Source organism: Podarcis erhardii (genome assembly GCF_964252035.2).
Source record: "Podarcis erhardii genome assembly, chromosome: 2".
NCBI classification, from domain to species: Eukaryota; Metazoa; Chordata; class Lepidosauria; order Squamata; family Lacertidae; genus Podarcis; species Podarcis erhardii.
Window position 1 is genome coordinate 115,058,398 of NC_138498.1, and position 142,362 is coordinate 115,200,759.

The 142,362-nt window shown below is 46.4% G+C and overlaps 5 protein-coding genes across 7 annotated transcripts; 4 read left to right on the top strand and 1 right to left on the bottom strand.

Annotated features, from left to right (window-relative positions):
* Positions 1-2,142: 2,142 nt before the first annotated feature.
* Positions 2,143-9,324, top strand: LOC309336894 (zinc finger protein RFP-like). 2 transcript variants are annotated; one of them, XM_081853373.1, is made up of 7 exons: positions 2,144-2,615; positions 3,216-3,311; positions 3,968-4,198; positions 4,591-4,613; positions 5,551-5,672; positions 6,932-6,964; positions 8,408-9,324. In XM_081853373.1, the coding sequence occupies exons 1-7, from the start codon at positions 2,184-2,186 to the stop codon at positions 8,968-8,970; spliced, it is 1,500 nt and encodes a 499-aa protein (XP_081709499.1). In that variant the 5' UTR covers positions 2,144-2,183; the 3' UTR covers positions 8,971-9,324. The 2 variants fall into 2 exon arrangements, with proteins under 2 accessions (XP_081709500.1, XP_081709499.1); XM_081853374.1 differs by lacking the exon at positions 3,216-3,311 and having other exon boundaries at positions 2,143-2,615.
* Positions 9,325-11,164: 1,840 nt separating this feature from the next.
* Positions 11,165-85,445, top strand: LOC309335195 (uncharacterized protein; the record flags this gene model as incomplete). The annotated part of the gene is made up of 24 exons (XM_081850069.1): positions 11,165-11,180; positions 13,477-13,979; positions 25,204-25,323; positions 27,529-27,624; positions 29,288-29,518; positions 31,141-31,163; positions 32,221-32,342; positions 33,529-33,561; positions 35,348-35,862; positions 42,553-42,643; positions 45,474-46,078; positions 46,599-46,694; positions 47,529-47,759; positions 48,063-48,085; positions 48,968-49,083; positions 52,063-52,095; positions 60,873-61,375; positions 69,509-69,970; positions 73,607-73,702; positions 74,714-74,944; positions 77,403-77,425; positions 78,395-78,513; positions 81,977-82,009; positions 84,651-85,445. 24 exons carry the CDS (start codon positions 11,165-11,167, stop codon positions 85,220-85,222), a joined length of 4,893 nt encoding a protein of 1,630 aa, XP_081706195.1. The 3' UTR covers positions 85,223-85,445.
* On the top strand, positions 14,043-22,652 carry LOC309336317 (E3 ubiquitin-protein ligase TRIM7-like; the record flags this gene model as incomplete). Its single annotated transcript, XM_081851939.1, has 7 exons — positions 14,043-14,099; positions 14,512-14,649; positions 14,819-15,049; positions 16,412-16,434; positions 17,816-17,937; positions 18,913-18,945; positions 21,177-22,652. The coding sequence occupies 7 exons, from the start codon at positions 14,043-14,045 to the stop codon at positions 21,728-21,730; spliced, it is 1,158 nt and encodes a 385-aa protein (XP_081708065.1). The 3' UTR covers positions 21,731-22,652.
* A 4,178-nt stretch (positions 85,446-89,623) lies between the features above and the next one.
* Positions 89,624-115,290, bottom strand: LOC309335196 (uncharacterized protein). The gene is made up of 14 exons (XM_081850070.1): positions 114,826-115,290; positions 112,301-112,396; positions 111,234-111,464; positions 110,564-110,586; positions 108,778-108,896; positions 106,889-106,918; positions 104,872-105,380; positions 101,249-101,704; positions 97,976-98,071; positions 96,415-96,648; positions 94,339-94,361; positions 92,977-93,095; positions 91,567-91,599; positions 89,624-90,243 (listed from the first exon to the last, which is right to left on the bottom strand). Exons 1-14 carry the CDS (start codon positions 115,222-115,224, stop codon positions 89,732-89,734), a joined length of 2,880 nt encoding a protein of 959 aa, XP_081706196.1. The 5' UTR covers positions 115,225-115,290; the 3' UTR covers positions 89,624-89,731.
* A 7,627-nt stretch (positions 115,291-122,917) lies between these two features.
* Positions 122,918-136,969, top strand: LOC309336949 (zinc finger protein RFP-like). Of its 2 annotated transcripts, none has more exons than XM_081853477.1 (8): positions 122,918-123,005; positions 128,240-128,697; positions 129,888-129,983; positions 131,367-131,597; positions 132,064-132,086; positions 134,717-134,835; positions 135,112-135,147; positions 135,950-136,969. In XM_081853477.1, exons 2-8 carry the CDS (start codon positions 128,278-128,280, stop codon positions 136,462-136,464), a joined length of 1,440 nt encoding a protein of 479 aa, XP_081709603.1. In that variant the 5' UTR covers positions 122,918-123,005; positions 128,240-128,277; the 3' UTR covers positions 136,465-136,969. The 2 variants fall into 2 exon arrangements, with proteins under 2 accessions (XP_081709603.1, XP_081709604.1); XM_081853478.1 differs by lacking the exon at positions 122,918-123,005 and adding an exon at positions 125,559-125,684.
* Positions 136,970-142,362: the final 5,393 nt, after the last annotated feature.

Consider the following 142,362-nt stretch of genomic DNA (forward strand, 5'->3'; position numbering starts at 1 on the left):
TGTCTTCCACTGCCTCCTGCAGTTTGGCCAAACTCAAGCTGGTATCTTCGAGAACACTGTCCAACCATCTCGTCCTCTGTCGTCCCCTTCTCCTTGTGCCCTCCATCTTTCCCAACATCAGGGTCATTTCCTGGGAGTCTTCTCTTCTCATGAGGTGGCCAAAGTATTGGAGCCTCAGCCTCACGATCTGTCCTTCCAGTGAGCGCTCAGGGCTGATTTCCTTAAGAATGGATGCATTTGATCTTCTTGCAGTCCATGGGACTCTCAAGAGTCTCCTCCAGCACCAGAATTCAAAAGCATCAATTCTTTGGCGATCAGCCTTCTTTATGGTCCAGCTCTCAGTTCCATACATAGTGAATAAATAAAAACACTTAACTACCCGACGAACTGTGTCATAGATTGCTCAGTTCTGCCCTCCCTCCCCCAATCCCTAGCTGCGTTTTAGATTGTGGAAAACTTTTTTCTTCTTTCTTCTTCTTTGGCAATCACTCATAGCCGAGTAAGATTGTCTTCCATAAACACGGTTTTAACACTGAGTCCGTAAGTGACTGTGGAGGCCAATTCTGGATCCACACCTCCTTCCACAGTGGGGACATTGGTTTCCAGGCGGGAGTTGATCACGGTGTGGATTTGCCAAGCGTGCCTTCCTCCTAGCACGTGACATGGATGCTGTGAATGCTGTCCCCCCCAAATTTATTTGCCCCCCTAAATTTTCCAGAGGCAAGTAATGAAATAAGCAGGAAAGCCTTACTTCCTCCTTGTTTTATCAGGCTTCTTTCTCTCAGAGGCCAAGCAAACCCCAAAGTATGAAAAAATAAGATGGGGTAGCTGAGCCAAGCGGAAACCCTGTATTTGCAATGTGTGGGCTTGCTCTCTCTTCTCTGCATGTGCAGTGGGGGGGGGGATTTCTTTGAGGAAGACTCAGCTGGGTTGTGAGGAAAAGGACCTCTGGAGAACCAAGTTCTCCCAGGTGGAGAAGAGAGAATTCTGGTGGATTCTGCTGAAATGCATGGGAGCAACTTCTGGGCTAGGCGGGCTAGCAATCCTATACATTCTGGGTTGGTTTCAGGTATGTCCTACTCAGAGTAAGCCCATTTAAATGAATGAGCCAAAGTTAGTCATGCTTATTGACTTCAATGGGTCTGTTCTGGCCAGGACTTAAAATACTACCCACTTTTGCCAGAATAAATAATAATAATGACAATGGGGCTGTGGAGGGGATTGAAGAGAGAATTTGGAGGATTTTATTGAACTTGCAAGGGCTGCTTGGAGAGGGGTGGTGGGGAGAGTTATTAAACCGTTTCCTGATGCATGTATTCCAAGTCCTTTGGGCGAGTGAGACTCAGCCTTATCTGCCATGGCAGTGAGACAACTGAAGAACCGGGACCAGGGCCAAGGGCCAAGGAAAGGTAACATCACAGGAACATTTCTGACATGGTCCCACTGCTCAAATGGGAAGAGGAAGTGAAGGAAGGTCGTCTTTTTAATCTCTTCTGTGGAGCAAAGAGGAAATAAATGCCACATCCTTGTGCCCACTTTCTCCCCCCATTCCAATAAAATATATCCTTCTGGGAAAGCCTTTTAAGAAATGATATCCCCCCTCCCCAAGACCATTGGAGGCGCTGGAGATGGGACCAGTGGGTGGAGAGGACTGGGAAGACGCTGGAGCTGGAGAGCAGCTTAGAAATCCCCCAGCCTCCATCCAATGGTCTCAGGGGCTTCAGATTCGTGTTCATTTGTCCCGTGGGAATGTGCATCACAGGGGAGGGTTGGGCTCCGGCTGCGATGCTCCTTGGAGTCTGAACTTTTGTGTTTTGCAGCTGGAAAAGGGCGTGTGAGTTTGAGCCATTGGGTGGGAGGGGCTTGCAAGATTCAGATTCATTCACTGGTTTCCAACTAAAACGGAGACTGACATGAAGCTCATAAAAAACTCGCTTCCCTCCACCTCTCCTTGGAAAATGGCTCCTTAAATCGGCAGCCAGGATTTATCCCCTTTCTTTTTAATATATAAATTCCCATGCCCCAAAGACTCTGTGTCCCTGCTAACTCCCCCTCTCGTCAGGCAGCTGTGGTCCCGAGCCATCAGGTCTGAATTTCCTGGAAAGGAAACACGCCCATTTGCAGGCGCAAAAGAGAGAAAGAAAGCGAAACCAGCTCCCTCTCTTCCTGGTGAGGCAGCAGCCATGGCTGCTTCTGGGGGTCCCGTTCGCGATCTCTGCGAGGAAGCCACTTGCCCCATCTGCCTGGAGTATTTCAGGGATCCGGTGATCATCCCGGAGTGCGGGCACAACTTCTGCCGATCCTGCCTGATCCAGTGCTGGGGGGGATCCGAGGGAGAGGCTTCCTGCCCTCAGTGCAGGGAAATCCTTCAGCACAGGAACCTCATCCCCAATCGGCCGCTGGCAAATGTTGTGGAAAAACTTACAGTCGGGAAACCCCGTTTTCAAGGTGAAAAGGAGCCCAAAGGAAAGGGGAGGGTCTGCGAGAAGCACCAGGAGCCCCTGAAGCTCTTCTGCAAGGAGGACAAAAGCCCCATCTGTGTGGTGTGTCATGTATCCAAGGAGCACAAAAGCCACGAGGTGGTTCCTCTAGAGGAGGCGTCCCAGGAGTACAAGGTAGGAAATCTCTCTGGGTTTCCTTTGGGGATGATGAGGGTGAATTAGCAACAGAGAAGGGCGTCTTGCAAGAAAACGCTTTAATGTATTCTCCCCTCCGGCAGCGAAAGAGTCACTCGCCAGCAAGAGCTTTTGTGCAGCCTTCTAAAACTAAACCTCTGAAACTCTGTTCAATAAACATTTCTTTTTTTCCTTTTGGTGGGGTGGTAGAGTGCCCCCAGTGTCCCCCTGCAGGAGAAACCCACCCCCAGTTCATCTTCTGGAAGCAGCTCCCTTAGGAAAGGGCTGGAGGGATGAGCAATGGAGGTGACAGGGATAGAATCACAGAATGGTGGAGTTGGAGGGGACCCTGAGGGCCATCTACTCCAACCCCCCGCAATGCAGGAATTCTGCCCACAGCCGTCCCTGGTTGGGCTCGAACCACCAACCTTCTGGTTGACAGCCAGACACACTGACCCATTGAGCCACAGGCACCCAGGATGACGAAGGCAAAGACCACAGTCTTTGGGGCAGGGAGCAAGCAGATGATTCAACTTTCCTGTTATTATGAATTCCAACAAAGAAAAAAGCAAGCAAACTTCGATTTTGATTTGTTTTCAGGATCAGATCAGCAGCTGCCTAGACAATGTGAAGAAGGAGAGAGAGAAAATTCTGGTGTTTAAAGCAGACGCAGAAAAGGAGAGTCAAGACCTGCTTGTAAGCATGCTTGTTTCTTTTAAGGTCTTCTGCGGAGGAAATGAATATGGAATAGAGAAAGTGGTTTCTTTTTGAACAGCCCTATCTCCCACTGAGCATGAAAGACCATTTAAAGGAGGGGGTGGGCTTGTAAGTTTTTATGAAGCTGTTTCTCTGCTGAATATGTCAGAAGTGGCCTTCTAAGGGAATTGGGATAACTGGCCTCTTCATCCTGCAAGAGCAGACTAATGCCTGATATTGGTCCAAAATGGTCAAAGGCCTGGAAACGATGCCTTACGAGGAACGGCTAAGGGGTGATATGATAGCCATGTTCAAATATATAAAAGGATGTCACATAGAGGAGGGAGAAAGGTTGTTTTCTGCTGCTCCAGAGAAGTGGACACGGAGCAATGGTTCCAAACTACAAGAAAAAAGATTCCACCTAAACATTAGGAAGAACTTCCTGACAGTGAGAGCTGTTCGACAGTGGGATTTGCTGCCAAGGAGTGTGGTGGAGTCTCCTTCTTTGGAGGTCTTTAAGCAGAGGGTTGACAACCATATGTCAGGAGTGCTCTGATGGTGTTTCCTGCTTGGCAGGGGGTTGGACTCGATGGCCCTTGTGGTCTCTTCCAACTCTATGCTTCTATGATTCTCTTCTTTCAACCTCTTTGCTACAGAAACAAACAGGTGCAGAGAGGGAAAAGATGGTGGCTGAGTTCAGGCGACTGCGCCAGTTTCTGGAAGAACAGGAGAAACGTATTCTGGCCCAGATGGCAGAAGTGGAGAAGGAGATTGCAGCCCAAAGGGAGGAGCAGCTGGCCAGACTCTCCAGGGAAGTCTCCTCTCTTGACAGCCTCATCCGGGAGATGGAGGAGAAGCTTCAGGAACCAGCGAGTGAACTCCTGCAGGTCAGGCCGCATCCTGATGCGAGAGGGTGGAGTGGGCTGCTTCAGACAACAGGCATTTCTTGGTCCTCTCCCCCCCCCCCCATTAAAATGCTGCTGGAAGGAAAACAGTACATGAAGGGTGAAAGGCGTCTCGTCCTGGGGTCGCAGAAGGGCCCCTGCTAGATCAAACCACAGGCCCCTTCATTCTAGCATCGTGTTCTTGCATTGGCCAACCAGAGGTCACTGGGAAGCCTAAAAACAGTAGTGCTCTCCAAACCTGTGATTCCCAGAAGCTGGTACTCAGCTGCTTAGCATTTATAACTGAGTGGAGAAATGGCTCCATTGATATCTTTCTTTCTTTCTTTCTTTCTTTCTTTCTTTCTTTCTTTCTTTCTTTCTTTCTTTCTTTCCAGGATATTGGAAGCTTCTTGCAGAGGTAAGTGATGAAAAGTCCCTGCCTCATTATGTTGCTAGAAAAATTCTTTTGAGAGGAACTCACTCCCCAGTTCCTCCTTCCAGAGATAGTTTAGGACTCCATCGTCCATTTCACAAAATCACAGACAAAAACAGGGACACATTTTCATAGTCATTTGTAGCTATTGGTCTCATCTACAATCATAGGAAGGAAGCCATTCCTCCTTCCCCTCTATTACATATTACTCCCTTTTCCCTGATTGATTCATTTACTGTGTAATAATTACAGAAAAGGGAGGACATCCCAAAGGTGCTTGTAAATATCTTCACTATAACTTACCCTTAAATATTTGACATATTTGACTAAACAGATGTCAGTGCGAAACCCACGAGCAGGATCCGACCCCAGAGGACACTCCCCTCCTGTGGTTCAGAGGCACCACTGCCTTTGACCCAGCTATTGTGGCCAATAAGTGTTGAGAGCTTTGTTCTCCAAATGACTTCAATATATTTTTTAAATCTTCCATGTTTAGAAAATACAGCTTTAATTTCTAATATTTCTCCCTACTTTAAATGTAACCACAGGACTAAAAAGTATTAATAACTTTAATCATTTGAAATGCTTCGCTAAAACTGATGCAGTTCTAGATCTCTTTCTAAGGACCTTGTATTGTTAATTTTTCTTCTAAAGAATTCATCTGCATACATTCAGTCTTATCTCCATATATTCCATTCCATGTACTATGGAAGCAGGTGTGTGTCGGGTTTCCTTCAACTTCTTAGATGCTTTCTAGATTCAGACGTCATCTTGAGGCTCCCTTTTGCCATAGGAAGAACCCAGCTTCCAAGTCTTCATGATACATCCATGATGCCTTTATCATCAGGATGAGACCCCTGCCTTGTCAGAAAGCTCCTTGAATTGGAAGGCTGGTGGCTTGACTTTGTTCTTCTCCTCCCAGGTCTCAAGCGAAGGAGAAATTAGAGGATCCTCCTGTGGCTTTTCCTCCTGCTCTAAAGTTTAGGATCTGGGACTTCAGAGATATAAATCCCTTCCTGGAGGGTGTCATGAAGCAGTTCAGAGGTAATGAAGAAGGGCTGTAAGGATTCTATACTAGATGTTTCATGAAAGTGTCCAGGTCATATGTTATATTAGCAATGCCAGGAAAATGAAAGGTTTATGTATTTATCCTCTTTCAGTATCCAGATGCCACCCTTTCATATACAGTGGTGCCTCGCAAGACGAAATTAATCCGTTCCGTGAGGCTCTTTGTATAGCGGTTTTTTCGTCTTGCGAAGCCAGCCCATTGACAGTTTAGCGGATTAGCACTATTAGCGGTTTAGCGGCTTTTAGCGATCAGCTGATAAGCGGCTTATCAGCGGATTAGCTGATTAGCGGTTTAGGAAAAGGGGGGAGGGGAAAAAACCCGCAGGAACTCGCAAGACATTTCGTCTTGTGAAGCAAGCCCATAAGAAATTCGTTTTGCGAAGCGCCTCCAAAACGGAAAACCCTTTCGTCTAGCGTGTTTTCCATCTTGCGAGGCGTTCGTCTTGCGGGGCACCACTGTACACATGACTCACAACTTACGTTAATTTTACTTTACACAATCACAGCTTGATGAGGATCACAAATAAATAAATAGGAAGTGGGGAGGAAACAATTACTTGTTGGGATGTGGAGGCTCTCGTGAGAAATGGTGCTCTTAATGTTTGATTTTTTACTATGTTTCAATACATTGGTACCTCGGGTTAAGTACTTAATTCGTTCCGGAGGTCCGTACTTAACCTGAAACTGTTCTTAACCTGAAGCACCACTTTAGCTAATGGGGCCTCCTGCTGCCGCCACACGATTTCTGTTCTCATCCTAAAGCAAAGTTCTTAACCTGAAGTACTATTTCTGGGTTAGCGGAGTCTGAGGTACCACTGTATATGCTGTGAGCCGCGCAGAATGACTGGGCAGGGTATAATAATAATTTTTATTATAATAATAATAATAATAATAATATAATTACATCTCCTCAAGATTGTTGCTGATGGGGAGATCTTCTAGGGGTTCTGCTCCTCCTCTAAGGTCTGAGCTGATTTGAATCTTGACATCGCCCCTGCCCTGGCTTATGCAGGTATAGGCAGCATGGTGGGTTTTAGACATTTTAAATGGCAACTCCCATAAGCTCCAGCTGGCATGGCCAATGCTTAGGGATGATGGGAACTGTAGGCCACAATGCCTAAAGTTCACCACTCTGGCTTCCCCAGCTATAATTGCATGAGCTCATATTGTGATTACCAGATTAGTTACCAGGGTGATGGTGTGATGCTAAATCTCTGTTCCCTTTTCTTCACCAGACACTGTGGAATCTGGACTTGAGCTGCAAAAAGGTAAATTTCAGGGTCGAATAGTGGCACAATTTTATCCCCCACCCCCCAGTTAGCAGTTTCCACATCTGCCTTACAGGTTTTCTGTCACTTTCAGGAAGTGATAAATTAGGTTGGTAAAGGTAAAGGACCCTTGACAGTTAAGTCCAGTCGCAAATGACTTTGGGGTTGCGGCACTCATCTCGCTTTACACGCCAAGGGAGCTGGTGTTTGTCCGCAGACAGTTTTTTCAGGTCCTGTGGCCAGCATGACTAACCCACTTCTGGTGCAACGGAACACCGAAACCAGAGCAGCACGTGGAAACGCCGTTTACCTTCCCGCAGGAGCAGTACCTATTTATCTACTTGCACTTTTTGGCATGCTTTCAAACTGCTAGGTTGGCAGGAACTGGGACCGAGCAACGGGAGCTCACCCCGTCGTGGGGATTCAAACCGCCGACCTTCTGATAGGCAAGCCCAAGAGGTTCAGTGGTTTAGACCATAGCGCCACCTGTGTCCCTTACTTAGGTTGTTACACTCTCCCAATTCACATTTTAAAAGGGCATCAGATGTCAATCAGCCAAAGGCCTGGTTAAAGAGGAATGTTTTTGCCTGGCATCTAAATGTGTACAACAAAGGTGCCAGGCCTTCATTAAAATGATCTTTTGAAGGATATCATTGGAGGAGAATGCATTTTTGCCCTATTTGATTTTCATTACCAATATCAATGAGAAGAGCAGAGCTTCAACATTCCCAACAGGCAAGTCAACTGTCTGGCATCTGCAGAGGGAGGCAGCCTGCCTGAGAACGTCTGCTCATCAAAACAGAGCCCCCCTGATTCGCTCTCGGAGCCCCAAGAAGGTCATTTCACTCAGAGAGGGTCAAGGGAGACTAGTTGCTTTCATAAGCAGCAGAGCATAGAGACAGTTTTATGGGTGTCAGTGTTTTTCCTTTTTATAAACTGCCTGGAAAGGTGGGGTAAAACATCCTTTAAATACATAACTGAACTTGGGTGCTTGCCATGAGAAGGGTGTGTTCTCTGCTGTGGCCTGCTGCCAGATTTACCTGCCATTTCAAGCATAGTGTGTCATGTGGTGTGAGGGGAAAAGATTGAGCTGTGAATCAGGGAGTCTCTGCTTTGATGAGTAAAGAGGCCACTCTCAGCCTCAGTCCTCCCGTCTGAAAAATGGGCATAATAAAGTTGACCTTACTTACAGGGCTGGTGTAAGGTTTCTGTGCACAGTGATTTCATTACCAGAAAATAGGAGGGTTCCTTTTGATGGCACGACTCCCCCAAAACTATACAGATGTTTCAGTAATTATTATTAAGAACTTGTGGAGCATCCTAGTCCTGAACACCATTAACTGAGTCCCTGTTCATTTCAGAGGGAATTACGTTACTGTCTAAAGCAAAGTCAGCTCCCCAGTTGATGTGGTTCCTCTTTTCTTTCCTCCTCTGCCACCACAGAAAACATAATTTTGGATCCAGACACAGCAAATCCCTGGCTCATCCTGTCTGAGGATCGAAAGAGTGTGAGAGAGGGAGAAGTGCGTCAAGACCTGCCAGACAACCCTGAGAGATTTGACATACATAGCTATGTGCTGGGATGTGAGGGTTTCACATCAGGCCGACATTTCTGGGAAGTCGTTGTGGGGAGCAAGGGGGAATGGGCCGTGGGGGTGGCCAGAAAGTCTGTGAAGAGGAAGGGCAAGTTCTCTTTTGGTCCTAGTGAAGGGATCTGGGGTATGGGAAAGTGGGGCGGTAGGTACAAGTTCTGCTTCCCCCGTAAGGAGCCCGAGAGGATCCGAGTGGCCCTGAACTGTGAAGGGGGATGGGTGTCCTTTTACGATGCTGATACAGCAGCCCTTCTCCAGTCATACTCAGCAGCCTCCTTCTCAGGAGAAGCCTTCCAGCCCTTGTTTTCTGTGTCTGCCAAAGGCCACTTAGCACTCTCTGAGGATAGAGACAGACAAGCAGATACATATCACCACATCTTCAATCTAAGTTCTCTCTTATCTCAGAGGCACTAAAGGAGCAGCTGTATTGGCAAAAGAGTGATAGACTGACCCGAGTGTCCGTCATGGTGCAACTCTCTTTTCTCAGGCCACTTCTGTAAATGGTACCAATTGGTTGAGTCTCCTGTCAGTCCTGAAACCTGCCTGTTGTCTTTCCCTCATGGTCTCCCTTGGGAATCAGCTGCTTCAAAGGAGGGGCAAAGAAGCAGCCTAATAATAAACACAAAATCAACCCTACCCTCATGCCTGTTCTGATGTAGTACTTTTTCCAGCCTCCCAAAAGTCAGTGAAGTCTGACTTACAGCTTTCTATGGAGAATACACTCATCACTTCTGAATAAAATTCTGAATAGGCATCGCTTCAAACTTCCCTCAGCCTCCGTCCTGTTTTCCCTTTCCCTTTCCCTCCCCCAAGACCTTCACTGGCTGTGGAGATGCAAGAACCAAAATCCCTTCTTCTTTGCTGCTGCTCAGGGAAGCTTATGTGGCATTTCAGTAAAATCTCTATATCCAAAGTGGCCCAAAATCTGCACGCAGCTTAGTTACACGATCCCTGCCTTGCATGCTTCGTCAAAACAAAAATATCAAGATGGCGCAAGGCTTGGAAGTAACACTCAGAAGGGGCCATGCGATATCTCACAAGAGCCTCCAGAGGGCAGAAAGCAAGGCAAAGGACTTAAACTCTTTTGGCCCTGGGTTTTCCTCCGCCTTCCTTACTGCCCTCTAGCAAGGTTGCAGAAGGCATTTCTGGGGGTCTTCCTGCCTTTATGTGATTTTGCCTTTGAATGCAGACCAAGAACATAACCACTGACAAGCTCTGAGGAGAGAACAGAGACAATCTAGGGAATTTCAGGGTGGGTGGGTGTGGTAGATTCCCATGTATACAATTATTTTCTCTTAGGGGCTTTGTAGTTAATAGACAGATCCATGCAGATCTGTCTGCAGTGAGCAGGAACCAAGCAGTTACGGATCCATAAGGGTCTTTAGGGGAGAAGGACTGTGAGAGAACTGCTTCCCAGGGGACCAGGCTTCCCAGGGGACCAGGCAGGTTCCAACTCAAGGAGCTGGTTTGCCTACCTCACATTATCCATTAAAACTTCCAGTCCTGACTCGCATTATTCCAGTCTCAGAAGAATACTTTTATTTTATTATTAATACCCCGCCCATCTGGCTTGGTTTCCCCAGCTACTCTGGGCAGCTTACAGCACATATAAAAGTAAAGGTAAAGGTACCCCTGCCCATACGGGCCAGTCTTGACAGACTCTGGGGTTGGTGCGCCCATCTCACTCAAGAGGCTGGGGGCCAGCGCTGTCCGGAGACACTTCCGGGTCACGTGGCCAGCGTGACAAAGCTGCATCTGGCGAGCCAGCGCAGCACACGGAAACACCGTTTACCTTCCCGCCAGTAAGCGGTCCCTATTTATCTACTTGCACCCGGGGGTGCTTTCGAACTGCTAGGTTGGCAGGCGCTGGGACCGAGCAGCGGGAGCGCACCCCCCACGGGGATTCGAACCGGCGACCTTTCGATCGGCAAGCCCTAGGCGCTGAGGCTTTTACCCACAGCGCCACCCGCATCCCTTTTACAGCACATATAAAAAAACACAGTAAAACGTCAAACATTAAGAGCTTCCCGATACAGCCTTCAGATGTCTCCAGAACGCTGTGTATTTGTTTATCTGATATCTGATGGGAGGGCGTTCCACAGGAACCTACAGTGAATTCATTCTCATCTCATGCATGCGCAATAGACATTGTAGTTCCCACGTCTAGTGACCCAATGGCACATCAATGCAGCTGTCTCTCACAAACACAGAGCACTTTGCCAGCTTTGGTTAAAAGCTCACCTGCCCAATTCACAAAGAATTCAAGTGGGAGCATTAAGATCTTGGGACTATTTGCCCCACCCTCCAAAGACATTGGTGTGGGCTGTCTCTTCTCTCTGTCCCCTTCCCGCAATGGAACTTGTTCCCAAATAAATACGCTTAGAGCCACAGCCTTAAAGGAAATCAGGTACTTCAAGCTGCTTCACAGAGGTCTGTCCCTCACTGGACGACGGCAGCGTCTCATGGAGGCTTGTGATGAATCAGTCGCCACAAGAGCCACTTGCACAGCACCCCTGACTGTGGTGGAGTCTGTGTGTTAAGCTGCCAGACATCGAGCGCTGAGGAAGCATGCAATGAACACGCATGTGTGCAAACAGCCCTTGAGACAATGACCGAAGCTCAAGGTAGAAATTCCTTTGATCTGACACCCAGATTTCATTTATTGGTTGCTCAGGAGGAAAGATTCACTGCCAAGACAGCGTAGAGGCTGTCATTCGACACAACGGTTCGCGCCCAGATTCTGTAAATGCAAATGCATATACAGTGGAATTTCGAGTTACGTACTGTCCTCCTTGCAAATGCTTTGGGTAACGAGCTCCGCTAACGTGGAAGTAGTTGCTCCTGGTAAGAAACTTTGCCCCGGAGTGCAAGGAGGCCCCATTAGTGAAAGCACGGCATCAGGTTAAGAACGGTTTCAGGTTAAGAATGGATCTCCGGAATGAATTAAGTTCCACTGTATTATATCTACCCAGGTTTTGAACCTTCTTTCATATGGTGGTTCATGTGGTCAACTACATCTGTTCTGACTAGACAACCGGGGGCATCTTACCCATACACACTAGTGGCACCAAGTTCTGGAGGACACCAGGCGAGAGTCTGGGGAACACCGAACGAGCGCGCTGAGTGAGCAAGGGTGAGTGCGCCGTTCCTGCCGAGCGTCGACTCCATTTTTACCCTTTTAGCCTGCAGGCAACAAATTCTGCAGGGCGCCAGAAGGCTAAAAGGGGGGAAACTGAGCTGACGCTCAGCGGGAGCGGCACACATGTCTTCGCTCGGCGCAGGCCTTCTCGCTTGGTGTGCTCGCTTGCCCAACGCGTTGAGGTGAATCAGCTCGCCACCCTTGCCCGCCTCTGCCATGCTGCACCGAAGCAGCACCCACCCAGATCCTCTGCCTGCCGTGGACACCGCAGCACGAATCAGCTAGCTGAGCCGGGAGGCACCTCCGCCTCTTCCCTGCCGGAGGAGCCGCCCTCCAGCTGCTGAGGCTTCCTCCACTTCTGCTGGTGTTCTCTCCCTAAATAAAGGGTTGACAAGTCTGGGAAACAGGGTGGGGTGGGGGCACCGGAGGGATCTTTGCACCATGGTGCCAGATATGCTTAAAACGGCCCTGTAGACAACCCATGTGCTTTGTCCCTACACTCACTTATTTCGCCCCCTTCCATAGACTAGAACTTCCAGTCAGTCAGAATCTTATTTGTTTAGCATGCAAACTATTAACCTTTGAGTAGGGCACACTTTGGGACGCGGGTGGCACTGTAGGTTAAACCACAGAGCCTAGGACTTGCCGATCAGAAGGTTGGCGGTTCGAATCCCCGTGACGGGGTGAGCTCCCGTTGCTCGGTCCCTGCTCCTGCCAACCTAGCAGTTCGAAAGCATGTCAAAGTGCAAGTAGATAAATAGGTACCTCTCCAGCGGGAAGGTAAACGGCGTTTCCGTGCGCTGCTCTGGTTCGCCAGAAGCGGCTTAGTTATGCTGGCCTCATGACCCGGAAGCTGTACACCAGCTCCCTTGGCCAAAAAAGCGAGATGAGCGCCACAACCACAGAGTCGGCCACAACTGGACCTAATGGTCAGGGGTCCCTTTACCTTTACCTTTACCTTAGGGCACACTTTTTAAGTAATAATATAATAATAATACCCCAACCATCTGCTGGGTTTCCTCATCCACTCTGGGTGACTTACAGCACATCTAAAAACATAATAAAAACATCAAGCATTACAAACCTTCCAAAACAGGAGGCTTTTCCTATGGAAAGGCACCAAAATTAGGAGCGTAACAGCATTTGGCACATACAAGAACTTTAGCTCACAGCTTACGAGGGAGAGAATCGTATTCCTGTCCACTTTTGCCACATTTTCAATAACTCTTACCATGCGTCCCCATCGCTCACCTTTTTCCAAAGAGTGCCTGAGTTTGTTTTTCCAGGCATCAGCCCACTTTCAGCCTCTGTCTCTGGGATCCCCTCCCTCATGTCACCCTCAAGCCCTTCTGCACATGGCAAAATTAATCAGATTCCCACAAAATCCAGTGTGAAGAGAAGTTCTTCATTCTGTGTGCCCTGCCTCTCCCTCCTTTCAGCTTCACTGGGTCTTCACAGCAGATTAAGAGAGACCCAGTCATTTTTTGATTATGAAGGACCCAATTTTCTCATATTGCTAAAATGCCGTGCAATCCCAGTGTTCACCTTTTCACATTATCAGTGAGGCTGATGATTTTGTCCAAAATCACTAAAAATAGGCACCGTGATGGAGAGTTGGGCTACTTCTCCTCTTTGCATCGAGGCTAAGAGCTGGAAATGGAGCGATTTGTGGAGGAAATGGAGTGAGGTTTTCAAAGTAGTCTGAGGCTCATGTGAAGTTAAGGAAAATACAACCACACTTCTCTCCTGCTCTCACTGGAAATGGTTCCTTAAATGAGCAGCCGCCAAGAGCGTTCCTTTTAAAATAAAGAAATTAATTTCCTCTACACGAAAGAGGCTCTCTGCTCCAGCTCACTCCACAGCTCCATATCAGCAGACATCTGGACGCATCGAGTCTGAATTTCCCAGAAAGGAAACACACCCATTTGCAGAAGGAAAAGCAAAAACAAAACGAACTCTCCCTGGGGCAGTGGTCTTGGCTGCTTCTGGGAGTCCTGTCGTGGATCTCTGCGAGGAAGCCACTTGCTCCATCTGCCTGGAGTATTTCCAAGATCCAGTGATCATCCCAGAGTGTGGGCACAATTTCTGCCGATCCTGCCTGACCCAGTATTGGGGGAAATCCGAGGGAGAGGCTTGCTGCCCTCAGTGCAGGAAAACAGTGGAGCAAAGCAGCATCAGGCGAAACCTGCAGCTGGCAAATGTTGTGGAAATAACTAAGAAATTCAGGTTTCTGGGCGGAAAAATGGAGGCCGAAGGAAAGGGGAGAGTTTGTGAGAAGCACCAGGAGCCTCTGGAGCTGTTCTGCAAGGAGGATGAAGCCCCCATCTGCCAGGGTTGTTGCAGAGCCATGGAGCACCAAAGCCACGAGGCGGTTCCTATAGAGGAGGCGTCCCAGGAGTACAAGGTAGGAAAACACTCTAGATCAGTGGCGGAGCGTTCCTTGCTGGTGCCCGGGGCATGCCGCACCCCATGGGGACAAGTTGTGCTGGTGGAGCGACCCCCAGTAACTGGAGCTAAGAGGGGGGGCATTGCGCTGCCTGCTTGGCCATGCAGTGGGGAACTTGGCCAACCAACGTGGCCGATGCTGAATAAACGTTTCATCATCTTTCGAGGGGTTAATTTCCCTCTATGTCCCCCTGCAGCATATTGGAGTCACTCCCCACAGTTCTTCCTCTGGAAGCAGCTCCCAGTGAAGGATCCTAGAACTGGAAGGTGGGGCAAGGCAGGGGGCAGGAATGAAGGGGAACCTCCGGAAGGAGCCAGGAATGTGGGACAGGGAGCAAGCGTATGATTCAGTTGCCTGATATTACTAAAAGGCTCGAAAAAGCAACCCAGCTGGGATTTTCTTTTCTTTTCAGGATCAGATCAGCAGATGCCTAGACAACGTGAAGAAGGAGAGAAGGAAAATTCTGGTGTTTAAAGCAGATGCAGAAAGGGAAAGCCAAGACCTGCTTGTAAGCATCACTGTTATTTGAAGGTGGAAAAGTGCTGTAGTCTTAAATCTCTCTAAAATGGCAGACATGCCCTTCCAGGTGAATTCTGGTATCTGTCCTCTTCATCCTGCAACATTATGCCTGATATTGGCCTGCTGTTCTCCTCCCCTTTCTCTTTTTGCTGCTGCAGAAGCAGATTGAAGCAGAGAAGGGGACGTTGGTGGCTGAGATCAGGCGACTGCACCAGTTTCTGGAAGAACAAGAGAAGCTTCTTCTGGCCCAGATGGAAAAGGTGGAGAAGGAGATTGCAAAGAAAAAGGAGGAGCAGCTGGCCAGACTCTCCAGGGAACTTTCCGCTTTTGATAGTGCCATTCGTGAGATGGAGAAGAAGCTTCAGGAACCAGCGAGTGAACTCCTGCAGGTCAGGCCTCATCCTGATGCGAGAGGGTGAAGTGTGCTGTTATAAGGTCAAGGGGTATAGTGTGGTGCTTGTGCAACAGTGTGGGGGGTTCAGGGGCTGGGCGCCGTCGAGGTCATCACCTCGGGCCCCCTTCGAGGATCAGCTGCTTCAGACTACAGTGGTACCTTGGGTTACTTACGCTTCAGGTTACAGACGCTTCAGGTTATAGACTCCACTAACCCAGAAATAGTGCTGCAGCTTAAGAACTTTGCTTTAGGATGAGAACAGAAATCGTGCTCTGGCGACGTGGCGGCAGCAGCAGGAGGCCCCATTAGCTATAGTGGTGCTTCAGGTTAAGAACAGTTTCAGGTTAAGAATGGATCTCCGGAACGAATTAAGTACATAATCCGAGGTACCACTGTACAAGCATTTCTTAGTCCTTCCCATATAAAAATACAGGAGCCAACTCTGAGGGGCTGAGGTCCCTTGACACCCCAATGAAATATTTGAGAGGACCAGCCCCCCAATAATGGACATTTGTTTTGAAATGGGGGGGTGTACTGCATCTTGTGATTGATTATGTGGGGCGGAGCTTACCTGCCCACCCCCCAATATTTTCTTCAAGTTGTCACTAGATCAAACCACAGGCCCTTTCCGTCCTGCTTCCTGTTCTCGCATTGGCCAACCAAAGGTCTCTGGGAAACCCACAAGCAATTAGAGCTCTGTATTCAATTAACCTTTACTCAGAGTAGACTTATTGAAATTAATGGGGATGACTATTTTAGGTTCATTAATTTCAGTGTGTCTGAGCAAAAGCTAGTTGAATGCAACCGATACTGCCTCCAACACAGGCATTCCAAATTGGCACAGCATCACTTTTTCATTCAGATGCTGTCTTGGGTCCTGCCAGAGAGGGGGTGACCTATTATTATTATTATTATTATTATTATTATTATTATTATTATCATTATTAAAATAAGTTTGTGTACCACCCTATCCCCACAAGTCTCAGGGTGGTTCATAGGATATGATTGAGTGTGGGGTGTACAAACCAGTGAACCGACTGGTCGCAGGTGAACACGGAACCAGCATGCACTGCAGGGCAAAATGGCAAATCAAAGTGGTGGGACTTAATCTCTCAGGTGTTTGGGTGACTTGGTCAAAAGAGAAGAAAGGGACCTTTTAATAGTCATCACTGGAATGGCTGACATTTGCCATCTCATGGTTATTCCAAAATTACATGGCACTGCATATTTTATTGGGGGTCTTTTGTTTTGTGCTTGGCTAACCTCTCACCACTTCAGCTGCTTAGTATTTATAACTGACCGCAGGTCTCTCTGCCGAAATGGCTCCACTGATATCCTTTTCTTTATTTCCTTCCAGGATATCAGAAGCTTCTTGCAGAGGTAAGTGATGGAAATCTGCTGCTTTAAGATGCTAGAAAAGTTCCCGTTAAAGGGTGATAAGCTTCCAGAGTTCCAGTTCCTTCATCCAGAGATAGCTTAGGACTCCATCGTCCATTTCACAAAATCACAAACAAAAATAGGGACACATTCGGTCTCATCTACAATCATGGGAAGGAAGCCATTCCTCGTTCCTCTCCATTGCATATTTCTGAAGGCTTTTCTTTGTGATGGATTCATTTACTTTGCAACTGATACAAAAAGAGGGGGACATTCCAAAGGTACTTGTAAATATCTTCACTATAACTTACCCTTAAATATCCAGTGTATTTCTGGCTTCTGCAGGTTCTTCCTCAGACATAAGAATGTGAGAAAGGCCCTGCTGGATCCGGCCAGTGGCCCATCTAGTCCAGCATTTAGTTTTCACAGTGCTGAACCAGAAGCCTGTGGGAAACCCGTGATCAGGATCCGAGCCCCAGAGGACACTCCCCTCCTGTGATTTCAGAGGCACCACTGCCTTTGGCCCAGCCATCATGAAGAGCAGCCGCTGAGAGCCTTGTCCCCCAAACAACTGCAACATATTCAAACACTCATGAATTTTGGGAATCTTCCATGTTTAGAAAACACTGCTTTAATTTCTAATATTTTCACCATTTTTATAATATAACCGCTGTGCTAAAATACGTTTATGTTAATTGCAAAAGCCATTCTAAAGCATTCTGAACTTCCTTATATTTCAGAAATGCCCATTGTAGTCAATGGTCAGAGAGTCTGTGAAGAGGAAAGGCGAGTTAACCATTGGCCCTAAGGAAGGGCCCATTGTAGTCCTAAAATCACTCCGCAAAGACCCAGTATTGTTCACTTTTCTTCACAAAAATAATTTGCATATAACAGCTTCTTTAATATTTGCATATATCAGCTTCTTCTTTATAAGAGGGGCAAGGTGTGGAAAGCTTGAAACTAGAAACCAGGAAAGCAGAAACCAGGGACTTTCCTGGATTTACAAGAGCCATCCCGGCAGGGAAATTTTTAAAGGTTTCATGTTTTACTATGTTTTTATATATGTTGGAAGCCACCCAGAGTGGCAGGGGCAACCCAGTCGGATGGGCGGGGTATAAATAATAAAATATTTATTTATTTATTATTTACCTTCAGTCTCATATTCATATATTTCCTTCAGTATATTTTGGAAGCAAGTGTGTGTCAGTTTTCCTTCAACTTGTTAGGTGCTCTCTAGATGATCCCTTTTGCCATTGGAAAAACCCTGCTCCCAAGTCTTCATGATATTTCCATGGTGCCTTTATCATCAGGATGAGACCCCTGCCTTGTCTGAAAGCTCCTTGCATTGAAAGGATGTTGGCTTGACTTTGTTCTTCTCCTCCAGGTCTCAGGAGAAGGAGAACTTAGCGGACCCTCCTGTGGCTTTTCCTCCTGCTCTGAAGTGGAAGATTTGGGACTTCTGTGATATAAATCCCTTCCTGGAGGGAGTCATGAAGAAATTCAGAGGTAATAAAGAAGGGCTGAAAGGATTGTTTAATGGATGTTTAGAAGTGTTCATTGACAGGCTCCAAGTCATACAGATTATTAGCCATGCCAGGAAAAATGGAAGTTTATTTATTCTCTTTCAAAGAGAAAGCCATACTTTCACATGTGAAGACTCAGAGCTTATGCTGCTTTCTTTACGCAATCACAGCTTTAAGCGGATCGCTATAAAATAGAGAGCGGGCAAGAAATTATCGTTTACTGGGCTCCGCCTCTGCCTTGTTTATTGGGCTCTGAGAGGCTCCATCAAGATCTTATGGGAACATGCCAAATCTCAGATGGAGTACAACCCTCACATAAGTTGCGAGTTGTGTGTAAAAAGTTGTACTTGACCTCTTCACATCTCTCAGCCAGGCCTTAGGTGCTTTCACGCATCTCAGCCATTTCCCAAGTAGCCTCACCTACACCCCGCGACGGGGTGAGCTCCCGTTGTTTGGTCCCCGCTCCTGCCAACCTAGCAGTTCGAAAGCACGTCAAAAGTGCAAGTAGATAAATAGGTACAGCTCCGGTGGGAAGGCAAACGGTGTTTCCGTGTGCTGCTCTGGTTCGCCAGAAGTGGCTTTGTCATGCTGGCCACATGACCCGGAAGCTGTACGCCGGCTCCCTCGGCCAATAAAGCGAGATGAGCGCCGTAACCCCAGAGTCGGCCACGACTGGACCTAATGGTCAGGGGTCCCTTTACCTTTACCTTTAAACTACAGCCGTACCTTGGATCTCAAATGCCTTTGTTCCCAAACAAATCGACTCCCGACTCCTGCAGCCAATGAGAAACTGTGCTTTGGTTTCTGAACATTTTGGAAGTCGAACGGACTTCCAGAACGGATTCCATTTGACTTCCAAGGTATGACTGTACAATCTCATGAGTTCGTATTGTCATTACTAGATGAGTTATCAAGACAGTGGCAAGATGCTAAATCTCTGTTTTCTTTTCTCTTCCAGACACACTGAGATCTGGACTTCAGCAGCGAAAAGGTAAATGTCAGGGTTTATAGGGGGAACAGTTTCAGGAGTGATGGAATCTGCTTCTCAAAAGACCAGGCTTCTGTGGATCTTCTGTCCATCACCCCCCAGTCCCCATTTTGCACTTTCTATGTCTCCTTTACAGTTTTTTGTCACTTTCAGGAAGTGATAAATTGTACTCCCACAATTTTCTTGTTAGTGAGAAGCTCAAAGAGGTTTCCTTTTGAAGGATATCATTGGAGGCTTATGACATTTCATCCTTTTTGAGTTTTTTATTTACCAGTATCAATAGTTTGACAGAGCTTAAACATTCACAACAGGCAAGTCCACAGATTGGCATCAGAGAGAGGCAGCCAGGACCAAGACCATATGTTCTCAGCTGATAGAGCCCAAACTCCACTCCCTCTTTCTCCTCTTTTGCTATACACTCAAACATTAATTTTTATTCTTGACAGACTCCTGATAACATCGTCTTTAGCTAGTACTTCTTTTTTCTTGGTGGGGGGGCATGTCTCCAGATACCTTCTAGCTATTTTTTTGCTATTTAGCCAGAAATCTCTGCGGCAACAATAACAAGAGACCTGGCAACTGTGGCGTTCGTACGGAGCCCCCGGTCGTCTCACGGACTATTGACCCATACACCACTAATCCGCTGCCACCAACCAGGTCCTCCCTGGTAAAATCACTTCAGTCTCAGTCAGCTTTTCAATTAATAAAGAAGAGTGTATTGTTTTTCAGACACAAACAAAACTTTTACAGCATTCCAAACGTTGTTGCTCTTTACTTTCTTAGTCTTATTTTCCTCTCTCTATCTCTTCTCCCTCCCCACACTCAAGAACCCACAGCCCTAACTGTCTCTCTATTACCAACTGCCTTTCCCAACCAGCCAACCCACGAAAACCCACCCACTACCCACCAACAACTCCCAACCAACGTCTTCCAGAACTCCTCCCAGAACTGGTTTTATAAACCCACTGACTCCACCCCCCTGGGTTCTGTCTGTGCAACCTATTTAACTATTTCCCCTCCAGCACTCTCTCATATGTGTTAACGTCACAGTAACTTCCCTAAGCCGTTTTTTAGTTTTTTACGTATATGAGGAACAGAGAAGAGAAAGATGAGCTTATCTGGTGTGGGGAGCCAGGATGGCGTCTTTGCATTGAAGGTGAGGGTGGGAACGGCACCTCCTAGGTGTTACCGGGTTTGGCTTAATAAAGTTATTTAAATACAGTCATACCTCGGGTTACAGATGCTTCAGGTTCTGGATTTTCGGGTTGCACACTGCGCCGAACCCAAAAGTACCAGAATGGGTTACTTCTGGGTTTCGCCGCTCGCGCATGTGCAGAACCACTAAATCATGCTTTGCGCATGTGCAGAAGCGCCAAATTGCAACCCACACATGCATAGACGCGGCGCTGCGGGTTGCGAACACTGTAGGTTGCGAATGTGTCTCCCGCACGGATCACGTTCGCAACCCGAGCATCCACTGTAGTTAAGGAGACTTCTACTGTATCTCTCCATTTATCCTGGGAGCCCAGGGGAGGTTGCATTAAAACAAGTCATAGCAAAAGGAAACAATATCAACAATGTAACAGATGTCAATTTAAAAGACAGAACTATCAATTTTCTGCTTCACTCTAAACAAACCAATTTAAGTTTGTTCTTGGTTGATTGATCACGTCAATAATTCCAAGCAGGACATTTTAGACAGGGAGTATCAATCAGATGACAGAAATACATTTTTATGTATTGTTCTTTTTATAAACTACCTGGAAAGATGGGGTAGAACATGCTTTAAATATGTAACTGAAACTTGAGAGCACCTGCTGTCAGTTTTGCCTGGCATGTCCAGCATGGTCTGTCATGTGATGTGAGGTAAAAGATTAAGATGTGGATGAGAGTCCCTGCTTTGATTCCCTTCTGCCATGAACTGTGGAGATGGGGGTGGCCTTAGACAAGCCACTGTCTCTCAGCCTCAGTCCTTCCATCTGAAAAATGGGCATCCTAAGATTGACTTAACTTACAGGGTCGTTGCAACAGTTCTATGTAGATAATGTGTGCTAAGTACTTGAAAGAACTGCAAATGTTTCAAGAATCGTTATTAAGAACTTGATGAACATCCCTGTCTTGAATGCAGAGCCATGGAGTCCCTGTTCATTTCAGAGGGGCTGCTATTTCTGTCATGTGGCTAAAGAAAAGTCAGCTTCTCAGTTTCTCTTTTCTTTCCTCCTCTGCTCCCACAGAAAACATAACTTTGGATCCAGACACAGCAAATCCCCGCCTCATCCTGTCCAAGGATCGAAAGAGAGTGAGAAAGGGAGGAGTGCGTCAAGACCTGCCAGACAACCCTGAGAGATTTGACAGAAATACCTATGTGCTGGGATGTGAGGGTTTCACATCAGGCAGACATTTCTGGGAAGTCGTTGTGAGAAGAGGGGAGGAATGGGGGGTGGGGGTGGCCAGAAAGTCTGTGAAGAGGAAGGGTCTTTTCTCTGTTGGTCCTGGGGAAGGGATCTGGGGTTTGGGGAAGTGGAGCGGTGGGTATCAGAACTTTGTTCCAAGAGAGGAGCCCAAGAGGATCCGAGTGGCCCTGAACTGTGAAGGGGGACAGGTGTCCTTTTACGATGCTGATACAGCAGCCCTTCTCCATGCAGATACAGCAGCCTCCTTCTCAGGAGAGACCCTCCAGCCCTTCTTTTATGTGGCTGCCAAAGGCCACCTGACAATCTCCGAGTGTAGAGGCAGACAAGCTTCCCAGTTCACTGCTAAGTATGCTTCTCAGTGCCAGCAGTCCTAAATCAGCAGAGCAATGCGCAACATCAAAGCGCTTCAGGAGCTCTGACCCAGACAACGAAGCCAGTAACTCACAGAGGCAATTAAGTACAGACAGAAATATCTCACTACCGGGTCATAAAAGCTTAATGGCTCCCATTTACAGAGTTTGCCTCACTAAGAGTTTCTTCCTTAGAGTTTCCCAGGCTTTGCTTTTTGCGACCCACAATGCCCTGCTCTTCCCTCTCTCGCATCCAGTCTGCCAGATAAATGCAGACTAAACACAGTTTTCATACAGCTGCTGTAAGAACAGAAGCAGCTCCTCTCACAGATGCGGCCTTGACAAAAGATAAACATCCAGCTTTCTGACAGCTTCTAGCAGTTTTCGGAACCTTCTGGAATCTTCAAGATCATTCAGTTCTGGAAAGAATGAAAGCTCACCCTCACCCCAACAACTCATCACCATGATGACATTTCAGTCGTCTCAATAGAATCCCTTTCCTTCAATTTATGTGGCAATTCGGCAAAATCTCCCTATTCAAAGAGATCCAAAATTTGCATATGACTCACGCATTCGCAGCCTTGGGCACTTTGTTGAAACAAACAAACAAACAAACAAACAAACAAACAAAAAATAGAAAGAAGGGGGAGACTGCGGGGTGGGACACTGTCAGAAGGGGCCGTGTAACATGCCTGAACTAATGTGGAAATATGTTTCATGTGTTAACATCTTTGATTTTATTAAAGATACTGCTACTATTTGCTCCTTTGTTATTTCAGACTTAATAGTATAATGGCCCCATCTATCCCACGTGACACTTCCTGCAAGGATATAAACAGGGTGACTTATATCCCATCTGATCCCCACAGCAATAGGGCTGCCACTGCCCCCAGTTTGTTACTTAAACATTTCAATTCATGTCAAGCGGATGGGGTGTCACACGTCATCATCATCATATTTATTATTTATACCCCGCCCATCTGGCTGGGTTTTCCCAGCCACTCTGGGCGGCTTCCAGCAGAACACTAAAATACAATAACCTATTAAACCTTAAAAGCTTCCCTAAACAGGGCTACCTTCAGATGTCTTCTAAAAGTTTGGTAGTTGTTTTTCTCTTTGACATCTGGTGGGAGGGCGTTCCACAGGGCGGGTGCCACTACCGAGAAGGCCCTCTGCCTGGTTCCCTGTAACTTGGCTTCTCGTAGCGAGGGAACTGCCAGAAGGCCCTCGGCGCTGGATGATATGGGGAGACACTTTATTTCCCCATTTCTGCCACCCAAATGGTGATTCTCAAATGGGAAGAGGAAGTGAAGGCAGCATGTCTTTCTATTCCCTTTTGAGATCTATGGAGCGAAGAGGAAGAAGAAGAAGAAGAAAAAGAAGAAGAGAAGAGTTTGGACTTGATATCCCGCCTTTCACTCCCCTTAAGGAGTCTCAAAATTACTGTAAAGCTACAGCCCCGGGCCCACCTCTCTGGGAGTAAGTCCCTTTGAACTTAATGGGATTTACTTCTGTGTAGACATAGGAGTGCCTATGTTTTTATAGATAGACGAAAAGGATTAGCTCACAGGTTTTGGTTATTCTCCTCTTCACACAGCACTTTGTATGGTGGTGGCCACTGACTTGCACACCCTCTTAAAGGAGGGTTTGAGACCCAAAGACCTTTCCTGTTGTTCGCCTCCACAGCTTCAGCTTATTCAGAGGTAGACTGCCTCTGCGCCAGGAGGTTCCTCATAGCATGATGTTCCCCTCTGACCTGACCTGCTGCTGCCACAGGGCCTGTGCAGATAACACATATCTTCATGATTAACATAAGCTTAATGGATATAAGTAAAACAATGTCTACATGGAGAGAAACTGCTCCCCCACTACTTTTTGTGTATCCTCCCATAACTTTTTCCCACATGGTCTGAGGATATCCCACCTCCAAAAGCTTTCAGAAGTCTCCCCTGGGACACCTTAGCCCTTTCTTAAGCTCTGGACCCTTCTGCAAAAGGAACTAGAATCTATAAGGATCTAGAATCTGAGTCTCAAAGCAGTTTCTGGTGGATTTATAATGGCCTTCATTGTTTTCTCTTCATTTCTACACTTAAAAATATACCCAAATTAAGGGGAAATAAAATCCTCACTTGGATCAAATGAAATTTGTAAAAGCATCAACACTGAACAACATAATCTATTTGTAATACAGTGGTACCTCAGGCTAAGTACATAATTCGTTCCAGAGGTGCGTACTTAACCTGAAACTGTTCTTAACCTGAAGCACCACTTTAGCTAATGGGGCCTCCTGCTGCTGCCGCACCGCCAGAGCCCGATTTCTGTTCTCATCCTGAAACAAAGTTCTTAACCTGAAGCACTATTTCTGGGTTAGCGGAGTCTGTAACCTGTAGCGTATGTAAACTGAAGCGTATGTAACCTGAGGTACCACTGTATATTTTTATTAGGAATATGGATCAACCACCAACAATAATAACTTTAGCAGTATCTAAAAATATTACAAGTAGGGAGGGAGAGAGAGAACATTCTTCTGCACCCCACCTCCCCCCAAAAAACAAATGCTGGCCGTGAGTTAGCTCAGCCTTCTGGGACAGCTTGTAAAAAAATATTTTTAAAGTTTTAAAAATCCATCTGAGAGAATGGACAGGCTGGAGATGGGACCAGAGGAAGGATAGGACTGGGAAGGAGCTGGAGCTGAGGAGCAGCTTAAAAATTCCCCCAGTTTCCTTCACACGTTCTCTGTGGTTGTGAATGCGTGTCAAATTGCCCAGCGGGAATGTGCAGAGCAGTGGAAGGTTGGGCTGTGTCGCTTTTGGACTTTAAACTTGTGCCCTGCTGCTGGAAAAAGGCACGTGAGTTTGAGTTATTCAGTCACTAGCTTTCGGAGGAGAAACTCTCACGTATCTCCACCTTTCAAGGAAAATGGTTCCTTAAAGTAGCAGCAACGAATTATTCACATTCTTTATTTTAAAGAAACCCAAAACATTCCCATTCAAAGAGACTCTGTGTCACAGCTGAAGCCACAGCAGAGATTGAAATAACCTCATCTGAATTCTCATCTCTGTGTCCCAGTTTAAACCCCCCAGTGATCTCAAGCCATCGGGTCCGAATTTCCTGGAAAGGAAACACGCCCATTTGCAGACGCAAAAAGGAGAAAATTAAACCATCTCTCTCTTCCTGGCGAGGCAGCAGCCATGGCAGGGAGTCCGGCGCAGGATCTCTGTGACGAAGCCATTTGTTCCATCTGCCTAGAGTATTTCCAGGATCCAGTCATCATCCCGGAGTGCGGGCACAATTTCTGCAGATCCTGCCTGAGCCAGTGGTGGGAGAAGTCGGAGGCGGAGGCTTCCTGCCCCCAGTGCAGAGAACAAATTAAGCAGAGGAACCTCATCCCGAATCAGCCACTGGCAACTGTTTTGGAAACGCTGAGAGCCAAAAAGCTCAGTCTTCAGGACTGGGAAACGGTAGGCGGAAAGGAGAGAAGGTGTGAGACACACCAGGAGCCCCTGAAACTCTTCTGCAAGGACCACAAAAGGCCCATCTGTCTGGTTTGTGACAGATCCAAGGAACATGAAAACCACAATGTGATTCCTCTGGAGGAGGCTTCCCAGGAGTACAAGGTAGGAAATCACTCTGGATCATGATTTTGTCGACAAGGGAAATCGCTGTAGACAAGTAGGACCAGTGCTTTTTTTCTGGGGGTACGCAGGGGTACGCATGCCCCTAAACTTTTTGTGAATCTTTGTACTTTTGTCCATTTGCTGTATTTATTTTTACCGGTTTGAACTATAAAATGGTGATTTTCGTGAGTCAAAATGAGAGTACCCCAAAACATATATTTTAGGGGGGAAAGCACCGAGTAGGACCTACAATAAAATTTTCCCCACATTACCAAAAGTGATTTCTCCAGGAGGAATTCCTGTGCAGCATTGTAAAATCCTGCATGCCTGTTGAATTTAACTTTTTTTAAAAATAATAATAATTATCCTCTCTACGAGAGTGCACAAATCCTCATTTGAAATCTAAAAAAGTGATTTAAAAGTTGAGTATTGCCTGATGCATTAACTCGTATCATGGATCCATTGTTCTGAGACTTTGATTAGAGCAAAACAAATTTTGGGACCTCACTTAATACATGGAAAATGTACCCCCAAAAAGTACTGTGGTACCTCTGGTTACACACTTAATTCGTTCCGGAGGTCCGTTCTTAACCTGAAACCGTTCTTAACCAAAGGTTACCAGACGTCCCCGTGTGTTTTTACATGAGTAGAATGTGTGCTTTTATTTAAAATGCATCTCTGGGTTATTTGTGGTGGACCAGCGCATGGCTGAAAAAGGTTGCTAACCCCTGCTCTATGGCATTAACCCCTTCATGCATTACTTAGATTTAAGCAGGTTGATTATATGAGGCTCGTTATGGCACAAAAAAAATGTGTAGGCAACTGAACACCCAGTCAAGAACTACCCCACAGTGCCCCTCGGCATGTGGGCTGGAGCAACTCCACTAGTAAGTGGGGCACATGATAGAGGTTTATGATAGGGTTGCCATATTTCAAGAAGTAAAAATCCAGACACAAAAAGTTGCTGAGCAAAACCCAGACATTCCGCCCTTGGAATCCTGGACATGTCTGGGGGGAAACAGAGATATGGCAACCCTGTTAGTTTCTGTTTGTCACTGCGCAGCTGCTTAGAGTCACAAAACTCTGTTTACATTCCAGAGACTTTCCAGGCTGTTGGAAGTCTCATGGAAGACAGGAGACGGATGTGATGTTTACAGGTTTCCTGATCCTTTGTTCCTTTGTTTTCAGTTGCTCTCTTCTCTCACAAAGAGAGGATGTGTTTTTTGTCTACGTAGTTAGGAAAATAAAACTCTTTGCAATGTAACAATAAATCTCATCACTTCCGCGTGCTGCTTTGATTCTCTGCTGGATGGGAATGTGCCTGAGGCCTCATCAAAGGCTCAGGTCATTAACTATCGGAGGCAATTCCGAAGGACTCGGCCAGAGGAAGATGAGCTTTATCAGCTTGGCCGAGCGGAGATCCCGACAAATCCTAGTTTGTGGGATTGTGTGAGATGTGTCAAAAGTGGAGGGGTGTGTTAAATAGAAAACCTCAAGTTTCTCTGCTCAAACATGAGATGATTACAGTGGTACCTCGGGTTAAGTACTTAATTCGTTCCAGAGGTCTGTACTTAACCTAAAACTGTTCTTAACCTGAAGCACCACTTTAGCTAATGGGGCATCCTGCTGCCGCCGTGCTGCCGGAGCATGGTTTCTGTTCTCATCCTGAAGCAATGTTCTTAACCTGAAGCACTATTTCTGGGTTAGTAGAGTCTGTAACCTGAAGCGTATGTAACCTGAAGCATATGTAACCTGAGATACCACTGTATTCATAATCTGGACATGGGAAGGAGCTCTCTCTCTGCCCCATCTCGAGAGGTTTAAACCCATATTGAATCTAGTAGCCTCCTCACCCCACTTCTGTGTTACAGTGGGGGAAAGAGGGCACCTCGGAGACCTTAGCAAAAACACCCTGGAATGACAGAGCAAGCATATTGATCAACTTGCCTGTTCCATGTATACTAAAACAATTAGTAAATAAAAGTGGGAGCAGTGGTGTAGCGTGGGTTGTCAGCACCTGGGGCAAGGCAAGTAATTTGCGCCCCCTAACCCTGGATTTGCGCCCCCTAACCCTGGATTTGCGCCCTCTAACCCTATCCCTAACCCTAACCCCCAGATGTTGCGGCCGGTGCGGCCGGCCCCCCCTGCACCCCCCACGCTACGCCACTGAGTGGGAGCCAGACTGGAATTTTGTTTTCTCTTCAGGATCAGATCAGCAGCTGCTTAGACAATCTGAGGAAGAAGAAAGAGAAAACACTGGCATTTAAAGCAGACATGGAAAAAGAAAGTCAAGACCTGCTTGTAAGTTACTGTTCCTGGGAAGTGAAAAAGTGCTATTGTCTAAAAAAAGGGGGGGTGCAAACCCTTTTGGACCAGTGGGCACATTTCAACTTTGGGGAGAGTGCTGGGGGTGCTCTTCACAAAATGGATGCCATGGGAAGTGTGGCTTCACTCAAAATGAGAGTGACTTATCCCATAATTCTTTCTAAATGAACATTTATTTAACTCCATTATTTCTTTGCTGTTTCACATTTCCTATCACTTGTGGAAAAGGTCTCCTTTTTCTTTCTGACATCTCCAACACGTGGCAGGGGTGGGATAATTTGTATTTATTTTGTTTATCTTTACTGGCATGGTGTACCACCTGCTCATTATTTTATAGCAATTTTCTGTTATCCCTGAATTCAAAGTAAACCTATATCCATAGAATCATAGAGTTGGAAGAGACCACAAGGGCCAACGAGTCCAACCCCCTGCCAAGCAGGAAACACCATCAGAGCACTCCTGACATATGGTTGTCAAGCCTCTGCTTAAAGACCTCCAAAGAAGGAGACTCCACCACACTCCTTGGCAGCAAATTCCACTGTCGAACAGCTCTTACTGTCAGGAAGTTCTTCCTAATGTTTAGGTGGAATCTTTTTTCTTGTAGTTTGGAACCATTGCTCCGTGTCCGCTTCTCTGGAGCAGCAGAAAACAACCTTTCTCCCTCCTCTATGTGACATCCTTTTATATATTTGAACATGGCTATCATATCACCCCTTAACCTCCTCTTCTCCAGGCTAAACATGCCCAGCTCCCTTAGCCGTTCTTCATAAGGCATCGTTTCCAGGCCTTTGACCATTCAATTAACAATAACTTCTCCCACACTTCCAATTTCCCCAATGTTCTGGGATATTATACCATAAAATTCTTCTGGGTCCGTACTGTATTTCAAGAACGACTGATAACTTTTTACCAAAATGTTCACCAAATTTTCTCAAATTTGTTCAGCTTGATTAGGAGTTTTAATATAGTCTTGCAATTTAGAACAGATTCAGAAGCATTCAGACCATAAAGGATTGCTTCCCTCCGTCCATCCCTTAATCTCTAAATATGAAATCATGTGGTCCTTGCCTAATTAAGGCCCAAATGCTAAACATATACTTTTTCTACATTTTAAACTTGGAAACATTCTATTCTATTATGTTTATTATTGATCCCAAGGGAGAAAATTTAGAGCTGAGCAGGCTTTTATATCAGTCCCATAACCTTACCAAATTAGAAAATAAACAACGATTTTTCAGCAAAAATGGTCTGGCGTATGTTTCCCATAATATTCTATTTAATGGTACTTCAATCAAATTTGGCTCCTGTTTAGCTGTCTCCTCATAGACATTCATAATCCATTCTGCTACTCAATTTATTACAGCTGAAAAATACAAATCTGTTATATTTGGAAGTTGCAAAACTCTCTTCTTAGTATCACATATAGCTCTGGCTTTCAGTCTTGGATGTTTATTTTGACATTTAAATTTTCAGTTGCTGCCATTTATTCAGTGCTGAAGACGATATTCTAACAGGTAGATGTTGTGAGAGAAAGTTACTTTTAGGCCGATCTTCTCAAAACTGACCTCTGGATGCTGCAAAGCCAGACTGTATTTCTGATATTATCCTCCTGCCTCTTCCTTCCACATACTTATCGCAGAAACAAATAGAAGCAGAGAAGGGAAAGATGGTGGCTGAGTTTAGACGACTGCGCCAGTTTCTGGAAGAACAGGAGAAACGTATTCTGGCCCAGATGGCAGAAGTGGAGAAGGAGATTGCAGCCAAAAGGGAGGAGCACCTGGCCAGACTCTCCAGGGAAGTCTCCTCTCTTGACAGCCTCATCCGGGAGATGGAGGAGAAGCGTTGGCAGCCAGCGAATGAACAACTGCAGGTGAGGCCTCCTTCTGACGCTGGGAGATCACTTTTGAATTCTGCCCCACATTTTAAAATGTTGATGAGAAGAAGCTGAGTAGCACACCTTGGCTACTTCTTCCACGCACGTCACTACTTAGTTTTTAACTTCCAGGGACTTTTATATTGTTCTACAGGGGAGCACAGGGACGCGGGTGGTGCTGTGGGTTAAACCACAGAGCTTAGAGCTTGCCAATAGGAAGTTCGGCGGTTTTAATCTGCGCGACGGGGTGAGCTCCTGTTGTTCAGTCCCAGCTCCTGCCAACCTAGCAGTTCAAAAGCACATCAAAGTGCAAGTAGATAAATAGGTACCGCTCCGGTGGGAAGGTAAACGGCATTTCCGTGCACTGCTCTGGTTCGCCAGAAGCAGCTTAGTCATGGTGGCCATATGACCCGGAAGCTGTACGCCAGCTCCCTCGGCCAGTAAAGCGAGATGAGCGCCGCAACCCCAGAGGCAGTCACGACTGGACCTAATGGTCAGGGGTCCCTTTACCTTCACAGGGGAGCAGTCATATATGAGGGGTTGCTGCAGACTTAAGAACTCCCTCCCTGAAGAAGCCAGGTTGGCTCCTTCCTTTCTGTCCTTCTAATAATAATAATAATAATAATAATAATAATAATAATATTTATACCCTGCCCATCTGGCTGGGTATCCCCAGCCACTCTGGGTGGCTCCCTACATAATATTAAACATTAAAAACTTCCCTAAACAGGGCTGCCCTCAGATGTCTTTTAAAAGTCAGTTGCTTATTTCCTTGACATCTGATGGGAGGGTGTTCCACAGGGAGGGTGCCACTGCCGAGAAGGCCCTCTGACTGCTTCCCTTTAACCAGTGGCAGAGGGTGGGGTGTGTGGTGGGTGCGGCACACCCTGGGTGTCATCCCTGAGGGGGGGTGACATCACAGCGCTGCTGCCCCCGGGTCGCTTGCCACAGGCAGCGCCCCCCGGTATGCCAGCCCCGCCCCCGCGGGCACAGAGCAGCTAGCTGCGCCTCTGCCTGTAACCACACTTTCCATCAGGCTTTTGGGAACTGACTGCTTATAATGCTTGTGAACATGATCCCTGGTTTGTGAGCATGGCACCAGCATTCTGTGGGACATGCTGACATCATGCGCGCATGTTGCGAGGCATGCAAGCACGGCATGTTGACGTCGTTTGGCCCAGCATGCATGGTCCTTTCTGGCCCATAGCTCTGGCTGGGTGACTATGAACTGCATTTCATGAATGCTAGGACGCCAAGACACTTAGAAGTTAGGTCATTCTAGGGAACGGAGACATCCTGTTTAGCAACTAGATGGGGAGGAGGATGTTTGGATAAGTCCAAATATTCAGAGAAAGTGAGCACTAGGGCTTGAACGAAGCATTCTGTATCAATGAAATTATTTGTTTCCGTTACAATCTTGAATCTGTGGTTCTTTGATACTGCGTGTGCCTCAGTTTGACTCAATTAGAATCAAATTTCTCTGCGTGTTTTAGAGGGGACTGTTTTGCTTTGTGTTTTGCCAAAAGATAGATACGCCTCTCTCTCCCTCCCTCCTTCATTCAGACCCACACAGTATTCTGCAGAGAAGTGACCCAAATGACTTCTTTCTTTCCCTCTAGGATATTGGAAGCTTCTTACAGAGGTAAGCAGAAAATAAAAGAAAATGATCCTCTCACTATTGAGAGTAATTAATATTTAAATATTAGGGTAATTCATCTTTAAATATTCCCTTAGAGTAATTAGTTTTCAAACATTCAACATGTTTCAGACTCCTGCAACCTCTTTCTCATCTACAAAATATGCAATCATGTTTTATGATGATGAAATGCCCAGTCACCCATACCATTAATTATGGAAATATGCCACATGATTCACAAGTATTATTTCATTTTAAAATATAATAATAATGTCTTAAAAGAGAGGGCAAATTTTTACTGGGCAAGCCTTCCTTACCCTCATATAGTCTGTGCATATATATATTTAAATACACACACTATTTTTCTCTTTTTAAATGATTAATTTTAAATGGGCCTAATCCTAAAATCTCTCACTGTCCAAGGATTTTATTTTTCATTCACTTCCAACAAAGTAGATATTTCTTCTATATATCTTTGTACATTTGCTTCTATATATTTGCCTCTAGGAGTCCACCGTAACTTGTTAAATCGTATCTTATTTAAAAGTATTTCTAAAACTGCTAAATATTGAGAAATCTCTAAAGGGTGTGCAAAAATACAACATTACAGCCATAAAGCAGCATTATAATAACAGGAATGCAGTAATAAGAGGGTCCAATCCAGGGGGGTCAGGTAGAGTCTGGTTAAACAGATAGGTGTTCACAAGATGTCTGAACACAGTAAAATCCCTGCTCTTCACTTCCTGTCACACATTCCATGATGTGGAGATTAACTGACACCAGGAAGAGACATCTGGCTTTTCAGAAAGCTACTTGCCTTGGAAGCAGAGGTGGCCCAATATGTTTTGGTGCCTGAGGTGAACCAAAACACAGCACCCTCCCTTCTGCCAAGGAAAAAGGGGTGAGTGAAGATCTACATCAGGAACAGGAGTAGAAGGAAGATCAACATTGAGATCTGCTGCCCCTGTGGATTCTGCCACCTGAGGCAGTCGCCTCACTTTGCCTCATGGGTGGGCCAGCCCTGATTGGAAGGAAGGTGGATGATGTTGTTCTTCTCTGTCAGGTCTCAAGCAAAGGAGAAGTTGGAGAACCTTCCTACGCCTTTCCCCTCTGCACTGAAGTGGAGGATCTGGGATTTCTGTGATATAAATCCCTTTCTGGAAGGTGTCATGAAGCAGTTCAGAGGTACTAAGAATGGCTTCAATGGTTTTATAGTGGGCATTAAAAAAAAAAACGTTCGTGGAAAGCTCCAGGTCACTTGTAATATTAGCTGGGCCAGGAAGATGGAAGATGGGACGGCCAGCTGAAAAAGCAGCAATTTTATTTCATCATGAAAAGGGGAGTGATCAACCTGCAAACTACAAACTACCCAGCATTGCTGAACAGTGCAAGCCTTGCACTGTCAGAAAACATTGTTCCATCTGCTTCAGTATTGCCTACACTGACTTGCAGTTCATTCCCCTGGTTCAGGAAGGCTGAGCTTGCTTGGAGTGGCTGTTTCAGCAATGAAGCTGCTCAAACCAAGAACTTCTATTCACCCCTTCCTGTCTCTCAAACAGGCCTTGATTCATGCAGGTGCTTTAATACACCTCACAGCCTCTCATGCTGCTAGCCAAGAGCTGGAGGGCCCCAAAGCTCATGCCTGGGCTACAGTCTATTCAATTACTGGGCACCCAAGAGGGGGGCAGGAGGTATCTAAGATCCAGTCAGTAACTCTGACAAGTGAGATCTCTGATCCTGGGGCAGGGGTGTCTGGATCTGACAGCTCCTCAAGGCTGCTGGTGATGGAAAGATCTGTTGGATAGGAGGCAGTTTTTCTCTAAGGAGACACCATGTCCTCTCTCTCCCTCTCTCTCTCTCTTTTGTTTTCTTTTCTCTCTCTTTTTGTTTCCTTCTCCTCCTGTGACGAGGCTACATTTTAATATTTTAATGTTCCATTATTTTAATGTTGTATTTTATTTTTGTTTTTAAGTTGTAATCATTCTTCTTGTTTTTATTATTGTTTGTAAGCCGCTCTGAGCCCGGCCTTGGCTGGGGAGGGCGGGGTATAAATAAAATATTATTATTATTATTATTATTATTATTATTATTATTATTATTATTATTCTGGACATTGACACTAATACATCCCCCCCTACTTATCCAAGCTGTAGTGGTGTGAAAGCCAACATGGTGGCTTCCAGATGTTTTTGACAACAACTCCCATCAGCCTCAGCCAGCATGGCCAGTTCTTGAGGATTATGGGACTTGTAGTCCACAACATCTGGAGGACACCTCTGGTTGCCTGACCTCTAATATAATGTTATGAGTTTGTATTGTTGTTACCAGATAAGGACACCAGATAAAGTCTCTGCTCCCTTTTCTTGTCTAGACTCTCTGGGATCAGGACTTCAGCTGAGAAAAGGTATGTCATTTCAGGGTCTGCTGGAAGCACAATTCCTGGGAGAGATGGGCTTTTTTTCTCCAAGTGACCAGGCCATTGGGCCTACTCTGTCCATGTCAGTTCTCCCTGGCTAGCACTTTCTATGTCTGCCATACATGTTTCTGCCACTTCCAATGAGCTATAACTTTTACCTGAGATTTCACATTCACTCTCTTCTGTGGGCAGTGATAATTTCCAAGTTGCTCAAGGAGGCAATACAGACAGGTTGAACATGGGTGTTGGCACACGGCTTAAACACAAGCAGGCAAGTCCACTGCCCCACATCCAATCTCCAGCAAGAGGCTGTCGACAGCATGAAATGCTGTAAGCATACAGAACCCAAACTCAGAGCATTGTATGTCTGCCTCTGCCTCAAACTTCAGTTTTTCTTCATGGAGAGATACCTAGATGATATCCTTAGCCAAGTGTGTGGGGTGGAGGGACTTGTGCCCCCATTTCTGGACCTTCCTGATAATTTTATCCATTTAGCCAGGAATCTCTCCGACCAAAATGATACTGTGCCAATTAGGCCTGTGAAGGGAGAGCCAACCAGCCCGTAATCCAGGCATCAAAAAACCAAATAGAAGGACAAGTTTTCAACTAGTACCTAAAACTATACTACATGGACAGACCCACCAAGTGCCCCTATTTTCCAGGGCCATCTATGATTTTGAGAAGCCATCCCGATTTCTGATTTGATCCCGGAATGTCCCGCTTTTCCTTAGGACCTCCCTATTTTCATTGGAGAAATGTTGGAGGGTATGGAGTTATCCAAACCCTGAGCCGTCTGAAGGCAATCCTGTATAGGGAAGATTTTTTAAAATGTTTAATGTTTTGTTATGTTTTTATGTATGTTGGAAGCTTCCCAGCATAGCTGGGGCAAGCCAATAAGATGTGTGGGGTATAAATAGTAAAATTATCATTAAAGAATGGGATGTCCCTATTTTCATCGGAGAAATGTTGGAATGCACTGGGCTACTATTACTGAGAAAACAATCGTTCAGTATTTAATAATGTTAAAGTCACAGACATGTCACTTAATAAAAAAAAACAACCATAGTCCAGCCATTTATTGGCCTGGTCTTTGTTGAAATCTTGGCTAAATATTTTAGCTATGGATCACTGGGTAGCCTTTAGACAAGCCACTCTGAAATATGGAGATAATAAGAATCCTGAATTGCCTTATAGAGTTGCTGTAAACATTATAATTATATAATGCATGTGTGATGCTTTAAACACTTGAAAGAGTGGCACACATGTGAATACCTGAAGGAGCGTCTCCACCCCCATCGTTCTGCCCGGACACTGAGGTCCAGCGCCGAGAGCCTTCTGGTGGTTCCCTCGCTGTGAGAAGCCAAGTTACAGGGAACCAGGCAGAGGGCCTTCTCGGTAGTGGCACCCGCCCTGTGGAACGCCCTCCCACCAGATGTCAAAGAGAACAACAACTACCAGACTTTTAGAAGACATCTGAAGGCAGCCTTGTTTAGGGAAGCTTTTAATGTTTAATAGGTTGTTGTATTTTAGTGTTTTGTTGGAAGCCGCCCAGAGTAGCTGGGGAAACCCAACCAGATGGTGGTTGTTATTATGATTATGATGATTATGATTATGATTATGATTATCTTTATTATAAACCAAAGGAAGCATCCCAGTCCTGGTTGAGGTCCTGTTGATTTCAGAGGGCGTTGTTTTTCCGTGTTACGTGTCTAGACAAAAGTCAAGTCTCTCAGCTGACCTTGTTCGTCTTCTCTTTCCTCATCTGCCCCCACAGAAAATGTAACTTTGGATCCTGACACAGCAAATCCCTGGCTTCTCTTGTCTGAGGATCGTAAGAGTGTGAGGCGAGGAGGAGAACGTCAAGTTCTGCCCGACAGACCAGAGAGATTTAACAACTATTATTACGTGCTGGGTCGTGAGGGGTTCACAGCAGGCAGGCATTTCTGGGAAGTCACCGTGGGGAGCGATGAGGGGTGGGCTGTGGGGGTTGCCAAAAGTTCTGTCCAGAGGAAGCAGGTGATCACTGCTGGTCCCGAAGAAGGGGTCTGGGATCTGGGGAAGTGGGGAGGTGCATACAGGGCTGCCTGTCTCGGTTCACGGACTGTTTTGCCCCTGAGTTGCGAGCCCAGGAGGATCCGAGTGACCCTGAACTGTGAAGGGAGGCGGATGGCCTTTTACGATGCCGATAGAGCAGCCCGCCTCTGCACGTTCTCAGCAGCCTCCTTCTCAGGAGAGACCCTCCAGCCCTTGTTTTCTGTGTTCAGTAAGGGCCATCTAAGCCTGGCTGCCTAAGGGTGGAGGCAGACAAGACGGGGGAACCCCCTGCTGTTGCCACACGCGTGCTGCTTCCTTCTCAGGAATGAGCTCAGAGGTTACTTTCTCCCTGAGGATAAGCCATATTTGTAGAACAAATGGCTGGCTGGCTCTTTCACCGCTTGTCCTGCTCAGGCCAGGTGTCTAGGAAGCACTGTCAGAAAGCCTGTAGACCCTGTCCCATGCTTCAGTCAGTGTTTCCTCGGGAGTCTGTGGCCTGGGTTGGTTATGAAACTCAGATGCAAGAAAGAAATTCCTGTGTCCGCCTCGGTCTTTCACTAACCTCCCCAAGATGGTCACGTTCCCCTTGTAGGTGATGCTGGAAGCCAGGATGGTGCTGATCTAAGGAACTCTAGGGGATGGTGGTACATATCTATGTATACAATTATTTCCATTGAAATAATCTGCAGCTAACAGTTGGGCAGATCCATCTATAGATTTTTAGAGAGCACCTATGCTTGTACTTTTGTGTGTCTGGACATATTTGGGGTTTTTCGTGTGTTAACCCCAGTGTGGTGTAGTGGTTAAGAGCGATAGACTCGTCAAAAATCACAAAGAAAGGAATATATGATAACAACAAGAAGATGAGGAAAATAACAAAGAGACTATCTGGACAGAACTGGATAGAACTGTTCAATTCAAGCAGCTGCAGCAAGAGTGAAGTTTGGATCACTTTCGGAGCTTGAAGTATGAGTACCCCCAACAAATTTTTTTAAAAATTGGCTGTATAATTTGGAACTAATGTGATTTGGAATTAATGTGATTTGATTGGCCTGTTAATAAAAATTATATTTTTTTAAAAAAGAGTGATAGACTCGTAATCTGGGGAACCGGGTTCGCGTCTCTGCTCCTCCACATGCAGCTGCTGGGTGACCTTGGGCCAGTCACACTTCTCTGAAGTCTCTCGGCCCCACTCACCTCACAGGGTGTTTGTTGTGGGGGAGGAAGGGAAAGGAGAATGTTAGCCGCTTTGAGACTCCTGAAGGGGAGTGATAAAGCGGGATATCAAATCCAAACTCTTCTTCTTCTTTTATCAAAGATTTTGCTTCCTGTTGCTCTTTTGTCATTGGCACCTCAAAAATCGTAACAGCCTCTCGCCACCAAGGAAACACAACGAGCGAATAGTAAGAGAACCTGCACAAGGAACACTGACACAAAACCCCACAAATTAACTAAGTAGAAGAATAGAAACATAACCACCCCACTCACCATTCCCCTGTTATAAGAATAATAATGGGCCAGTATCCGTTGTTTGCTACACTGATGCTTACTCACCATTTTACTGTACCCTCAATTGTATGTGTCCTTACATGCTACACTGATATGATTTGGTTCACAATGTACTCTATCAAATGTACGTAGACTATGTTCCCCTTCTGCTCTTCCATTACATTCTCTTTCGTTGCATCGTTGACTCTAAAAGCTCAACTTACTGCTATCTTACTGCTGTAACAATATACTTAATTTATTTGCATACATATTGCCGAATTTGTCACATATCCGCACTATGTAAAAATGGCCGCCTAATCGTGCCAAAGGCATGGGTTCCCTTTCACCAATGCACACATTGGAGAGCAAATAAATTACCGTATTTTTTGCTCCATAAGACGCACAGACATTTCCCCTTACTTTTAAGGAGGAAAAAAGTGTGTCTTATGGAGTGAAAAATACAGTAGCTGACAGCCTCCTTAGACAGCGCCTCATCTGACATCTTCTGTTTTTTCTAACTTCTCATTGTTCTGTATTGAAAATCAAAGGTATAAATGTAAGAGTTTTCTTTTGCTCTGAATTCTCCTCCATCGCCTGTTACGTGAGTGGGAACGCTGTCACCAACAGCCATTCTTTTAATAAAAGATTAGGTTTACAGCCGCTTTGCTTTAATTATTCTGGTCTGGTCTCTGTTTGTGCTTGGGTTAACCCAAGTAACACAGTCCAGGTCCGGTCCCAAATCGAAGGCTTCCATGAGGAGTCAGTCCAACAGGGCCAAGGCAGGAAACCAGGCTAGGTCAGGCACAGGGTAACAGGCAGGTTCCAGCAAGCAGCAATGTTGCTCCCACATCCCAGGGCAGGGTCCGGCAGCCTTTTATCTTTGACATGGTAGCAGCCAGTCCTGATCCCCCGGTGACTCACCTCCCTGTCTCACCCAAAGGCGAGCACTCCTCCTGCGAGTACTCAGGTCTCTCCTTCTCTCAGACCTGAGTCTCTGCAGCTTGGGAGATGTTGGTGGGTTACTAGACCCAGAGGCTGTTGGAGATAAGCAGTGTCCAGTGCACAGCGGAATGATGAAAAGTACGTGCCAACATGCTCTATATTACTTTATTTACACTTCAAAGCTGGTAAGTTACAGAAAAACATTTTCCCTCTGCCGGAGCAGAGAAAGGCATCCTCTCTCCTCTAAAGCACGGAGAGAATCACACACTGAACTGCAAAGAACAGTGAAAAACAGGAAACCAGTGTACGTCACATCCAGTCTCCCTTTCCCGTGGGAAAACCCAACAGTACAGACTGTGAAATGTAAACACCTGTCTCGTGACAAGCACTTTCGCTGCACAGTGAAGAGAGCAGAAACCAACATCCTCCCCCTTTCTGTGAACACCACTGGGCAGCGTGTTCGTACAATATCAGTACAAACCCAACTTCTGCACATAGGTACAGTGTTGATCCCTCGATACAATCTTGGACAATACATCAGCAGGAATTTCATTACCTGGCATATAGGACACCGTTACGAGTCCCTTCTGAATACGTTCCCTAGCATGTTGCAACTTCAATTGCAAGTGCTTCGTGCTTTGCTTACAACCTTCAGAATTCAGCAAAGCCAAACATGCTTTGTTGTCCTGGTAAACCTGGAATGGACATTTGACAGGAATTTTCATGTCTTTGCACAATTGTAACAACCATTCACAATCCTTAAGTGAATAAGACAGTGCATTCAGTTCAGCTTCACAAGTACTTAAGCTAACTGTTGTTTGCTTCTTGCATGACCAATCAAATAGACCCTGATTGTACATATAGCAAACTCCAGACGTACTTTTCCTGTCTGTAGTGTCACTTCCAAAACTTGCATCTGCAAATATCTCAAGACCACCAGACTTCTGATTGTTAAATCTCAGTCTGTAATGCATAGTGCCTTTCAAATACCGCGCTATGCGTTTCAGAGCTTTCCAATCCTTAACAGTAGGATTGTTGACTTGTCTGCTTAGCAAATTACAGCTAACAGCAATGTCTGGTCTTGAACATCTGGCAATGAAGTTTAACTTGCCTAGCACACTTCTGTACAGTGTAGTGTCAGAAAATGCTTCTTCAGTGTCATCTACCTGATAACCTGTTGTCATCGGTGTGTCTACAGGGTTAGCATCCATCAGGTTTAGTTTGCTTAACACATCAGCAATTTTCCGTGACTGGTGTACTAGAATGTTACCATCTTGATCTCTCTCTATTTCCAGAGATAGGTAGTTGTTTACCTCACCAAGATCTTTCATGTCAAAGTGCTCTTTCAGTAGAGCTAGGGCGTTATGGTACATTGTGACATCCTTCCAAAAGAATAAAAGATCATCAACATAAAACAAACAATACAGTTTCTTTTGCCTCTCCTCTTTGACAAATACACATGGATCAGCTTTCCCTTGCTTAAAACCTAGAGAAAACAATACTTCAGTGAGTTTTGTGTGCCAACACCGTGCACTTTGCTTGAGACCATAAAGGGACTTTTTCAGAGCACAGACAAATCCCTGTTTTACCTGTACGCCATCAGGTGGAAGCATATAAAGTGATTCATCTAGAGATCCGTACAAAAAAGCTGTATTCACATCATGGTGACTAATGTGTAGATTTTCCTCTGCAGCTAGCTTGAGCATAAGCCTAATGCTCTCATACCTCACTGTGGGTGAGTAGGTCTCGTGATAGTCTTCACTTGGTACCTGTGCAAAACCTCTGGCTACCAATCTGGCTTTGTGTCTGACTATCTTTCCATTTTGATCAGTCTTTGCTTTGAAGACCCATTTGCTTCCAAGCAATTTCATTCCTGGAACTACTGGAACAAGTTCCCATGTTTTGTTCCTTTCCAAGGAATCAAGCTCAGCCTTCATGGCATTTAACCATGGCTCAGCTTCCTTTGAATCCAAATCCTGGATTTCTTGGAAACTTGAAGGTTCAAAAACCTTCTTGGAGCTTTTAACAGCTGTTACTGCTATCTTAGCAAACTCATCAGCAAATCTCTTTGGAGGTCTGCCTTTTGTCGCTCTCTGTGACCTGCGAATTAGCCTTAAGTCTTCAACACTCTCCTCTTCCTTCTTAGGAGAAAAGTGACCTATTGTGAACAATGGTTCCTCCAACTCTTGATCAGAGCTTTCAGAGGGTCGCATAGAGGCTTTCGCACTCTTGAAATCCTCTGAATCACCTGATTCAGTTTCAGACTCAGAATCAGAACCTTCATCAGTGGGTGTGGGTTGTTGCGGTTGCTTTTGACTATCCTCAGTCTCATCACTGTCATCAGGATAACATTGGAAAATTCCCACATTCTCCCCCCACTTGGCATTGTACTCAACACTTCTTGTGAGCTTAATTTCCTTAGAGTCAGTCATCATTATTCTGTAAGACCCTTTCTGATAACCAAGAAAGATACCATGCAATCCACGCTTGTCTAACTTGGAGTTTTGTGGTGAGTGAACCCACATGTCAGAACCAAAAATTTTCATGTGCTTGATGTATGGCTTCTTGCCAAACATCTTCTCATAGGGGGTACAACCAATCGCTGAAGACAACCTGCGATTATAACTGTAAGTGAAACATGAGAGAGCTTCGGCCCAATAACTCTCTGGAAGATTGGCATCATGCAGCAAGGTTTTTAACCCTTGAAGCAATGTTTGATTTGCCCGTTCCGCAAGTCCATTCTGCCATGGCAAGCGAGGACTAGACAAATCATGTTGAATTCCTTTCTCAGCCAGAAAAGCTTCAAACTGCTGAGAAGTGAATTCTCCCCCCCGGTCAGTAAAAAGAATCTTTATCTTCTTACCATGCACATTTCCCAACCAAGCACAGAATTCCTTGAACCTAGGAAAAGCCTCTGATTTCTGCTTGAGATTGTACACATAAATATATCTGGAAAATGCATCAATGAGAACCATGAAGTACCTGTTCCCACCCAAAGAGGGCGCTAGTGGTCCAACCAAATCAGCATGAACAACCTGGTATGGTTCTGTTGCTTGCTTACTAGACACCTTACCTTTCGCAGCCATTTTCACCTTGTTTGCTGCGCATGCTCTGCACTTCATGTGGAACCTGCAGGGTTTAATAGTCATACCTTCAACCAAGGCAGGCATCTTAGATACTGCCTCAAAATGCAAATGACCAAATTTTCTGTGAAAATCGTGAATACATTCTGCATGCAAACTTTTGTTAGAACCTGCAATGCAACAAGTGTCATCCTGCACAACATCATCATAATACAAAACATACAAACGATCAACATATTCAGCATACAATACATAGTCATTTTTCTTTGTGATGATGCACCTTTTGTTCTTAAAGGAAACGTCAATTTTCCGCTCATTCAGCTGTCCAACGCTGAGCAGATTATGTTTGGCATCCGGCACATAAAGCACATCCTGTATCGATAAGTCCAAACTGTGAAGAACAACAGTTCCATAGCCTTTACTGGGGATCGTGTGGTCATCAGCCTGGTGAATCGCACCTTCCTGCGGTGTAAAAGACACGAACAGTCGCTTATCGTTGCACATGTGGTGGGTCGCTGCTGAATCAACCACGAAGAAAGATCTAGACGTCTTCTGGACCTCTGCAACCTCTGCAACCTTTGGAGCGTAGCGTGAGACCATTGCCTTGTGCTGCGTTGTCCTGGACACCGGACCTTTGCTTTTGCTCTGGCCTTTTCCACGCGATGAGCTTTCGCTGCGCTGCTCTGTCTTGGCCCTGGGATATCTGCATTCCCTCTTCATATGGCCTAGACGTCCACATGAGTAGCATTTCACTGCCTTCAAAGCTTTGGCGCCATCTGGTGGTTCCACTGCACTATGGGATGACGTCTGTGAAGTCTCCCCATTGCCCATGCAGCTAACACCCCGCCGATCTGCTTTATTCTGAATCATGGCAGTATCACAGGCTACTGTGAGTTGAGCATTTGGCTGATCAGTGGTATCAAATTCCCCACTTGCCTCATCCAGCCTTCTGCAGCTAGCCATCATAACTCTGGCATTTGCCTCCTGCATCTCTGCTGCTTTAAATCAGGCTGCTTTATTCCAAAAGCAAATTCAAAACAGCGTCTGCCTGTGAACCTGTGCCTTTCTGCTTAACTGCTTTGCTTATCTGCAGCTGCTTCAAACCGCATTCCAAAGGCAAGTTCAAAAGTGAAAGTTCTCTCTGCTGCCTTAAATTCATGCTGCGACACTGCTGCAGCTGCTTTACTTTCGATTTCCCCCAGCATAGGAAAAATCTACCCTCTTAGCCTTTTGCCTGTGCCACGGCAAAACCGGCTATAAAAGTTCAAAGTCCAGCCATAAAGCCATTAATTAGAAGCTGGCAGGCTGCCCGGAGCTGTAGCACGTACCTCAGCAAATCATCTTGACGCGCAGAGATATCGTCCGATCCGTTCCTCTGCATTCCGATCCCTTGCCGGCACTCCAATTCTTTGCTCCTTTGTTCCTTTGCCAGGAGCCCGACTTCTCAAAACACTGCGTTTTTCTGGGCCCGGAACCAAATGTTGGAGATAAGCAGTGTCCAGTGCACAGCGGAATGATGAAAAGTACGTGCCAACATGCTCTATATTACTTTATTTACACTTCAAAGCTGGTAAGTTACAGAAAAACATTTTCCCTCTGCCGGAGCAGAGAAAGGCATCCTCTCTCCTCTAAAGCACGGAGAGAATCACACACTGAACTGCAAAGAACAGTGAAAAACAGGAAACCAGTGTACGTCACATCCAGTCTCCCTTTCCCGTGGGAAAACCCAACAGTACAGACTGTGAAATGTAAACACCTGTCTCGTGACAAGCACTTTCGCTGCACAGTGAAGAGAGCAGAAACCAACAGAGGCCACCTCAGCCTCTCCTGACCCAACTGGTAGTGAGGCAGCTGCACGTGATTGCCCAGCTAGAGGCAAGGAGGTAAAACCTGTCTCACAATAAATGAAAACAGAATTGTAGAAAACACAACCTGAAAAATGAGACAACGCACGTGTTCCTGTACACTAAGAAATCTTTAATAAGAATATAAAAAACCAAGAGTGTAACAGCCTCATACGCCACGTAATCCTGCCTCCAGGAACTGCAGTGACTTAGCCAAGGTATGCTATCCTATGTAATCCTCACAGCAATCCTGTGAGGTAGGAGAGGCTCAGCGGAGAGGTGTTGACTTACCCAGGGCCTCCCCAATCCCTTGCTATCAGGAATGCCGATGAGGCAGCATTGGCTGGCATGGAGAGAGGCCTTCACTTGAATGCGCCACACATCCCTCAGACCTTCCCACTCAACAGGAAGTGTGAGGAGAGGGGCTTCGAGTCCCTAAATGGAATTTGTGTTACCTCAACTTTAGGCCAACCACCTTTCCCAAACTAGCTGTTCTCTATGAAGAGGTAGAGAAAAGCAATACTTTCCTTCTTTTATTTTGCTGCGCGGGGGGGGGGGGATGTTAGGATTCCTGCCCTGTGATTGCAGTCATGGGATTTTTGTCTGTCACATGACGGTGTATGTTTTGACTCCACAGAGTGGGAAGTGATGGAGACAGGATGTTTGTGTTACTGTGTTCCGTGAAGTGGGACTATTGTCCTTCATTCTTTTTCTCTTTGCTGCCCGATGCTAGAGAGAGAGGAAGCCATGTTGCAGTGCTCCTATATGTAAATAAAGTAGATTAGCCAAAATGCTGAGTTGCTGAGGTCTGTCACGCAAGCTGTGAAGACTCTGCGGATCCCTAAGTGTACCGATGTCTGTTGCCATCGGTCGCTGTGATGTCCAGGCAGAAGAAAGCTTTTGAAGCTCCCGAATGATCGACCAGGAGAGAGAGAACATGCCAGTCGGGCATGTGTCTCTGCCAGGGTCCTACTCGAGAGTAGGACGAGCTCCTGACAGGGAATACATCATCCATACCATAAAGATCCCTCATTGATAAGATGACTGCTGATGTTCCTTCCACCTCCATGATTCTATCACCACTGAATAAACAAATTATGAGCAGTGTTTTAATGCAAGCGGAAAGCATTTGGTGTCATAAGAACATAAGAGGAGCTCATCAAGATGTGTGGGATGTAATCCACTGAGAGCAGTCAAGTACAACATTCCTTGTTTTGCTAGAGTGGACATGCAAGGGAATGTTTGGTCCAGCCAGTCCAAACTTCCTGTTCTTCCTGGCCTGGAGCCTCCTTCCTTGCATGTGACTAGTGGGTGGGCGTGACCTTTTTTAAAGAAGGGATTCAAGAGGTCTTACCAGGAAAATATTACAACACATTTCAATTTGGGCAAACCAGATTGAATTGTGTATTGTCTTAAGAAACTCACACAAGTTTGCAACTAGTTTTCTGCTGTGTAAAGGGGAATGCACTCTGCTAAATAAATAAACTTGCTAACACAAGTTTGGAAGGACATTAATAAATAATATATCCTCTCCTGCCACCCTGAACAGTCCCACAAGATGCTTATGGCAGGGCTGGGTCGAAGGTAGGTTGGAATCTACTGACAGATCTTCAGTGACTGCAGAATATCACCAGTGGTTTCTAGCTGTCAATTGTCTTAACACAGCAACAACTCAAGAGCTTGCCATCACTGCAAAAGCTGCTGGAGTAAGGAAACCAGGCGTGGATTAATGTGCGCATCTCTTGAGCTTGGCTCTGCTGCTGATTCAAATTCCTAGGCTGAGCGCATGCTCAGAGGTACCTTGTTCCTCAAGAGACCACCTTGGCTGTGAGTCCTGGAAGACCTGCTGTTCCCTGTCTTGCAGGCCTTTTCCCACCTGGCCCCGGGAGTCCTGGATGCTTTAGTTGACATTCCTGCACTGCAGGGGGGTGGACTAGATGACCCTCAGGATCCCTCCCAACTCTACAAGAAAGGGCAGGGATCTTGGATGTCTCTTAGCGCAGTCTTAGGTCGTTTAGCCTGAGCTTCCACAGCAACAGCCCGCCAGAAACCCCTATGGGCAGGATTGGCAGCAACAGCGGCAGGTATGTTCTAGATAATATTAGATGATACTTTATTTTATTTTATTGCTAATCATGCTGCTTTAAATGTGCATTTCATATTCGACTTCCTTTAGTAATGCTTTCTTTTGAAATGTTTAATTTTTGCGTTAACTTTGCTGCATTAAGTACGCTCTGTAATCGACCTTTGCAATGTTTTCTTTTGACATCTTTAAGAGGATATTTTAGTTGCCTGCTAATTATGCCGCTTTTAATGTATACTCTCTCCGTGTGTGTGTGTGTGTGTGTGTGTGTGCGCGCGCACGCGCAAGGACCATACAGGTGGGGGGAGCTTAAGAGTCTCAAATTCATTCACTGACTTTCAGTGCGGTTTGAGGATGTTGTGAAGTTCATAACAATACAAAAAATTCACTTATCTCCAGCTGTCATCGGAAAATGCCTGCCTAAATGAACAGCCAGCCACGAACGATTTCCCTGTTGTTGTTGTTGTTTAAAAAAAATCAATTTAAGAGACTCAGGAGAGATCTTGCGTCACCTCCTTCCTGCAAAGGAAACACGCCCTGTTGCTGGCAGACAGGAAAGAAAGCGAAACCAACTCTCTCTTCCAGGCGAAGCAGCAGCCATGGCTGCTTCTGGGGGTCCCGTGCAAGATCTCTTCGAGGAAGCCACTTGCTCCATCTGCCTGGAGTATTTCAAGGATCCAGTGATCATCCCGGAGTGCGGGCACAACTTCTGCCGAGCCTGCCTGACCCAGTATTGGGGGAAATCCGAAGGAGAGGCTTGCTGCCCTGAGTGCAGGAAAACTGTTCAGCCGAGGCACCTCATCCCCAATCGGTCGCTGGCAAATGTTGCAGAAAAAGCCAAGATGCTCCGTGGGGATTTCTGTGGAAGAAAGCGGGCAGAAGGAAAGGAAAGAGTCTGCGAGAAGCACCAGGAGCCCCTGAAGCTGTTCTGCAAGGAGGATGAAAGCCCCATCTGTCTGGTGTGTGAAAGATCCAAGGAGCACAAAAGCCACGAGGTGATTCCTCTGGAGGAGGCGTCCCAGGAGTACATGGTAGGAAACGGCAATGGGTCTTGATGCGGGAGGGCAGGGCAGGGCTGGGTGACACGAGAGAGCAAAAATTGTGGGAAATGTTTATAATTTATTATGATTCAATTTGTAAATGTCTCTGCTTTCCTCCAAGGAGGAAGACCCCCCCAAAAAAAACACAAACACACACAGGTTATAGTATATATTGTATTTTAGTGTTTTGTTGGAAGCCGCCCAGAGTGGCTGGGGTATAAATAATAAATTATTATTATATTATTATTCTCTGCTCTAATGTCGAACAGCTCTTCAAAACCTGGAGCTTGAGTTGGTCTGAAGCAGTCTCTCAAGGGGATGGAGGGAGTTATGTTAAACCCATATTGGATTTGGTTGTCTTATTCAATCCACTGGGATAAATAAGTGGGAATCTCCACAAAAGACCCTGGAATGGAGGACGGCCATATTGTTCAATTTCCCTCTTGCATGCATCCTAAAACTCAGCAGGAAAAGAAAATAGAACCAGACTGGAATTTTGTTTTGTCTTCAGAACCAGATCTGTAGGTGCTTAGGCCATCTGAGGAAGGAGAGGGAGAAGATCATGGCATTTAAAATGAACGCTGAAGAGGAAAGCCAAGACCTGCTCGTAAGTGTCACCTCCCTGGGAAGCAGAAAAGCATTGTTACAAGCACCCCACTCTCTGAGCGGTGAAAGCACTTCCCTCCGGTTCGGTTTGATTCCCGCCCCCCCCCCTTGGTATTTGTGATACATGGTTTTATTTACACATCTGTAGGCTGAGCATAATGGGACGCGGGTGGCGCTGTGGGTTAAACCACAGAGCCTAGGACTTGCCGATCAGAAGGTTGGTGGTTCGAATCCCTGCAACGGGGTGAGCTCCCGTTGCTCAGTCCCTGCTCCTGCCAACCTAGCAGTTCAAAAGCACGTCAAAGTGCAAGTAGATCAATAGGTACTGCTCCGGCGGGAAGGTAAACGGCGTTTCGGTGTGCTGCGCTGGTGCTGTGCTTAGTCCTGCTGGCCACATGACCTGGAAGCTGTACGCCAGCTCCCTTGGCCAATAAAGCGAGATGAGCGCCGCAACCCTGATGCTCTGATGGTGTTTCCTGCTTGGCAGGGGGTTGGACTCGATGGCCCTTGTGGTCTCTTCCAACTCTATGATTCTATGGTTCTATGATTCTAACCCCAGAGTCTGTCACAACTAGACCTAATGGTCAGGGGTCCCTTTACCTTTACCTTACTATTTGGAGTGACGAGAACTCCCACCAAAAAAAGTTCACAAAAGAGCATTCCTAAGTGGTGGGTGGGTGTATGCAAGGTTTTGTGAACATTGGTGTGATGTCTCCGAAATGTCAAAAGAGCCCTTTTACGGGAATTCTCTTACCTGATCTGAGGCTGCAAAGTCAGGCTATATTCAATCCTGCTGTTGGCAAGCTGTCCTTATTTTTCTGCCTCCTTGTTGCAGAATCAAATGGGAGCAGAGATGAAAAAGACAGTGGCTGAGTTCAGACGTCTACACCAGTTTTTGGAAGAACAAGAGAAGTCTCTGCTGGCCCAGATGGCAGAGGTGGAGAAGGAGATCGCCAAGAAAAGGGAGGAGCACCTGGCCAGACTCTCCAGGGAACTCTCCGCTTTTGATAGTGCCATTTGGGAGATGGAGGAGAAGCTTCAGGAACCAGCGAGTGAACTCCTGCAGGTCAGCCCTGGTCCTGCTTCTGAGCTTCCTAATTAACTGGCTGTGGGATGCTGAGTCCGAGGCCCCTTGCTTGCCAGTTCACAGATGGGATGGGCTTTCCATCACTTGGCATCCTTCTCATCTTGAAGGTTGATGTTTAGAGGTTAATGAAAAAGCAGGAGGGTCCGTCTTCCTGGGCCAGCTCATAATCAGTATAGAAGTATTGAGAGAATAATCCTCTCTCTTTTCCCACCCTGTCTTTCTCTCCCCCCCTCTGTCGCTCTGAATTGCCTCCACTGAATTCAATCTCTTCTTTCCTTCCAGGACATTGGAAGCTTCTTGTGGAGGTAAGCAAACAAAAAACATTTCAGGTTGGTCGGAAAACTCATTGCACTTGTGGAAAAACTGTTATTTCTCTCTCCCCCCCCCCCCCGTTCTCTCTTTTAAAATGGTTTACGTTAAATGATTCTAGTCCTCAGTGTCTAAAGACCCTATTATTCATTTATTTCCAGAAAATGATAAAACATCTATTTTTACATTGTAGCATAATCCTTTTGCTTCTACATATAATAAGTCCTTGCCTTTGGGGCTGCATATAATTTGTGCAGTACAGTGGTACCTTGGGTTACATACACTTCAGGTTACATACACTTCAGGTTACAGACTCTGCTAACCCAGAAATAGTGCTTCAGATTAAGAACTTTGCTTCAGGATGAGAACAGAAATCGTGGTTCGGTGGTGCGGCGGCAGCAGGAGGCCGCATTAGCTAAAGTGGTGCTTCAGGTTAAGAACAGTTTCAGGTTAAGAACGGACCTCCGGAACGAATTAAGTACTTAACCCGAGGTACCACTGTACAGCGAAACCTCGGCTCCCAAACAGTCAAAAACCGAAAGTGTCTGTTCCGGTTTTCGAACGTTTTTTGGAAGCCAAACGTCTGGTGCGGCTTTTGATTGGGTGTAGGAAGCTCCTGCAGCCAATCAGAAGCCACGCCCTGGTTCCTGAACCGTTTCAGGAGTCAAACAGACTTCCAGAACGGATTACGTTTGGGAACCAAGGTTCCACTGTAGATCTGCAAGCCACCTGCCCACTGCTTTTCATCATGTGCTAAAAACCCTGATCTCAGCTCACTATGATGTGGAGATGAGCTGACATCAAGATGAGGCACCTGGCTTTTCAGAAAGCTCTTTGCGTTAGAGGGATGATGAGTTGACCTTCTTCTTCTCCCCTAGGTATCAGGAGAAGTTTGAGGATCCCCCTATTGCTTTTCCTCCTGCTCTGAAGTGGAGGATCTGGGACTTCTGCGATATAAATCCCTTTCTGGAGGGTGTCATGAAGCAGTTCAGAGGTACCAAGAATGGTTTCCATGGTTTATAGTGGGCATTTAAGAAAAAATGTTCAAAACAGACTGGTTATCTAAAATGATGGAATACTTCCATATTGCCGAACTAACAGGGAGGATAAGAGGAGATATGGTACAAAAAGTGAATAAGGAGCATCTTTAAGGAAGGCATCAAAATTTATGTGGGAAAAGTAGAATTTCTGACAGATATTGAGTGAATCCAGAAAATGATTAGCGTGAAAGGAGAGTAAAGTCAAGATAGAAGAGATTAAAGAAATAATGAAATGTGTTTAAGTTAGTTGGAAAAATAAAGTAGCGTAACAAGAACGGCTGGAGGTCAAGTCACTTGGTGGGTGTCTGTGTGGGGTAGGTGTGTAGGTATGTTGATATGTACAGTATAGGTAGGTATTATATAGAGTAATGTAGGTATGTTTTATGTTATGAAAATAAGGTAGTGTGTTATGTACAGTGGTGCCTCGCAAGACGAAAATAATTCGTTCCGCGAGTCTCTTCGTCTAGCGGTTTTTTCGTCTTGCGAAGCACGGCCATTAGCGGATTAGCGCTATTAGCAGCTTAGCGGATTAGAAAAAGGAAAAAAAAAAGGGAAAGAACTCGCAAGACGTTTTCGTCTTGCAAAGCAAGCCCATAGGGAAATTCGTCTTGCGAAGCACCTCGAAAAACGGAAAACCCTTTCGTCTAGCGAGTTTTTTGTCTTGCGAGGCATTCGTCTTGCGGGGCACCACTGTATATGTATTGTGTAAATGTATATGTAAATAAATTGGGGGGGATAAGAAAAAATGTTCATAAAAGGCTCCAGGTTGCTTGTCATATTAGCAGTGTGAGGAAAATGGGAGAGCTGAGTGTTTAAGGAAAAGGCAGTTATCTTCCATTATGGAAAAAGGCTCTGGTCAAAGCTCCCTCCTACAAAACGGAATCTGCTCATTTATACCTATTAATGCTTCGGCATCTGCCATTGCTTAAGGATAGGAGCAGGGAGTGAATCGGCAAAGGAACCTGCCTCAGGTTGAGTCAGGCCATTGCTCGATCGCACCTAGTATTGTCTACACTGGCTGGCAGCCACTCCAGGATTCCAGGCAGGAGTTTCTCCCATCCCAATCTGGAGTTTCCAGGCGTTGAACCTGAGACCATTTTTGTGCCAAGCTCTTCTATGAAGCCATGGCCACAAGCAGTAAAGGTAAAGGGACCCCTGACTATTGGGTCCAGTCGTGGCCGACTCTGTTACCTTCCTGCCGAAGCAGTACCTATTTATCTACTTGCACTTTGTGCTTTTGAACTGCTAGGTGGGCAGGAGCAGGGACCGAGCAACGGGAGCTCACCCCATCATGGGGATTCGAACCACCGGCCTTCTGATTGGCAAGCCCTAGGCTTTGTGGTTTAGGCCACAGCAGCACCCGCATCCCACCACCCACCACAAGCAGTGGACATTGCTAAAGAATAGCCCATCCTCCCAATGACAGCAAACATTTCTAGGAAACAGCAAAAACACCCCATCCACTTTGCATGGAGGCCTGACTTTATTTCCCAACTGAAAAGGGGACTTCTCGAATCACTTAGCCTGAATTCAGCCTGATCTTTTATTTCCCTTCCCTCCCCCTCCCCTTTTATGAAGACCCCAAAGCTAATTCTCCCCTGGCCTCCTCGCTGGCCCAAGTAGGACCAGTTCAGCCAGCTAGCCCTGGGGATTATCTGATTGCTTATTTCTCCTAAATTGATCTCTGAATTTAGAATTTTATTGTTATTCGTGTTTTTACATTGTATTTTATGCTGCTTTTACAATTAAGTGTTTTAAATTTGTTGTTAGCTGCCCTGAGCCCGGTTTTTGAACCGGGAAGGGTGGGGTATAAATAAAAAATATTTATTATTATTTATTATTATTAGCCCCTTTGCTTATGAGCTGGAGGCTCTGTCCTTTCCCAAGGCCTCATCCAGGCTTTGGATCTGCACAGGTCCTGAGACATAATCTCGCAAATTTCCCAAGTAAGTCTCACATTTCCCAAGCGCAAATCTCTGGTGGTGCGATAAGTCAGTGTGTCCAGCTGCTAACCAGAAGGTAGGTGGTTCGAGCCCACCCAGGGATGGCTGTAGGCAGGATTCCTGCATTGTAAGGGGTTGGACTAGATGATTTCTTGAGGTCGCTTCCAAATCTGCACTTCTGTGAGTTTGTTGGTAGCTGGGCAGTGCAACCCTGTCGCTTCTTTTGGGTTTGCTGCCCCCTTTTATTATGACCTGGGGGGGGGTTGTAAAAGAGCAACTGGTGTGGAGGTCTCTAGGCTTGCGTTGCCTGAATCTGAAGGCTCCTCATGGATGCTGGAGATTGGGGGGGGGGAGAGACTTTCTAGGTGAAGGGCCTGCTCCCTGAAAAAATGTGATGTAAAGGTCCGTATAGTTAAAGCTATGGTTTTCCCAGTAGTGATGTATGGAAGTGAGGGCTGGACCATGAAGTAGGCTCATCACCGAAAAATTGATGCTTTTGAACTATGGTGCTGGAGGAGACTCTTGAGAGTCCCATGGACTGCAAGATCAAACCTCTCCATTCTGAAGGAAATCAGCCCTGAGTGCTCACTGGAAGGACAGATCGTGAAGCTGAAGCTCCAATACTTTGGCCACCTCATGAGAAGAGAAGACTCCCTGGAAAAGACCCTGATGCTGGGAAAGATGGAGGGCACAAGGAGAAGAGGACGATAAAGGACGAGATGGTTGGACAGTGTTCTCGAAACTACCAGCATGAGTTTGACCAAACCGCGGGAGGCAGTGGAAGACAGGAGTGCCTGGCATGCTCTGGTCCATGGGATCACGAAGAGTCGGACACGACTAAACGACTAAACAACAACAACAACAACAACAAAAGGGCTGACCCTTGGCACCAACACATCATCCTTGCCCTCACTTATAGCATGCTGCAATATTGTGGCGTTGTTCCCAGATTCGTTGTGAGGATGACAGTGTTCTTTTTTTCTTCCACAGACACTCTGGGATCTGGATTTCAGCTGCAGCAAGGTATGTTATTTTGGGGTCTGATGGTGGCCCATATTTCCAGAGGAGATGAGATCCGCCTCTCAAAAGACGAACCCACTGGACAGAGTGGGGCTCTGTTCCCAAAATGTGCTCCCTGTCTGCCTTCGCAGGCTTTTCACTGTTCAGAAGAACCTATATATTTTAACTGGGGTGTGGCACAATCGCCCCACATCACTGTGGGAAAGAAAAGTTCCAAGAATCTATCCTTCACAAGCGTTTTTGCACAGTTCAGTCCAATGGTTTCCTTCTTAACTCAATGGAGGCCTTTAAATTCATTTACCAATATACACAGGTTGAGCATAGGTTCACTGCTTAAATTCTCCAGCAGCCAAGTCTGCGTCAGACCTCCAGGAAGAGACAGCAATGCTGTAAATTTGCACAGTCCAAATTCAGGTCTTTCTGTCTCTCACTCAAGCTCCAGGTTTTCTTCATGCCCAGACATTGGCATGACAGTATCATGTGCAGGGGAAACATTCCCCCTCTCATGGCCTTCCAGGTATTCCATAATCATTTAGCCTCGTCTCTAAGAAAAACCATGAATGCAGCCGCTTTGCCAGGACTATGAAAGCAGTCTCTCCAGCAACACTTTTGGCTGCATTATCCCTCCCCTGCCCACACCCCCAATCTCCCAACATGGGGGATGAATGAATTTTATTATTTCGGTCACAGACCAGTTCCAGCCCACACACAATATCAAGGAAGTCATAAAACATGATAGGGATACTTTTGAATTTACAATTAGGTATAACAGGGACGTGGGTGGCGCTGTGGGTTAAACCACAGAGCCTAGGACTTGCCGATCGGAAGGTCGGTGGTTTGAATCCCTGCGACGGGGTGAGCTCCCATTGCTCGGTCCCTGCTCCTGCCAAGCTAGCAGTTCGAAAGCACGCCAGTGCAAGTAGATAAATAGGTACCGCTCCGGTGGGAAGGTAAAACGGCGTTTCCATGCGCTGCTCTGGTTTGCCAGAAGCGCCTTAGTCATGCTGGCCACATGACCCGGAAGCTGTACGACGGCTCCCTCGGCCAATAAAGCAAGATGAGCGCCACAACCCCAGAGTCAGCCATGACTGGACCTAATGGTCAGGGATCCCTTTACCTTATAACAGGGACAATACAGATATAGCAACCATTAAAAAATATGTAAATTAAAGCTAAGTCACTAGCATACAGTGGTACCTCGGGTTACATACTGTCAGAGCCACCCGAGGTCCCAGTTCACAAGAGACCAAAGTCCAGTCCAAGTTATGTACAAAAGGATTTATTGAAGATCATTGTAGCCATTACATCCCAACTCCGTGGCTCCGCATCTGTTACCCTTAGATGTTAGAAGTCCCCTCTGAGTCCGTCCCTCCCCTGCACCAATTTAAGAGGCTTGTACTGCTCCACCTTTTCCTCTCTTTCCTTTTCCGCAGGGTCTTCCTGCCCCCCTGTCTTCCCTCTTTCCGGGACTCCCCAGAGGCTGAGTCTTCTCCCGCCTGCTCCCCCCTCCTTCGTGCTTTGGCACCAGGCTCCTCCTCAGAGCTCTCCTCATTTCCGCGCGCCTCTATATTTGAACTTGGCGCGCGTACGTTGCCTCTGACCTTCCTTTCTACAGTTACGCTGCTCTCGGTACTACACTCCTCCCTTTCAGGCAGGACGTCTTGCTCCGAACTCCTCCCCCTTCCTCCTTCCTGTCCTGCTCTTTCTGACACACTGGCAACTCCCCCCCCCTCCACTCCTTTCCGACGGGGGAGCTGGTCCCGCTTTGCCACTCCCACTGGGGATTCCCTCTTTGTTCCCCTCTTTCTGACTGCTTCCCTCTCTATTGCCCCTTGGCCTGACCAGGGGGGCTCCCTTCTGGGAATCCTCTGATTCGCTAGACGGACTTTGGGACAACCTCGGCTCGTTGTCGTCCTCTTCCTCCTCGCCCTCGCTCTCTGTCTCCTCTCTCCCTAAAACCCTGACATCCATCCCCCCCTCGAAGCCCCCCCTTCCCCCCTTCCGCTCATCGGGTGCAGGTTGTGGAAGCTGCCGCTCTTCGGAGGCGGACGCAGGATACAGATTCTGCACCTCCATCTCCTCTGTTTGCAGTTCGTTGTACGAGTGTTCGAATTCGGGTTCTTGACCCAAGGTGTTCTCTTCTCCCTCCTCCATTGGTACCTGGTCCGGTGCTGCCTGCCAAGGTCCCGTCAGCCATTTCCTGCGCCAGTCCTCCTCTGGTTGCTCGTCCCACCAATAAGAGGGTTCTGTGTCCACCCCCGAACACGATCCCCTGGGCGAGTTGGAGTCCGGCGACCTTTCTTCGGCTGAAGAAAAGCCGTGGAAAGTGCTGCCTGAACATGTGGGCGTAAAGAGCCAGTCATCAAAGTACTCGGCTGGCATGGGTCTATGAGGGAAAAGGGCATGGAACTCGTCTTTTAAAAGAGGTTCGTCTAAGGCGTAGCCCGGCACCCAACCATTGGTACTGACTGGGGCACCCTCTCTGACTAGAAAATATTCTACTCCCTCTTGCCCCCATCTCGAGTCCAGGATCTCTGTGACCTCGTTGAGTGGTTCGGCCCTAGGCGCCCTCTCCCTCTCCTGTGACTTAGTGTGTTGTTGCGTGACTGTGTCAGACTCCTGAAACCTGTGCGGTGCCTTGTAGGGAGTGAGCACCGATCTATGAAAGACCGGGTGCACTCTGGAACCTTCGGGGAGGGCTAGTCGAAAGGCTACAGGGTTGATTTTAGCCTCCACCTGGTACGGCCCTAACTGCCTGTGCCCCAGCTTCTTCTTGGCCAACGACTTGGCTGGCATCGCTTGGGCCGCTAACCACACCCAGTCCCCCACCTGGATCTCCTCTCCCTCTCTCCTGTTTTTGTCAGCCTGCACCTTATATGCTTGCTTGGCCAGCTCTAAATGTCTCCGCAACTCTTCGTGCACCTCCTGCAGCTCCGCTGCAAACTGGTCAGCTCCTTGCGGCACCCCCTCTCCCGGTGCCACGAACCCCGGGAAGGTTCTGGGATGACGACCGTTGTTCGCGAAAAACGGCGTCACCCCCGTGGACGCGTGCTTCGTGTTGTTATAGGCAAACTCTGCCATCGGCAGGTAGTCCACCCAAACTGCTGGTCGCTGGTTGGCGTAACATCTCAGGTACTGCTGCATGATCGCGTTGACCCTCTCAGCTTGGCCGTTGGTTTGTGGGTGTCTCGCCGACGTAAGGTTGATCTTGACGTTCAGGATACCTAAAAGCTTCTGCCAAAAATTGGAAACAAACTGGCGCCCCCTGTCGGACAGGATGGACTGCGGCAGCCCATGCACCTTGAACACGTGATCGATGAAGAGTTTGGCAGTCTGTTCCGCCGTCGCCACCTTTGCGCATGGAATGAAGTGCGCCATCTTGGTGAACAGGTCCACAACCACCAGTACCGCCGTCTTCCCCCTGGAGCTGGGCAGGTCAGTAACGAAGTCCAGAGCTACCCTCTCCCACGGTTGCTGCGGCGTTTCCAGCGGTTCCAACAGCCCCGCTGGCTTCTGGTGTACTGGCTTGAACCTCTGACAAGTGTCACACCTGGCGACGTAATCCGCTACCTCTCCACGCATCCGGGGCCACCAAAAGTCTCTTGCCACCAGTTCTATTGTCTTCTCCTTACCGAAGTGGCCCGCACTGGGGGCGTCGTGCAACTGCTGCAGAACCTTTGCGCGAAGCTCGTCGCTTGGCACGTAGAGGGCACCTTTGCGAGTTAGCAGCCCGTCGCGTAGTTGGAACTCTTCGCCACTCTGCACACCTCTGCGCAATTCCTCCATCTTGGACTGTGCGAACTGATCCACTTGCAACGCGCGTCGCACCGCGTCCAGATCTACTGTGGCGGCAGCGCACGACCACGCCTGCGGTGCGAAAATGTGCTTGGCTGCTACAGGCGCCGCTTCATCGAGATATTGCGGTTTCCTGGATAGCGCATCGGCTATAACGTTGGAATCTCCTGGGACGTACTCTATCCGAAAGTCGAAATCCGCGAAGAATTCCGCCCAGCGCATGTGCCTCTGGCTTTGGAGCTTCGCCGTGTGCCAATACTCTAGGTTCTTGTGATCCGTGCGGACCTGTACTGTGTGCTTGGCTCCTATGAGGAAGTGTCGCCACGCTTTGAAAGCTGCGTGAATGGCTAACAGCTCCCTGTCCCATATGGTGTAGTTTTGCTCCGCTTTGCTGAGCTTTCTGGAGTAAAAGGCACCGGGTCTCCAGTTGCCATGTGGATCTTCTTGCAGGAGTACGGCTCCAACTGCTCTGTCTGACGCGTCGGTCTCTACTCGCATGGGCTTGCCTGGATTCACGTGCAGCAGCTGCTCCTCGGAGGCGAAAAGGCTTTTAAGCTTCCGAAAAGAGCGCTCTGCCTGTTCCGTCCACACGAACCTCTTCTTCTTGGAACTCAGAGTGTCCGTGATCGCTGCCGTCTCCTTTGCAAAACCTCTGATGAATTTGCGGTAGAAGTTGGCGAAGCCGATGAATCTCTGGACTTCCTTCCGATTGCGGGGGCTCTTCCAGTCCAACACCGCGCGGACCTTGGCGCTGTCCATGGCCAGCCCCTTGTCAGACAGCTTGTAGCCTAGGAAATCCACCTCCGTCACATCAAACTGGCACTTCTCTAACTTGGCGTAGAGCCTGTTCTCCCGTAGTCTTTGCAGGACTTCCTTTACGTCCTTCTCATGGGCCTCCTCCGTTTCCGAAAAGATCAGGATGTCGTCGAGGAAACACACGCATTTCTTGTATTGAAGTCCCGCTAGCACGTGATGCATAAAGGCTTGGAAGACGTGAGATCCATTTTGGAGACCAAATGGCATAACTCTGTATTCATACGTGCCCAGAGGCGTGAACATGGCCGTCTTCCACTCATCGCCCTCCCGGATGCGTATGAGGTTATACGCTCCACGCAGATCCAACTTGGTGAAGATCTTCCCCTTCCTTACGGTTGCCAGGAGATCATCTATCTTGGGCATGGGGAAGGCCTTGGGCTTGGTCATACTGTTTATGGACCTATAGTCCACAATAAGTCTTTTTTGGGGCGTGTCCTTTTTCTTTACAAAGAAAACAGGACTGCCCCCCACCGCTTTCGATTCCCGGATGAATCCGCGCTGCAAATTGTGCTCTATGAACTCTCTGAGCTCTTGCATCTCATCCTCAGACATGGAATACAGCTTTGCAGTCGGCAACTGCGCCCCTGGCACCAGGTCGATGGCACAATCATAGGGTCTGTGGGGCGGCAACTGGTCAGCTTCCTTCTCGCAGAAAACCTCCAGGAACCCTTCGTACTTGCTAGGTACTGCCTGCACCATGCCCAGTCGCAGCTGCTGCTCAGCCCCCTCCTCCTGGCACGACTGGATGCAGTTTTGAGCACAGTACGATGAGCAAAAGGTGATCTGGCGTTGGTACCACGCTACAGCAGGACCGTGTCTCTCCAGCCAACTCATGCCCAATACTATAGGCGTGTCAGACAGGTGGGTGACATTGAAGCTAATGACTTCCCGGTGATCTCCAATCCGCATCACCATGGGAGGCGTCTGATGCACCACTTGCCCTCCAAGCAATTTCCTGCCATCCACCGTGACTACGTTCAGAGGTGTTGTGGCTGGCAGAAGCGCTATGCGATGCTGCTTGACAAATTGCATCCCCACGAAATCGGCGTTGCTCCCGGAATCGATCGTGAGGGGCACTTCTATGGGGGTCCCATCTGGCAACTGCAGTGTTGCGGTGAGCTGCACTGCTGGCTTGGGTGGTAAAGGGTCTGTAGGTTGCAAAAATGCTGAGGACTGTTCTACAGATCCGCCTGGCTGAGCCCCAGCATTTGTGCTTCCAGCCAGGCATTGCCGTTTCCCTGAGGCTCCTCTTCTTGGGTCACTTCTGCTGCTACCGTTGCTAAAGCTGCAGTGTGCTTCTGGAGCCTCTGGGGACACTCTTTCGCCATGTGCAGTGCACTGTCGCAGATGTAACACTTCCTGGTCCCTCTAGGAGGCTTCGCCTTTACTGCACCGGAAGCCGGGGCTCTGGCTGTTGCTTGAGCCTTAGCACCACCAAGTTCCATCGGCTCCTCCCCCTGCCTGCCCAGCGGCGAGGGATGTGACTGACGGAACTCCCTGGGGATGAAAGAAGACGTCCTCGCTGGTGGACGCACCTGCCGTTCTTCCTCATTGTGCCAAAGACGCCCCTCGTGCCTTATCCCAATCGATAAAGCCCTCTGCACAAGTTCCTCCAGGGTCTGAGGTCTGTCTCCCCTGGCAAGTTCATCCTTAATGGGACCGCTGAGACCCTCCCAGAACAAATCCCTCACTTTCTCCTCCTCATCTTTAAAGGCATGACGAAGCAAGTGCAATGCATACAAAACGTCTGCTTTGAAACTGGGATAATGCTTCAGGTTCCCATCGAAGTGGGTGACTAGGCTGCCCCCTCTCCTTCCAAGTCCAATTCCCTCTGATCTGGACCCTGGGAACCCTTCCCTGCTTGCACGCTCCCACCTTGTTTGCAGGTCTTGGCAGCGCTTCTCCATTTCGTCATGCTTCCTCTGAGACGCAAGGACTGCAGCTGTGAGTTCGGACACTGTATTCCGCAGCGCTGTCAGCTGATCCTCCGCACTCATGGCCGTTACCGTTTGTGAGCTTTGCAAAAAAAAAAAAAATTTGCGTTCTGTGGAGGGGACTTTCTGTCAGAGCCACCCGAGGTCCCAGCTCACAAGAGACCAAAGTCCAGTCCAAGTTATGTACAAAAGGATTTATTGAAGATCATTGTAGCCATTACATCCCAACTCCGTGGCTCCGCATCTGTTACCCTTAGATGTTAGAAGTCCCCTCTGAGTCCGTCCCTCCCCTGCACCAATTTAAGAGGCTTGTACTGCTCCACCTTTTCCTCTCTTTCCTTTTCCGCAGGGTCTTCCTGCCCCCCTGTCTTCCCTCTTTCCGGGACTCCCCAGAGGCTGAGTCTTCTCCCGCCTGCTCCCCCCTCCTTCGTGCTTTGGCACCAGGCTCCTCCTCAGAGCTCTCCTCATTTCCGCGCGCCTCTATATTTGAACTTGGCGCGCGTACGTTGCCTCTGACCTTCCTTTCTACAGTTACGCTGCTCTCGGTACTACACTCCTCCCTTTCAGGCAGGACGTCTTGCTCCGAACTCCTCCCCCTTCCTCCTTCCTGTCCTGCTCTTTCTGACACACTGGCAACTCCCCCCCCTCCACTCCTTTCCGACGGGGGAGCTGGTCCCGCTTTGCCACTCCCACTGGGGATTCCCTCTTCGTTCCCCTCTTTCTGACTGCTTCCCTCTCTATTGCCCCTTGGCCTGACCAGGGGGGCTCCCTTCTGGGAATCCTCTGATTCGCTAGACGGACTTTGGGACAACCTCGGCTCGTTGTCGTCCTCTTCCTCCTCGCCCTCGCTCTCTGTCTCCTCTCTCCCTAAAACCCTGACACATACGCTTCAGGTTACAGACTCCGCTAACCCAGAAATAGTACCTCAGGTTAAGAACTTTACCTCAGGATGAGAACAGAAATCGTGCTCCGGCGGCAGCAGGAGGCCCCATTAGCTAAAGTGGTGCTTCAGGTTAAGAACAGTTTCAGGTTAAGAACGGACCACCGGAACGAATTAAGTACTTAACCCGAGGTACCACTGTATAACCTAAAATTAAAACCTTAATCATTATGATAGCACAGCTTGTTCCCTAAGTTTTATGGAAATCGCACAGAATTTGGCTACCCTTAACGTGATCTCAGGATCCTTGTCCTCTACCAAGGATTTTAGACATTGAAGTCAACATGGGGGAGAAATTGCTGGATGTGGAGGCCGAAGTTCAGCTTGGCCTAGTGCTGGGCACCAACAAAAGGGATATTCCAACAGCTGGAAAAGGTGCAGAAAAGGAATCAACAAGACTTGCTCCCTCCAGAACTGGATTTTGGCAATAAAATGCCCAAGCCCAGCCACATAACCTGGGAGCTAGTCATCCAAACAGGAGCTTTCAGAGACTCAAACTGGCCACTTCACTTGTGGGGAGTGTCGAGAGAGGCTAAGTAATCCACCATCCCCCATTTTCATAAGTGGGAAAACACAGAAATAGTTCTGTTGTATTTTTTTGTGCCTCAAACGGCAGGTTATAAAGTATTTTACATGAATAATTGAAACCTGGGTCATGCTCACAAGGAGGATATCTTTCGTTGCCAGTTTTTCCTGAGGTTTCAAGCGAGGTCTTTGCTGGAACGTTGGCTGAAAAGATTGAGCTACGAATCAGGGACTCCCTGCTTTGAATCTCCCCTTTGCCACCTACTCACCGATTGGCCTTAGACAAGCTGTTCTATGTCACCCTCAGTCCTCCTATCTGAAAAATGGGGATGATAATAATACGGATTTGCCTTAAGGCTCTTTGTAAGGTTTATAACTACAGTGGTACCTCAGGTTACAGACGCTTCAGGTTACAAACTCCACTAACCCAGAAATAGTACCTCGGGTTAAGAACTTTGCTTCAGGATGAGAACAGAAATCGTGTGGCGGCAGCGGAAGGCCCCATTAGCTAAAGTGGTACCTCAGGTTAAGAACAGTTTCAGGTTAAGACGGACCTCCAGTACAAATTAAGTTCTTAACCCGAGGTACCACTGTAGATAGCACATGTGAAGTGCTTTGAAGAACTAAAAAGCCTTGTGTAAATGTGAATTGTTATTTTTTAAGCATCTCGTTTCCAAATGCAGTGCTTAGAAGCCCTGTTAATTTGGGAGGAAATGCTGTTCCTGTCACGTAAGCCTGTCTCTCTTCCCTTTCCTCATCTGCTTCCACAGAAAACGTAACTTTGGATCCGGACACAGCCCATCCCCACCTCATCCTGTCTGAGGACCGTAAGAGAGTGAGATTTGGCGATGAGGAACAAGATCTGCCCAACAATTGCGAGAGATTCGACAAGCATCCCTATGTCCTGGGAGGCGAGGGGTTCACAGGCGGAAGACATTTCTGGGAGGTCGTTGTGGGGAGTGAGGTGGGCTGGGCTGTGGGGGTGGCCAGGAAGTCTGTGAAGAGGAAGGGTCAGATCACGTTTGGTCCTGAGGAAGGGGTCTGGGGTCTGGGGAAGTGGGCAGGAGAATACAAGGCGTCCTCCCACGCTGCTATGACCCTGAGCAAGGAGCCCGAGAGGATCCGAGTGGCCCTGAACTGTGAAGGGGGACGGGTGTCCTTTTACGATGCAGATAGGGCGGCCCTCCTCTACACGTTCTCAGAAGCCCCCTTCTCAGGAGAGACCCTCCTGCCCTTGTTTTGGGTGCCCCGTAAAGCCCACCTGACCCTTTCTGACTAAGGGAGGACAGCACAGACAGAAGATGTACATCAAAACAGGTTTATTATTATTATTTTGCTTGCTTAGCTCCTGCACTGACTCGTGTAGTGAGCATGACTGGAGAGTAGGGAGGGCCGACAGGTTGGTGTCCTAACTGACACAAGAGTCACCCAATCATTACCGTCCATGTCACCGGCCCAAAAATGGGAAGGTGTATCATGACTGACACAAGTACCAGCCAATTGCTTATCTACAAATCTGGCTTCTCCTTGGAAAGAATATTACTCTCTTGAGGCAGTTATCCTGAAATGCAAAAACTAAACAGCCAGTCTTCTTTCATTCTGTTCAGAGTCACTGAGGTGGTTTTCTACATCAGTGTCCGCTCTGGAAATGAAGAGCCTGCTAAATTAAAGTTCTAGTGAGAGGACAGAGCAAATTCTAGGGGATGGTGAGACATTTCCATTTATACAAATATGGCCCCTAGTATAATTGGAAGTTAAGGATTAGGAAGTTCCATCTATAGATTTCTAAGGAGCATTTCTGCTTTTATATATATCAGCAGACATTGGAGTGTATTTCATGCGGTTGAAATGTTTATTAAAGGTTTTGCTTCCTATTGCTTGTGTTTAATTTCAGACTCAGAAAAACAGCAGCCACATATACTGCACACACCCTTTCCTCCAAGGAACCCCATGATCACAGGGAGATAAATAGAGATGGGATATAAAACAAATAAATAAATATGCATCCCTGTCGGGGGAGGGGATTCCACAAATTTTGATGATATCCAAATAACTTCTAGGTGATTGATAGCTTCTTTGTAAAGACTATACAATGTCCAGAATATTCAGAAGAACTTTGCTTTCATGAACATATGAGAAGAATATATTTACAATCTCATGCTTATTCAAACATGGGTATGTTCCCACTTGAATTGTAGACTGAGATTTACTTAGACCAGTGTTTCCCAACCAGTGTTCCGCGGCACACTAGTGTGCCGCGAGATGTTGCCTGCTGTGCCGCGGGAAAAATTTAAAAATTGAAAGATTTTTTTTTTAAAGTCAAATTTTCACTAGATGACCCCTGGGGTTCCCTCCCTCCCTCCCGCTCTGCGCCTCCCTCCTCCTCCTCCTCCTCCTCCTCCTCTGGGGAGGCCCTTCCTGGCTCTCGGCCAAGGCTTGGCGGCTGCCACTCACTCACTCGCTCGCCCACCCGTCCCTCCATCCCTGCACCCAGCCTCTCCTCCTGTCCCCGGCGCGGGGGCTGCCGGGATCCGTAGTCCCCTCGCCCTTGGGCTCCGTGCCCGTGCGGGGTGCGCGAACTACGTTTCCCAGCGTGGCCTGGCGGGCCGGGCGTTTTATTTGAAGCGCTCTTCTCCCAGCCATGGAATGAGCGCAGCGGCGGCAGCCGGGCGGGCAGGGGCTCTTCCACGCAGACCCCGCACAGCCTGCCTGCGCCCTCCGGAGATCGGGCGGCAGGATGGAGCCCGGGGATCCCCGCGGAGGCGGAGCGGCGGAGGCGGAGGCTGCCCCCCAGGTAGGGCTGCGTCGGGGTTTTTTTATTTTTGCAATGCTGCATCCGCGCCGGAGGGGACGCATCGGACCGCGGGGAGACCCCTTGGCGGGCGTGCAAGGCAATGCATGCGTGCAGGCATTGCATGGAGTGCAGTGCAATGCAATGGCAACGCGGCGCCCTGCATGCATGCATGCAACTTTCACCGGCGCTCCGGACTTGGCAGGTGAGGGGGGTGCCCAGTGGGCGGCAGAGAGAGCCGGGAGGGCGAAGGGGAGCCGCGGGGGGAGCACCGGTGCTCCCCGAGCCGAGCCCGGGGGGAAACTTCGGCGTCGTTGCGCCGGGTGTTGGAAGCGGAGGCTGGCGGGGGCCCCTCACCTGCAAAACCTGGTCACCTCTCATATATTTCGTGCATTGCATTCATCGCCCGCTTTCTCCTCCAAGGAGCTCCCGGGGGCGCGCGTGGTTCTCCCCGTGTTATCCTCGCAACAACAGCCCTGCGAGGTGGGTCAGGCGAGTGGCCCAAGGGAGCACCCAGGGATTGTCCTGGCCAGGTGGGGTGATTTGAACCCTGCTCTCTGCCCGGTCTTCGTCCTCATTTAGCCCCCACATGTGCATGACTGAGGTTTCCCCCCCTCGTCTTGGCTATGGTGTGAGTCTGTGCTGTTAATTAATGGGGTTCTGCCTTCGGAGAAGATGAGCCAGCCCTCAAGGAGGTGATTATGTAATTTGCTAGCAATTCATGTCCCTCCAGGCGTGACGCTGCGCGCTGACGTCACGGGGCTGTAATGGTGGTGTGCCTCGAGATTTTTTTCATGAAACAAGTGTGCCTTTGCCCAAAAAAGGTTGGGAAACACTGACTTAGACTTAAGAACATAACTGTTGAGACTTGCACCAGAGTTTTACAGAGAGCTCCTGCACAGGTTTCTCCCTATTAATGTTTCGGGATCTTCCTCTGTTTCACATCAGACAGATCAGTGACACAACATCGCCTCTCTCAGCATCCAGCCCCTCTCACATACACAGTGAGAAAGCAGTTTAAAAAAAAAAAAAAAAGACAGTTACTGGAATAACAGTCACAACAGAATGGAATGCCTCTCTCATGTGACTCACAGTCAGCCAATCACATGAGAGCTACTGCCAGAGGAGAGAAAGCCTGTGTTAAAAGTACATGGTGATTTAACATAAGTAAACATTCCTGGCTCAGGAAATTTAACTGTTAACAGTGGGTTCAGCTGCTAAGCAATTTCTTAGGGTGAATTCACATTTCTGCTTCCTAGTGCAGTGACCCGAGAGGCCAAGGTTCAAACCCGCAGTCCACCAGAAAGTTCACAGGGCGACCCCCCCGGGTAGCCTATCTCGCAAGGCCGCTGTGGGGCTTCAGTTGAGGGTGCAGAGAGCCATGCATGCTACCTTGAGCTTCTTGGTCGAAGGGGTGGAATATAAATGAAATAGAGTGGTACCTCGGGTTACATACGCTTCAGGTTACATACGCTTCACGTTACCGACTCCGCTAACCCAGAAATAGTACCTCGGGTTAAGAACTTTGCTTCAGGATGAGAACAGAAATCATGCTCCTGCGGCGCAACGGCAGCAGGAGGCCCCATTAGCTAAAGTGGTGCTTCAGGTTAAGAACAGTTTCAGGTTAAGAACGGACCTCCGGAACGAATTAAGTACTTAACCCGAGGTACCACTGTAAATAAATATGCATCACTCTCAGGGGAGGGGATTCCACAATGTAGGGGCTGCTGCAAAGAAAGCCATCTCTGGCATATTAGCAGGCATGGTGGAGGCAGGTGTGTGTGTGTGTGTGTGTGTGGAGGAGGCTAGATCTGCCACCTGAGGTGACCGCCTCACCTTGCCTCATGAGCAGGCTGGCCTCGCTTTTCCCTAACCTCAATAACGTCTATTCCCACCTCCCTTTCTCTATTTTTTAAAGAGCCATAGACACCACAAACTCACCAAAAAGCAGGGCCAGTCCCTTTCTCTTGTCGCTTGGAATGTTTCAGGGGGGTCCCTTCACCTTCAGGATTTCAGAGACAATTTGCTGGATTTTGGTCTGATCCAGCAAGTCTAAAGCGTTTCTCCCTGTCTAGAACTGCCCAGTACCTGAACAACATGGTAAATTATGGTTGCAAATAAGGGGGGGGGAGCTTCAAACACTTAAGCTGGTCAACCTAGTGCAGTGGCTTAAGAGCTGATGGACGCGGCGTAAAGGTAAAGGGACCCCTGACCATTAGGTCCAGTTGTGACCGACTCTGGGGTTGCGGCGCTCATCTCGCTTTACTGGCCGAGGGAGCCGGGCGTACAGCTTCCGGGTCATGTGGCCAGCATGACTAAGCTGCTTCTGGCGAACCAGAGCAGAGCACGGAAACGCCGTTTACCTTCCTACCTATTTATCTACTTGCACTTTGTGCTTTCGAACTGCTAGGTGGGCAGGAGCGGGGACCGAGGAACAGGAGCTCACCCCATCGTAGGGATTCGAACCAACGACCTTCTTATTGGCAAGTCCTAGGCTCTATGGTTTAACCCACAGCGCCACCTCGATTTGTGGGAATGGAGTTGAGAGATGACCTAACCTGGGGAGAAAACAGCAAAGACCTGATGAAGAGAGCATAGCAGAGGTTATATTTTCTGAGAATCCTCTGGAAAAACAATCTCTCAAAGGACCTGTTGATGGCATTTTACCATTGTACTGTTGAGAGTGTATTAACTTATGGTCTGTGTGTGTGGTTTGGGAGCTGCACGGTCAGGGGAAAAACAATTCTGTCCAGGGTTGTAAAGACTACGGAGAGAATAATTGGGTGCACTCTTCCCACCTTGGATCAAATCTATGCTTCCAGGTGCCATAAGAAATTGCAGAGATAGCACGGGATAGTGCGCACCCCGGAAATTATCTCTTTCAGCTTCTGCCTTCTGGAAGAAGGTACAGGGTTATAAAGACTACGACTAGCCACCTGAGAAACAGTTTCTATCGAAACACGATTTTGGTTTTAAATGCAGTGTAAGGAGTCTCTATGGGAGTATATTGTATTTAATTATGGGGTATCAGAGTTTTTAGGGGGCTAACCAGGCTGGGATAGCAGGTTGGTTGGTTTCTGAATGTCTGATGTAGATTTTCTTTTTTAATTTTTTAAATAAATTTTATTAGTATTTTCCACAGGTTATGGCCACTGGTCCCATCTCCTCCTGGCAAATAGAAGGGGGAAAAATGGAGGCAGTGTGAGATTTTACTTTCTTGGGCTCCATAATCACTGCAGATGGTGACAGCAGTCACGAAATTAAAAGACGCCTGCTCCTTGGGAGAAAGGCGATGGCAAACCTAGACAGCATCTTAAAAAGCAGAGACATCACCTTTCCAACAACGGTCTGTATAGTTAAAGCCATCATTTTCCCAGTAGTGATGTATGGAAGTGAGAGCTGGACCATAAAAAAGGCTGATCGTCGAAGAATTGATGCTTTTGAATTATGGTGCTGGAGAAGACTCTTGAGAGTCCCATGGACTGCAAGAAGATCAAACCTCTCCATTCTTAAGGAAATCAGCCCTGAGTGCTCACTGGAAGGACAGATCCTGAAGCTGAGGCTCCAATACTTTGGCCACCTCATGAGAAGAGAAGACTCCCTGGAAAAGACCCTGATGTTGGGAAAGATGGAGGGCGCAAGGAGAAGGGGACGACAGAGAACGAGATGGTGGGACAGTGTTCTCGAAGCTACCAGCATGAGTTTGACCAAACTGCAGGAGGCAGTGGAAGACAGGAGTGCCTGGCGTGCTCTGGTCCAGGGGGTCACAAAGAGTTGGACACAACTAAACAACAGTGCCCAATTTGCACACTGATTCAGGAGTCAGCAAACTTTTTCAGCAGGGGGATGGTCCACTGTCCTTCAGACCTTGTGGGGGGGCCGGACTATATTTTGGAAAAAATATATGAACGAATTCCAATGCCCCACAAATAACCCAGAGAAGCACTTAAAGTAAAACCACATATTCTACTCATGTAAAAACACACTGATTCCTGGACCGCCCACGGGCCGGATTTAGAAGGCAATTAGTCCGGATCTGGCCCCCGGGCCTTAGTTTGCCTACCCATGCACTGATTGGTGGGCCAGCAGCGCTGATCACAAGAGGTCTTTGTGTGCTCATTCTCTGCAAAGAAGCCAGGGGCGTTGGCCATAGGTTACTTCCAGTCACCTGCCTCTGAGCATTCATTCTGTTTTGTTTCCTAGGTGGGTTAAGCTTTGTCAGTGCTTTGTCAGTGCTTTGTCAGTGTTTGTCTTGGTTTGTTTGCAGGGAGGTCAGATGACAGCTGCCTAAAGCAAGCAAGCGCTGTTTTCCCCTTTGCCTTCCTTAATCGCAGGAAGTCAGTTCTGGAGGATTTGTTCCAGGAGATCTCCAGATCATTGTGAAACCTATTGACACCAGGCATGTGCCTTCGCTGAATATGCTTAAGATATATTTGTTTAGCCATGCCTACAAAGCTATTCTGCCTGGCTTTCAGCTTGAACTTAGCCTGATCTTTTATTCCCCTTCCTTCCCTCCCTCTCCCCTTTTTATGAAGATTACCCGCTCTGGGATCCCGCAGCTAATTCTCCCCTGGTCTCCTCACTGGCCCAAATAGGACTAATTTACCCAGCTAGCCCTGGTGATCACCTAATGTTTATTGGATGGATTTCCCCCCTAAATTGATTTTTGAATTCTGAATTTATTGTTATTCACATTTTATACTGTACTTTATGCTGTTTTTTGTTGCAACAATTAAGTGTTTTAAATTTGTTGTTAGCTGCCCTGAGCCTGGTTTTCTGAACCAGGAAGGGCGGGGTATAAATAAAAAATTATTATTATTATTATTATTATTATTATTATTATTATTATTATTATTATTATGCTATCTTGACTTATTATTGTTAAATGTTTTCAACTATCATTTCTTATTTAATTTAATATTTGGTTTAATATTTCTTGCAAACCACTTAGATGTTTCCGCTACAGTCAGGTGGTACTCAAATCCTAACCCTGAATTTCTGGGTACGCAGTTTTCATAGAATCATAGAGTGGGAGGGGCCCCCAAGGGTCATTTAGTCCAACCCCCTGCAGTACAAGAATCTCAACCATAGCATCCATGACAGATGGCTCTTCAACCGCTGCTTAAGAACCTCCAGGGAAGGAGAGTCTACTACCTTCCAATGGAGAACATTTTGCTGTCAGAACTGCTCTTCCCATCAGAAACTTCATCCTCGCATTTAGTTTCAGCCTTCCTGGCGCCCTACATACATTGCTGACCATCGGCTCTTATCAGCCCCAGATAGCAGAGCCGATGTTTATTCACAGGCCCCATTTTCTGTGCTCGGAACTCTTCACCTGTTTAATAGCTTGCTGATCAGAAGGTCGACGGTTCGAATCCCCACGACAGGGTGAGCTCCCGTTGCTCGGTCCCTGCTCCTGCCAACCTAGCAGTTCGAAAGCACGAAGTGCAAGTAGATAAATAGTACCGCTCCGGCGGGAAGGTAAACGGCATTTCCATGCGCTGCTCTGGTTCGCCAGAAGCGGCTTAGTCATGCTGGCCACATGACCCGGAAGCTGTACGCCTGCTCCCTCAGCCAATAGAGCGAGATGGGTGCCGCAACCCCAGAGTCGGTCACGACTGGACCTAATGGTCAGGGTCCCTTTACCTTTACCTTTATCCATATATCTATGGAACAACAGCAGGAAACGTGCATCAAACCCGCGAGAAAGAAAAGAGAGGGAGACCTGAGAGGTATATCTTGGGGGATGTGCTAGAGATGTAGAGAGGCATCGTTCTCCAATCTAGTACCTCAGAAATCGAATGGAATCCGTTCCAGACATCCATTCGACTTCCAAAATGTTAGGGAACCAAGGCGCAGTTTCCAATTGGCTACAGGAAGCTCCTGCAGCCAATGAGAAGCCGCGTCGGACGTTTGGGTTCCAAAGAACGTTTGCAAGCCAGAACATTCACTTCTGGGTTTGTGGCATTCAGGAGACAAAACGTTTGACTCGCAAGGCGTTCAGGATCCATGTTGCATGCAGTAAAGGTAAAGGGACCCCTGACCATTAGGTCCAGTTGTGACCGACTCTGGGGTTGCGGCGCTCATCTCACTTTACTGGCCGAGGGAGCCGGCGTACAGCTTCCGGGTCATGTGGCCAGCATGACAAAGCCGCTTCTGGCGAAGCAGAGCAGAGCACGGAAACGCCGTTTGCCTTCCCGCCGGAGCGGTACCTATTTATCTACTTGCACTTTGACGTGCTTTCGAACTGCTAGGTTGGCAGGAGCTGGGCCTGAGCAACGGGAGTTCACCCCGTCGCGGGGATTTGAACTGCCGACCTTCTGATTGGCAAGTCCTAGGCTCTGTGGTTTAACCCACAGCGCCACCCGCATCCCTGTTGCATGCAGTAGTTGCATTTAAACTAAATATTATTTCATTGCGTTTTAATATTGTCTCTTGTTCTGGGATTGTGTGGAACAGGTTGCAAATAATGAGGAACAGGTTGCAAATAAAATTGACAAAGAAATAACATGCAGAATTAGAGCCTTTGTAGTTGCTGGATGGGAGACAATGTCATCTCACAAGAGTTATTCCTTTCTTCTCTAGTCCATTGCTATCCTGCTGTTGTCGTAACAGGTCCCAAAGCTACATCCTTTAGCAACTGGGTTTCAAGGGTCTCTGCCCCCCATGGCCTCAGCTCAGCCGTCCGCTTACATAGTGGAGGAAGCCAGGTGTCCCCTCTGCAAAGAGTATTTCACAGACCCCGTGAGCGTCGACTGCGGCCACAGCTTCTGTTGGGGTTGCATCAAGGAGCATGCGGTGAACTGGAACGTCCTGTGGACCTTGAGGTGCCCCGTCTGTAGCGCCGTCCTCCAGAAAGGGAAGTTCCGGGCAAACTGGCAGCTGGCAAATATCGTGGAAAGGATTAAGCTCCTGCCACTGAATCTGGGGAAGAGGGAGCTGTGCGAGAGCCACGGTGAAAAGCTCAGCCTGTTCTGCAAAGAGGACGAGAAATTGGTGTGTGTGCTTTGTCGAGAATCTGAAGAACATTGGACACACACTCTGCTTCCGCCGGAGGAGTCTGTCCAAGGGTACAAGGTGGGAAATAACTTGATAATGGCATCCTTTTTGATTTTCTTGGGAATGCCAGATATAGCTCGTGTTGATTCTTGTTAACTTTTGCTGGGAAAAAATCCCAAGCTATTCTTGCAGGTTTTGCTGTGATCAGATAGTCTGATTACAGGCATTGTCCAGTAGGAAGTGTCATTTTAGGGGGTGAAACTTAATTTTTGCAAAAACTTTCAGTGAGTGGTCTTAATATTATGTTTTTGGGTGTGTGCTATTATTTTTGTGATTGGACGACATTTAGCTTGTTAAGTCTATGTTTGCTGAAGCAGCACATAAACTGCTTCAGAAAACCACAGATTTCTAATTTTGCCTTCTTAAAATGTCAGGTAATGCTAAATAATAAAAATAATTCATAACAATATATAATATAACTACAATTACTTGGCAATCATTTCTAATGATTTCTATGCCATGCCACACACATATTACTTACCAAGTGAAACCAAATTATATTAATTTAACAAAAATAACTTTTGAATCCCCTTGTTATGTTAAAACTTTTTAATACCCCCCATTCTTGGAATTTGAAAGTTGAAAAATTCAAAGTGCCCTAAATTGGCCTATGCTTTTAGTCTTTTTAAGTGATATTTTTGATTTGACAATATATAGTGAAGAGTTGACCAAAATGGAATTCCGCATTCCTTTGGACACATCTTTTTCATTGATTTTGATTTTTTTTCCAAATTGTTTTTGGGTTTTTTTTGTGTGGTTTAAAGTGATGCTTTAATAATATTTATTATAGTTTCAAATAATACACAAAAACCAAATACAACTTTCCAAAAAAAAAAAAAAAAGGAAAAGAGAAAAAAGCAAAAGAGAAAAGACAAAATTAAAAAAACATTCAACCTTTAAAATAATAATTTTCAATAACTTTTTTCTGCGACTTCCCCTCGCCTCCCCTTCTTGTATTCCATGTCCAAATGTTTATTCAACAAGTTCTTATCCCTAATTTTTAACCCTAATTTATTATTATACTTAATTCAATTTATATATCAAACTTTGACTTATATACATTAATCATTATGCTTAAAAGAATTTTTCTAAGATCGACCCAATCTCCCTTACACGAATTCCCCATTTTTATATTAATAACAAAACAAAAAAAGAAACAATAGAAAGAATCAGAATATATTTGTACGCCCTTCGGATTCCCAAACCCCACCCTCCCTTTCCCGGTTTCAATCCCTAAACCATTGTCCATTAATCCATCTGCTTGTTATTCTAAAGCAGCAATGCTGCAGCAAGCAAAGGCTCTAACAGCTCAGACAGCTGCTAGTGGCTGTAAAGCCAGACAGGATGTGTGTGACTGTTGCCATGGAAACAAAGGGGCAGTCCATCCTTATTGAGCACAGGATATGAGCTCAGTGTATGTCATATGACCTGTACAGGATGTACATGGGTGGAGTTTGAAGTTTCTCTCTGTTTGTTGAAGAGAGCAGACATCTTTTACTGTATGACTGCTAAAGACAGGAATAAAAGCAATGTAGATACGTTTCTGTCTGAGTCTGATTCCCCTCCCTGGGGATATGCAGGGAGGAGGAGAAGGAGGAGAAGCAGTTGGTGTGTTTTTCTCACAGCCTGAGGAAAATCGCCGGAACGGACCTCGTGTGTTTTTTTCTGCCGGGAGTCGCCGGAGGGAGGTCAAAGGAATTCAGCCGGTGCCTGCAGATAGGCACATACCTCTGACCGAGCCTGAATTCAACACTGCTATCAGCCTGGGTTCCTCACGTCAGAGGCTCTTAATTCTCTCTCAGTTCCTCTCTCAGTTTTTTTGATAGTCCTTTATATTAACCACCAAATCTCGGAAGGGCTCTGTCCCAAAAAAGTCCATGTTCCTTCCAGCCGGGCCTCCATATTTAAAGGTGAAGCTCAGAAATTGTTTCTTAATCCTTTTTGGTCCAAATGTCTCAAAATCTTCAGATCTCCACAAAGAAAGATCTTTCCATTCCTCCTTCTTCAATTCAAACCAAATTTTCATCATCCAGTCCTTTTTTTCTTTTATATCCATCTTGACAGGCCTCCGGCTCTCCTTTGCCTTCTGCAGCATTTCAGCCCCTCCTTCCTGCTGCTCCTGTTCAACCAATATCTCTTTCTCCATTTCCTCCAGTTTCTCCAGTTTCATTTCTTGTTCAGCTGCCTGGACTGCAGACAAAACATGACTCTGCTCTACCAATTTTCTCATGAGAAAAGCAACCTTGTCCAGGTCAGCTAGTATTTTCCGGCCTATCTCCATTCTTGTAGTGTCCCTGAACCCCCTCTAGAGGGATTCTGGTTATTAAGTATTCCTTACACTTCCAGCCCAAAAGCCAAGTTAACTTGTTTCAATTCTTCTTTATTTTCAACAATTTATCACTATATTGTAACTAATGTCAAAACAAAACAAATTCCTTCCAGTAGCACCTTAAAGACCAACTAAGTCAGTTCTTGGTATGAGCTTTCGTGTGCATGCACACTTCTTCAGATACACTGAAGTGTGCATGCACACGAAAGCTCATACCAAGAACTGACTTAGTTGGTCTTTAAGGTGCTACTGGAAGGAATTTGTTTTGTTTTGACTATGGCAGACCAACACGGCTACCTATCTGTAATTGTAACTAATGTAACCAGCAAAAACATCAGAACCAATGTTCTCTATTTTTCCCACTTTGACAGCTAATTTGACAGCTGTCAAAATCTTCTATGTCTCCTCAGCAGGCTCCTCTCGCGGATCGCTCCCGGGTCTCGGGGGGGGCACTTTTAGTTCTCAAAGTTAGCTCTTATCCTCCAGCACAATTACTTATACTGTCAATCCGTGTAATTAATAGTTTAATCCAGTAAAAAGGAGATATTCTCTCGACCTTAAATATTTAGTCCTTGCTTCAGGTTGTTTACAAGACAGGGGAGACGGACTTCCTTTTTGCGTCTTCCCCGGTCATACCAAATTCAAACAAATTCTTTCTTTTATAAGTCCAATTTCCGTATTACTCACGGGTTGTTGCTTTTAATCCGAAAGTTCACAGGAAAAAGTCAGCGCTCTCCGTCCATGGCATGTGGCTTCACTCAGCAGGGGAAGCAGAAGACTCTCAGCACCACACCTCTCCCCGTCCCCCGTTCCGAAGCCTTTAAAAAGGCTCCCTCTCGGGTCGGGGGGGGCGCAAATGGTGCCCGCCGAGTCACCAGGTCCACAGGCTTCCACGCCTGTGGTTTTTTAGGGTCCCCGCGTCACCGCCGCGGCAGGACCCGACCCCTGCTGAGCCGATTCCCTCCGGAGCTCGGAGGGAATCCGCCATTCGGCGATGGCGCTAACCCAGAAGTCCCGATTTCCCCCCCCCCAAAACTGATCACTAATTGAAACAAATTAAATTAAATTAAAACAAATTTAATATTTAATCTAAACAAATTAACCATTTCCCCCCGAATCTGACTTCCCACGTGCCCAACCAGATGTGACAGTGGTTTTCCTTGGTGCTCCAGTCAATCCTAGTTTAATGTCAAACATTACAAATAACCTTACATTATATTATACTTGTTTTTTTTAAAAAAAACACCTTTATTTATTTTCAGACAACAATCCACCAATCAATTCTTGCACGTATATTATATTAACATTTCCTCGTTTCTTTTCAGGATCGTCTCTACAGCTGCCTGGAGACTCTGAAGAAAGAGAGGGAGAGAGTTCTGTCATGCAAAGCAGACACAAAAAGGGAAAGCAAAGTCTTGCTCGTAAGTGTTGCTCTTATTGAGAAGTGAAGGACTGCTAGGGCTAGCTAACATCTGTACAGTCGTACCTTGGAAGTCGAACGGAATCCGTTCCGGAAGTCCGTTCCACTTCCAAAACATTCAGAAACCAAAGGACGGCTTCTGATTGGCTTCAGGAAGCTCCTGCAGCCAATCGGAAGCCGCATCGGATGTTTGACTTCCCAAAAAAAAGTTCAAAAACCGGAACACTCACTTCCGGTTTTCGATCGTTCGGGAGCCGAATAGGTTCGGCAACTAAGCCGTTCGAGATCCAAGGTACAACTATATTGTATAGTTATAGTTATCTCCCGCTTGGACTACTGCAACACGCTCTACGTGGGGCTACCTTTGAAGGTGACCCGGAAACTGCAGTTAATCCAGAATGTGGCAGCTAGACTGGTGACTGGGAGTGGCTGCTGGGACCGCATAACTCCAGTCCTGAGAGATCTGCATTGGCTCCCAGTACGTTTCTGAGCACAATTCAAAGTGTTGGTGCTGACCTTTAAAGCCCTAAATGGCCCTGGTCCTGTATACCTGAAGGAGTGTCTCCACCCCCATTGTTCAGCCCAGACACTGAGATCCAGCACCGAGGGCCTTCTGGCGGTTCCCTCATTGCGAGAAGTGAGGTTACAGGGAACCAGGCAGAGGGCCTTCTCGGTAGTGGCACCCGCCCTGTGGAACGCCCTCCCTTCAGATGTGAAGGAAATAAGCAGCTATCCTATCTTTAAAAGACATCTGAAGGCAGCCCTGTTCAGTTTTTAATATTTAACGCTGTACTGTTTTTAACACTTGATTGGGAGCCGCCCAGAGTGGCTGGGGAAACTCAGCCAGATGGGTGGGGTATAAATAATAAATTATTATTATTATTATATTATTATTATTATTATTGGGGGTGAGGAGCTGGCGTAGGCCTGAGGTAGGGCGGCTGGGGTGATCTCCCTGGGCGCATTTGTCACGGGGGTGCTTCCTTTTCTCCTGCCTGCCTGCTTATTTCAGAAGCAAACGAAAGCGAAGAGGAAAAAGACGTTGCTTGAGTTCAGACAGCTGCGACAGTTCCTGGAGGAACAAGAGAAGCTCACGCTGGCCCAGCTGAAACAAGCAGAGATGGAGATCAGGTGGAAAAGAGACGAGCGAATGGCCCAGCTGTCTGGTGAACTCTTTGCCCTCGAGTGCGTCCTCCGGGAGGTGGAGAAGAAGCGTCAGCAGACAGCTGGCGAACTCCTGCAGGTAAAATGGCGGAAGGAGCAGCCTGGGCTGTTCCTCCAGACAGCGCAAGGTTGGCCCCAAAGCAATTGTGTGGCTCCTTCACCCACACAAGAAACGAAGGGGCCCGGTTTAGGAAAGTCAGAGTCACTACCTGTTATGTACTGAAGTTCTCACTCTGGGCCAGCAGAGGGATACTGTAGATAGTTATGCAAATAGGGGATCGAAAGTGATGTTCAGTGATTGGATGGTTTTAGAAAGTTGTTACAGTTACGTTATACTGGAGCTCTATATAAGCAGGCTGACTGAACCCTTCAGTTCAGTTCTGTTCTGGCCTGTGAATAAACTAGAGCTGTTTGAAGAATCGCTGTGTTGTCTGATAAGTTCACCCACAACTTAACACTGGTGACGAAGGTGGGATCGATGGACATTAGAGCACAGCCAGATGCAGCCACTCTCTGAGCGGAGCTGAATCACCGAGCAAAATCACTGAACGTCACTTTCGATCCCCTATTTGCATAACTATCTACAGTATTCCCCTGCTGGCCCAGGGTGAGAACTTCAGTACATAACACCACCAAATTTCAAGGACACAGTGCAGACATAATTTGTAATAATTTATTCTTTATTTTCCGCTTATCTGGATTGCTCCAGCCGCTCTGGGTGGCTTCCAACAAATTATAAAAGCACAGAAAAACACCAGCCATTAAAAGCTTCCCTAGACAGTCATGCCTCATGTTGCATCTGCTCCAGGTTACATGTTTTCTTGTTGTTATTATTATTATTATTATTATTATTATTATTATTATTAATTTATTATTTATACCCCGCCCATCTGGCTGAGTTTCCCCAGCCACGCTGGGCGGCTCCCAGTCGAGTGTTAAAAACAAGACAGCATTAAATATTAAAAATGTCCCTAAACAGGGCTGCCTTCAGATGTCTTTTAAAGATAGGATAGCTGCTTATTTCCTTCACATCTGAAGGTAGGGCGTTCCACAGGGCGGGTGCCACTACCGAGAAGGCCCTCTGCCTGGTTCCCTGTACCTTCACTTCTGGCAGTGAGAGAACCGCCAGAAGGCCCTAAGAGCTGGACCTCAGTGTCCAGGCTGAACCCTGGGGGTGGAGACACTCCTTCAGGTATACAGGACTGAGGCCTTTTAGGGCTTTAAAGGTCAGCACCAACACTTTGAATTGTGCTCGGAAATGAACTGGGAGCCAATGCAGATCTCTCAGGACCGGTGTTATATGGTCTCAGCGGCCACTCCCAGTCACCAGTCTAGCTGCCGCATTCTGGATTAATTGTAGTTTCCGGGTCACCTTCAAAGGCAGCCCCACGTAGAGCGCATTGCAGCAGTCCAAGCGGGAGATAACTAGAGCATGCACCGTGTCCTGCGGCAACCCGGAAGTACTCGAACGGGCTACTTCCAGGTTTCGCCACTCGTGCATGCGCAGCAACACTAAATCACACGCTGCACATGTGCAAATGCAGCACTTTGGCTTGCGTCAGTTCTGTGTTATGGATGGGCCTCCGGAACAGATCCCATCCGTAACATGAGGTTCCACTGTACAGAGCTGCCTTCGGATGTCTTCTAAAAGTTCTGTAGTTCTTTATCTCCTTGACATCTGATAGGAGGGCGTTCCACAGGGCAGGCGCCACCACCAAGAAGGCCCTCTGCCTGGTTCCCTGTACCTTCACTTCTGGCAGTGAGAGAACCCCAGAAGGCCCTCGGAGCTGGACCTCAGTGTCCAGGCTGAACGATGGGGATGGAGACTGTCGGAAATCAAGCCCATATCAGGAGAAACTGGCAACTCTCCCAGGCACCCGGCTTGATCTCCTGTTGACCTCCCTGGCTGCATTCCCCAGCAAGATCCAGGCTAGGTCGCAATAGGCGATCCTTCTCAGTGTGAGAAGAACACACCACCTCTTTCCTGCCCCCTGGCAGGGGAAAGAGATAGACAGAAACGTATTTACATGCCTTTATTTCTGTCTTTGCAGCATTACAAAAAACATGACTGCTCTCTTCAAGCTCCAGCAGTCTAGAGACAAACACTCCCTTCACTTCCTGGACAGGAATAAACGGAACAGCTCATATTACACTCTGAGCTAATTCTGGTGCTTCGCACTGTGAATTGACTGTCCCTCTGTTTCCCACGGGCAGTCCCAACATTCCCATCATGTTTACTTTTCAAGCTAGCACTTTGCAGCTGCATTGCATCCATATCGTAACAGAGACACTCCTTCAGGTATACAGGGCCAAAGCTATGTATGTACCGCTTTTATTTTTACTTTTATATATTTATTTATACCCCGCCATTTTCCCTGATGGGACTCAAGGTGGCTTACAGCTTTTGAGTGGGCTGTGCTTGGCAAGTCCTGCCAGCTTGTTCCCACAGGGAAGCAGTCTCAATGCTGAAAGGGTCATTGTAGTGTGGGTTGCTGCAAACACTGAATTCTGCCTTGCCTCTCTCTTTTCCCCTGCAGGATATTAAAAGCTTCTTGCAGCGGTAAGTGGCTTAACTGGCACCACCAACCATCACATTTCTCTCTCTCTCTCTCTCTCTCTCTCTCTCTCTCTCTGTGTGTGTGTGTGTGTGTGTGAGACACACTCTTACTTTCTTTTTCCTGGGCTGTAGGTAGCAGCTGAATAGTTTTGAGCATGCCGGTGTCATATGGAGCTGCTATTTTGCCCTCACATGTCTTATTTGGGGGGCCCGACTGCGCTATTTTATTTTGTGTATTTGTTTTTAAAACTGTTGATTTCATCTGTATTTTGACCATTTTGTTATTTTTATTAGGGTGTCTACTTCTTTCTGTAAGCCTGCTGATTTTATTGGCGTTTTCCTGTGAATGTTTTATGTTATGTAAACGGTTTAGAGCAGGAGTCAGCAAACTTTTTCAGCCACTGTCCCTCAGACCTTGTTGAGGGCCAGACTATATTGGGGGGGGGTGAACGAATTCCTATGCCCCATAAATAACCCAGAGATGCATTTTAAATAAAAGGACACATTCTAGTCATGTGAAAACATGCTGATTCCCAGGCTGTCTGCAGGCCAGATTTATAAGGTGATTGGGCCGGATCCGGCCCTCGGGCCTTAGTTTGCCTACCCATGGTTTAGAGCAGCCTTTCTCAACCTGTGGCTCCCCAGATGTTGTTGAACTACAACTCGCATCACCCCTAGCTAGCAAGACCAGAGCTCAGGGATGATGGGAGTTGTAGTCCAACAACCTCTGGGGGCCCACAGGTTGAGAACCACTGGTTTATAGGCTTTTAAAAAAAACTAAGTTGTATAGAAATTTCATTACATTAAAAAAATTATATTGAGGGGCAATTGCCTCCTTGCCAATACACCCACCCCCCTCTGCCTCCAGGTTCTCTGAAGTATTTTTCCAACACATCATTGTCTTTTCTTTTTCTGGCTTATTTGGGAATATGGGGTTGAGAGGGCAATGGGTTAACCTTGTTGTTCTGCCAGGTGTGAGGAAAAGGAGGCATCTGAGAATCCCGAGGCTTTTTCTCCTGAGCTGAAGTGGAGGATCTGGGACTTCTGTGATAAAACCTCTTTTCTCGAGGGTGCCATGAAGCAGTTCAAAGGTAAGGAGGAAATGGATGCAAAGATTTGATACAGAACATCTTAGGTGTCCAAAAGTGAGCTTGAGGTGGGCCATAGCCGCAGGTTATAAGGGTGGCAAGGAAAGTTATTTTCAGCTTCCCTTTAAAAAAAAAAAATAGTCAGTTTCTGTTCCTTTTCCTTGTGGAGATAAACGGGAAAACCTGTAGGGGTTTTTTTCTACCTAATAATATTAAAACTGCCTCCTGCTTCCTTCCCTTAGAGGTGAAAAGCTCTTGAGGTAACTGCGGGACATTAGGCATTTATTTCAAAATAGCATAGAATTGGTGCTTGCTAATTAATAATTAGTTTCTTTAATTTATAATATGTTTAAAGAACTTGTGTTGGCTGTCCAACCTTAATTAGTGAATACAGGCTCCAACCAGAGGTTATTAACTACAAGGGGCCCTGTGTTCTAAACTACTGAGCCTCTTGGGCTTGCCAATCAGAAGGTCATCAGTTCAAATCCTGATCTGTCCCAGCTCATGCCAACCTAGCAGTTCTTTTTTTAAAAAACGCGTTTATTAATTTCCCAATAAAAACATCCAATTAACATATCAAATCAAATCCAATAAAAATAAAAAACTAAAATAAAAAAGGTCCAATTGTCTTCCAAATTGTAATAATTTTGTTTTGACTTCCCACGGTCTGAATTTTGAAGCGCATTCAACATCAAAGTCCTGCCTCTCATCATCCTCAATGTTATTCATAATTCCATGTCCGATTTTTCCCTCACACATTTTGACTCTGGTTCTACGATCCTCATTCATGTCAGAAAACAGATACTTTTTTTTTCTATGGAGTGCAGATTTGTCCGTATATTGTACTCCTTCAGCTGTTTTTTCATCGCACCGCTTCATTTAATTGCATCCAGTTTCAAAGTTCTGTCCAGCTCTTTGAGAGTTGTTATTTTGGCAGCTCCCAGATCATTAATCTTTCCCGGCCAGGTGTTATCAAAGAAACAGAGAGAAATTTCCTTCTGTAACCTCCTTGTTGATTTATCTTAAACAGACTGTTTGCAGTGTAGCCATATACAGTGGTGCCCCGCAAGACGATTGCCTCGCAAGACGGAAAACTCGCTAGACGAAAGAGTTTTCTGTTTTGGAGGTGCTTCACAAAACGAATTTCCTATGGGCTTGCTTTGCAAGACGAAAATGTCTTGCGAGTTCCTGCGGGTTTTTTTCCCTTTTCCCCCCTTTTTCTAAGCCGCTAAGCCGCTTATCCGCTAAGCCGCTAAAAGCCGCTAATAGCGCTAATAGCGCTAATGGGCTAAGCCATCAATGGGCTTGCTTCGCAAGACGAAAAAACCGCTAGACGAAGAGACTTGCGGAACGGATTCTTTTCGTCTTGCGAGGCACCACTGTATCAGACAGTTAGCAATTGGCCTTTGGAATCCTCCCAGTCCCTCCTCCGGGCCCTAGAGGGGGGCTGCCAGACATCCATTTAGCCCTCTCTCTCGCTCGTAATCAAAAAAACATCTTTTTGCAAACAGTTGTATATGTACCGTATTTTTCGCCCTATAGGACGCACCGTCCCATAAGGCGCACCTAGTTTTTTTGGGGGGGAAATAAAGGGGGGGAAATTATTTCCCCCCCAGGCGCGGGGCTGGGGCGGGGGAGGCCCGAGCTTCCCCCGACCCCAGTCCCCAAACAGGCAGCTCTCTGCAAGCCGTGGGAGCCCAGGGCTGGCTCCCGCTGCTTGCGGAGAGGTCCGCGAAGCCTGGACGCGCTAAGCTCAGCGCGCGCAGGCTTCGGCATGCAGGCACCTCTCCACAAGCGGTGGGAGCATTCCCGCCGCTTGCGGAGAGGTCCGCGAAGCCTGGACGCGCTGAGCTCAGCGCGCGCAGGCTTCGGCATGCAGGCACCTTTCCGCAAGCGGCAGGAGCTCTCCCGCCGTTTGCGGAGAGGTCCACGAAGCCTGGAGAGCAAGAGGGGTCTGTGCGCACCGACCCCTCTCGCTCTCCAGGCTTCAGCGAAAGCCTGCATTCACCCCATAGGACGCACACACATTTCCCCTTCATTTTTTGAGGGGAAAAAGTGCGTCCTATAGGGCGAAAAATACGGTAATATTGTTTCCAATCTTTATAACCAACCATCCGTTGGCTCCTCTTTCTCTTAATCAGGGAAGTATTTCAGATATTCAATAACGACGTAGTGGGTAGCAGCCATTTTGTCCTCCTTTGTTTTCGTCTTTAACAGACATTTCCGGTCTTAGAAGAGAAGTGGCTGCAAGTAGATCCCAATTATATATGAAAGTCCATCTGAACTCACTTTTTGAAGATCAATTTAAGTTCTTAATGAGGCTTGGCATGCATTACGGATTGTTGATGTTAAGGATAAAAGAATGTTTTTTTACATACCAAGGCCGTCCACATTCCAAACGTCATGATGAGGATCTCTTTGAAATTCGATCTTTTGCACCAGAGACTGTACATACTGCAGGTTTTTTCCAGCTTCTTCAATTCAGAACGTGTCTGTTTGTTCCAAATCTTTATATTTTCCCAAACAGATGCATCCGGCTATGGGGTGGCGTCGCAGGAGTGTCAGCCATCCCTAGCTCCGTGACCCAGTGCCCCTGCCATCTGCCACATCGGCAATCTGGGGCAGACCGCGGGTCGTTGAGACAGTCCTCCCCTGCCCTGGGGAGGCTGCCAGGGCTAATTACCCCCATATCAGCCCTGAGTTATCGGAACGGCTGAGGTCCGATTGTGTGGGATCAGCCATTTTCCACCGCTGGAAACAGGAAGTGCCTACCTAGCAGTTCGAAAGCACACCAGTGCCAGTAGATAAATAGGTACCACTGTGGTAGGAAGGTAAACAGTGTTTCTGTGCTCTCCAGTTTCCATCATGGTGTCCCGTTGTGCCAGAAGCGGTTTAGTCATGCTGGCCTCATGACCTGGAAAGCTGTCTGTGGACAAACGCCAGCTCCTTCAGCCTGAAAGCGAGATGAGCGCCACAACCCCATAGTCGCCTTTGACTGGACTTTACCTTATTAACTACAATCTCTATCAAGAGTCCTTACTCCCAGCCTCGTTTGTTATTATATTTTAGTTAAGGATAAATGGTTCAGTGTTTCAATGACCTTGTTTTTTGCTTATATTTTTTATCATTGATTTCATACATGTAAACCACTGAGAAACCATTTGGGCAAGCAAGCAGTATATAAATGAATAAATAACAACAACCCAGGCCTGCTGCAGACTTTTCTTAGTCTGATGAGAGGAATGAGAGGAAACGGCAATTCAGGAGGCCGAGTTGAATTTAAGGTGATGGAGGAGTAACAGAGTTGAGGGGAATACTTCTCTGCCATAAAAAACATCTTTTTACTTAACCCTCCCACTAAAATAAAGGGGGGGGGGCGATGTGTGAAATGACAGCGCCGTTACAAGATTTGCTTTACACATGGCAGTGTGATCTAAATCTCTCACTCCTCCTTTTTCTTTCACAGACACTCTGGTATTTGGAGTCAAGGTGCAAGAAGGTAAATTTTGGGGGCTTTTGAGGGAAAACATTCACAGGAGGTGAATCTTGTGAGAAAACATTTCATTATCATCTCATAATTCTGTCCTGGTGGCTCTGAAACCACCCGTGGAAAGATAAGGGAAAGCTCCGTGGCTATTGATATATAAATATCTTTATTAATATTATTGAAATTATATTTTTATCCCGCCCTTCCTCCCAAAAGAAGCCCTTTGTCAGGAAGATAAAAGAACTTATTCTACTGGATCAGACTAAGGATCAAGCTACATTTTCCTTTAATATGCATAATGCAGGTGCGGCAGAGCTTTTCTTCTGGCTCCAGAAGTAAGTTCAGTCCCCCAATCCGATTTAGGAATCAGCCATGGTGGTGGGGCAGCTTTGGGAAGGTACCGTATTTTTTGCTCTATAAGACTCACTTTTTCCCTCTTAAAAAGTAAGGGGAAATGTGTGTGCGTCTTATGGAGTGAATGCAGGCTGCGCAGCTATCCCAGAAGCCAGAACAGCAAGAGGGATTGCTGCTTTCACTGCGCAGCGATCCCTCTTGCTGTTCCGGCTTCTGAGATTCAGAATATTTTTTTTCTTGTTTCCCTCCTCCAAAAACCAGTCTTGCGGTCTGGTGCATCTTATAGAGCGAAAAATACGGTAGTTTATGGGGATGGGGGTAGCTTGAGCCCTTTGGTCTTTGCTGTGGACCTGAGGTGCACCTACATACCAAAAAATTGCTTGTGGGGGGTGGTCTCTGTTCAGGTTGGGGCCACAATAGGAGGCAAAGGGTTAAAACACTATTCCACATGGACCAGACCCAATCCAGATCTCAAAGGTGTGCTTTCTTTGGAGTAAGGGGAGGAATCAGTGATACAACTGCATGCTACATCCTAATCGTAGGTATGATTTGGCCCTTAGTTTGAATTCAGTAGCATGATACTAATGGCAGCACATAGTTGAGGTCAAAGGGAATCCAAACTCATCCAATCCACTCTTAACAGTGGCTGTCCAGGTAACTGTGGAAAATGCCCCAGTCCTGAATACATTGAATGCAGGCCTTAATTAACCATGAAGCTAAATAAGGGCCTGCTTAGGGCTTCAAGGGAAGGCAGGCACCACAGAAATTTTCCATTGCCGGATTTACCACAGACCATATGGTGCAGCAAAACCATGTTCCACAAAAAAAGGCTCCCGCAATTAATGAAAAAATTGCATATATTCACATAATAGTAGTAGTAGTAGTAGTAGTAGTAATAATACTGTAATAGTAATAATAAATGATATATGGTTTACTATTGTTTCTATTTTGAATTGGATATATGTGAGGGCACCATATATATATATATATATATATATATATATATATATATATATATATGCACATTTTTAATACTCACATCCCAGATTCCCTCCACTCACCACCAATTATAAAACTTTCATACCTATCACTGCATACAACTAAATACCTGGTGACTCCCTTTCTCCCCTTCCCCTGATTTCTTTGCTTTTCTACTAAATCAGGTATTCCAAATCTTTAATCTTCACATTTCTTCCTCTGTTAATTTCTGTTAGCTCCTATCCTGCTGGATTTACTCAATACCTGCTGGGTTATTTACTTGTTTATAATGGCTCTTAAAATATTCAATAAACATTTCCCAATCCTCCTTGTATCCTCTATCATCCTTTTCTCTTATCCCCTATCTGTTATACCTGCCAATTCAGCATACTCTTCCTTGCCACTCCTTCTTAGTAGGTGCCACACTTGTTCTCCACCTTTGTGCCAATACGATTCTAGCCACAGTGGTGGCACATAATAATAAATTCTTTTGTTTCTTAGGGACTTCTGTTGTTACCATTCCCAAGAGGAATGCCCCAGGCTTTGGGGGGAAGGTGTTTTTTTAATATCTTTTTTAACTCATTGTAAATTACTTCCCAGAATTCCCTAATTACAGGACCACAACATGTGGAAAAAAGGTCCCTCTACAGTAGCATCTTAGATTACGCAACCTTCAGGTTACGTAAACTTCAGGTTGCAAAAGCGGCAATCCTGGAAGTATTTGACCCGGTTTCGCCCCGTGCACATGCGCAGAAGCGGTCTACCGCCGCGCTCATGTGTATAACAGTGATCCTTGGGTTGTGAAAACCTTAGGATCCGGCTGGACCTCTGGAACGGATCCCTTTTGCAGCCGGAAGTACCACTGTACTTAATTGCATTTCCAGCATTTGCTTTTTTCTGTTTTAAATATTTTCACTAGTTTTGGCAGGTTTTAAGTACCATCTGTGGGTCATTTTCACCATATATATTTTTAGTGCATAACATGCCGTTCGATTCATATTTACTGTCCATAAATTCTCCCATAGCTCATAATTAATATTATGACCCGTATCCTGGGCCACCAAAATCTGAGGGCCTCTAAACATAACTGTCAACTTTTCCCTTTTCTTGCGAGGAATCCTATTCGGAATAAGGGAATTTCCCTTAAAAGGGGGAAAACTTTGACAGCTATGCCTCTAAAGGTCTTAAAATCCAGCCCTGATTGTATAGAAATTCTATTGATTTGAGAGGGATTCTTGAGATTGTATCAGGTCTTAAATCTGTCTCCTGGTTAAAGTGACTTCTCTTTCCTTCCCTCATAACCCCGCCGAATCCCCAACAGAACATATAACTCTGGACCCGGACACAGCTCATCCCAACCTCATCCTGTCTGAAGATCACAAAAGCTTGAGATGGGGAGACGAGTGTCAAGAACGGCCGGACAACCCAGAGAGATTCGACAAGACGCCTTTTGCGCTGGGGCGCGAGGGGTTTACATCGGGCAGACACTTCTGGGAGTTTGCTGTGGGAAGCGACGGAGGGTGGGCCGTGGGGGTCACCAGGAAATCTCTGAGCAGAAAGGGTGTGCTGTCCTTGAATTCGAAGGAAGGGATCTGGGCTGTGGGGAAGCTGGGCAGTAGATACTCTGCCACCAACAACCCCCACTATTCTCCTCTGACCCTGAGCGGGGAGCTCAAGAGGATCCGAGTTTTTCTGAACATTGAAGGGGGCCGGGTGGCCTTTTTCGACGCTGACAGCGGAGTTCCCCTCTTCACCTTCTCGGGGGCCTCATTTTCTGGAGAGACTCTTCTGCCTTTGGTTTTTCTCAGGGACAAAGCTCACCTCACTCTGTCACCTGGAGATGGCAAGCTGTCCCTCGCAGGCCAGGATGATATAGCTCTGTTGGGGTCCTGATACTTATTTGGTTGAATGTGAGAACGTACTCCTCAGGGCGCCTTATTTATAGGTCTGAGAGAACCAGGCTCCAGATTCAAGGACATATACCCTTCGTGGGCCCAAGTAGTAGGAGGAGGAGGAGGAGGAGAGAGAGCGAGAGCAGCTGTTACTTAGTGCTTAATATTAATAATAATAATAAACTATTCTATTTAAGACCCAGGACTCATTCTAGGGGTTTGAGTGTCTGTGGTTATGGCTGCTATCTTTATTTACCCAAACTGCAATGTTCAAAGTTCTAGTTCAGGCATACTATGGGCGAAGAGGCCGCAGCAACACCGCCTCCATCAGTTTGCTCCCTGGTGTACCTCATGGTGGAACCAGGTTTGTAAAGACTTAATTGATGCTTTCCCCCAGGAGTGACTATTAATACCGCACATTAATTATATTACTTTGATTAATTATATATATTGGTCCAAATACAGAACTGAAAAAGGAAACATGAGCTTCTATTCGGAGGGAATCTGAGAATTCCCTATTCCTGCTATACCTTTATGTCTTAAAGAGGCAGTAATTGCGCATCACGGTTGTTGAGAAGATCCATATATCTGTTCTCACCCCTGATCTTAATTTCTATTTTTCTTCTCTCCCTGCCTACCTCACAAAATGTTTACAAGCTGTTAGTGAGATGGAGTGGAAAGAAAACATTCATAGTTTCTGAAATATACTCAGAGTCGAGTGTGAATTTCATGCTCTTTATTCAGCTCATAGTAGCAATGAATGAAACTTTCTCTAAAATGTCTAGCTATATATACATTATTTACACAATGGGCCCTGCGTGATTGGCTAATTCCGGGCTGCTCCTGTAGGCCAATCAGATTGCGGATTCACGTCCTCCAGAAGCCTGATTGGCTGCTCCTGCAGTTCAATCAGGTCGCTGATTCACTTCCACCTGGAGCTGGATTGGGTGGCTCCTACGGACCAATCAGACTCCTGCATTCTGGATCCTATTGTTCTAGGATTCAGCTCAGTACATTACAGTTTCTATGCAGGCAGACCAACATGACATTCTAGGCAAAACACCTTTCTCCAAAGAGGCCTACATATTTGTTGTTTAGCAAGCACCAAATGAGATGTATCCTGTGAGAGAAGGGGATACCTATTTTGAAGCAGGTATAGGTAAATCTGATTGATGCAAGGGAACATTATTTCACAGTGGGAGAATACATCCCCATGTATTTGCTTGTTGCATAATACTGGGTCCCCAGTATGGCAGCTGTGGGTCCCTGGATGTCCCTCCTAATTTTCAATTTATTTTTTTAATGTCTTGGGTTGGTTGGGGAGGTTTCTTGTTTCAGTGGGGAGCATTAACAATTTTGGTCTGTGTTTTATTTGTTTGGGGGCAGTGGCGTAGCATGGGGGTGCAGGGGGGGCCGGCCGCACCGGGCGCAACATCTGGGGGTTAGCGTTAGGGGGCGCAAATCCACGGGTTAGGGGGCGCAAATCCATGGGTTAGGGGGCGCAAATTACTTGCCTTGCCCCGGGTGCTGACAACCCACGCTACGCCACTGTTTGGGGGGTTATATATGAGTGTTTTGCCTTGGGGGCAGTGAGCATTACTGCTCCCCCCCCCCGTGAAATGGGTATTTTTTGGTGCCAGCAACAGTTTCACAGATTTCTAAGCTCTGTGATAAGGTGAAGAGATGAACCGCAGCTGAGCAGATCCAGATATTAATCTGCAGATAGAACCTCTGATTACTCCTTTGCATAATGTATAATAAACATGTTTTGGTGATGTTTTAAATGTGTACAGATGTTTACTTGTATTTTAAAAAGGGTTCTCTTTGCATGGTTTTTGTGTCACACTTCGGCCTCACAAAAATGTCTGTCTTATTCTTCCTCTGTCGAACTCTGGGAGGGTGGAATCCCTGAATGCTCCTTTCCCAATTTTGTGTTGCAACAACCATGTGAGAAGAGTGGGTTGCCCAAGGCTACCTACTGACTACCAGGAGCTGAGCAAAATTGGGAAGCTGACTTCACTATTCCTGTTCCTACATGCCACAATTTTGAAACACAACTCACTACAGTGGTACCTCGGGTTACAGGCGCTTCAGGTTACATACTGTCAGGGGCTCAGGAGCTGAGGCACAGGGAAGATGGGAGATGGAGAGCGAGGGGGAGGAATCCGAAGGGAGCGTAGGAGGGGACAGTGGTCCGAGGGATTCCCTGAGCCTCTCCAGCGAATCGGAAGATTCACAGAAGGGAGCGCCAGTGGCCAGGGGCAGGGGGGTCCCAAGGGGAACGCCCCAGGAGCAAGGGGGCAGCAGGGACTCCCAGAGCAGTAGTTGGAAATCAGGACCAGCTTCCCCACCGGAGCAGAGTGGGGGGGAAGAGTCCCAGGCGTCGGGGCCAGTGCTTTTCCCACCAGGGAGAGGAGACGAGGCAGAGTCTACCACGCCTCCCTCGGAGAGTCAGACAACGGAAGGGAGGTCAGATCCGGCCAGTGTCACGGAAGAGGGAAGCAGTGATAGAAGTAGTGTAACGGTTAGGAGAAAGGTCACTGGGTTGGCGCGAGAAGCAAGTTCAAATGTACAGGAGCGCGGGACAGCAGAGAGTGAGGATTGGGAACCGGGTCCTAAAGCACACCGGAGGCAGGGGGAGGAGCTAAGCGACTCAGCGTCGGAAGAGTCCAGAAAGGGCAATGCCCCAGAGGGCAGGAGGACCCAGAGAAGAAGAGAGCAGCGCAGGAGGTGGAGCAGGGCTAGGATCTTAAACTGGTGTGGAAGGGGCGAAGACTCAGACGGGACTTCGCCGATCTAGAGTCTAGACGTAGGGCTGCACGCTCTGGCTTTGATATGGAAATTAAACTTCAATAAAGACTTTTGTACATAACATCAGCCTGGCGTTGGTCCTCTGTGAGCTGGGACCTAGAGGCAGCTCTGACACATACGCTTCAGGTTACAGACTCCGCTAACCCAGAAATAGTGCTTCAGGTTAAGAACTTTGCTTCAGGATGAGAACAGAAATCGTGTGGCGGCAGTGGAAGGCCCCATTAGCTAAAGTGGTACCTCAGGTTAAGAACAGTTTCAGGTTAAGAACTGACCTCCAGAACGAATTAAGTTCTTAACCTGAGGTACCACTGTATTTAAAACAAAACTAGTGTGTTAGGTAGAATTAAGAGTAAATTTGGTGGTAACATTATTCCATCTCCAGAACACACTATGTCGGGGGAACACTTCAACCTATTAGAAAAAGAGCCTCATTTTGGGGGGAACTGAGTGAGGGGCGAGATAGAAGCAGGGAGAAAGAAACATGTCTCAAAGTGGCCATTTTACAAGAACTAGAATCATCCATGCACAATGCGTTTTTAAAGCATTTTGAAGGAAAACATGGAACGGGTTGCAAGAGAGCTTTCCCTGCTTGTGGTTCCATTCAACAGCGTAAGGCCTGCAATAGTGCAGGGGGGAAACATGCAGAGCCTCCTTCATGAACACACACACTCTTGGCAAATGTTTGATTTTATCATTCATTCTGATCTGGACAGAAACTCCATCTAAGCCTGGTAGATATCTTGGGTCTCCTTAAGTAATTATTGTTGGCTGGCAAGGAAAAATAAGAGGATGCCAAGGTCCAAGTCTGGGGCAAGTACTCTTTGGGGAGATCAGCAGAGATTTAAAACTGCAAAATATGCTGCAAAATAAAGCATGGAAATTCAGGTTGTTAGACCTTTACAATATGCCATTCTAAGTTCCTTCTAAAGTTCCCCTCTTCCCCTAGCATAGAAAAAGACCACACGTCTGGTAAGTTAAAAATTGGTTTACTTACAAACTCTTCAGAGGTCAGGTTCATGTGTTTTTCCATACATCAGCCAGAAAACACAGGCGGTAAAACCTGGCTTCGTTACAATGGTGAAAGCTCCTAGGTTATTGGTATAGGAACTCAAGAGTGGATTCTAACAGCCATGCAGCCTGAGCTGCAGCAGCCTGCTCTGACCTTACACAGTGAGCTTCTCAGGTAGACTGATGTTGAATAAACGCTTTGATTATGTTCTTCCAAAGGAGTGCCCTAGCTAAGCCAAGCAGGACAGCTTACTCTATCGCATTAACCCCTTAGTACATTAACTAGACTTAAGCATGTTGGTTATATGAGGTTGGCTATCCCACAATTCAGGGACACAGATGGCGCTGTGGGTTAAACCACAGAGCCTAGGACTTGCCGATCAGAAGATGGGCAGTTCAAATCCCTGTGACGGGGTGAGCTCCCGTTTCTCGGTCCCTGCTCCTGCCAACCTAGCAGTTCGAAAGCACATCAAAGTGCAAGTAGATAAATAGGTACCACTCCGGCGGGAGGGTAAATGGCGTTTCTGTGCGCTGCTCTGGTTCGCCAGAAGCAGCTTAGTCATGCTGGCCACATGACCCGGGAAGCTATCTGCGGACAAACGCCGGCTCCCTCAGCCAATAAAGCGAGATGAGCGTCGCAACCCCAGAGTCAGCCACGACTGGACCTAATGGTCAGGGGTCCCTTTACCTTTTATCCCACAATTCTGAGGTGGGCTTTCTCTTTCACCCAAAACACAGGAAGGAGGGTCTCATCAGAGAAGGAGGCTCCCAAGAATGTGTAGATCAGGGTTCCTGTTTCAGCATTGAAAAAAGAGACTTGCTTCCCTTGATAGTCCAGAGTCACTCGGATCCTCTCAGGCTCCCCACTCAGAGGAAGGTAATCGGGAGGGTTCAAGACGCAATAACCATGATTAATCTTTCCTACAGCCCAGAATCCTTTCTCGGGACTGAAGGGAAAGAAGCCTTTTCTCCTCACAGACTTCCTGGCGACCCCTAAAGCCCACAACCCCTCCCCTCCCACAATGACTTCCCAGAAATGTCTCCCTGCTGTGAATCCCTCACACCCCAGCACCGAAGTCAGTCTGTTGAATCTCTCAACGTTGTCGGGCAGGTCTTGCTGTTTGTTTCCCCGTTCCACCTTTTTACCACCCTCAGACAGGATGAGCAGAGGATGAGCTGTGTCTGGATCCATAATTATATCTGCTGTTGTAAAGTGGGGGGGGGAGAGAAGAGGAAAAGAGAAGGAGAGGCAGGATCAGTCTGAGAGACAGACAGGCATCTGGATACATAACACAACCCGGGAATCACAATCCATCTCAAACCAGCAAGATTTTCTTGCATTGCAACCAGGACTGGGATTCTCCTTTCCTCCTTCCAAGACTTGCCCACAATAAATCTCAGTGAATTGGGTTTCTTTCTCTTTTTTTCATGTTTAAAATTTTTATTTTTTTACCAACAACCAAAACACAAACAGTGAAACCCCCCAGGTGGCTGATACATTGGGTATACATAATCAATAATAATATTCAAATCAACCATATGTACAATTTTATATACGTCAACACTCCTCCATCCACAAGGTTTATTTAACTTTTAACATTTTAATTGCCCCAAATTGTTCAAACCTACCCAAATAATTCAATATCTTCTCAAACCAATCCTCCTCTTTCTCACTGACCTTAAATCCTTTCATTCTGTGTATTTTCACAGTTAGATATTCTAAAATTATAATATTATTCAGTTTTTTCCTCCATTGGTTCACCCCTAGCTCTTCTGCATTTTTCCAGTTACTTGCTATAACCTGTCTGGCTGCAGTTACCATCAATTTTACCCATTTACATTCCTCTTTTGTTTTAACTCGGTGCTACTCAGACTAATAAGAACCATTAATTTAGATATTCCCACCTTCCTACCCACAATTCCTGAAATTTCTATAACAATCTGTTTCCAAAATTCATTAACTAATGGACAATCCAACCACATATGAATCGGGTTTCTGTTGTCGAAATATTTATAATGTGCCCCTTGTGTCTATCAAGCTGTCTTCTACAAGAAGCAAAACCACCTAGAAAACATTTACTCAGCTCTTCTGCGGGAGCAAGTGTCAGTCATCTGACATCAGCTGAGTGATAAGTGAAAGGTCCCACCCACTTGTCATGGCTGATCCACAAGGATGGGAGAAGACAGTATCCAGCAAAGCAGAATGGAGCTGGATTGTAAGCTGTTTTTATATTAAGTCCATATTCAATCCATCCAAATTGATGAAGGACACAATTTGGGGTCTATTTTTTTCAGAAATCTCCTTCATCACTACTTCTCAACATTTGGATACATGTTTACAAGACCACCACATGTGCCAGTAGGTTCCTTTTCTGTCACAACCCCTCTAAATCTAAATTATCGTTAGGGCTCATAACGATAATAAAGCAATTTGAGTTTCCAAAGCCTACAGAACAGACTGTTTGATGCCAACGAAACACCAGTCTCCCTTCCCTCCCCAAGTGTCATCCTCCATAGAAAATTTACCTTTCTGAAACTGCTGTCTCATTAACAGAGTGTCTGTGGGAAAAATAAAGATATAAATTAGAAGCTCCACGAGGTTGCACCTAAAATAAATATTGTACAAAAACAATCACTTCGCAACAAATCCTCTCTTGTTTCCTTCTTTGGAGTAGAATATAAAGTGGAACATGTAATTAACAACCAGAAAAGAATATGGAGGACATATTAAAGTTAACTAAAAATATGCAGCTCAGAAGTGGCAAAGTGTACTTAACACCAGCAGCATAAAATAAGCAGGCCATTGATTTACTAAACCCAGAAGTAAGTGTTCCTGTTTGCAAACGTTTTTCAGAAACCAAACATCTGATGCATTTTCCACTTTAGTGCAAGAAGCTCTTGCAGCCAATCGGAAGCCATGTCTTGGTTTTCGAATCGTTTCGGGAGTCAAAACAGACTCCCGGAACGGATTAAGTTTGAGAACCAAGGTACCACTGTATTAAAAATGTGGAAATGGAGAAAGGTAAATATACTGTCCAGTATTCACTGCTCATTCCTCAGGTTCTCGTTCTCATCCAGGATTTATCAGAATAGGGGTTGTGATTCTGTTGCTATGCAGTGGTGTGGGTGGGTATTTTGCCCAAAAATGTTTCTGTAATGGAATGCAACCCTTGACAGAAAGGGAATGGAGGGAGATCCTTTCCGGGATGCAGAAACTTGAAATGAAGTCATTCACAGCAAAAGTCAGGATATGAGAACAAGCTTCACATGGCTCCCTCTGAAGCTCTTTTCAGCAGATGTCAGTATCGTACAGTGAAATGGGCTTCAATATCGACAGAAAGGAAGTCTAAAGATGATTTGGGCTTGCAATTATTATGAGGATTGGAATTCAGTGTGGGTAGAGGAGATTACAGTGGTACCTCGGGTTACATACGCTTCAGGTTACAGACTCCGCTAACCCAGAATTAGTGCTTCAGGTTAAGAACTTTGCTTCAGGATGAGAACAGAAATCGTGCTCCGGCGGTGCGGTGGCAGCGGGAGGCCCCATTAGCTAAAGTGGTGCTTCAGGTTAAGAACAGTTTCAGGTTAAGAACAGACCTCTGGAACGAATTAAGTACTTAACCTGAGGTACCACTGTATTTGTAAATGTAAACTGACACATGTTGGAACAGAACATCTAGGCTTTGCTATACGCTTAGTGCAAACAGCCTTGATTTGTGGCAGCCCCAATTTCTCTCCCCCCCCCCGTGCCCCATAACGACAACATATATAGGGCATTCTGGGTGAAAATGGTTTCTTGGCCCCTGAAATGGGAGCTTTGCTCGTGTTACTGGTGTCTGCAGGAAGAACAATATAAAATATGATAAGAACCTGACACATTAATTTTGGAAGTCAAATAATGCCTGGCACAAAATCCTTGCAGTCATTCTTCATTACCTTTGAATTGCTTCATAAGTTCCTCCAGAGAGGGATTTTTATAATGGAATTCTGTGATCCTCTGCTTCAGCTCTGGAGGGAAGGCCACTGGACTCACAAGTGTCTCCATTTTCTCACTTCTGGTGAAGAAAAACAATGTTAACTCCTAAGGAAAGGTAAAGGGACCCCTGACCATTAGGTCCAGTCGTGGCCGACTCTGGGGTTGCGGCGCTCATCTCACTTTATTGGCCGAGGGAGCCGGTGTACAGCTCATGTGGCCAGCATGACTAAGCTGCTTCTGGCGAACCAGAGCAGTGCACGGAAACGCCATTTATCTTCCCACCGGAGCGGTACCTATTTATCTACTTGCACTTTGATGTGCTTTCGAACTGCTAGGTTGGCAGGAGCAGGGACTGAGCAATGGGAGCTCACCCCGTCATGGGGATTCGAACCGCAGACCTTCTGATTGGCAAGTCCTAGGCTCTGTGGTTTAACCCACAGCACCACCTGCATCCCTCGTGGCAGTTTGGACTCTAAAACCAGATACCTGAGGGCCAAAATGTCTCTGCATCTCCCCACATGTATCTACTGAACGAATACTTGTCATGTGCCACCACCCTGCTCAGGCTATCTCTTCTCCAAATTCACTGTGTAATGACAGCACATCACAGTTTATTTCTCTATTTGACCCCCCCAGTGAGATGTGGAGAAGAGAAAGATGGCGGTTGCTGTTGGCAAAACTGAGGTGTTCCTTATAACCTCTGTCCTGAACTTGAGTGGCACCTTGAAGTTGCAAATTACAGCATGAATATAGTCCACCCCCTTATGAGTAGCCCCACTGCATGGATGCATGTGAGACAGGTGTGCACATGGAACTGTGTGGATTGGCCCGCATGGGTTTGCTGCTAGAATGACTGAACTGGCCTCTCTTGGTTGGAGCTAACGTCCCAGTTGCCCCAAAGAAAGTCCGTGGATTTTGCGTGGGAGACCAACAGCTTCCTCTTTGTGACGGTTAAGCTCAAATATTTGTTTCCTGAGGTAATGAATCATAGACCTGAGGAGTTTAAAGGGACCTTGGCTTTTACAAGCTACATATATTTTGAAAACTGGTATTAGAGCAGAGGTTCAGCAGGACCTTCCACAGATGTACAACCAAATCAAATTATTTGTCCAAAGCCCATCCAGGGGACCCCCATGTTGCCTTTGGACCTAGGCGTTGAGCAAATGGAGAAGACAAGGTTGCTTCAGACACCTGTTTTATTGTGTGGGGTTTTTTGTGGGGTCTCCCCTCCTAGAGTGGAGGGAAATAGTGATGGGGAAGTGAAGCAAGGGAGGGGGTGACTGGTGGTGGCAGGATACCTACCGTGAGTGGGATCCACTTACCTCAGGAAGGTTCTTCCAACGTCCTAGAAGGAAAGAGAGAGAGACAGAGGAGAAGGAATTCAGTGCCTGCCTCAGGCCATGCTATGAAGATAATAATAATAATAATAATAATAATAATAATAATAATAATAATTTATTTATACCCCGCCCACCTGACTGGGTTTCCCCAGCTACTCTGGGCGGCTTCCAATAAAACACTAAAATACAATAACCTATTAAACATTAAAAGCTTCCCTAAACTGGGCTGCCTTCAGATGTCTTCTAAAAGTTCGGTAGTTATTTTTCTCTTTGACATCTGGTGCGAGGGCGTTCCACAGGGCGGGTGCTGCTACCGAGAAGGCCCTCTGCCTGGTTCCCTGTAACTTGGCTTCTCACAGCGAGGGAACCACCAGAAGACCCTCGGCGCTGGACCTCAGTGTCCGGGCAGAACAATGGAGATGGAGACGCTCCTTCAGTCACCAGTTTAACTGCCGCATTCTGGATTAGTTGTAGTTTCTGGGTCACCTTCAATGGTAGCCCCACATAGAGCACATTGCAGTAGTCCAAGCGAGAGATAACTAGAGCATGCACCACTCTGGCAAGACAGTCTGCGGGCAGGTAGAGTCTCAGCCTGCGTACCAGATGGAGCTGATAAACAGCTGCCCTGGACACCAAATTGACCTGCACCTCCATGGACAGCTGTGAGTCCAGAATGACTCCCAAGCTGCACACCTGGTCCTTCAGGGGCACAGTTACCGCATTCAGGACCAGGGAGTCCTCCACACCCGCCCGTCTCCTGTCTGCCAAAAACAGTACTTCTGTCTTGTCGGGATTCCACCTCAATCCATTATCTGCCATCCATCCTCCAACCGCCTCCAGACACTCACACAGGACCTTCATAGGTAGAGCTGGGTATCATCCGCATACTGATGAACACCCAGCCCAAACCCCCTGATGATCTCTACCAGCGGCTGCATGTAGATGTTGAAAAGCATGGGGGAGAGGACAGAACCTTGAAGCACCCCACAAGTGAGAGCCCAGGGGTCTGAACGCTCATCCCCCACCACCACTTTCTGAACACGGCCCAGGAGGAAGGAGCAGAACCACTGTATGACAGTGCCCCCAGCTTCCAGCGCCTCAAGACGGTCCAGAAGGATGTTATAGTCGATGGTATCAAACGCCACTGAGAGATCCTGCAGAAGTAGGAAACAGCTCTCACCTTTGTCCCTAGCCCGCCGGAGATCATCAACCAGTGCGACCAAGGCAGTTTCAGTCCCATGATGAATCCCGATTGGAAGGGATCCAAATGAAGATGCCTCAGACCAGGCATAGACAAACTCTGGCCCTCTGGCCTGCCTAGCACACACCACACAAGCATTGGGGATGTCATTTCCCCCAAATGTGAGGGCAGTTTTTGTTGTTTTTGCTGCTTTCCCATGGGAGTGGGTGGGGAACCTACATGAGATAATTAAGCCAACAAGGAAAGTGGTGCCCTTTTAATGACTTGGAAGGTGGTTGACTTAAAACAGGGGAGATTGGGGAAAACCCCTGGGCTGCTCCCAAGAGGGAGAGGAGGAAGGTGGCACCTCAGGGGTGAGGAGAGGAGAGGACCACCACAGTCACTGGCGTTGAGGGGAAGGACGTGGCTGTTGTGGCTGCAGCGGCGCCTGTGATGGGGGATTTATGAGGGTGTGGTGGTGCTGGTGAGGTGGTGGCAGGGAGGTGGCGAGAGGGAAGCCTCCACCGCTGTCGACGCTTCCTTGCCCAGCCAGCTACTACCGCCACTTCCTGTGATGGGTGCTTGGCAATGAGAAGTGGGCATGACACTGGCAGCACCTCCTCTAGGAGAGCTTGCTCCCAAGGCAAGTTGCTTCACTCTGATGCATAGCTGTCGAACTTTTCCCTTTTCTTGCGAGGAATCCTATTTGGAATAAGGGAATTCCCCTTTAAAAAGGAAAACGTTGACAGCTATGCTCTGATGAGAGACCTGGCTCTCCGCTCCACACTCTGCTTTCTTTCCGCTGCTTTTTTAAGTGAACGAAGCGGTCCAAGGTTTGGAATCAGTCCAACACGAGGCTGTTTCTGTCCTAATCTGACCTGCAGGAGATCACTTGCTGGCTGCTGCTGGTGCTTCTCCTCCATCTCCTGCATGATCCTTTCGAGAGAGGAGAGTTCTCTGGAGAGTCTGGCCAGCTGCTCCTCCCTCTTCTTTGCAATCTCCATCTCCACCTCTTCCATCTGAGCCAGAAGAACCTGCTCCTGCTCTTCCAGAAACTGCCGTAATTGTCTGAACATTTCGGCCGTCTTCTGTTTTTCCATTTCTGTTAAAAGCTAAAAGAAGCATTTGGAAAGAGGAGGAAAAGCAGATGTCTTTAGAACATCAAGAGGTAGGTTATGGGAATTATCATCATCATCATCATCATCATCATGCCCTTCATCTGAAGATCTCAGGGGAGAATTCCACTGGAAGGGCACCCATGTGGCTCATCGGAAGTGGAAACAAGTCTGCATGTATTGCTGCACTGTAGTTATTACGAGGACCTACGCCTGACCTTTATTGCCCCAGTTCTACAAAAGCTTAAAAATGAACCAGAACTCCTATGTATGAGAGCCTTGGTAGAAGATAAGGTTCCTGAAATTACGATCAATGTTGCCAAATTCTGTGTAGCCGTTATTAGGCGCAGGAAACAAGAGCTTTCCAATGTCAATATGCAGGCAAAGGCAAATACTTAATTTTATTTATGCTGTCTAATTTTAAATTGCTGTTATGGCCTAATCTGTATTGAAATTGTCCTTTGATTTTCCGGTGCTATCTTTCGCTGACTAGCTGTACGAGTTAATCTGGTCTGTGACCGTTTAATAAAATTGGATTTGATTTGAAGGGCACCTCAGATATTCTACACACCACAACCAACACCCAGCCTTATTCAGGCATTTCAGTAAACAAGTTGGGATATAGCAGGGACAAGTACTCAAGGTCTGTCCTTTCCCCAATGCCATTTCTGTTGCGTTCCAACTCATGGAAGTCAACGTTTTGAGTCTTCTGTGTGTGTCAGATCTTTTCAGACTGTAAGCCTGAGGGCAGGGACAATCTCAGTACTGATTTTTGTAAACTTGGAGGGCCTTTTTGGGCTACAAAACCAGAAAGAAAATGGGATGGGAACCTACGCAGACATAAAAGTGTTGCTACAAAAGTACTGCCTTCCACGTTGAGGGAAGAGGCGGGAATCCAGGACCCTCGGCCCCCTCACATATTTACTTTAACACTTAAAGAAGGTTGGTGTTTCCTAAAGATTTACAAGAGCCCAACCTTAGAAAGGCCTTTCATTAAAAAAATTTACAGGACACCAGGGGTGGATCTACATTGATCTGCAAAACTTTATTTAAAAAATATATATAACGTTCTATAATCCTGAATTGCAATTTTCCATTATTGGAGGCTCACCCTGGCGTCACATTTTAATAACACATTTTAATGTTATAAGCGACGAGTGTAGATCTGCCCCAGGACAATTCCAAACAACAGATAGCTCTGCAAAGCAGGACAGAAGAGCTTTTGGGATACCTCCATTTTATATTACTCCAGAAAAGAATCGTATTTGTTGATTCAAGTACTCATTCCCCTTGCAGCAGTAGCTGAAAATGAGGCAACGCTTACAAGCAGGTCTCTGCTTTCTCTTTCCGTGTCGGCTTTGTATGCCAGAATTCTCTCTCTCTCTTTCCTCAGCACCTCCAGGCGAGTACAGATCAGATCCTGAGGAGAAAATAAGAGTTCAAGTGGGTGGGTGAGAAAGAGGAGGTGAAAAAGAGGCTTGTTTGCTTCCTGCCATCCCTTCCAGTGTCTTGGGATACCTCTGGCCTTACAGCCTCTGGAAACAGACACAGACCATCAGGTAAGAATTATTAACATAAGAAGCACCTGCTGGATCAAGCCATCCTCCTCTTCTCACAGTGACCAGTTACAAATGTCTGTGGGAATCTGACACTAGTTTTACTTCACAGGCCCTATTCTTAACTATGGAAGTTTGGTAGGAAAGAACATGATTACCGTTGGGTTGGAGCTCCCCCGAGATTTGGTTTTCAACATCAAAGACTATCAAAAAGATCGGCAGAGGGGACACAAAAGTGACTTAAGAGCCTCGGATTTAAGATCTCCGGGTTGATGGCTTTCTGAGATTTATGGAACTATTGCTAGGGGCCATTTTTCATCTGGTGGATGAAAAATGGGGAATTTAAAGTGTATACAATATAATTTGTTTTGTTTTTCTTTTAAAGAGAGATGGGGAAATCGTGGAATTGAATCTTCCTTTGACCCTAGGGGAAATGTTTTAAGAATAAGTACAGATATATAAGTTTTAATGAGAAATAAGATTAAATAAAGTAAAAGGGATGGTTATTTGGTGAAAGAAAGAATGGAATATTACAGTATATTAAGATAAGATATAAGGATAAAATCAAGGTGAAGGATTTGTTGAAATATTTATATGAATTAGAATACAAAGAGGGGAATTATAGTACGTTAAGATAAATTAGGATAAAAACAAAGTTGGAAGGATTTGCTGAAATATCCAAATTGAATTAGAATACAAAAATGGGAGGTGTGAGGAAGTCAAGGAAATAAGTGAATGTATGCAAGTGAGTTTAAGGTTGGATTTGATTTTGATTTTTTTCCTTTTTTCCTTTTTCTGTTTTTTGATGATGTTCTTTTTATATGCATTGTTTTTTCTTTTCTTTTTTCCTTGATTGTCTTTTTTATTCTTCTTTGTAACCTTTAAAATCTCAAAAAAAAAATTTTTTTTAAAAAGACACTAGTTTTACTTCAGCAGCACATTCACAGCACAGGGGAGAAGACAGAACACAAAATGAATACAGTGGTACCTCTGGTTGCGAACGGGATCTGTTCCGGAGCCCCGTTCACAACATGAGTAGAACGCAACCCGCGTCTCCGCATGCGCGCGTGGTGATTCGCCGCTTCCGTGCATGCGCATAACGTCATTTTGAGTGTCTGCGCATGAGCGAGCAGCAAATCCCGGAACTAACCATTTCCGGTACTTCCGGGTCGCCACAGGACGCAACCTGAAAAGACGTAACCTGAACCGAACGTAACAAGAGGTACATACACAGAGGCACACTGACACACTCCCTGTTTGCAGGTAGAGCCCTGAAGGACTGTGAAAAAGTGGGAAGGAGTCAGCGGCAGGTGAGAGATCAACCCCAAGCAGTTGAGGGAGCTTGTTGTTGATGACATCCCTGTCTCAGGAGACAATGGAGGAGTGCACCTTCGGGGGTGAAGTCAAACTGTTGGAGTGTTACAGCGCCTGCTGTGGCTGTAGAGACTGATATGGGAGAGGCATGTTTTGTTGCAGTCGGGTCAGATGAAGGCATCTGGTTGTTCTCTGCGCTCCTCCCAGGGGTCATCCTTACTCTAGTCACTGCTATGGATACACAACCTCACTCTTCAGGCTCTGCCATCATCTGCAAGGGATTCCCGGACGGTGGGGTTAATGCTGCCAAGCCTTCATGCCACATTTGCAGACATCTTTGTAACGCATAGTTGGTCTGCCAAGGGGCCTAGGGCCTGGAGCCAGCTACCCACAGACCACGAGGGCATTACACCCCCCCCTCCCTGTTTCTCTATTGCGGATAGAAATTGAGTGAAAAAAGAAAGGTTGACATGATTTTTTTGAGACATGGCGGAAGAGAGGGCACTTGTCACTTGCCAGGCAAAAAAAGTTCAACTATAACCAGGCCTTTGGCTTATTAATATTCAATGACCTTTTACTTTGTAATATTTTTTATTAATTTTAACATATAAATTATAAAATGTACCACAAAACTTATCACTTATACAATCTTTTTGGACTTCCATCAGCATCTCTGATGATCCACCGTTTTAACCACTTCTTATGCATTTCTTCACTTTATATTGCCTTAACAAATCTCTTAACAAATCATCCTCCCCCTTGTCCATTTTTACAATACTTCCAATCATACTCCTCACAAAACTTCTTGCAACCCTACACACTTCGTCTGTTGTTCACAATTACTTTTCAAATAGTCCGTAAATTTACTCCAGTCTTCCGTGAATTTCTGGTCTCGCCAGTTTCGAATGCTTCCTGTTAGTTTATCTAATTCTGCATAGTCAATATTCAATGACCTTTTAAAAGTGTTTGTGGGAAAAGGGTTACTGGTTTGTTTTTGTTACCGGTAGGTAGCCGTGTTGGTCTGCTGTAGTCGAAACAAACAAACAAAAAATTCCTCGAAGGAATTTTTTTTTAAAAAAATTGGTTTGTTTTTGTTCTTGTTTTTATTATGTATTTTTTGTTCTTGTTTTGCATTTTAATGTTGTGAACCATCCCGTGATCTTCGTATGAAAGGTGGTGTGTACAAATTAATTAATTAATTAATTGGATTAATTGATTGATATAATAATAATTTTGACCAAACTGTGGGAGGCAGTGGAAGACAGGAGTGCCTGGCGTGCTCTGGTCCATGGGGTCATGAAGAGTCGGACACGACTAAACGACTAAACAACAAACAACAACAACAACAACAACAACAACAATATGTTATCTGGGTGGAGCTAGTTAGAAAGTTCCATCAAATGCATATGTTTAGCTGTTCGAACATCCTGAGTTAAGTTGCTCATCTGATAGCGCTTGAGATAGTTTTCCATTCCTCTTGCTTTCTCTTCTTGCCACGGTCACCCCAAAAAATTCCTCTTTCTGAGGCTGACTGTTTCCACTTTGGTACCCTGGCACCAAATGGGAGCCTAACAGGGAGGCAAAGAGTTAATGTAAGGCTTCCCCCATGCACTTATTTACATACCAAAATGCAAGAATGTAAACGGGTCAATCCACAGAAAACTTCCCAAAAAGGAATCGACAGCTATTCGCACACACCACTAAGGTCCAGAATGATTTCCTCCTACCTTGTTTCCATGTCCCTTGGATTTATCGCATGCCCCGCAGATGAGGGGCTTGTGGCCTTTGCGGGAGAGTTTCTGGGGCTCCTGGAGCATCTCACAGACTCCCTGCTCTCCTCCTTCCCCCTTTCCGCCCTGCAGGTTGAGCTTCCTGGCAATTTCCACCACATTTGCCAGCTGCCGGTTGGGCTGGACGCTGTTCGGCTGAGCCGTATACCTGCACTGAGGACACGATGCCCCCGTTTCCAGCTCCCCCCAGTACCGGGTCAGGCAGGCTCGGCAGAAGTTGTGCCCGCACCCTGAGATGATCACTGGATCCTGGAAATATTCCAGGCAGATGGGGCAAGTGGCTTCATGACAGAGATCCTGGATGGGATTTGCACCACCACCACCAGCAGCAGCAGCAGCCATGGCTGAGAATGACGCTGGAATGAAATCATCATCACAGCCAAGGACCAGCCTCTTAAAGGGGACTCCTGTTTAAATGATGGGCATGAGTGAGAGAAGAAACATTTCGAAAATTCTGTCTACGTGTTACAACTCAGCCATTATTTTAAAATTAAAGCCAACAAATTTTTCCAGCAAAGACCCCATGCACACCTTAAAGAAGCCCGATCACCGAATAATTGATGCTTTTGAATTATGGTGCTCTTGAGAGTCCCATGGACTGCAAGAATAACAAACCACTCCATTCTGAAGGAAATCAGCCCTGAGTGCTCACTGGAAGGACAGATCCTGAAGCTGAGGCTCCAATACTTTGGCCACCTCATGAGAAGAGAAGACTCCCTGGAAAAGACCCTGATGTTGGGAAAGATGGAGGGCGCAAGGAGAAGGGGACGACAGAGGACGAGATGGTTGGACAGTGTTCTCGAAGCTATGAACACGAGTTTGACCAAACTGCGGGAGGCAGTGGAAGACAGGAGTGCCTGGCGTGCTCTGGTCCATGGGGTCACGAAGAGTCGGACACGACTAAACAACAACAACAACACCTTCCCAGCTGTCAGTCACTGTGCATAGAATGCCAACTTTGCTTTGCCTAGCCTGTAACTTCTATTTTGTTACAGGAGCAGCAGAGTCTTTTTTTTCTTTTCTTGCTGCCATCTACTAATTGGAGCAAAAATGGACTTCTACAACTTGATGGCCAAATTGCTGCAGGGCACCTTATTTCATGGTGTTACCTACTGGAACACTTGACGCTACAACACCCCCAAATTGTGGCTTTTTGTGGCACGTGCAAGGAATCCCGTCTTTGAATCAAGCAGGGGTTGTGTAAGCACAGGGACACAGGTGGCGCTGTGGTCTAAACCACCAAGTCTCCTGGGCTTGCAGATCAGAAGGTTGGCAGTTCAAATCCCTGCGACGGAGGGAGCTCTCGTTGCTCTGTCCCAGCTCCTGCCAACCTAGCAGTTCAAAAGTACACCAGGGCAAGTAGATAAATAGGTACCGCTGTGGTGGGAAGGTAAACAGTGTTTCTGCGTGCTCTGGTTTCCATGATGTTGTCCCATTGCACCAGAAGCGGTTTAGTCATGACGCGGAAAGCTGTCTGTGGACAAATGTGGGCTCCCTCGGCCTGAAGTGAGATGAGCGCCACAATCCCATACAGTGGATGCTCAGGTTGTGAATGTGATCTGTGCGGGAAGCACGTCCACAACCCGCAGCACCGCGTTTGCGCACAAGTGGGTGACGATTCTGCGCACGCGCAAAGCGTGATTTAGCGTTTCTGCGCGTGTGCAAGCGCCAAAACCCAGAAGTAACCCATTCCAGTACTTCCGGGCTCAGCACGGTGCGCAACCTGAAATCGCACAACCCTAAGCATTTGTAACCCAAGGTATGACTGTAATCGCCTTTGACTGGTCTTAACATTCCAGGGGTCCTTTACCTTTTACCATACTATAAGAACAGTGGGTTGTATTCAGCTTAGCACTAAGGAAATTGTTCCATCAATGCAAGTGATTGAACTTGCCTGACAGAAGGAGCTCCCGTCTTCTCCCCTTGCATCTTGTATTGGGGGTTCTACCAGCGCTTCATAGTTTTTTATAGGTTTTTGTTGTTGTTGTTGTTGTTGTTGTTTTGCAGAGGGAAACATGGAAGCCTGAGAACTATCATTTATCCTGCAATTCCCAGCACCCTTAACAAACCAGTTTCTAGAATTCGGAGGTGGGGGGAGGCATGTGGTTTAAATGGATGGTGTGTATTCAGCCTTTCACTGGCACATCTAGACCTGGGGAAGAGGCTGAGCAGTTTTGAATTGGAGACTATCTGTGTAATTTTATCGAATTTATTCTTATTGTTTGTTTGCCATTTTGGATAAATGCTTCTGCTTGTTCCTATATTCAGGCATGTGTGTGAAGATTGCTACTCAGAGATCCAGATTCGGGTTGCATGTTTTCCTGGCTGAAGGCTTCAGCCAGAGCGTAATATAGGAGAGAAAACAAGCCCAATTCAAATCAAGGGCTGTGAAGTCAGTAGTTACGATTAGGTATGAGCACGTGGCACTTTGTTCTTTGTTCGAAGCATTGTAACAGCTCAAAGGCACAATTCAAAGTGTTGGTCCCGACCTTTAAAACTCTAAACGGCCTCAGCCCAGTATACCTGAAGGAGTGTCTCCACTCCCATCGATCAGCCCAGACAATGAGGTTCGGCTCCAAGGGCCTTTTGGCAGTCCCCTTATTGCAAGAAGTGAGGTTACAGGGAACCAGGCAGAGGGCCTTCTCAGTGGTGGCGCCCGCCCTGTGGAACGCCCTCCCACCAGATGTCAAGGAAATAAACAACTATCTGACTTTTAGAAGACCTCCAAAGGCAGCCCTGTTTAGGGAAGGTTTTAATGTTTGAAGAAGGTAGCTCTCCAGTCGTCCCATGTCTGTTTCTTGAATAAAACAGCAGTTTTAGTCTGTTGCAACAAAAACACCACCAAGACATCTTAAAAGACTAACACTTTTATTCAGCCACAATGTGGATGTACATATCAAGAAGGGAGGGGGACATTGTCGTTACAAAAGGAATTACTCCGTCACATTAGTCTCCAGAACACATTTGGAAAGAAAAAAAGAAAGCTCCTGATAAAATCCAGTTGATGTGTGGTACACACCCAAATGGTAACATAAATAAAGTGAACCCTGGGCCAGTCATTCCCTCTCAGCCTATCCTCCTTCGCAGAGTTGTAACTATGAATTGGGTAGGGGAGAATAATGTACAATCCAATCCACCCAAACGTTTTGAGGGAAGGGTGAGATATGAGAGAGGAAAGTGAAATAGGCTGAAATCATAAACATCTTTGCGAAGCCGTATTGAACAGGATTTCACCTCAGAGTAAGTGTGCTCTGAAAGCAGAAGTGGGGGTCCTGAAAGACTGTCTGTATAAAAACTCTTCTGCCATTGCTTAGGATAAAGAGCTATTTTCAGTTAGATTACGTCTCCTTTTTAAAGAAATAAATTGCCGAGGGAAATCTGGGAAAGGGCAGGCAAAGAAAAACAGACTTCGGTTTCAGTTAGTTCAGAGACTTTGACTAGAAGCTGGTCTGGGCCTTTGCAGAGCTATCATAGGTGCTCTTGTCCAATAAAAAGTTTGATTTTAAAAAAACAACAACCTGGACAGTAACACCAGAAAATCCTACGAGAGCAGACCTTTAGGAAATGAGGGCGATATACCCCTTTTCAGACAGTCGAAAGAAAGGGAATGCATCTCGTCCTCCAAAATTGACATCTTTGAATTCAGTGAGCTCAGCTCCCGAATCGGCGTCATAAAACACTAGCTGTCCCACCCTGCAGTTCAGAACAACTCGGATCCTCTGGATCTCCTCACTGAAAGGCAGAGAGTGATCCCGGTAGCATGAGGGGCAGGAGGCCCAATGTTCCCCATCCCACTTCCCAACTTGCCATATCTCATTTCTCTTTGGAGTTGAGGAACCATTCTTCTGGGAGACTCCCACAGCCCAGTCTCCTTCACTTCCCAAAAAGACCTGCCAGGTATATCTGCCCCCTCTGAGGGCCTGGGAGCCCATCACAAAAGGCCAGTCGTCATAGATTCTCTCAGGATTTGTGGACAGATCTGGATCTTTGCCTCCGTGTCTCACACTTTTGAAGTCCCTTGAAATGATGAGTTGGGGACTAGCCGTCTTTGGATCCAGTGTTATAGTTTCTGAAGGGATTGGGGTGGGGGAGGGGAAATAAAAAGCATAATTAAAGGCTTTGTTTCAGCTTATGACTTTCTGACAGTAAGAGATGTTTGACAGTGGAACAGACTTCCTCAGGAGATGCTGGACTCCCTGCCCTTGGAGGTTTTTAAGTAGAGGTTTGATGGCCATCTGTCATGGATGATCTAGTTGAGATTTCTGCAATGCAGAGGGGGTTGGAATAAAGGACCCTCAGTTCCCTTCCAGCTTTACAATTCTATGTTTCTATGTGTGCAAATCTGTTTACTATACATATATACGTGAATGACAAAATTATGCCTTGCCACATACAGGGCATTTTGGGGAGGAAATCAGATGCTACCTAAAGGCTCAGAGTCACATTTCTCATGCTCCCTTGCTTCAGCCATTTTTCTCTCAGCGCAGCTCTGATGGCGCAAGGGGAGCTGGGCTGAGGGAAAATGCTAGAAAGTCTGTGAGGATGTGCTTGTGATTGACAGGAACATTCCAAAACTGTAAAGAATCCATTAAGAGTGATTGAAGAGCAGTTAGGAAATAGGAATTTGAAGTGTGTGAGGGAAGGGAAAGAGAATGCAAAGGCTGGATCTATATACCTATAAAAACACTATGAAAAGAAACGTTCTAAAAGCTCACAATGGAAATTCTTGGGATTTCAGCTCCATGGCACCACCTGTTATAATGCATTTATAACATCGTAAGTTGACGAATGCAGATGAGTCCAAAGAGAGAGACTCAAGTCTCAGGATTTATAGTTAGGTGTATGTGCTATGGGATATATTGGTTACCAAGGTAACCTAATTCTTCTTCAATGTCTTTTGATTAATCCTTTTACAACAACTCTCGTTCCTCTGAGGTAAAACTCTGAGGTAAAATTTCAACAGAAACGTCTCTCAGTCAAGGAATGACACTTGCCAGAAAGGAGTACAGCCAAGACCGCAAGTGACAGCCTCAGCAGGGCCCAGCCCTCACAATAAGCCCTTAGGTGGCTTTAAAAGAGGATTAGACAAATTTGTGGAATGCGTTTAGCAATGGCTACTAATCATTTTGGATCAAAAGTGCAATACCTCTGAGTACCATTGGCTAGACAACAAGAGCAGAAAATGGCTTTTTCCCTCATCTGTCATATTGGTTTGTCTGTTAGCTTCGCATTTTGGCGGCTCTTAAGATATTGTAACCAAACTTTGCATTATGGTTCCCGAGATGAAGGAAGTTTTTATACAGTTGGGTGCCATTTTGAACCAAAATGGAGGACAGAATCTTTCAAAACTGCACCGATGTTAAAAGCTGTACTGATTTATTTGGTTCCGTAGAATTCCCAAGCAATGCAGTCTATGAGGCTGTCCTGTGTCCTGCGTTTGGACAACTTATGGGTTAATCTGTTTAACATTCCTAAACTGGCAACCCCCATAAAACACAAATAACAACTTTCTGCAAAAAAAAAAAGACGTCCCTATCCCTTCCGTGAATTTGGTCCTCCACCAGTCCCCAAAATTACCTGTGGCTGCATTAAATCCAGTTAGACCACCTGGAGGCCGGGATGGGGGGAGAGAAAAGAAAACAGAGATAAAATGTCACACAATTGTATTTGTCACAAAAATATTTTTGGAAAAGATCTATCGCTCTCTTTAATAGATAAACTGAGTGCTTCCGCTTGAGGCGCAACGGAAGATGGCCGGCAATACCATCGCTCCAGCTCCCACAAGGTAATTAGAGGCTGAGATGGGAGTAATCCGCCTCCCAAATTCTTCCCGGTGTAAGGGAAGATGCATTCTCATCCCCAGATGCCCAATAAACCACCCCCAAGTTCATAAAGAAGGAGGGGTGGGGGCACTGGATGGAAAGCCCCCGAGGGAGTTCAGATCTTGCTGTCCCTGCAAGCGCACCAAGTTCCATTTCTTAAGATGAAAAATTGGATTTAAGTTTTGAACATGCTTCAAGTGAGGAGGGGAAAATTAATCTGACAGTTAAGCCAGGAAGAAAAAATAACATCTAAGAATAGCATCTAAGTCGGTATGTTGGAACGGAATGGAAAAGGAGGGGGGTAAAGCTTTTTTAAAAAAATAATTCTGCTGCCTCCCCATCGCTCACCCAGGTCCAAGGACCATCCTACCCATGTAAATTATGCTGGGGTGGGAGAAAGCACGGTTGCTAGGTCTAAAGGGCAGCTCTGGGAGGAACGCTCCAGCTAGAAATCTCTCCCCCCCCCCCGAAGTTGTTGGACTACTACTCACACAAGCCTCAGCCAGTCAGCCAGGCCAATGGTCAGGGATAATAGGAGTTGTAGTCCAGCAACACAGGTGTGTGTGTGTGTGTGTGTGTGTGTGTGGATACACAAGTCCCAACCACTATGCGTGAGGAAAGGACGCTGCCACATTTCTTTCCAGAAGTCCCACGCTAACCTAGAGCTTTTCACACCAACATCTGCAAGATCATTTAGATCATCTGGAAGTTGTACTTATGGCACCAACCTCTTCAGAATATCATAGGGCAGGGGTGCCCAAGCTTTTTTTAAAGCGGGCCAGATTAGATGAAGTGAACACGCGTGAGGGCCAGACAAACTTGTTGACCTTTTTGGGATTGAAGTTGAGCTTTTTTTTCTAGGATTGATGTTGTTGAACTTTTTACCCCAGGAAATAAACTGCCGCAGTGGCCGGATTAAACCCAAAGGCCCCCAAAACGGACTTTGAACATGCCTATCATAGGGTGATGACCCTGAAACAGACATTTTCTGTCGCTGCCTCTATATTATGGAATGCCCTTCCGCTGCCGGAGACGAAGCAGGAATCATCAATTGCTTCGGACATCTTGTAAAGATTTGCTTTTCCTGATGCATAACATCAGACCCTGTTTTATGCGTTTGAGAATTCCTGTTTTATTTGTGTGGGACCCAGAGTAGACCCATTAAAGTTAATAGACATGACCAACTTAGTTTCATTGATTTCAGTGGGTCTGTTTCAAGCAGGTCCCAGTCAGATATATACTTTCATGCTACTGTTTTATTGGGTTTTGACTGTACTATTGTTTTAATGATACTGTTTGTTTTTCTATTTTGCACTGATTTAAGAGATTTCAAAAATACCAGGTGGTTTAAAATAAAAATAATATCCAGTATAGAATCCTTGCAGCTATTCGTTAATACAATTGCAGAGAGCCTCCAACCAGTGGACCTTATTAGGCCTGCTGGGTTTGGCACTTAGCAAAACAGCATTGTGTGACATCAGCCACAGAAAAAACTCAAACACAATTCATGCCAAAGCTGCTGCACCTCAGCAGTTAAGCCAGCCAACCTCAAATGATATCACAAGATTGACAGGTGGCCGGCCTCTCCCACTTTTGGTTCCAACCCCTGTGGCAAGATCCAATGTCCAACCCCTGTTTTCATACCCCTTAGCTCCTGCACGATACTATTCAGACAGATATTTCTATCACGAAATTCCTCAATCCTCCACTTCAGCACGGTGTAGAAAAAGAACGGATTCTCAAATTGCTTCTTCTTATCATATCTGGAAAGAAAACAGTATTACCCCTTCATTGATGCAATTCAGAATCCCTAAGGAAAGCACAAGAAAGGTTTGGAATACAGTGGAATGGCAGAAAGCCTCACGTCTAAGCCTGAAACTTCCTTCTGAGTCCTATTTCTCAGGAATGAGAAAAGCCATTTCAACAAAGCACCCCCAATCCCCATTCTTTTCAAGATGACCCAGAAGGATAACATGGTAACAAAAGCCACCTGAGAGATCCAAGAGAACCAATAGGTTCTTTTTTTTAATGTAATTTTATTAAAGATTTTCTTGATTTACAAAAGTATGTGCAATGTCTCTCTCTCTTATTTTTCCCCCTATGTAACTTTTTTTACAAATCGGTTTCATTTGTTGAGACATTAGGAAGTAAAGGAGGAAAGAGGTGGGGCGGAGATGAGTGGGGGTGGGGTCGGGTGGCGATGTTTCTATTTTACTTAATATATGTGGGGGTTTGTGTCAGCATTGCTTGTGCAGGTTCTCTGTTGTTCACTTGTGTTCCTTTGGTGGTCTTTGTTTTCATGTGAGAGTGGGGTGGGTGGGTGTTTAGGATCAGGTTAGCCATATTGATTTGTATACTGTGGGTGGATTTTTGTCATTGTCTTGTTGGGCTGTGTATGTGATAAAGGGGAGCCATACCAGGGTGAAGGCGTCTTCTTCTATTTGCCCTGCGTCAGTTTCAGTTTATTGGTTAATTTTTCTAGTAGGGCTGTTTCCCATACTATTTGGTACCATTGGTCCATGCTTACTCCTGACAGGTCTCTCCAGTGTCTGGTTATGGTGTTTCTGACTGCTGAAAGTTGTTGGGTTATGAGTTCTTTGTGGTGTAAGTGGGCATTATTGTCTTGGAAGATGTTTAGTAGGGCCAATTCTGGGGTGGTTTCTAATACTTGCTTGGTTATTTTACATATTTCTCGTATGGCTGTTGTCCAGAATAGTTGGATTTGGGGGCACTCCCACCACATGTGGAGGTATGTGCCTGTGGAGGGTGCACCCTCTCCAGCATTTTGGTGAGGTTCCTGGGCGTATTAGTGCTAGTTTTCTTGGTGAGAACCTACAGGTTCTAAGGCCAAGAGAGCAGGCTGAAAGTCAAAATGGAAGGGATCTAGATCAGCCGCAATCATTTTGCACTGGTCCCCATCCACCCACTAGTGAAGATCATCCACAACTAAGGCAGTTTCTGTTCCAAAGCCAGACTGAAAGGAGAAGGAATCTAAATAAAGTGCATGCAAAAGACTCTTGGAGATTGATTTAATGTGAGCAGAAAGAGAAGAAAGATGAACACAACACCCAGACTACCATCAGCTGCAGTGCTTTTTTTCTAAAATAATGTTTAGGTGTACTCTCATTTTCCTACTCATATTGAAATACTGCCCCTCAATGAGGCCAAACTTAGATTCACAAAATGTTTAGGGATATGCGTACCTCTGCATCCCCCCAGGGGGAAAAAACCATTGATCAGCTGTATTAATAAATGGGGGTGGGGTAAAATTCAACAAATAACTAGAAAGCCTTTCTTAAGGCAGGTAAAAAATAAAATAAAATAAAAAACCCCAAGCAAGTGGAAACAGAAGAAAACTATTAGAAACAGGAATGCTGTACAAGGATGAAAAGTGCAATGTGTGAACAAGAAATTAGTGAGATCCACTTACCTCTGCAATATGCTTTTAGCTTCCTACAGAAAGAAGAGAGAAAGAACAGATATTTCAATGTACTATAAAGACTCCTTCAGGCTCTGTAGGGAGCCAAAGTACAGCAGTACCTTATTTAAGCAGATCTAATATGCCATCTAATCAAATGCGCACCTCAATTTTCAAAACCTTGAAACCCAAAAAGTATTTGCTGGTGCCATCAAATCTATTGCGTATCCTAATTTTTGCGACATAATTTGGCCAAAAAAGGTGCGCATTGCATTTGAGTAAATACGGTATATAAAGTAAGAATAATATTAAAAACATAAGTCTCCAGCCCTGAAACAGGACATCAGTAGAGTCCTGCTGGATCAGACTGAGGGTTCATCCTCCTGTTCTCAACATGAGGTTGGCAGATACCCACAAGCAGGGAATGGTTGCAAAAAATATCCTAATTAGGAGGGCATTAGGAGCACACACATGACCACAGAATTAAAAAAAATACAAACCTATTCTATCAGACTGATCCACAGTGAAGTGAAATTAGACATTTATCTGGGATGTTGTATGCTACAAACTTCATAAACAACAATCATAAAATTGGGCTCCTTCATATGTTATATACAAATGGAGAAATGCCAAAATATGGAGTTTGCTTTCCCCTTGGATAGTTTGTTTCTACTCTTCCTACCTGAAGGAATTCAATTTCTGGCTTCTGAGACACTTCTTCCATAGCCTGAATGAAACCTCCAAGACTTGCCAATTCTTCAGAGAACCTGGACAGGCAACTTTTCTTTATCACTGCAAGACACTTCTCCACGTTTACCATATCCTGCAGAAGAAGCTTCTCTTGATCTCTCAGAGACTGGCATAATTTTCCAAACTCTGCCACTATTTTTCCCTTCTCTTCTTTCATTAGCTCCTGCAACAAGCAGAATATAAAGAGCAGAAAATCAGGCCAGCATACTCCATGTTTGCACCATCAAGAGAGATAGGATTTCATACCAAGGGCATAAAAAATGGCATCAACATCCAGCAGGGAAGAATTTCCTAAAAACATTTCAGAGTCTATCATTAAGATAGACTCATGTTTCTGTGAAATATTCTTATACCGTATTTTTCGCTCTATAGGACGCACTTTTTCCCCTTCAAAAATGAAGGGGAAATGTGTGTGCGTCCTATGGAGCGAAAGACGCCATAGCCCCGCGACCCTCGCCCAGCTGGAGAGGTGACGTGCGACTATGGCAGCAGCCTCTCCGCTGCGCGCCTTGCCCCTGCTCCCCGACCTGCTCTTTGGGGCTGGCGGAGGGCTTCCCCCCGCCAGCCCCAAAGAGTAGGTTGAAAGGAACCTGAAGCCTGGAGAGCGAGAGGGGTCAGTGCACACCGACCCCTCTCGCTCTCCAGGTTTCCAAGGTAGCCGCCTGAAGGCGACTGAACGCACCTTAAACGGCACCTTGTTTTAGAGGGGGAAAACAAGAGGGGGGAAATTCTCCCCCTCTCTGCGCAGCGCCTCCTGCCACTTCGCTGAAGGGACGCTGGGCAGAGAGGGGGAGATTTTTTTTTTCTTGTTCTCCCCCCTCTAAAACAAGGTGCGTCCTATTGTCCAGTGCGTCCTATGGTGCGAAAAATACGGTAATTTCTAAAAGAAGCCAATCTTGTTGGTTCCATTACTTGCTCAGTTCCAACAAATAGTGGTCTCTGGGCTCCTCTGGGAGGAAGAGAGATATGATGTTAATTAATTAAAAAATCGGCACTTACAAGCAGATCCTGGCTTTCATTTTCCAAGTTCTCTGTATACTGCAGAATGGTTTCTCTCCCCTCCTTCAGAACTTCTAGGCAGCGAAAAATCCGATCCTGTCAATAATAATAATAACGAAGGGGCCCGGTTTAGGAAAGTCAGAGTCACTACCTGTTATGTACTGAAGTTCTCACCCTGGGCCAGCAAGGGGATACTGTAGATAGTTATGCAAATAAGGGATCAAAAATGACGTTCAGTGATTGGATAGTTTTAGAAAATTGTTACTGTTACATTGTACTGGAGCTCTATATAAGCAGGCTGACTGAGCCCTTCAGTTCAGTTCTGTTCTGGCCTGTGAATAAACAGGAGCTGTTTGAAGAATTGCTGTGTCATCTGATATGTTCACACACAACTTAACAATAATAATAATAATAATTTTATTTATACCCCGCCCTCCCCGGCCAAGACCGGGCTCAGGGCGGCTAACACTGAATATAAATATAGTAAAAACATTTTTTAAAAAAACCAAAAAACCCCACAAAAGAACAGTTGATTAAAATGTAAGTTAAAATACAGTTTAAAATGCAGCTTAAAATGCAGCCTTGTTTTAGTGGTAGCCCTATATATCAAAGCCATAAGGGGAGAAAACATCAAATATTAACCGGGGCCAAATATCTATGCTGGTCCTACACGGGCCAGCAAAAAGAGCCGAGGAAAAATTTATATACAAATCCCATATAAGGGGTTCCATAAAAAAAAAGAGAGGGGCGGGCGGTTAGACTGAGTCCAGCCCATAGGCCAGGTGGAAGAGCTCCGTCTTGCAGGCCCTGCGGAAAGATGTCAAATCCCGCAGGGCCCTGATCTCCTGTGGTAGGGCGTTCCACCAGGCCGGGGCCACAGCCAAAAAGGCCCTGGCCCTGGTTGAGGCCAATCTAACCTCCTTGGGGCTCAGGACTTCCAAAGTATTGTTATTTATTGACCTTAAAGTCCTCCGCGGGGCATACCAGGAGAGGCGGTCCTGTAGGTACAAGGGCAGAAGTTCAAAGAAGTTCAAAATTTGTTGACTTTGAGAGATTTACACACACACACACCAAAAACTTATTTGACAGAGAGAGAAAAGAAATAGTGATAACCGTGCTCCTGTTCATGTGGCAGGGCCTGTAAGAAGGACTCTCTGAGTCCCAGCTTCCCTGACCATCAATGCACATACAAACAGTATAGAATCATACAATTGTCAAGTTAGAAGGGACCCAACTTCAGCCCCCTACAGTGCAGGAACCACAGCTACAGAATCCGTAAAAAAAATATAAATACTTAGTACATGCTAGAATTATTATGTTAATAGTTTGTAGAACCTTCATTTTAAAAATTTAAACAATACCAAGTCTAGCATATGCCACTGAGTTGACGTGTATTTACAGGTCTCCCCCCCAAAAAAAATGATTCACACACACATACCTCAAAAAAAGTTGAAATTGTTTAAATATAATATTTAAACCATATTACTTGGCTTTATTACTACTACTACTATTAGTAGTAATAGTAATAGCTAATCAGATGTTTAGATTAGACCGCACTGATCTTTAGGAAAAGTTCAGATATTTTTAATGGAGGAAAAAAATAAATGAAACAGTCTGGTTTACTAAATGCACGTCAAACAACATTGGAGTAGTTCACACGAAACACAGAGCAAAGGCAGAGATGCAGTGGCGTAGGAAGGGGGTGCGGTAGGTGCAGGCTGCCCCAGGTGTCATCACTGAGGGGGCTGACAAAAAGACAAAAAATGTGTTTTTAAAATAAATAAATAAAAATTGGACTTATGACACTTAAAAAAATAACTGCACCCACCGCATCCGCCTTTCTACGCCACTGGTAGCTAGGCGAGGCAGGCGGCACTGGGTGCCACATCGCAGGGCCTGCAGCATGCCCGAGCCCCGCGTCTCTCCTGAGGGGAAGGCAGCGGGCAGACTTCCTGCTTTTTTGAGCAGCGTGGGGCTTGCATCTGCCCACCGCCTCAGCCACCCTACAGCTGAGGGGGAGGCTGCCGAGAGGCTCCAGGCCTTGGCTTGCCCTGCCCCCATGGTCAGCTGGCCCCGCCACCAGCTGCAGGACATGCACACCTCGCCGGGCACCCAAATGACTAGCTACGCCACTGCTGAGGCGTGTGCCCAGTGTTGGGGAAATTTAGCCCACAAGGCTGCCATCCCCAAAACGTCATATGCGACGCGATATATAATAGTGCCGGCACTGGGAAAGTCTCCCTGGCACAGAAATTGCACAGACAGACAGACAGCAACATTCTCCTGAATGGCTGGGGAGTCTGGAGGAGAGGCCTTAATAGAAGATGGCCTTAATACACAAACAGCTTTGTATGGGAGCACATATTTCTCCATACAATTGTGTCTGCAAAGTCACCACACACACACCTGGGATCAAATATAAAGGAGAGTCTGAATTCTCACCGCCCTCAAACCCAGGGCCTGGATATTTCTGAGAATGTAGCATTGGTTATATGCCCATATCGTATCAAATGTCGTATTCTTACCTTGTATTCTTCAACAGCCTGGTCTATGGGAACCACAGCTTTGCATGGGTGCTGTTGTGCAGCGTCACACAGAAGGCAGAAGAAGATTTCGTGATCCTTGCAAAACAAATTCATGGGCGACTTGTGCGTCACACATTTTGGCCCCTCTAGGCCCATGGAGTTCAGCTGCTGAGCAATTTCAACAATGCTTGCTAGAGACCTGTTTGATTTGAAATCCCGCCCGACGGCTGCTCGGCACTGTGGGCACCTGGTTTCTGTGCCAGGCTCCTCCCAGCATGTAGAGATACACCCTTGGCAGAAGTTGTGTCCGCAGTCTAGAGTCACAGGATCTTCAAAGTAGGCCAGGCAGACAGGGCAAGTAGCTTCAAACCGAAGCCTCTTCCTGGGGGTCTCAGCCATAGCTTCACTATTTCAGTGCAACACAAAGGGAACAGAGTTCTTTTCTCCTGCACTCAGAAACAGCTCAAAAGGCCCCTCTCTCTGCCCTGGAAAGAAACAGTAGCAAAAGAATCAGGTTAGTATTATGTGCACCAATAAAGGAAAACATCGTGTAGTGGTTAAGAGTGGTGGACTTGTAATCTGGTGAACTGGGTTCGATTCCCCGCTCTTCCACATGCAGCTGCTGGGTGACCTTGGGCTAGTCACACTTCTCTGAAGTCTCTCAGCCCCACTCACCTCACAGAGTGTTTGTTGTGGGGGATGAAGGGAAAGGAGAATGTTAGCCGCTTTGAGACTCCTTAGTGATAAAGCGAGATATCAAATTCAAACTCTTCTTCTTCTTCACCACCCACAGAGGCCGATTCCCACTTTGATACCCCTCTTGACCACTCCTCTTTATTCAACTTTGATTTGTGTTTTAGGGAGAATGACAAACCTAGACAGCATCTGAAAAAGCAGAGAAATCACCTTGCCAACAAACGTCCGTCTAGTTAAAGCTATGGTTTTCCCAGTAGTGATGTATGGAAGTGAGAGCTGGACCATAAAAAAGGCTGATCGCTGAAGAATTGATGCTTTTGAATTCTGGTGCTGGAGGAGACTCTTGAGAGTCCCATGGACTGCAAGAAGATCAAACCTATCCATTCTGAAGGAAATCAGCCCTGAGTGTTCACTGGAAGGACAGATCCTGAAGCTGAGGCTCCGATACTTTGGCCAGCTCAGGAGAAGAGAAGACTCCCTGGAAAAGACCCTGATGTTGGGAAAGATGGAGGGCACAAGGAGAAGGGGACGACAGAGGACGAGATGGTTGGACAGTGTTCTCAAAGCTACCAGCATGAGTTTGACCAGACTGCGGGAGGCAGTGGAAGACAGGAGTGCCTGGCGTGCTCTGGTCCAGGGGGTCACAAAGAGTCAGACACGACTAAACGACTAAACAACAACAGATAACAGTGGATTGTTGATGTAATTACAATTTAGTTTGTTGTACTCATGCTTTGTGTGCAGTGTAAACATAAAAGCTGTGTAGGCAAAGAAAGCAACTAAGACCCATTTGGGAATGCTATCCTCCAGAGTAATACACATAAAGCCTGCTTTTTCCCAACCTTGCTCCTTGTTATTTATTCTTATAGTAGGAGACAGGTTGAAACTCTAGAAAGAGTAGCCGTACTTGTCTATTGCAGTTTTTAAAAAAGTTATCACGTGGAATATGAAAGGTGTGAGATATTTATTTTGCCAGAAACTTTAGTGTATCTTGGTGGACATCACATACAATGAGAAGGTGTAGCAATGCAAGAGATAACAGCATCACAATGCCATGCAGATGGGGGCACGACAAATAAATGGAACTACTGCCCCCAGCTGGTAATGAGCGGGCAAAGCAAGACAAATACCATGCAAAGAGGGGAAATTACTTTTGGTAGTGAGCTAGTCACTCTGATGGTTTCTTTCTTTCTTTCTTTCTTTTGGTGCCAAATACTTTTTAATTTTAACCAATCAATACATCAAATTTGAAACTTTTGCCCCAGATAAGTTGACTTCCCGCTCTTCTTCCTAGCCGTGTCCCTAAAGGTAAAGATAAAGGGACCCCTGACCATTAGGTCCAGTCGTGGCCGACTCTGGGGTTGCGATGCTCATCTCGCTTTATTGGCCAAGGGAGCCGGCGTACAGCTTCCGGGTCATGTGGCCAGCATGACTAAGCTGCTTCTGGCGAACCAGAGCAGCGCACGGAAACACCGTTTACCTTCCCGCCAGAGCGGTACCTATTTATCTACTTGCACTTTGACGTGCTTTTGAACTGCTAGGTGGGCAGGAGCTGGGACCGAACGACAGGAGCTCACCCCGCCGTGGGGATTCGAACCGCCAACCATGCGATCAGCAAGTCCTAGGCTCTGTGGTTTAACCCACAGCACCACCCACGTCCCTACTTTCCCCAATTTACTACTTTATATTATAAATTTATATTCCAGTTCACATTTCAACCCTTATATCTAATCCTAAATTGCATGTTTTCCTATATGATTCTTTTTTCTTCTCCCTTTCCTCTTCTCCCTCAGCTGTCTAGTTTTCAATTCCTGCTTGCAAACAAATGAGGTCTCCCAGCGCCACTCTGATGGTATCAACCCTGCATACAGTGGTGCCACGCAAGACGAAAATAATCCGCTCCGCGAGTCCCTTCATCTAGCGGTTTTTTCGTCTTGCGAAGCATCCCTATTAGCGGCTTAGCGCTATTAGCGGTTTAGTGGCTATTAGCGGCTTAGCGGCTTAGAAAAAGGGGGGGAACGAAAAAAACTCGCAAGACCAGTGGCGTAGCGTGGGGGGTGCAGGGGGGGCCGGCCGCACCGGGCGCAACATCTGGGGGTTAGGGTTAGGGATAGGGTTAGGGGGCGCAAATCCAGGGTTAGGGGGCGCAAATTACTTGCCTTGCCCCGGGTGCTGACAACCCGCGCTACGCCACTGCGCAAGACTCTCAAGACGTTTTCATCTTGCAAAGCAAGCCCATAGGGAAATTCGTCTTGCGAAGCGCCTTGAAAAACGGAAAACCCTTTCGTCTAGCGGGTTTTTCGTCTTGCGAGGCATTCGTCTTGCGGGGCACCACTGTATTCCAGTTCAAGAGGTTTGCATGGGATGTTCTCTTTGGAACACTATTGAATGAATGAATGAATGAATGAATGAATGAAGGCTACTTTTCAATCCTGTTACTGAATAGCAAGGCTCTCCCACTGGTTTCTGAATGTTGCCATTACTAATAGTTGGCTTGTGTCCAGAACCTGCCTTATGTAAAATGGCAAGAGAGTATCTGGAGAGCCCAGCTGAAAAGTAATCCAGCATCCTTCCCCCCACCCCCCAGTGTACAGCTGGATTCCTTTGGGAATCCCACAAGCATGACTTGAAGACTGTAGCCCTCTCTGGATCTTGCCCTTAAGCAATTGGTATCAGCGGCATACTGCCTCTGAACTTTATATATCGCTTATGGCCAAAATAGGCTACTAAGCCTTGGTCCAGTATACCTGAAGGAGCATCTCCACCCCCGTTGTTCCGCCCGGACACTGAGGTCCAGCTCCAAGGGCCTTCTGGTGGTTTCCTCGCTGTGAGAAGCCAAATTACAGGGAACCAGGCAGAGAGGCTTCTCGGTAGTGGCACCTGCCTTGCGGAACGCCCTCCCACCAGATATCAAAAAGAAAAACAACTACCAGGCTTTTAGAAGGCATCTGAAAGCAGCCCTGTTTAGGGAAGCTTTTAATGTTTGACGCACTATTGTATTTTAATATTTTGTTGGAAGCTGCACAGAGTGGCTGGGGAAACCCAGCCAGATGGGCGGGGTATAAATAATAAATTTATTATTATTATCATCATCATCATCACCACCACCATAGTACAAAAATGAGTTATACAAACAGTAAAAGATAAACATCCATAAGGAGTATGCACAATAAAACAATCCCAATGACTAAAAAGGATCTCTATCACCCTCATAAATAATCCTTTTTTCTTTTTTTCTTTTTAAATAATTTTTATTGGGTTTTTACATTTTATAACAACAAACACACACACAAAGACAAAAACACACAAACACACAAATACAATTACATACCCTAATTTTCTTTACCCACTTTCATTGACTTCCCCCCCACCCCCTCCTCTTACATCCCAGTTCCAAAATTAATTCAGCAAGTTCTTACCTAACCTCTTAAACATATTCATATTGTTTTTAAAAATTAAATTCTTTTTGTTTATCTATATTCAACTTATCCAATTCTCTTATAATCATTAATTTCTTTTTTTTTAAGGTCGATCTAACTTCCCCTCCACAAATTTTCCCTTTAATATATTAATTATAGGTCACATTGACCAAGTAAAACAAATCATAACATTTTATAGTTCTATTCTCTCTCCCCCCCCTGCCCCGGTTTCTGTCCCTTCCCAGACAAATGTCCAAAAAACAAACAAAAAATAGTTCTTAGCCCGGATTCCTCACGTCCGAGGCGTCTGATTCTCTGTCAGTCCCTCATAAATAATCCTGTTGATGGAATTATTCTAAAGGAATGTGGTCAGTGGCTTTGATAAGGAACCCACCCTAATGACCATCACCATATATTGGGGCAGCAAATTCCACATATTCATTATGTGTTTTGTCAAAGGGTACTGCTTTTCCTCTGGTGGGAATCTATTGCTAAAATGTCATTGGGTGACAAGAGTTCTGTTGGTGCAATATATACCGGTATATACACACATACATACACAACGTATGAGAATTCCTGAATGCCAAGATCCAGGTTTGGGGCAAGTTCTCTTTGGCGAAAGAAGCCCAGCAGAAAAGTCACAAAATAAATTGGAAAGCATGGAAATATAGGTTGATGGCCCTTTAAAATGTGCCCTTCCAAGCGAGTCAAAATTTCCCTCAGCATAGGAAAAGACCACATGCCAGGCAAGGTAAAAAATGGTTGGACAAAATGACAGGAAGGATTTGAAACCTGCGGGACCAGAGATTTACAGAAGATTGGAAGAAGTATATGAATTATTTGAAGAGCAACTGTAATCAACAAATTACACTAGTAGGACTACAAGAAGTTTTGTAAGGAGAAATATACGAAGTGTTACAAAGTGGAAAAAGATAGAGATATTGGTTATGAGTTTGAAATGTAACAAGGAAGATAATAAATGCATACAGAGATTAGATTGGAAAATTTTCACACAGGATTGATGGAAGTCAAAAATTTGAATAAGATGTAAAAGTATGTTTAATTACTGTTGAAAATGATATGTTAAAAAAAACAAATAAAAAATTATATATATGTATTTTAAAAAATGGTTTACTTACAAACTCTCCAGACGTCAGAAACATGTGCTTCAGAAAAGTTGCACAGGGAGTAAAATCTAGCTTAGTTACAAAGTAGTGAAAGTTTCTAATTTTTTTGGAATAGGAACACAACAGTGGCTGGTGAGAGCCATGTGGCTGCTGATCTTGAGCAACCAGCTATAACCTCTGCACATACTAAGCTTCTCAGGCGGGGGGGTGGGGACAATGAGCAAGATTGCCTATTTCCTCCCAAGGTAAGGGGAAGTGACACAGCTAACCCTGTCAGGACCGCTTAGTGTGGAATTAAACCCTTCACACATTAGTTTGACATAAGCATGTTGGTTAAATGAAGCTGGTTATTCCACAAGTTCTAGTATAGCACCTAGAGAAGATTGCACACAATACTACATGGAACTGGCTCCCTTCACAGGGAGCCATTCTCCCCTGCCCTCTACATAAAAAAAAGGTAAAGGACCCCTGACAGTTAAGTCCAGTCACAAATGACTCTGGGGTTGTGATGCTCATCTCGCTTTACTGGGCGAGGGAGCCGACATTTGTCCACAGACAGTTTTTCCGGGTCATGTGGCCAGCATGACTAAGCTGCTTCTGGCAAAACCAGAGCAGTGCACGCAAACACCGTTTACCTTCCCACTGCAGTGGTACCTATTTATCTACTTGCGCTAGTGTGCTTTCTAACTACTAGGTTGGCAGGAGCTGGGACCGAACAACGGGAGCTCACTCCACCGCAGGGATTCGAACAGCCGACCTTCCGATCGGCAAGTCCAAGGCTCAGTGGTTTATATTAAAAACTTTTACAAATAGTTCACTGGATGATTTTTCTTGTTCCCTTCCTCCCAGGTCTCTGCCTGTTTGCCTTCTGAACTTGGAGGGCAATTTATTTAAAAGCAGAAGAAAAACCTCATAGAACCTCCATTTTATGCAAGCAAAGTAAAAATGCAATCCAAACCCCACAGGCCTCAGATTTGGAGAAATCTATAAATAAATCAAATCTGAATTTCCAATTTTACCTAATGAGTTAAGTGGCATCCTCTGCCTATATATGCAAAATGTAAGACTATTGTAATGTAAGACTAAATGTAAGACTATATGTGCAAATGTAAGACTTTTTTCATTGTCCTTCCTGTTAGAAAAACACACTTGCTTTTGTTAATGCAGCCCAGCCTTTTTAACTGGGCAGCGTTTAGGCCTGAGCACTGTCCTAATCCGGTCCTGGGTGGGATGGGATTGAGCCCTGCCCCCCACTATCAAGGCCACCTTTTGTTCGCCCCCCGCCCCCCAGCAGACTGGGGGAGGTAAGGAGTTGCATTGCAATCTAAAAGTAGGCATCCCGTGAGTTGTGCATAAGGAAACTACGGTTTTATGAATGTCGGGCAAGAAAATAACGAGAAAAGTGAGGGTGGGGTGGGAGAATAAAATCTACGATTGCGACTAAACTGAATTAATTCGGTCTGATTTGCAATCATTTGGAAAAATCAATAAAAATAATGGGGGAGAAATAGATGAGTCGAAACCGCATAGTAACACGCGGACATTGCGACAAGCCCAGGCAGCTCTTCTGCCGCAGCAAGCGAAGCCACCTGCAAAATAAAACGCGCGCTTCTTTGAGAATAACTCTCTTAATTGTTTAACTCCACAAGGGAAAGAAAGATCGGGCTACAAACCAGTTCCCAATGCCTAGATTTCGTTTACCCCACGCTCCCCAATGACCGGCCAAAGCAGCGATTTTAACTGGACGGAGGATCCGGGGACTCCTTTGGTTCAAGCGCCCGGATCCGGAGCAACTCCGGTTACTAGCAAGAGAAAGGAGAAACCGATGCAGCAGGAAACGGCCTAGGACTGAGGACAGGCAAACCAGAGAATCGGGTTTGAGAAGGAAACCCTTTAAAAAAAATGAGCATGAGGCAACTTTACTCCCAAAAAGAGGGCGGCACCCATTTAACTGGGGCTGCAACATTTGGGGTTGGATTTTTAACACACACACAACGTAGCCAGGATTTTTGTTGGGGGGGGGGCGCAAGACTTTTGTTACAGAACCTACGTGATTGGTCAGTTAAGTATTTCTATTGTTTTACTTGATGGGGGGGCTGCCTCTCTGACACCCCCCCCGCTACACCAATGACAACCCCCGCCCCCTCTAAAAACACCACGGACTGATACACACATTTATTTAGTTTCTGGAAGAGGCCTTTTAACCACCACCTGCGTCGCCGCCCCAGTTTTCCTTTCTGCAGAACGATTTCCAGGAAGCGCGGGTCCCTCGCTTTTATATTGCAAGTGTGTTGGGATTTATTTATGCTTTTTGTTTTTAAAGCAGACGCCCGGGAGACACTGAGCAAGAAGCAACGAGAAAACTGCGGGCAGGAGAAAAGCGGCAGGAATGAACCAGAACCTAAGAAGAGCTTTGCTGGGTTCAAAATACAGCACACGCGCGCACGCCTAAACGAGCAATAAACTCCTACCGATTTAAGTGGCAACCGACTGAGCCTAAAAACGGGGTCCAGGAGGCGAATTCCCTTCACCTGCAAAAGCAGCTGTCCCAATCTGGCGGAGCAAAGGGGACTCCTTCGGTTCAAGCGCCCAGATCCGGAGCAACTCAGATTACGAGCAAGGAGGAGAAGCCGAAGGGAGCGAACTCAAAATCCCCGCCACGAAAAAAAAAAGATTCAGTAAATTGCAGCAGCTGATAAGTTGTGAATGGACAAACGTTCGGGGGCGGGGCGAACTGGCTCCGCGCTGCAGCCAATCAGCGGTGCTTAGAACGCCGCCTCGTGAACAGCTCCGCCTCCCTGTTCCATGTATGGAATGCGGCCGATCGTCACAATAGAGCCAAAGCCGAAGGGAGAGTAATCCCTCGCAACGCGACTTCCGGCTCGGATGCGAAGTCTCTGCGCGCGGGGCTGGAGGCCAACGTGGCTGCGGGGTTAAGGTGAGAACCTAACCCAGCAATTTATACCGGCTGCCCCGACGCTGTCGTCACCTCCAGCTGAAATAACCAAACGCGCGGGAAAGCTAGCAAGCACATGTAGGAATTGACCTAAGGGTGCAAATCGGGAATGGAGAAAAATCCTATTCCTGATGCATGCTGTGTTCCTTCCAGCTGACTTCTTAAGGAAGAAGGTGCGCTCCGACAATCCATGCTGACATCTGCCACTGAACTCACTGAAGTTTAGGTAAAGGGACCCCTGACCATTAGGTCCAGTCGTGATCAACTCTGGGGTTGCGGCGCTCATCCCGCTTTATTGGCTGAGGGAGCCGGCGTACAGCTTCCGGGTCATGTGGCCAGCATGACTAAGCCGCTTCTGGCGAACCAGAGCAGCGCACGGAAACACCGTTTACCTTCCTGCCGGAGCGGTACCTATTTATCTACTTGCACTTTGACGTGCTTTCGAACTGCTAAGTTGGCAGGAGCAGGGACCGAGCAACGGGAGCTCACCCCGTCACAGGGATTCAAACCTCCGACTGATCTGCAAGTCCTAGGTTCTGTGGTTTAACCCACAGCGCCACCCGTGTCCCACCACTGAAGATTACTTCTGCGTCAACTCGCCCAGCGTTGCAACCCTATGCACATTTCATGGGGGAGGGCGGGTATTGGAGCATTTAGCGAGGCTTACTTCTGAGTAAGGGTGGCGCTGAGGGTTAAACCACAGAGCCTAGGATCAGTGGCGTAGCGTGGGTTGTCAGCACCCGGGGCAAGGCAAATAATTTGCGCCCCCTAACCCGTGGATTTGCGCCCCCTAACCCGCGGATTTGCCCTAACCCCAGGTGTTGCGCCCGGTGCGGCCGGCCCCCCCTGCACCCCCCACGCTACGCCACTGCCTAGGATTAGCCGATCAGAGATCGGTGGTTCGAATCCCCATGACGGGTTGAGCTCCCGTTGCTCGGTCCCTGCTCCTGCCAACCTAGCAGTTCGAAAGCATGTCGAAGTGCAAGTAGATAAATAGGTACCGCTCCGGCGGGAAGGTAAACGGCGTTTCCGTGCGCTGCTCTGGTTCGCCAGAAGCGGCTTAGTCATGCTGGCCACATGACCCAGAAGCTGTACGCCAGATCCCTCGGCCAATAAAGCGAGATGAGCACCGCAACCCCAGAGTCAGTCACGACTGGACCTCATGGTCAGGGGTCCCTTTACCTTTACTTCTGAGTAAAACATGCAAAGAATATAAAGAAGCTGCGTGCACACTGACAATTTCCTACTCGGACTGGCAGCAGAGGGAGATTTTCCCTGCCCAGATATTTAAGAAAATGCCAGAGAAAGTTCCAGAGGCATAGCTCTCTTTGTTACCTCTGTTAACACCTTAGCCCAGGGACAGCTTGTGTGGCGTCCTCCAGATGTTGAAAGAAGGTCAAGGGTGGGGCAAGAAGGCCCAGCGGTGTAAGGGGAAGACACGTGAGTTCCTGTGCAAATGAAAAGGGCGTCTGATCAAGAGAAAAGTAGATTCAATCAGGGGGAGGGGAAGAGACTCCCCAGCTGGTAATGGAATTTGCAAAAGGGAGGTGAAAATGGGTAAGCGGGATATCAAGACTGCAGATTGCTCTTCAACAGCGCAGTGGCGTCTCCCTTTGAAACCTAAAAGCTGATTAAGACACCTTTCGAGTCTGTTATTTGAGCGCCCGGCGAGACTGAAATGCTGCCCCATTAAGTGGCTCCCGCGTGTTAACATTTTTAATAGCTGATTTGTGAAGGTTTATTCACATATGTAGAAAGACCTTGCTTTGCTTAATGTCAATCATAAATATTAGTATTAAGATAAATTGTACGCCACTCCTGCTGAGCAGTTTTAACCCCTTAATTATATCACAAATATAGTCTTTTTTTAAAAAAACAACACCACCATTTTAAAGCAGCACAAAAAATTAAGACAACATATCCTCTAAGACACCATAAAAAGTAACAACAGATCAACAGAAATACAGCCTAACATGATGCAAGCAGTCTTAGCTGCATGGGAATATATACAACTTGAGCTTCTTTGTCCTTCCTTCCTCCCTCACATTCCTTTTGTGTTGTGTGGGCTGTTGTTGTTTTTTAAGATTGTGAACTTGAGGTCAGGGACCACTTTAGCAGAAAAAGGCACGTGACATGTTCCCAATGTGCAGCCCTAATGCACTGTTGGCTTCCCCACACCGTGTCGGGTTTTGCAAAATTAAGGAGAAAGCTCCACGCGCCTCGAGGCGCAGCTGCAAAAGAAGCAACCCACAAAATTAGGCTTGCTCAGGTTTTGCCATCGTCCCAGAGCAGACTAAACGCTCATCGTTCTGCAAACCCCACCCGCCGCGATTTTGCAACAACGCGGAAAACGGCGTTAGTAGCAAAGAACTCCCTTTTCGGCTTTGACTTTCCGCTAATCGGCGGAACTCCTCCCGCAGGACCAAGGAACGGGGGCGCGTCCGCGGGTGAGCATTCCAAGAGCCGCTGATTGGCTGCAGGTTGCCCCGCCCCGCAGTTCATCCATTCAAAACGCGTCCAGCTTGTTAGAAGGGCGGCAGCTTGTGAGCTTCGAAGCTGCCCGAGTTCTTGGCGGGGAATTTGATTTCGCTGCTCTCGGCTCTTCCCTTTCAATGCTGGTGGCTTAGAGCCAAGCTGAGTCAACTTGCTCACCTCCGCCAGGTGAGGGCTTTGCAATTGGATTTTTTTTCTTTTTTTTGGAGGGGTGGCTTTTGGGCGAAGGGCGTGGTGGAAATGTAGAAAGCAAACCTACCACTATCCGAAGGGCTCCAGATTAAGTTTTGGAGATAGTTTGCAGCCCAGCTTTATTCCCGCCCATGCGGGTGTAGAGATATTTTATTTTATTTCTAAAAATAAGATGGTTACATGATGGTAGCTCTTACTACCCCTTTCCTCAGTGGTGGAGCGTTTGCTTTTTTGTACAGAAGCTCCCAAATGTAACCTTTGGCATTTCTAGGTTGACAATACAGTGGTACCTCTGGTTAAGTACTTAATTTGTTCCGGAGCTCTGTTCTTAAGCTGAAACTGTTCTTAACCTGAAGCACCACTTTAGCTAATAGGGCCTCCTGCTTCCGCCATGCCGCCGGAGCACGATTTCTGTTCTCATTCTGAAGCAAAGTTCTTAACCTGAAGCACTATTTCTGGGTTAGCGGAGTGTGTAACCTTAAGCATATGTAACCTGAAGCATATGTAACCTGAGGTACCACTGTATTGTGTTAGGAGGACTAATGGCCTGACTATGTGCAGCTTCCTCCTGCACAGTGAATAATAGCACTTCAGATAATGTATCAAGGCAGTCAGCAGAGGGTTTGTGTTCTATCAACCTCGTAAATAAGCCCATAAACATTACTAGTTTGGGCTGCTGGCAACTGGAGATATGTTAGGCGTAAACTGCTGTTCCCAAGTTTCTGGGAAGTCTTTTTCTTTCTTTTTTTTTGAGGGGGGAGGCATGATTTACACCAAGTGGCAGGGGTGAAACTAGACCAGTGTGGTGTAGTGGTTAAGAGCGGTGGACTCGTAATCTGGTGAACCGGGTTTGATTCCCCGCTCCTCCACATGCAGCTGCTGGGTGACCTTGGGCCAGTCACACTTCTCTGAAGTCTCTCAGCCCCACTCACCTCACAGAGCGTTTGTTGTGGGGGAGGAAGGGAAAGGAGAATGTGAGCCGCTTTGAGACTCCTGAGGGTAGTGATAAAGCGGGATATCAAATCCAAACTCTTCTAGACTTTATTTCACATGGGTCAAAGACCCAGTTTAGCGCGCGCACACACACACACACACACACACACACCCCATGTGCAGTTGCATACACACACACAGGCTGTGAGCCTCAGTGGCACCCCTCTGGAAATTTCACCTGAGCCAAAAAAACCCCCGGTTAGTACCCCACCCCCCTGCTACAGATCTGCCAAGTGTTAAAAATGTGCTTTAAATATAGTGTGGAGGTGACCCATGTTAGCTGCAGAGGAAGAGAAGCTCAGTTCTCTGCAGGAAGGATGTAGGGTTGCCATACAGTGGTACCTCGGGTTACATATGCTTCAGGTTACATACGCTTCAGGTTACAGACTCCGCTAACCCAGAAATAGTACCTCGGGTTAAGAACTTTGCTTCAGGATGAGAACAGAAATCGTGCTCCGGTGGCACGGCAGCAGCAGGAGGCCCTATTAGCTAAAGTGGTGCTTCAGGTTAAGAACGGACCTCTGGAACGAATTAAGTTCTTAACCCAAGGTACCACTGTATTTCAAAAGATAAAAATCAGGACACCCCGAAAGTTGAGTTTTTGTTTTTCTAAGGAAACCCCCCAAATTGTTCAGCTTTTTTTTTTAACATTAGAACGCGATTTCTTGGTTTGCTTGCCAAAGATCCAGGACAAATTGCCGCCTTCCAGAAATTCCCCCTGGACATCACTTCCAGGCAGACGTATTGCGGCCCCCTAGCAGTATGAAACTGATAGCTACTAGCCTCTTTAAAAGGCTGCTGTTCATGTTGGTCTATTATTGCACCTACCTGCAAATGCCGTTCATGCCAATTATAGAACCCTAGAATTGTAGAATCGGAAGGGACCCCTAGGGTTATTTGTTCCAACCCTATGCAATGCAGGAATCACAGCCCCAAAATACCTGACCAGTTGAACTCCAGCCCTACCACAAAACTACACCTGTTAATCTGCAGCCTACCACAGAGCTACACCTGGGCCGAACTTCAATGGGTCAGAACTTCAATGTCTAAAACTCCTGGTAGAGGACAAGGATCTAGAGATTACGCTAAGGGTGGCCAAATTCTGTGCGACTGCCACAAAACTTAGGGAACAAGCTGTGCTACCAAAATGATTAAGCTTTTAAATGATAATTTTAGGTTTTATTTTAATTATATTTAGGTTATATTTTAGTGACCAAGATTTAATATATTTTTTTAACTGCCGCTATATCTGAATTGTCTCTGTTAGACCCAGTTGCAATTCAATGTATTCCTGTTGCGTTTTATTATTTCCCTGATATTGTAAGTGAACCGGAACTGGTCTGTGACCGTAATAATAAAATTCTTCTAAATTCTTCACCTGGGCTATTATAATCGTACAACTGTCGTTGGTAAAGAAGTGCTCATCGCTACATAGATATCTATCGCTTAGTCGACAGAGAACCTCAAAGCAGTTTATTGCAACATGCCCTTTATGAAGTCACTCTTAAGGTGTTTCCTTTTGATGTACCCTGTTTCAGCTTGAGGCGGCATTGCATCTCTGCCGAAGGTTCAGCCCATGGGTGACGGGGACTCCATGAAGCGGTGCCGGTGTGTAGCTACCTGCCCCATCTGCCTCTGCTATTTCACCAGCCCAGTGCTGCTAAACTGTGGGCACAGCTTCTGCCAAGCATGCATCAGGAGGTGCTGGGAGCAGCCTGGCGCAAATGCCAGGTGCCCCGAGTGCAGAAGGACTGTCGAGAGAACCTTCAGGCCCAACAGGTCTCTCTCGAACCTGGCTGAAATACTCAAGGACTGGGAAGCTTCCGCCAAGAGAGAGGCACGAGAACAACGGGACTCGGAATGCCAGAGGCATCGGCAGCCGTGGGACTTGTTCTGCGAGGACGACCAAGTCCCCTTCTGCGGGGAATGTGCCAGTTCCCAAGAGCATAGGGGCCACAGAGTGCTCTCCGCAGAAGAAGCCGCCCAGGTATACAAGGTAAGAGTGGACGGTGGATGGGAATGACCCAGAGCATCGTTCAGGAAGGGGCGGGCTTGAACCCTGAAGTGTGCCCGTAAATCTATTCAATGTGCTTGTAACTGTAAAGATAAAAGGTAAAGGGACCCCTGACCATTAGGTCCAGTCATGGCCGACTCTGGGGTTGCGGCGCTCATCTCGCTTTACTGGCCGAGGGAGCCGGCGTACAGCTTCCAGGTCATGTGGCCAGCATGGCTAAGCCGCTTCTGGTGAACCAGAGCAGCGCATGGAAATGCCATTTACCTTCCCGCCGGAGCAGTACCTATTTATCTACTTGCACTTTGACGTGCTTTCGAACTGCTAGGTGGGCAGCAGCAGGGACCAAGCAACGGGAGCTCACCCCGTCACGGGGATTCGAACCGCCAACCTTCTGATTGGCAAGTTTAACCCACAGCGCCACCCACGTCCCTGCTTGTAAGCGTACAGTGGGATAAAGATTCGGACTTGGAAGGCATAGGAATAACCTTCAGGGAGTGAGCCTCTGATTCGGCTGCACTTCGAATCAGGTGTGGGAAATCTTTAGTCTTTCAATCAGCCCCAGCAAGCATGGGCAATGGGAGTTTGGTTCACCAACACCGTGGCAGGCGATGTGGTCCTCACATCTGCTCCACGTGTCTTGTTTTGATGGGTATATAAAATATACCAGTTGGACTGGTCATGTTGTGCGGATGCCTGATGATCGTCTTCCAAAGCAACTACTCTATTCTGAACTTTAAAATGGAAAGTGTAATGCTGGTGGTCAACAAAAGAGATTTAAAGACTCTCAAGGCAAAGCTAAAAAAAATATAGTATAAACACTGACAACTGGGAAACACTGGGCTGCGAGCTCTCCATTTGGAGAACAGCCTTTACCAAAGGTGTCGTGGGTTTTGAAGACACTCAGACTCGGGACGCAAGGGAGAAATGTGCTAGGAGGAAGGCACGCTTGGCAAATCCACACCGTGATCAACTCCCGCCCGGAAACCAATGTCCCCATTGTGGAAGGATGTGTGGATCCAGAATTGGCCTCCATAGTCACTTACGGACTCATTGTTAAAACCGTTTTTTACGGAAGACAATCTTACTTGGCTGCGGGTGATCGCCAAAGAAAGAAGAAAGTAAACTTCTAAGAGGAAGAACACCCCCCAAAACATCTGCTTCTTCTTTTTCAGGAACAGATCAGCAGTTGCTTGCCGATTTTGAGGACGGAGAGAGAAAGACTTCTGACCTTTAAAGCACAAACAGAAATTGAAAGGCGACAGTTGCTTGTAAGCATCAGCAAGGCTGAGAAATGAATGAGACGTAGGATCGGGGTTTTTTTGGGGGGGAAAACAAATATTAAAAGCAGAAGGGTCTGAAGCAGCTTTTCCTGAAACAGATTATATCTAGCATATATAGGTCTACTTGTATGTGGGTCATCTAGTCTGGTTACAATGCAGGAATCTTTTCCCAATGTGGACTCGAACCCATGACCCGTGAGATTAAGAGTCTCATGTTCTACCAAACTGAGCTATCCCTTGGTCATTTATTATTTCACCCATATAATTGCTTTGCAACCCAGCCGGATGTGTGGGATATTATTATTATTATTATAATTATCTTTGTGATATTAATACTAATACTAATAATTTTTATTTATACCCTGCCCTCCCCAGACAAGGCTGGGCTCAGGGCGGCTAACAAGCAATAATAAAAACAAGTTGAATGAATACAACTTAAAAACAAAATTAAAATACAACATTAAAATATTGAAACCTCATCGCAGGAGGAGAAAGGAAAAGAAAAAAGAAAGAAGGGGAGGGAATCAAATTGGCTCCAAGCCAAAGGCCAGGCAGAACAACTCTGTCTTACAGGCCCTGCGGAAAGAAATCAGATCCCGCAGGGCCCTGGTCTCATGAGACAGAGCGTTCCACCAGGCTGGAGCCAGAGTTGAAAAGGCCCTGGGCTCTGGTTGAAGCCAATCTCACTTCCTTAGGGCCCGGGACCTATAGGGTGTTGCTATTTATGGACCTTGAGGCTCTCTGTGGGACATACCGGGAGAAGCGGTCCCGTAGGTATTATAATATATATCCTTTTAACAAAACAATAAAAAGCTGCTTTTCCAAAACTTGGCAAGATTCACCTTGCCCCATCATTGGAAGCCCTGCAGAAGAATATAGCTCACTTGTGTAATGGGGGTTTCCTCCTTCCTTCCCCCCCCCTCAAAAAAAATGGCTCCCTGGTGTCAGGAGAACAAAACACAGTGGGAAGAGCGAAGGGGTCATTGCAGCTAGCAAGATGGAATGTTGGAAGTAAAGTAGCATTAATTCTACCCCTTGGGATCTCAGATGCTATGGGACTACAGGTCCCATTATCCATGACTGCAGGCCTTGTTGCTTGGGAATGATGGGATCCGGAGTACAACACTCTTTGTGGATCTAAGGTTGGGGAAGGCTGGCCTGGAGGTGCAAGTCAGCTCTGCTCCTCTTGGAAAGGTCCGGTCTCCCGTAAGAATGGCCCCTGTATTCTCCAGCAAACTCCTTCCCTGCTAAAACCTGACGTGATATTTGGGGCAATTCAGAAGGGACCTTTTCGTCCTACCTCTTGACTCTGCAAAGACCAGCTGTATTCCTAAAAATGCCCTCCTTGGCTTCTCTCTCTGCTTGTTCTAGGAGCACATAGAGGGAGAGAAGGGAAAGGCCATAGCCAAGTTCAGTCAACTGCACCAGTTCCTGGAGGAACAAGAGGACCTTCTGCTGGAGAAAATGCAAGAGCTGGAGGAGGAGATTGCAAGGAAAAGGGAGGAGCACCTGGAGAGCCTCTCCAGGGATCTCATACCCCTTGAAACTCTCATCCTGGAGATGGAAGCCAAGCTTCAGAGGCCAACCAGTGAAGTCCTGCCGGTGAGACTGGGAAACAAGCAAGCCAGACCCCTTTGGGCACAAGGCTGGCTCCAAATCCTTGTGTGCCTCCAGCTATGTAGGAAGCGAAAGGGGGCAGTTTATAGAGCTGTAGCCAAGGCTGCAGCAAGAAAAACAAGAAAAACAAGAGGGACAATTTGTTCATCTTAATGCAGAGTAGAGACACCTTCAAATAGGATGTTTTCTGCTCTTTGCTCATGGTTGGTTGGCTTCCAATGGCTCATTCCTGCCTCGCTTCTGAGCTTCCCAGAGGTTGCCATTGACAAAGGGAGGCTGCCCTGTGTGAAACTTTCCTGCTTCTTTTACAGAGGCTGGTTTGTCTTCTGGGGCTGCATCATTTTAGTCGGGTGCTTATACTTCACCCTTCAGGGCATGGGGTTGGGTGGGGATTGTAGCCTGGTCTGGGGCAGGCAATGAGCTCCCATTTCTTTTTCTCTCTTCCTTGCAGAACATTAGAAGCCTTTTGCAGAGGTAAGTGGAACCCATGCATATCCTTCTAAACCTTTTTTTTCTGGGAATAATGTGACCGGCAGGTTCTCATAAGTCTCTTTGACCTCTAGGTTTTCACAGACAGAAATGAGCCTTAAAGTTGAAACCTGCCCTACTTTCATTCCCACAATCAGTGTTCCTTCCCATTCCTTACAGCAGAGGCTCTCAACCTATTTGGGTCCACGGCTCCCTTGAGCAACTAATGGGGGCCCTGTTATGTCACCCCCTTGCCTGCAGAGCTGGCAGCCCCTCACCCCTTTTCGAACCCTCCCTTCTGGAGCGTTCCCTCATCTTCCTCTCCCCTCTCCTTGGCAGTCCTCTGGGCAGCCACTACTGCCGCCCCTGGTCTCTGAGCTGCCCTCCCTGCCCCAAAGAGAGGTGCCGCCTCACACTGCCCCACAGGGGCCTGGGTGTTAGGATTTACAGTGGTGCCCCGCAAGACGAATGCCTCGCAAGATGGAAAACTTGCTAAACGAAAGAGTTTTCCGTTTTGGAGGTGCTTCGCAAAACGAATTTCCTATGGGCTTGCTTCGCAAGACGAAAATGTCTTGCGAGTTCCTGTGGGGTTTTTCCCCCCTTCCCCCCCCTTTTTTCTAAGCCGCTAAGCTGCTTATCCGCTAAGCCGATAAGCCGCTAAAAGCCGCTAAACCGCTAATGGTGCTAATCCACTAAACCGTCAATGGGCTTGCTTCGCAAGACAAAAAAACCGCTAGACGAAGAGACTCGCGGAACGGATTCTTTTCGTCTTGCGAGGCACCACTGTAGTTCCATTCCACCTTTAGAACAGATGTGTGGATTGATGTATGTCACATGTCTGTTTTCTTCCAGCACAGTCTGCTGGGAACTTGCCTTGTATATTGCTTTTGCTATACTGCTCTTTGCTTGGACACAAAGGGAAGCAGACATGTTTTTCCTTTGTTCCTGATGCTGTAAAAATGCTTACATAGGCCTCTGTCCGCCTCTTCCGTTGCAAAGTTCTTATATCTGCCGGCTTGCGTGCTTAAGCTTCTGAAGGCTTCCGGGGCTTGAGTCACAGTTTTTGATGCTGTTCCGAGAACCGGAGTTCACCTGGCTGCCGGCTGGTGACTGGAGCCAGCTGGGGGCTGCCAAATGCCCCCAACTCCCCGGACGCATCCCAACACTGGGAAGCACGCCCTGACCAGCCCCAGAGGCACCATTTACCTGGGGAGCTTTCAGCCAGGGCTGTTGCAACAAACAGCCGTTCAAGCCTTTGGGAGGTGGAGACATGAGAGGGCATCAGAGGAGGGAAGGAAGGAAAGAGGGACAGAGGCCAGTGTTGCCCATGGCACCCCTGACCATCATTCAAGGCACCCCAGGGTGAAAACCACTGCCTTAAAGTAATCTTTCTATTCAGGGGTGAGCAAACTTTTTCAGCAAAGGCTGGTCCACTGTCCCTCAGACCTTGTGGGGGGCCAGACTATATTTTGGAAAAAAAATATGAATGAATTCCTATGCCCCACAAACAACCCAGAGATGCATTTTAAATAAAAGGAGACATTCTACTCATGTAAAAACATGCTGATTCCCAGACCGTCCGCGGGCTGGATTGAGAAGGCGATTGGGCCGCATCCGGCCCCCGGGCCTTAGTTTGCCTACCCATGTTCCATATTCTTCCTCTTGCTGCTGTGGCGATTCGGATTGCCATTCTCTATCCCCACATGGCAGTCTTCCACAGCTAAGACAGAATTTCTAGCAGTTCTGTCTAGCATCTCTTAAGTTTCCATTTTGAAGAGTGACTGTTGTCACTTTCCTTGTGCCTGTGGTTTTAAACCAACCTCGGGGTAAACTCTGACAGGAATTGAGAGGTCTCCAAACACAACCAACCAACTTCTGGACCCCTTAATCTCAATAAAAATAAATATAAATAAAAGGATTTACTCATACGATGCTGACAAAAAAGACCTACACTAACCCTATGCAACAGAATGAAAGAACAATACAGAAAGAATAAGAATCTCTCGCTCCTTTCTCTTTTTTCCCCAACTGCAAGATTTCTACGACAACAGTGTGTCTCACTGCGTGTAAACGAAATGTGAAAAAAACTCTGTGAATGACAGTGGGTACAAGAGATGTACTTTTCCCTATTTGTTTTGTAAGACACATCTTTAATAAAACCTTTTTTAAAGGGTGGGATAATATCAAAGTTGAAATACCAAACGTCAGAAGGTGTGTTATACAGAGTTAGGCCATTAAAACAAGAACTAGAATATAGCGGGCATCCCTCTTCCTTCCGTTTATTTTGTTTTAATGCAGTCTAGGACTCCCCCCCCCCTCAAGTAAATTTTTATTATTTTTTTTACATATTCTTTTTCCAACAATCCTTATTGTTACCATATGTTCCCTTTGACTCTGCCGAGTCTTGACTTCCCTCCCTCCCTGCAATTGGTATATTTATCCCATTCTTATCGCGCACATTATTCTTATATCACTACTGTTTTACATTGAAGGTATTATTCCAGTCTTGCTAGTGTCTTTACATTTTTACAGTTCTCCTTTAAATATTCAATAAATTTACTCCAATTGTAATGCGGTCTAGGACTTTGGACTGGATGGAGGGCTGCTAACGTGTTTTTTTCTGGTTTTGTTTTCAGGTTTGAGGAGAGAGAGGCATTTGAGACACCAGTGGTTTTTTCTGTTGCTTTGCACTGGAGGGCCTGGGAATTCAGCGATGTGATCCCCTTTCTGGACCATGTCATACAGGAATTCAAATGTAAGGGAAAACAGCTGCAAGGATTTTGTGCTGGCTGTGATTTTGGTCCAGGTCTGAGCGTGGCGAGGAGTAAAGTCCTTTGTAATGTGGCCGGGGCCAGGACACTTGAGAAGGCAGTCCTTGTCCATTAGCGGAATGGGCTCTGCTCAACATTGCACCTGCAACCTCAGCCCATAATTTCTTTTCTTCAGAATTGTTTTGATTTATTCTTCAGTTCATATTTCCAGTCAGCGTTCAAAGTGTGGTGCTGAATCTCTTTTCCTTTTCTTTCCCCAGACACCCTAACATCTGATCTGAAATATTTGCAGAAAGGTAAGCTGTGAGGTTTGATAAAGAACTTGCTTGCATTTCGCTGCAGTTCGGTGGGACGGGCACTGGGGACTCTGGAACCATTAATAGACCATTTATGAGTAGTGGGAAAGTTATGATGGAGGAGTTTTCTGCCAACTTTTTATTCCCCCCTCCCTGCTTTTAAATAAGTCTTTGAATCATAGTGACCAGCTAGATGTCTCTCAGAAGCCCAGAATCGGGGCATGAAAGCAATTTCCCTCCTTGGTTGCTGCTACTCGGCAACCAGCTCTCAAATGGTCATTTCCGGCAAGTAAATATCTCCTCCAGGTAGCCAGGCAAGGACTGTTCATTGCAGCCTAACCTACTGAAGAGTTTTTAAAACGTCATGACTATTAATAAAAGTATAACAATCTACCATTTTAAAATAAATATAAAGGTAAAGAGACCCCTGACCATTAGGTCCAGTCGTGGCCGACTCTGGGGTCGTGGCCGTGTCTGGTAGTTGTTTTTCTCTTTGACATCTGGTGGGAGGGCGTTCCACAGGGCGGGTGCCACTATCAAGAAGGCCCTCTGCCTGCTTCCCTGTAACTTGGCTTCTCGCAGTGAGGGAACCGCCAGAAGGCCCTCAGAACTGGACCTCAGTGTCTGGGCTGAATGATGGGGGTGGAGACGCTCCTTCAGGTATACTGTACCGAGGCTGTTTAGGGCTTTAAAGGTCAGCACCAACACTTTGAAATGTTGTATTTGACTGCTTATGTTACATCCCACACCCAGCTGGCTCTGATTGTGTTCTCTTCCGCTTGTCTTCCCCAAACCCCGATAGCAAGAGTAACTCTGGATCCAGTCACAGCTCACCCCCAGCTCCTTCTGTCTGAGGACTTCCTGAGCGTGACGTGCGCCGACGTTTGTCAAGAGGTGCCCGACCACCCGCAGAGATTCAAACAACTGACTGCTGTGCTGGGACGCGAGGGGTTTAGAACAGGCAGGTTTACCTGGGAGGTCACTGTGGGGAATGAAGGAGAATGGGCTGTGGGGGTTGCCAAAAGTACCGTGAAGAGACAGGGCGCGTTTAGCTTTACGCCCATGGAAGGGATCTGGGCTATGGGGAGGTGGGGAGGTCAGTACAGGGTCATCCACGACCGTCATTACCACCTGCCCCTAAATGGGGATCTGCGGAGGATCCGAGTGACTCTGAACTGCACCGGGCAGCGATTGGCCTTCTTCGACGCTGAGAGAGGAAATGCCCTTGTTGGTTTCACGGAAGCTTCGTTCTGCGGAGAGCTGCTACTCCCCTTCTTTTGGCTTCAGGAAAGGGCCAGCCTCACTCTCTCTCCCTAGAGCGGGGGCCGAGAACAAAAATATTTCACATCTGACCAATAGGTGCTTATTACAGGGGGCGAGCCAAAGGGGGTATTGTTTGTTTTCAAGTGACTTGAGGGAAACCCACGAAGCGTTTGGGTCGCTTTCCAGAAAGATTGGGAAGGAGGTCCACCTCAAAGGGGGCCCAGAGGGGCGAAATACTACTCTACAGGACAAAATGGTCCCCTCTTCAACCATTCCCAGGTAATTCCCGATATGGATCCCCACCAAATTCAGCTTCGATTTCTCAGTGCAACTTATATGTCCCAAAGGCTGTCTTACTTGGGAAAGCAACTCCAAGATTTTCTTTTGGTGGAGGGGTTGACTTTAAAACTACTGGGTGTGACTATTATGAAAGCGGAAATATTCCAATTTATGTCGTTTTTCTCTGAAAAGAATAGTTGTTTGTTCAGAGAAACTTCTTGCATTATATTTTTTTAAAAGGGTATTGTACTGGGGCACATAAATCCATTTTTTGTTCTTGTGTTAATGGTTTTTCTTGCTCTTGTATATCTCTTAAGAAACAGACCAGCCCCAATTGTGTATGTATGTTCAGCTCTTTATAGAAAAGGTGTTCTTCCTTTTCACTATAAATGTATTTAAAGAAGCTCGTATATATATATATATAAAAAAAAATAGCACAACAAAGCCGGGCTAAAATAAAATGGCATAAAAGTTACAGAGCAATACAATAAAAAGTACTGGTGTTAATTAAAAGTTGGGGTGAGAGGGGTGGGCTGCCAAGTGACCATGGAAACACCAGGCAAATTCTCCCACTGATATTTTCCAAGCATGCTGGAAAAAAACCCCTTTGTCTTGCATTCTGATCTGAATGCAGCAGAGGTGATTTGAAAGAACTTTTTTCTTTCGCCCTCAAAATCTGTGCATGTTTTAATATCCTGGAATGAGTTAATAGCTGCCAATGTTATTCTGAGTAAGATGAAAGCTTTACAGATACACACACAAATCATTGCTGCTGTTCTGTGAACGTAAGGGAAAAAGAAGGGCCGCTTGCCTAACCCAAAATCCTCTTGCCAAGCAGATTCTTATGATAGAGGAGAGCACCAGCACTCTTTCAGTGTTGCTGCCCAGGAGTAGGGGTGAAGGTTCCCTTTTGGGCAAAATGTCTGAGGATCACATGGCAGTGATGGGCGCAAATGGGCAGAACATTTAATACAAATTTTGCATCTGCCCACCCACTTCTCTATCCAAGACTCTGGCCTCACCCGCTTTTGACCAGTGGACCCCCAACAGATCACCTCTGAGGAGATGCAGCCTTACAGCAGGAAGAAAAAATATTTCCAAGCAGAGGATAAGCCCTTGGTCTGATCCGGCAATGCATTCCTTACATCAAAGGCTTATATTTAAATACGTGTAGAAATTGGCAGAGAATGGCTCCTTCGTAGTTAATCCCTTGGGAGTTCCAGAGTCCTCACGCAGGACTGGTGGATGCTAATGAAACACAAAGAGAATGTTCTGGAAAAAAAACCCATCCTTCGTGGCACTGACTCCTCCAGTGGCAGAGAGTAACTGGGGATGTGGGATTTGTGCCTGGGCAAGGATTTGGGTTTCCTGCAGAAACATCCCAGTCTGCCCATGAAAAGCTCTATAGGCTTAGCGCTGCTGGTGGGGGTCCTGCCAGCACTTGCTCCCCAAACAGATCATCCAGGGGCATCCTTGGTCCAAAGCCTTTATTATTAGTAGAGCTCTGAACTCTTAAAAGGTAAAGGGACCCCTGACCATTAGGTCCAGTTGCGGATGACTCTGGGGTTGCGGTGCTCATCTCGCTTTACTGGCCGAGGGAGCCGGTGTACAGCTTCCAGGTCATGTGGCCAGCATGACTAAGCTGCTTCTGGCGAACCAGAGCAGCGCACGGAAACGCTGTTTACCTTCCCGCTGGAGCGGTACCTATTTATCTACTTGCACTTTGACGTGCTTTCGAACTGCAGGTTGGCAGGAGCAGGGACCAAGCAACGGGAGCTCACCCCGTCGCGGGGATTTGAACCACCGACCTTCTGATCGGCAAGCCCTAGGCTCTGTGGTTTAACCCACAGCACCACCCACATCCCATTTGAGACTCCACAGGGTAGTGATAAAGCGGGATATCAAATCCAAACTCTTCTTCTTCTTCAGTACCATTTAGAGGCTCAAGGATTCCGCACACCTGAACTAACTCAAAGTTGTCCTAAATGACAGTGTTTCAGACATGGATCTCTCCCACCCTTTTCTGGAGATGCCAAGGACTGGGTGCTCTACCCATTTGCACTACAGCCCCTCCTCCCTACCATAAGACAGGAATCAGTCCCCCTGCAGTGTAGTTGGGAAGCAGTTACTTGAGGTGGTGAGATTTTCCTGGCTGGGGAAGGGCGAACCCAAGGGGGGAAAGTTAGCCATCTTTCTTTTCTGGTGGCCATTGTCACTTGGAAGCTGAGTTAAGCTGACCAGTCACATTTTTCAAGCTATTAGCTTGGGCAGGAACCTTTTTCTGCAAAATCACTCCTTCAGCAGACAATGGAATCTTGTCAGTAATGTGATGTGATTACCAACAGATCTTGATTAGGGAATGGATTCCTGGAATTCAGGAAAGGGGGGGTCTGCCTTTGCATCTTCTGCTTTGGGTCGAGTCGAGAGGGGGCTCAAGCTCTTTATTTCAACTATAAAGTCAGATCCAGACACCTTCCTGTTGTTTTATCCCATCTCTGCTGTGCTCGACCAACAGAGCTCAGACGGCAAGACATCCTCTGCCTTAAAAATTAGGGTTTGAGATTACCCAGCCTTGTATATGTAAGCCCCCAAAGTGAGAGAGCAGATGCAGCCTAGAAAAATGTGTTTTCCTCTTTAGTGGGTGAGATGGCTTCTAAGTGGTTTGTAACCATAAATTCAATTACAGATAGGTAGCCGTGTTGGTCTGCCATAGTCAAAACAAAAAATTCCTTCCAATAGCACCTTAAAGACCAACTAAGTTAGTTCTAGGTATGAGCTTTCGTGTGCATGCACACTTCTTCAGTGTATCTGAAGAAGTGTGCATGCACACGAAAGCTCATACCTAGAACTAACTTAGTTGGTCTTTAAGGTGCTACTGGAAGAAATTTTTTGTTTTGCATAAATTCAATGTATAATTGAAACAGACAAAGGCAAAACAATTGGGCATTAAAGCACCCTCAATAGACAGTAAAGCAAACAAAGAAAAAGCATAGCAGTTTTTTTTTAAAAAAAAAAAACCCAGTTAAAACAATAATATATAGGTTCCTGAGCACAATTAAAAGTGTTTGTGTTGACTTTTAAAGCCCTGTGCATCTACAGCAGTGACCAAAGTAGGGGTGGCCGCTGGGAGGAGCACAAGAGAACAAATGCCGTGGTACACCTGCTTCGGGGCAACCAAACGCCATTAAAAGATTGACAACGCCCCTCTCCCAACTACAGACCCTCCAAGTGTCCCTATTTTCCAGGGGCAGTCCCGGATTTAAGCTGTTCTGGTTTCTGATTTGATCCCGGAATGTCCCGCTTTTCCTCAAGCCGTCCCTATTTTTTATTGGAGAAACTTCAGAGGGTATGGTTATGCGTTCAACACCAAAGCTGCGTTCAACCATTGTCTCCCGGGACAGAACCAAGGTTGGTTCTGCTACTGATCACAAATCCCTGGGCTGAGGATGCATTCGCAGACCCTCTGTCCTTTGTTCTTAGGGCATCCTACAGTTTACACCAAAGTCTGTTTGGTGGACCTATAATAATAATAATAATAATTTATTTATACCCTGCCCATCTGGCTGTTTCCCCAGCCACTCTGGTCAGCTCCCAATCAAGTGTTAAAAACAATACAGCATTAAATATTAAAAACTTCCCTAAACAGAGCTGCCTTCAGATGTCTTTTAAAGATAAGATAGCTGCTTATTTCCTTGACATCTTTTCTGTTTTACCATTTCAAATAAACATTTTACATACTTAAAATATCAATGACTTCCCTTCTTCTCTTTCCATGGTTCAGGGAAGTTTTTAATGTGTGGCATCTTAGTGTATTTTTGGTCTTTGTGGAAGCCGCCCAGAGTGGCTGGGGAGACCCAGCCAGATGGGCGGGGTACAAATAAATTATATTGATTATGATTATGATTATGATTATTTTACATATCTTATATCCCTGCATATTTCACAAAAACTATACCAATTGGTTTTCCATTATTACATCCATCAAAACTTATTTACACTGTTAAATTTATCTTAATGCTGCCAACATTTTCAGCTGTACACAATTATTTTTCACATATTCAATAAACATTTTCCAATTTTCTTTAAATGTATGTTCTTCTTGTTCTCTTATTCTATGTGTTAAGTCTGCAAGTTGTGCATATTCTGTCAACTTAAGTTGCCCATCTTCTTTGGTTGGGACCTTGCTCATTTTTCCATTTTGGGGCTAACAAAACACGGGCTGCAGTTGTTGCATACATAAATAACCTTGTTGCATACATAAAAAACATGTTTTGTTTTGTTTTTTAGCGGTAGTATACAAATCTTTAAAAGGTCTCAAAGCAACAAAGATGAAAACAAACAGTTAAGATGGATTTTAAAAGGGAAAACAACAAGCAAGACAAAAGTTCCCAAACGCTCCACTCAGAATAATACATCGAGAAGCGAAAACTTGTGGCATGTGATATGGATGTTGCCTAGAAGTGATACTCCCAGGCTGAACCCTTTGACCAGGGGTCAGCAACCTTTTTCAGCCGTGGGCTGGTCCACCATCCCTCAGACCATGTGGTGGGCCGGACTATATTTTGAAAGGAAAAAAACGAATTCCTATGCCCCACAAATAACCTAGAGATGCATTTTAAATAAAAGGACACATTCTACTCATGTAGAAACACCAGGCAGGCCCCACAAATAACCCAGAGATGCATTTTAAAGAAAAGGACACATTCTACTCATGTAAAAACACGCTGATTCCCGGACCGTCCGTGGGCTGGATTGAGAAGCTGATTGGGCCGGATACAGCCCCCGGGCCTTAGTTTGCCTACCCATGCCTTTGACTTGTAGCAGGAACCCCCCCCCCAATCATTCAGTTTGTACAAACTTCACACACACTCACACTCATACACTACATACGCTATGCTTCTGTTATAAATTCATAGAAAATCAGCCATACATCGGTTTTGCACTGTTCCACTTTTATTTGTCTCCATGAAGGAAGGACTACAAAATGGGGAAGGTTTGATACAGGGCAGCCATAATCCCTTCACCATCCCAGCACATCCACAGGAGCCCTGCCCAGTTGCTGGTCCTAGACAGAAGACAATCAAGATCACAAAGAACTTGCATATGGGAGTGGATTCAGCATGGACTGAAACAAAGGACTATGATCAGATCTTCCCTCTGGGGGCAGGAAACTGCAAACTCCCCTTTGTCTCCTGGAAGTGACTCATGGGGAGGGGGAGAGAAGGGAACCAGCCAGGTGACAGGACACTCAGGTTACCACTGCAACTCCTCCCTCAACCCCTCCTTTCTGTAATGTATGCATGATGTTTCTGGGGGTGGGCTTGACCTAGAGGAGGGGAATTTCAAAAGTTTTTATAATGTCTTGCACACCATTTTTGTGGGTCTTTCCTCTCACCTGCAAGTGAGGGGGGGGGGACCCTGTTGCAACAGTCAATAAAGGCCAAGCCTACAGGCTGCTGATTTGCTCCAATTTACTCTGGTTGGTGTCTTTACTTTTTGTCCAAGGGAGCCCTCGGATTTTTCCGGTAACAGACTGATCCAGAGAAGCTCTGGTGACTTGGGAGAGAGCTGAAACAATGGCTATCTCTCACCTTTAAGATATCGCGGGACGAGAATGGTGTGCAAGTGGATCCAAGCTGGAGTGTCCTGTCTCCACATCCGGCCAAAGCAACA

Coding starts and splice junctions, on each gene's coding strand:
- LOC309336949 (XM_081853477.1), top strand. CDS start 128,278: ATGGGTGACGGGGACTCCATGAAGCGGTGCCGGTGTGTAGCTACCTGC. Junction 131,598..132,063: donor CAACCAGTGAAGTCCTGCCG/GTGAGACTGGGA, acceptor TCTTCCTTGCAG/AACATTAGAAGCCTTTTGCA. Junction 132,087..134,716: donor ATTAGAAGCCTTTTGCAGAG/GTAAGTGGAACC, acceptor TTTTGTTTTCAG/GTTTGAGGAGAGAGAGGCAT.
- LOC309335196 (XM_081850070.1), bottom strand. CDS start 115,224: ATGGCTGAGACCCCCAGGAAGAGGCTTCGGTTTGAAGCTACTTGCCCT. Junction 98,072..101,248: donor CCAAGGGACATGGAAACAAG/GTAGGAGGAAAT, acceptor TTTTCTCCTCAG/GATCTGATCTGTACTCGCCT. Junction 90,244..91,566: donor GAGACAGCAGTTTCAGAAAG/GTAAATTTTCTA, acceptor ACTTTACAACAG/CAGATATAATTATGGATCCA.
- LOC309336894 (XM_081853373.1), top strand. CDS start 2,184: ATGGCTGCTTCTGGGGGTCCCGTTCGCGATCTCTGCGAGGAAGCCACT. Junction 3,312..3,967: donor AGGAGAGTCAAGACCTGCTT/GTAAGCATGCTT, acceptor TCTTTGCTACAG/AAACAAACAGGTGCAGAGAG. Junction 4,199..4,590: donor CAGCGAGTGAACTCCTGCAG/GTCAGGCCGCAT, acceptor CTTTCTTTCCAG/GATATTGGAAGCTTCTTGCA.